Below are 121,745 nucleotides of genomic sequence, written 5' to 3'. Positions count from 1 at the left end.
ATTAATTATTATTTCAGAGATTGGGTTTGGGGCTGGGTCTGTGGGACTGTTTCTGGGGATTCACTTTTTATTTTACCTACCTTTTGTCTTCTGCATTCTCCTTACCATTGTCTCCTGTTCTTCCCTCAGACTCGTCCCATGGACCCAGCCCCAAAAAAGTCTCTTAAAAATTTATAAAGGCTGGTTTAAAGTACTTCTTCCTGCCTCTATGTATTAATGCTCATGGGTAGCCTAAATGGGTTCCATTCAGACCTTAACATTAAGCATTTTACTGTTATATGTCAACAAGATTCAACAAGACATGTTCACCTGGCTATAACCCATGTTTAGATTTGTTGTGGTATTTATGCAAATTAGCACATACGTAATTAGATTATGCACCGTTTGTCCATGTTAACAAACAATTTCAAAAAACTTGTAATACATTTTTTGTTTGTCTTGATGTAAGTAATCAACTCAGTAATTTTCATGGTGATATCTAAAGATTAAATTGTTTACCCTATTCACGTGAGAAAAAGAATGAATGCGTATGAATAGGCCATATTTGGGTCTTTTTCGAAACTTTCCCCTAATGGGATTCTTCGGGGCTTTTTTTTTCCTTACTCAGGACATATTGAGGATAAAATCAGTTGAGTTTCCTTCTGTTGCAATTTGTTCAACCTTTTTTCACAAAATGACTGGACTATAAATGTATACTGTAATAATGAAATATTTCTTACAATGATGGGAAATTAACAATGAAAAAAGAACCAAGAGTCATCATACAAAATGACAAAACTTTATTAAAAACATATTTGGCATGCAAAATACAAACATCGATAACAATTGCATTCCCACATCAGGAAAAACAACAAATAATAAAAAAACATGGTCTTCATCTATGGCTTATTCTCCAGTTACATTTAATTGTGCTTAACTTTATAGTTATTAAACAAAAAAATAATAATATGTAGGCTAATCGGCTTATTGCTGTCATTAAAAATAACGTGACTGTAATAAAAAAAAAAAATTTAAAAAAGGTATAGTGTAACTATAGCTTATAGTGGATTGATCAGGATTTAGCAATGAATTGTCTTCTAAAGTTCCATCATAGGCCTATTTTAATTTTGAAACAGTTCATACATGCATGATTAAACATGATCTGAGATTTAATAAATTACTTCATTAGAAATTCAGAAATTCAAATTATTTGAATTTATACTTCATTTTTAACATTAATATGGGATTTCCTTCAGAAACTTTAAGATTTAAGTTCCTTCAATGTTAACCCACTGGTGCTGCTCATGTTTTTATGCACTATTTTGTATTTTTAGTGACTATTATGGTTCTAAATCATATTTATGCAGTAGTTTTAATCCATTTATTACCTGTTAACCATTTTTGAGCATCAACCTGAAAATGACATTTTCAACTTAAACTGTAGTAAATCTTCAATGCTTTGGAGCACAGACCAAGTTTAGTCTCTTTTTAAAGGCAGATTTTTAAGTTTTTTAAGCACAAATTTTCAATTAATTATTATTATTATTATTATTATTTTGGAATATATATTTTCCAAAACATGTTTTACTTCAAAACCGTGAGAAACAGTGGTTGATATCTCAGAAAATGAGCTTTCAGTAAGATTTTGTTGGGTGCAGTACCAAATGCTTCCACTAAATGAAATTAGTTTCCCATTAATTTCAAATGCACTTTTAACCTTTTCGAATCATGTCGATGTTTTGTATGCGTGCGTGCGTGTGTGTGTGTGTGTGTGTGTGTGTGTGCGTGCGTGTGTGTTCACATAGCAAGTGCCAAAACCATTACCAAGTTTTAATCCATTCTGAAGAAGTAAAAATTCTAAAAAAACAAAACGTAAAATTGTTTGGTCAGAAATGACTGAAGAGCACCAGAGGGTTAAGTCTTTTTTATGACAGTGGCGCTAGTTCCCACTAGTATTTAGTCCATTGTTTTTTGCTAATAGCAATCACTGTAGTAACTATGGTATTCTAGCGAAAACACGCAATGATTTTGCGTAAGGGGTTTCCTTTGATAAAGTATGGCTGTCTCCTCTGTTCGTCTGGCTCATGAATAAATAAATACTATAACATGATAAAGCTGAAATAATAAAGCTAACTGAAGTGTTTGCCATTTTCCTTTAGGCTGTATACAATTCCATACAATCCAAATAAATCCATGCACAGCTACATATGAGATGTAACAAAAATAAGTGTTTCCCTTGACTGCAAAAAATAACCTTTCATGCTAAATGCATTTTACACGTGGGTCCCTTTTCATAAAAGCAAAGGAGCAAACACACTTCATTTTACACAGATAAATCCAGTCATTTCAGTTGAATTTTTCATAAGGACAAAACATTTTCCCACACAGATTTCGCATGGGAAGTTTTCCTGGAAATTCGCAGTGTTGACCAACAGAAATCTGCTTGGTTTGAAAGTGACTTCTGTGTGAAGTTTTGAACTTCATAAACAGTCATAAACTGTAATGTTACATGTGTCTCAGCTGATGCATGAGAGGAAATGATGCGCAGACAGAGAGTGTGTTCAGTTGTGGAGTGTTTCTCTCATTTTGCTGGTGATTTTGTCCCGCAGCTCACAGTGTCTGATCAGATCTCTGACCTCAAGAGGAAGTGAACTACTCCACACCGTCAGCACTGAGTCCTCAGCTGAGACCATCACAAACACACGGGACGGGTTAGAAACATTCATCATGTGATCAGAGGAATTAACATGGAAGGAAAGTCGTCACCTTGGATTCATAAGGTTCCATCTGACATTTTTAGCAAAATTGAGTTATTCACATATTCTTATTCTGTGACAACTTATGTTTTTTATTTGTTTTGTGTACATTTTGGGACTTTTTATTTAGAAAACAAAAAGGTCGAAAATGGATTGCAAGAAGCTCAGTATCACAAACCTGCTCAGAATGCAGACAGAACCTTATGGGCCCTATTTAAACGATCTAAGCGCATGGTCTAAAGCGCACGGCACAAGTGAATCCACTGAATCGGAATCCACTTTTGCTAGTTTAACGACAGGAAAAATAGTCGGCGTATGGTCTAAAAGGGTTGTCCCTATTCTCTTAATGAGTAATGGGTGTGTTTTGGCCAAAACGTGCAATAAACCAACCAGAGTCTCATCTCCCATTCTCTTTAAAAGCCAGTTGTGCTCATGCTATGGCGGATTCGCTATTTACATGACGGAATTTGCAAGCGGAAAAACTGAACGCTTCTCTAGTGAGGTTAAAGGTCAAGCAGACCATCTACGGGACAAAGTGTACGAGCGTTAGAGTTGCCAACCGTTCCGTATAATATGGAATTGTCCCGTATTTGACACATAAAAGTCTTGTTCCATATTGAACTGATACGGAACGCACTTTGTTCCGTATTTTTGAGAATCAATTCAGTGCAAATCCATGACAGACACATAGCTTCTAATATATGTCAGACTATGAACGAAGACATTTGTAGGCTATGATAAGAGAAACAAAAACCCGACGGTGCGGTAGATTTCTCCCCCTGTTTGTATGATCAGTAGCGTTTTTAACATCTTGGAACATCATCAGAGAATGCCCTTTTAATTGGTCGTTTCAGTCATTGTGAGTCACGTATCGTAGCAACGATGACGACAAGTGACAACAGCGGGAAATGTAAAAATGACTACCTCCGAGCAGCCGGCGTAAAAGAAAAGAGCACAAAAATATAGAATTGAATGGGAAAATGACTACCCGTGGCTGGAATGCGTGAGGGACAATGAATACAAGGCCAAGATATTTGCACTACACTTCCTTAAAATGTTGTCTAATTAAATTAAAAATATATATTTTTGCACTGGAAAGAACATTCTAGAAGTCTAATTCTATTGAATAAGTTCGCACAAGCCTACAAAAAACTGTTGTGTTTATTTTTCTTCAAATGCAGTTTAAGCCAATGAGTTTTGAATGTTATATTTGTTTAAGTTAAAAATAAAACGTATTATAAACTAAACAAATCCATGGTTCATTGTCGGCAAAATGATCATGATAGCCTTTATATTTCACATCTATGTGGTTCAGTCTTGTATATTGATTAGGCCTACTTTGCTATTCTATAAATATATAGGCCTAATAAGTTGTATTATAATATGCTATAATGTATGAAATAGTATTATAATATGCCTATAATGTATCAATATAAATATATTTATCTAAATGTATCAATGTATCGCGGGCATGTCACTGGACCCCCGTTCCTTATTTACATTTCAGAAAGTTGGCAACCCTAACGAGCGTTGTGTACCCGCTTATAGGCGCATATTACTAACAGTAAAAAAAATTGACCAGCTGGTCAAAGACTCTATTCCAGTTGCCTCAAAATAGCAATGCACCTCGTTTTCAGACCAGCACACCCATTAGCGAACAGATAGGCGCAAATGCATTTGCTATTTAAACAACGTGGCGCAGGGCGTGAAAATGAAAACTGCGTCGGGCTGAAACTAGCAAAAAACACTTGCGTTGCACCTAGCGCTGCATTGCACCGGATGTATGATAGGACCCTATAATTTCCAAGGTGGTGAAATGTCCTTGTTCTTTTAAGATAAAAAGATCTTGATGTAAAGAATTCTAAGATTCTAAGGGTCAGCGCTAGTGTTTTTGCCACACTATTTGGTATTAAAATTATAAGTGGACTTCAGAAAAAAAAAATTATATTAAACTAATTGTATTCCTCATGGAATTAAAATAATGAAAATGAAATAATAATGAATAAAATAACTATTCAATAACTCCTTCAATTTCCATATTTAAAATGTTCTTACCTAATTGCATTTTGATTTGGTCTTGTGGCATGCGTTGCCGTCTACCCAATACTAGAACAACACTCTTTCGGTTTAGGATGTCTGCACAAGAACATAAACATGTATGACATTAATTCTGAGTTAAAACAATTGTAGCTCAATTTAAAACCCACTAAAGCCCTTTAAACTGTATATCAAACTGTATTCCTTGTGAAAAAGAAGTACACTTTTGCCTATTTTAGTACTTATTACAGACAAAAATCCTTTAAAAGAATGTACTTAAGTGTGAAATGAACTGACACTTAATTGCTTGTCAATTGCAATTAAATTCAAATGTATTAAGTGCTTAAGATCTGAACTTTAGTGTCCTTTATTGACCAACATCAGCAGGACTTATGTGCATTTTTATAAAATAAAATAAATTCAAATATATATATTTTTTAAATAATATAAAAAAAAATAAAAAAAAAATACTATAAAATATTCGAAGTACATCACAAGTGCACTTCTTTTTCACAAGGGACGCCACATTCTTTACCAACTAGTGACACTTTCTATGTAACTGGAGAGACAGGAACAGAAGGTGTACCTAGCATCACCGAGCCCATGCAGCGTATAGAGTCGCAGTGAGGGCTGAAGGTATGCAGTAGCTGACAGCTGGAGACTTCCACCAACAGCATGTGTCCTGTTTTAGTCCCAATCCACAGAGTACCACTGTGCTGGACCAACAGAGCTTTGACAATCGCCAAAGATGGCACCTTTTGTCTAGACTGGTCCTCATCCTGGGCTTTGGACTTTTTGGTGGAACTTAATCTGTTGTGGACATATAATTTGTAAGTTAGGAAGTCAAGTTAAACCTACTTTTAACATCTGTCTCAGGTGATCTGTTCACAAGGGGTCAACCGAGGCATCTTGCTGTTACAAAAGTACAAAAGGTTGCGAAAGTGTTGCTTCAAAACATACATTTACATTTTCATACATTGGCGTTTCATACAAAATGTTTATTGTCCTTTTAGTCACAAAACAACTGAACTGTTTATTGTATTGTAGTGCTATTCACTTGTGATCAGATCAGCTTAAATGGATAAACATCAGATGTAAAAGGAGTCAAAAGTGTGCAAATGAGTTATATGATCGTGTGTGCCACTTCACCCAAGTAGTTGCATGCAGTCGATGAGGTTCACCATCCTCCCATTCTTCTTATCCCAGACCTCCACAGTGTGGCTTCCTGTTTTACTCACGTACACATGTTTGTCCACCGCTAACCGTGATATACAAGCATCACTGCTGACTCGACCCAGCTGCCTAAACAAACAGATCAACATCTTTAAGAACTGAACAACATCACCGGAGAAAAAAATCCATGGAAGCGGTCGCTAAACTGACATGTGAAGCAACCAGAAACCACTGTGTGTTTTTCTTATTTCTCATTTATGCAAATCCAATTTATCCATCCTAATTCTTACTAAACTTGTCTGCTGATTTTAACATGGCGAATCAACAGAATCTTCCATCTACTGTCTTTGATCTGGACATCACAGGAACTACACTTTTCTTTCATTAGTCTTACCCATCAGCTAACCAACCAGGTGTGCCTCAGGGTTCTGTGTTAGGTCCCTTACTATTCTCAATATACTCAATTTCACTGGGCCTAATTATAAAGGCCCATGGCTTGAGATAAGCCGCTCTAACTGTCGTTCCTACCTGTGGTAATATTGTGAATACATCAAGCTGGGTGACTCCACAATATTAGCACATATTCTCCCTGGCCCCCATACCGTGGGCCCTATTTTAACGATCTAAGCGCATGGTCTAAAGCGCACAGCGCAAGTGTAGTTGCTGTTTTTTGCTAGTTTAACGACGGGAAAAATTATCGCCGCTGGCGGCGCATGGTCTATAAGGGTTAATGGGTGTGTTTTGGGTGTAACATGCAATAAACCAATCAGAGTCTCATCTCCCATTCCCTTTAAATTTAATGTCACATTTACGCAAATCCAATTTATCCATCCTAATTCTTACTAGACCAGACCTAAAAACTGAACCTAATGCTCATTGAGTTACACTGACAGGTGTAGTTGTGCTCGTTTCCAGAAGGTTAGGGGTACTTACAGGAGGAGCTGTTTGGGTTTGGTGTCTATGCTGCTATAGACGTTGTAATCCACTGTGAGCGAGATCACCCTGGTGCCACAGGCCGCCCACAGCGTTTTGCGCTCCTGAGGGTGATTGGAGGGGCCGATACACATCAGAGGAGTGTTTACATCACCAACCTGGAGGGTCTTCACCGGATCTCCATTCTTTACCTACAGTCATAAAACGTCACATATATATCAGGCGTCTGACAAAGCGCTGTTTAGGGGTTTCTTACACTCATCAACGCTGGATTCACTGGATCAAAAAAACAACAAAAATGTCATATTATGAAATATTATTACAATTAATAAAACATTTTTTTTAAATATAATTTATTCCTTTGATGGCAAACCTGAATTTTCAGCATCTTAAAATTTAATAACATCTATATATATATATATATATATATATATAAAACAATGTGGGAGATTTTTTTTCTGTATTTTATTTTTAACATTAAACAGTTTGAATCTACACTAAATGTTGGGTAGAAATTATTGTTCTTCTGAAAAATAAAAACAATCATCCTTTCAAATAATTTCATAACATGCATTTTTACATGTACACTACTGTCTTAAAGAAGTCTCTTTTGGTAACCAAGGCTGCATTTATATTGATTAAAAAAAAACAGTGAACAGTGATATTTTGAAATAGTATTACAACTAAAATAATTTATTATAGTTTAATTTAATAATAATTTAAATAGTTTATTATTAATATATTTTAAAATAGAACTGAATGTTCAGCAGACATTACTCTAGTCTTCAGTTTCACATGAAAAAAAAAAAAAAAATCTGCAGAAATGTGCTGCTCAAGAAACGTATCTTATTATTATAAATGTTGAAAACAGTTGTGATGCTTAACAGTTTTGTGGAATTTTTTTTTGTTTTGTTTTTGGATTCTTGATAAAAAAAAAAAAAAATCTTTTGTAATATTATAAAAAAAATTACTGCCACTTTTCATCAATTTAATGAATCCTGGCTAAACAATTATATTATAGAATTTATCATTGATTAAACAAGGCATTCTCAGATAGCCTGGTTAAAACCAGACCATTCTCAGTAGTAACTGAGCTTCATTAATAACTCATTTCCAAAGGGGCGTCACCAACAGACGTCGCTCAAATGCCTCTGGGCGCTATTGGATAGACCTAAAACCAATCAGAGCGATCGTCATCGTGTAAAGCCATATGCTGCGTCCCAATTCGCCTAAGTTACACTACGCCATAAAAGTATGTACTCTTTTTGTGAAGAAAAGGTATTTACTTTTGAATGTGTAGCAAAAAAGTAGGCAAGCTTTGGGACATACTACTTCGTCATCTTTATCGGACGGATCTGTCGCGTGCATCCTGTCACGTAAACTGCCCTGTCAATCATCTTGTCACAGTTAAACTCCTCTATTAAATCTAATTTAATTTCCTACCGTTTCGGAGAGAAATGTAGCAGCACGTTCATCTGCCAGTGGGTCTTTCATGGAGACTGTCCTCATGTGTTTGCAATTTGAATATAATAATGCATTTAAAAGTTGGTGAGCTTCACCAACGGACGTCGCTCAAATGCCTCTGGGCGCAATTGGATAGACCTAAAACCAATCAGAGCGATCGTCATCGTGTAAAGCCCGCCTCAACGTTTCTGATTGGTGCCTCGATTTGGACGGATTAAAAATCGGCTTGAATGAGCTCTTTGCCAGACTACTTGCAGAGCAAATCTAAATTTGCCGGAAGTTTGTCTGGGTTTTCCCAGGCTAATTCTCAGATGGTTCTCCAGTAAAACTGTACAACTGTATTATACTATACAAATTGAAATGCTTAATTTTCATTATTTATCATTTTAATAATTAATACCTTCAAGACTGAATCTTCATAAATGACCAGTGTCCCATTTGCTGTCCCGACCAAAAGGTAATTCTTTAAGCATCTGAAAAATTGAAACATTATTCTCTCAGCTTAAGGTACATCATCTAAGAAGTTATGCCACTTTTCACTCAGAAACTTAGATATAATCACCTGTGCTGGTCAGTGTGAAAGTACAGTGACGTCACAGAGTCATTCACACTCTTCAGACAGTGCAGAACCTCTGCATTTATAGTGTCCATGATGAAGAGTGAACCCGACTGTGTACCAGCGACTAACCAGTCATTGCATGACCCTGGAGCTCTGATGATCACCATGCAGAGGACAGGACTGCTGTCAATCTCCTAAAAGAGGGTGGGAACACTGTCAACTTGACTGTTAAATGGATTGACCACCCAAAAATAAAAACTATATTATTATGTCCTCCCCCTCATGTCATTCAAAACCAGTTTGACTTTCTTTAAAAACTGTTTAAGTATTTTATGTAACTCAACAGATTCAGTTCCTATTGGCTTCCATTGTATGGACAAAAATACCATACAAAAGATACAAAACCAAAACTGTTTGATTACCAACATTCTTCAAAATATCTTCTCTTGTGTTCTGCAGAAGAAAGTCATACTGGTTTGGAACGACATGAGGGTGAGTAACAGATGACAGAATTTATTTTTGGGTGGACTATTGATAAGGATTGTGGGTGACATCTAACTTAAAATGATGATAATTATTACATGTACTGTAGAACACTAAACTGAGGATGATAGAATCATATTTGTTTAGATAAAATAGTATTTAGCAAGAAAACTCAGTGTGTATTTACAGTATAATTCATGCCATTTGTTGAGTTAACAGTGTTTTAAAGCTCTTTAGTACCTGGTTTAAGCTCCCCCCTGTCTCCAGATCCAGTGATGTCACACAGCCCATTTTCTGGCTACTACTGCCACCCCCGATCCACACACGTGCATTTTTCCCTCCGTTTGCCCCTCCTCCTGCACTGGAGACAGTGAAACACTCGCCTGGCAAACTCATCAGAGTCAGCTCTCGCATCAGACAAAGCATCTCTGCAGAACTCAGACGATCTAACACCTAAAACATTCACAGAGACGCTGAATTACTCACATGTTTGCACTGAATTCACATTATAATGAGCAGAGAAGTGGTTCTTCCTCAGATGTAACCAGTTGTCTGACCTGAGTAGATGTAGGTCTGTCCTGAGGGTTTTCTCTCAAACATTCCCTCATCAAAGACTCAAACCCTGGCCACGGAGAACAGCCGTAATCTTTAACTGGATCTATTTCAGTGATTATAGAGAGTTATTCATATTATTATACATTAACAATCAAATTAAAATGTTACATTAATAATATTACATACATTAGCATTCCCCCCACCCCTCAATCCCAGGAAGTGCTTTGCTCTCCCTCATTCTGTGAATTGATCATTAATTCCTCAAGTTTTGCCATGTGGGTAAAATGACAAAAACCCTGTTTACACCTCATTTTGGTCAATCGGATCACAAGTAGACGAGGGAGACACATTCTCGTTTTAATCCGTCTCTTTTTTTAATATTTAATTTAATTTTCAACAATATTATTGATCTGCCTGCATTGACACTATTATACAAGAACTGAACTGAGCTGGACGATGACATCACGGTTTTCTCCAGAGCGGCTATATATATATATAAATTAACTAAATTAATAACTTTTTTACAACAAAAATTAAACATCATATAACTTCCTTAAGCTGGACTGTGACGCCATTTTCTTCTGGAAACAAACTTTGTTGCATTATTTTCCTGTCATCTCTGTAAAGCTGCTTTGATACAATCTGTACTGTAAAAAGCGCTATATGAATAAATGTGACTTGACTTGATTTTCAACCACTTCTGTCCTGATTTCTTCAAGGGGAGGGTCTATGGGTGGGTAAATGTTTTTTTTTCAGCTCTTTCGATCTAATGGACAAAATAAGCTTCTGCAAATTACATATGAACACGCCTGGAGATGACAGAAAAAAGATAAGGAGAGTGTCAGCTTTAGTTTCTGCTCTGACAGCAGCAAGACCAGCCGAAAGCTGTGAGTGTGTGTTAGAAATCAGGAATGGTGAGAGAACATTGTGCTTGGTACGTTTTTAATCTTCAAATCAAACTTGGGCCTCCAGTCGACAAAGTTTAAATCCTGTCTGGCTAGAGCTCTTCCCATAATGTTCACGCGTTAGGTCAGTAGGCAGAGAGAAGACGGTCTTTTGTGGCTGTCTGAACACATTCGACCACATGAGCATTTACACTACTAAAACAATCCGGTTGAATGTGTTTTCAACAACCTCTGGAAGTAGTCGAAAGTAGACAAGCTCAAAACGTTTTAGACCCCGTTTACACCTGTATTCACACCTGTTTCTTAATGTTAAGAAGACTGTTTGCATGTTTTTTACAAAAACACACTCTACAACTGACTATGATCCGAAAGTATATGTGTCTGGAGAGGTCCTCCAAGTAGTCTCTCAAGTTAAATATCTAGGCATTATCCTTGACTCCACCCTGTCCTTCAAAAAACAAGTGAAGAAAGTAATGCAAGTAACTAAATACAATTTGGCCAACTTTAGGTATATAAGAAACTGCCTAACAACCACAACAGCAAAATTATATATGAATGCTATGATCATCCCCCACTTAACATATTGTATGACAAGTTGGACTCAAGCAAGAAGTACAACACTGAAGCCTATTCTTTCTTTGTACAAGCAGACTCACAAAGTGTTATATAGAAAACCCAAAACCTACCACCACTGTAATATTTTGGGAAAATATGAAATTCTTAGTTGGGAAAATTTAATGAAATACAGTGACATCTGTCTGGTGTTTAAGATTTTAAATGGTAAAGCTCCCCCACCACTTGGTACTTTTATTAAGCAGAAAAATGTTCCTTCAGCCAATCATGTTTTTCTGTAAGAGCTTCTCAATTATGGAACACCATACCAATTGAAATAAGAATAGGTAACAACTATTATACCTTCACACGAAGTCTTAAGGCCTGGCTTTTGAAAAGTCAAACATGTGAACATTTTCAAATAAAAAGTGCATTGCACATTTCATTTGTAATATTACTATTTAACCTGCTGCTAATATCTCCCAAGTTATCTGCCCGTTGCCAGGCAATTGTACTGATGTTTTAATGTTTCTGGATGTTTCGTGTGGTTTTATGTTGTGAGAATTGTTCTGTTTTATTTGTTGTTTTATCGTGTCTTGAGGTACTTTTTGTTTACTGTATATTTTATAATTTTAAAGGTTTCTAAACATCTTGCCGAAGGACTGCAGTTGAAAATTAGCCAGTAGGCTAATACTGGCACATTTACAGTAATGTTGATCAATGTGCGCTGTCCTTATAAATAAATAAAATACAAAAAATACAAAAATATTCAGTGACGTCCACTTGTTAACCGATCAACCAAAACACATCTTAATACCAGGTGTAAACAAGGCCAAAGAAATGACAGATTTTCACAGACTCCATACATCTATTATACAAAATGGACAGAAAATGGAGTAAATCCTCTCCATTTCTGTTCACAGAACTCTATACACATAATACGTGCTGTTTGTGACACAACAAGGTATGCACACTTGCCTATTAAGGTATACATTTTTTTTTTTTTTTTTATATACAACATTTTGACAAATTTTACACTACACAATCATGTTTAGACTCGTTGTGTTCAGCACAATGCCTAGGTTAATCGGGAATTGGCTTGAAAGTGAATTGTGTATAGGAAAAACCTTAAAGACACTGTTCTTATGGTGAACTTTAAACTAAACAAATAACCCTCACGCCAGAGGGCGTTTTTCAGTACTTCATGTTCAAGGCTGTTTAAATGGAATCCAGATCATAGACTGTAAAAAAAGATGGACGACGCCCCTTCGCTCTCTTCCATTGATGAGAACTGAAGCCGCCAGAGTCCCGATATGGCGCTGACATATTGGAACTTGAGTCTGCGCAGTAGCGATCTCGAGACCAGACCTGCGCAGTAGTGAGCAGGAAGTAAAGCCGCAAAATCAACGCTCCGCCCTCACTCTCGCAGAATGCACTCAGGGAGAGAGGATTCTGCACACTTTTTTAAAAATTGATTGCAGTACGTCAAGAGGCTTGTTAAAATAAAGTAAATACAATCTCCTCAGTCCTCCGAAGATCCCGAAAAAATGTCCGTTGGTGCTTCAGTGACTACTTCGCTCAGAGAACCTGTCAATCACAGCTGTCAGTCATGACGTTACACCACCGCATCACGTAACTAACTAAAAACCAACTTATTTTTGAAACAGACACTTGAACTAACATCAGCGTGATAAAAACGACAGCAAATGAAAGAAACCACCTTTGGAAAAAAGATATTTGAAGTGTAATTTAATTGTTTAGTTGGTTTTACTTCCCGTTGAATAACATGGGGAGGCGGGGCTTATGACCTATACTAGGACCAGTCACCGGGGGGCGATCGAGACGTTTTGGCTTCACTTTTCAGGGCTTGTGCGGCACGCTTGATCCAGATCCTTTCTTCCCATGCAATGCGGCCCAGCACAATCAATGGAAGACGTCGCCTCTTTACACATTAGTGTGATTTGTTTCATCACGTTTCCAAGCGGAACGTAAATATCAGAACGTAAATATATATTTGATGATTTGGCTGTCACTTTGCTTGAACTGAGGTGCTACAGAGTCAGAATCTGTCACGCCACATTAAAGAGCATCAAAACCATGTTTGTTGTTTAAATATAGTTATAAAATAGTCCGAATTTGAAAGCTGAGACTTTGTTTCATATCAAAAGTAACAGCACAAAGCTTATTGCAATTTATCGGAGGTGAGGTGCGCTGCAAATGTTTTGTTCACACATCAAATGAAAACAGTATAGACTAAAAGATTCTTGGGATTTGAGAATCAATAGCTATTCATCAAAATGAGAACTGATTAAAACCGAGAGATTAATATCCAGCATGTTACCTGGTAGTTTTCCTTGCACAGCAACCTCATCAAACTCACTAGGAAACTTCATCCCATCAGATATCCGCTCGCCGTAGGTCAAAAGGTCATACAGGAGCAGACCGAACGAAAATACATCTGCCTGGACATTATAGATGACGTTACCTCGGGCGACCTCGGGAGCTCTAAAACCTGGAAGTGTTTAAGATCAACATTAGAATATATAAAAGTAAAAATCCTGTTTTTTTTTGTTTAAATTGCTGTTTCATAGAGTATTATGGGAAAGTAAGAGGGACCTGGTGTCCCTTCTGAGCTGCGGACGCCCATACTGCAGCAGTACTGTGCTATCCCGTAGTCTGTGATTTTAGCGATGAACTCAGCGTCCGTCTTCAGGTTAAACAACAGAACGTTGTGTGGCTTCAGATCTCGGTAGATAATCATTGAAGAGTGCAAATATCTGTTTGGATACAAAACGCATCACAGATGCTGCCCTAAAGCTTACGCTTGTTTTGCACCCTGAACATTTCTTTAAAGGTGACTAAGTTTTTGTGTGTGGTGTAGACGGGGTACCCACCTGAGACCATCTGCCACATGCAGGGCTATCCTGTGCTGTAGTTTGCGGCTGAGGCTGCCATTTTCACGCTCAAACAGCAAGTCCAGAGAGCCACATGGGGCGAGTTCCATCACGAGAATGTGCGGGTTACAGCCGGCGGCCAAAAGCCCCACCAGACTGGGGTGACACAGTCGGCCAAGTACTGCCAGTTCCTGGGGACAAACCATTTTCAAGAAAATACACCAACAATGTACTGATGCTGGTATTAGGACACAACTTGTACAGCTTGCTTATGTCCCAACCAGGTGCAAGCTAAAACTTGGTTTCCTTTTCTATCACATATCTTACCTGTCGTACCAGCCGATGAACATAAAGCGCAGATGCATGTTTATTAAAAATCTTCACAGCAACTTCTTCGTTCTTGTACACAGCTTTATATACAGACCCGAAACCGCCATCCCCTTCAAAAAAAAAAAAAACTGTTAGTTTCTAATTGCATTACTTTCTTTCTTGACAATCACAATGAGTCCTACAGACATTACTTTTCATGTCTCTGGGTTCATACATGTACTCACCCAACAGATACTCTTTAGAGAGCTCCATCTCTAGCTGCTCTGGATCCAGTATGGTGCTGGGAAGCTGGTCGCTCAGTACCAGGTCCGGTGAGATCTGAGAGATGGGCAGAGTACAGCTGGGGTCTTCTGGGTTCACCAGCAAACCATCTTACAGACAAGCAACCAGTCAGGACAGCACATGTGGCATTTGCACCATTTTTATACAGCAGGTTATCAATAAAATAGTTGTGTTTCAGAATTTGAACAAAATGGACAGAGACCTGCGCTAATGTTAGAGAGTAGATCTTCCAGCAGCATCTTCTGGCAGTTTTGTCCATCGCTAAAGCTGTACAGAGCCCATTTCTTAAGCAGTGTCTCCCCAGTGCCATGGACGTCAGTGGCGAGAAGGCCTGGAAACCATTCCTCCAGCAGAGAGTCAATGTGATCCACCACCTGCCCAAACAACACACGACCTGCATAGGACAGAGACTTCAACATTGTTGTCATCATCATCGTCATCAACACCGTCATCATCACCATCACATCATTACAACCATCACTACTATAAAATCACCACATGTCACAATCACCACAATCATCCTATCAAATGCATCATTATCACCATAAACTGAGATTCTAATTATTAAACCAAAACCCCATGCACATAATAACCTTGAATACTGTCTAACACTTGATGGCTGCTCTGTCAAGTCTTCGTCGTCGGTTAGGAACCTGGGTGTGCTCTTTGATACCAATCTTTCATTTGAAAGCCACGTTTATAGCATCTGTAAAACAGCATTCTTCCATCTTAAAAATATATCTGAACTATGCCATATGCTCTCAGTGACAAATGCGGAACAGTTAGTTCATGCGTTCATGACCTCAAGGCTAGATTATTGTAATGTTCTTATGGGTGATTGCCCTGCACGCTTAATAAACAAACTACAGCTGGTCCAAAACACAGCAGCTCGAGTTCTTACCAGAACCAGGAAGTATGACCATATTAGCCCAGTTCTGTCAACACTGCATTTGCTCCCTATTAAACATCATATACATTTTAAAATCTTGCTAACTACTTACAAAGCACTAAATGGTCTAAACGAGCTCTTAACACATTATAATCCTTTACGTCTATTGCAATCTCAAAATTCTGGCCAGTTGATTATACCTAGAATATCAAAATCGACTGCTGGCGGTAGATCCTTTCCTATTTAGCACCTAAGCTTTGGAACAGTCTTCCTAACATTGTCCGGGAAGCAGACACACTCTGTCAGTTTAAATCTAGACTAAAAACACATCTCTTTAACCTGGCATACACATTATTCAAATCATGTAAAATGATTATTAGGCTGCATAAATTGGGTCAGCCGGAACTGGGAACACTTCCTATAACACCTGATGTACTCATTACATCATAAGAAGAATGGCTTCTACACTAATATTAGTCTCTCTGTTTATCCTGAGGTTTACCACAGTAAGCCGAATCCGGACCATGTCCAAATCAGATGGAAGGACCTGCGCCTGGACATGGCGACAACACAGCCCTGAAGTGTTAGCAGAGACCGTGTCAACTATCCCATAATTGCTTCTTTTGGATATAAATACTTGACCATATTTATAAAGGTGATTTGCTGTATACACAACTTGCAAAGCAAGGATTTTGGACATTAGGGTTAGGGTTAGACCATCACTACCTCTCAGATTCAAAAAGGTTATTAATGCCCCTAATGGGAAAGTAATTTCTGTCACTGCTCTGTAGGTGAACATCATAGAATATATATGCAACATTCAGAATTATAATACTTATAAAAAAGTATTAATTTCCGATTAATTAACCATTATTAATAAACCATTATCAGCATCACCTCCATCAGTTAGTATATCACTACCATCAATTCACCATCACATCGTTATCATCATTGCCATCAAAATCATAACCATCATCATCACAAACATGACTGCATCATATCACCATCGCTATCATCATCACCACATTCATCATATCAACACCACACCACCATCATCATCACCATGACATCATCATTACCATCATCATGTCCAATATACAATTATCACCATAACCACATCATTACCATCACTTTACCATCAGAACATCAACATCATTCATTATCACACGTTTACCACACTATCATCACCCCCACATCACCATCATCACTGCCATCAACATCATAACTATCATCACATTATTATCATGACTATCATTATTCATCACTCCCACAACTACATCATCACCAACATATTTACTATTACAGTTCATTATTTTCACCATGACATCATCACCTCTATCATAGTCCCCACCATCATCACCATTACATTACTATTGTTAAATCACATTACCCATTACCATTACTGTAGTGTTTAAAATGGCCCAAACACTGTTACCCTCAAGTCCCTCTCTTACCTTTGCGAGAGCAGGGCACAGTGACCTTGATGAAGCTAGCAGAGTTCTCTTCTAGAGACAAGGCCTCCACTAGACAGTAAGCTTCAGTAGACCAGCTCAGATAGATGCCCTTCCTCCAGTAGATCCGGTTTGGTCTTAATGCTTTCTCTGCAGAATACACACAGTTTACCACCTCACATTCTGTTCATTTTGGCAGACTTTTGAATCCCAATCACCTTACAATGCATTCATTTTATTATACTTTATATTAGTATGTGTGTACCTTGGGTCAAACCTATGACCTTGCCATGGCTAGCACAATGTTTGATTGTGAATCCTTTATACTGACTTCTAAAGTTTGTGTTGCTTTACCTCTGCCGTAGAGCAGGAAAGCAGACACTTCCAAAAGACGGCTGATCTGTCTGGACCAGTATCCCATGGGGAAGTACGGCATCTCATAGAGCCGAATAATCACCTCTGAATTCTCACAGTGAGGGAGCTCAATCACCGGCCTGTGATCTGACAGTCTAGGCATATACCAATCACAAAAAATGACCACTATACAACACTTTTTATAAATGTAATTAAAAAAAGTCCTATCGCTACCTGCTAGGTATAAGTAACTGGTCATCTCCAAAGGGCAAGGCTATTTGAAACTTCTCCAAAAGTTTGAAGTACTGTGTCAGATGATTCTTGGGGAAACAGCGACTTTTGTCCAGAAACTTCTCTACAGTGGAGCGCTGCACCACTCCTCTAGTGCTGTCCCACTGATCAGTGCTCTTCAGTGTCAGCGTCTGTTCATCAACACAACAGATGAGACGTTACTGCTGTGAAAGTGTGAGTTTGTCAAAAAGAGGAGTAAGATATGAGTGTATAACCTGTGAGATGACGTCACAAAGCCATTGTGGGTCAATGAAGTATAAATCTTTTAGCTGAAGCGCTGGATCATCAAAGTGCAGCAGGACACCTGGAGACAAATACAGACAAGAGGGCCTATTTACTCCTGCAAGTGATCACAATTTAATACAGGTGTAAAACAATTTGAACAATTACTCAAGCTACATTTGGAAGTTGAAAAATCAAATTTGTAGTGTAAACACTACTGTCTTGATGCTTCTAGTGACCAGTGACCGAAAAAGTGTAACTAGTTAACTTCCTGCTTTAAAAAATAAATAAAAATCATATAATTCATTTTCAAATGATGTAAAAATACATATTATACATAATATAATATATACATAATATACACAAATATTATGTAAAATACATATAAATTCAATTTCAGCAATTGTAGTAAAAACACAGCTGTACGTGAAGTGGCCCATTCACATATTTTTCAGCCATAAACAAACCTGTCATTTCTACAACTATAAAACTAAAAGCTACCGATCAACTCACAGATGGCAGAGCACTGAATAATATTATTACATAAAAAAAAAAGGTAGACCAAATAATTTGACTCGCTATCCACGATATAAGCACGTTTTAGACCACCTGATATAAATACATCTAAGATACACAATTTCCATGAATACAGACAAGTTACCATGATATCACCATAAAATATAATTAATTGTGTCTGCTTTACTATAAAACACACGTTCCTTGCAACCGCTTCACTAACGCAACACACTCATTTAGACCCATTTACAATAACAGTATACAGTGAACTAATCTAATTAAACTAACTATGATCAAATATATATATATATTTAATCATATGCAGAAAGTTCAACGCCAAATGTGCCAATCAAACTCTGACTTTGTGAAACAGAATGTCCTGAACTAAAATGTTGAACATTCATCTTGACTCAGGGGGAAGGATAGTCATCGCCCCCTCATGCCACCCCCAACCTCTTGTGGTGTCTGCCCTGGAAACACCCAAAAATTGGACATAGACAGCAGCAGGAAGATATCAGAAAGAGATTCAGGAGTGAAGCAACTCTCACCGGCCTCGCTGAGGAAGTGGATAGCGTGGGGTAACTCTCCCTCCTCTAGCTGCAGCTGTGTTTCCTGTATGATCTCCAGTAATCTGCTGTGCCTGAGCACCGGGAAATCAGCAGGCACATGTGACCTCTCCTGCATAACTCTCCTCTCCAGCTCCACATAACAGTCTGGAATCAGCTGCCCCATTACCGGCTGACCTTGGATCTGCCAATAGCACAGACATGATTCATTAAATAAATACAATGCGGTTCCGGTGACGTCACGTGATGGCAGCTTGAAAGATCGGTTCTACAACAAAGTGATATAAATAAGCTTCAAAACACGAGAAACAACAACTACTATCAGATGCTATTACTATATCCTATTGTCGTAGAAATGGAAGATGGGGCTCAAGTACATAATAGGCGAAAACAAAAGAAGCAATTACAATTGAAAAATAAGAGAAAAAAAAAAACGCAGGGTCAAAACACAAAGTCGCCATTAAATGTCTGCCCGGAAGATACCATGCTGGACCGGGGAGGTGTCGGCGAATCTGAGGAGACTTTTAGCTTGGCTATGATCATCCACAAATTGCATGACTTTAGGAGAGACAATTAAGACCAGCTGAAATAAATTATGGAGGATATCCAAAACACCAATGGCCGACTGGAAGAAGCTAAACGAATCGTGGGTTGGAGAAATCGCATAGACTTAAAGCAAATTTCTTTAACTTCAGACACCGTTAAAAGCCAGGATAGCCATTCGACCAAGAAGGCCATTCGTGATAGAACAATATCAGGATCTAGTGGGTCGTATAAGGGACCAAGAGCAATTTGCCATCTGTGATCACTTTTGTTGAAGATATGCTGATGGGTGAACTTGAATTTGAAACATATGCTTCCCTTCATATTGAGAGAGCACACTGCTCTCCGGCTACCAGAAAAAGCTCAGTCGAGATCAATCGTGGTGAACTCAGTTATAGAATGATGGAGGAACTTTGTGGAGGAAGAAGGGATTTTTATGTTCCTAACATTAAATACTGTACAAAAGGCAAATAATCAACTGAGGGATCATCAAATTCCAAACCCAAAGATTTTGCTTTTTCAGATGAGATCCAGTTAAACAACACAGTGGAAGAAGCAACGAAACATTTAGCTGAGAGGGAATTTCTGCACCCTGAACACTGATTCTACTGACCTAAAGAAAATGTAGGTTTTGTATATTTTTGCTTTGATTAGAGATGGAACTGACAATCAGATGTATAATTTACATTATGTATAATTTACATTATGTATAATGTACATTATTCAGTTCGGGACTTCTGCTTAAAAATTATGCTAGTTTTGTTCACCTTGTATGAGGCATTTAATAACAAATGTCAGAATTTAGCTATCGTACTTACACATGAGCGCAAGATAATGGGGGCCATTCCCTTTGGGGAGGTCGAATTGTGTGTTCATAGGAAAAGATGTTATATCATTTTAAGGTGATAACTTTTAACTTGAATGAAGTGCTCAATCTAGTTAAAAGAAGTTTTTCAATCCATTTTTTTTCATCTTCCTCTAAATATGACCATAAGAGGCTCAACTTTGAACATATATCAACCAACACAAACAAAGTGTCACAGATCAGCCTAGTCACCATCCTCTGCACTACATTTCCCATCATTCTCCTTGGTTCCCACCTGCAAGTCATTTCCCAATCACTCACACCTGTACCTCATCACTGCTTATACATATACACACACTTCAACCCAGCTCACGGTCCTGTCTCATTGATGCCAAGTGGACTATTCTCCCCGTCTCCAGCGTCTTCCATTTCTCTGTGTCTCCCTCTGCTCACCTCATCTCTGCCCCTTTATTGTTCAATAAACTCACTGTTCACCTGCCATCTTTCTCTCAGTGTCTGCTTACCGTAACACAAAGATGGTTGATATATTATGATGGCTCCCTAGTAAATTTTCTCAATGTAATTCAGAATCATACTGGCTCTTTTATGTACACATTTTTTATTCAATGGCTATTAATCCGCAGGGTATTACCATTTCTGGAGGAGACTTTAATGTTTGGTTGAATCCAAGATTGGATTCTTCTTGGAGTGGTTTACTTCAGTCTAAGTAAATTAATGCTATTAATGCAGTCATGAAAGAGTTGGGGATCATGGATGTGTGGAGAGATCTTAATCCTATTATTTGTATTTATACTAATTTTTCTTCTCCTCGTTCAGTTTATTCAATAATCAACTATTTCTTCATTTTTTGTAAAGAAAGAAACCATAGATCAATAGGAACAATAGATCTTTGATCATATAGGTCTGCACTTTGGAGATTGAACTCTAGTATTTTAAATAGCCTTAATAACAGATAAAGACTCTGGAAATAATGATAATGGGGAGGTCTCATCACCCATGTTCTAGGATCCGTGTAAAGTGGTGATGAGGGGGTGGATTACTGACACCACTTCATTACTTAAAAATATTAGGCAGGAGAGACTTCATAAATACAGCAAAACATTTATGCCGCATTTACACTGCAGGTCTTGATGCCCAATTCTGATTTGCTGAACATATATGATTTTTTAATTTATTTTTACAACAAGCTTACAATCTTCTTTTAAAAGTGACCCATATCCGATATCTGCATCTACACTTTACACTTGGCGAAACAACCCAAGGTAGACGTACTGACGTACGGCTCGCATTGAGAAGGGAATATCCGAACTGTCTGTTTACATGGCAGATGAAAATGCACGCATCCAATTCATATCAGATTTATTTCCACTTATGAATGAGGCCTAAAACCGATCTGAGAATATCGGGTCTAGACTTTTACGTCAATAATACACCCGCAACAATAGGTAGCGCAAAATGCGTGTAAAACCAATGTGCCCCCCATGGACTGAAGCGACACAGCCCTGTAAACTACCGGTAGCTTACAGTGCCAAATGATGGCGAATGACTGTCCAGAATAGAGCGATTAAAAAGTCAGGCAAGTAAACCAGCAACTGAGGAGAGGTTATGATGCAAACTTTAAGCTCATGGTGATAAACGCAGCTGAGTCATCAAACCACTCTCATTAAGCAGCCAAAAAATATGGTGTGTCAGAGTGTAATGTTAGAAAATGGCGAGTCCAAAAAATACAGTCTTAAAAATGTGAACAGTCAAAGAAAAGCTTACAGCGGTCCTAAAAGTGGGTGATTCGAAGAAATTAACATGCAAGTGTGTCAGTACGTAGCCGACAAAAGGCATGAGGGGCTGCTCATAACCAGAGCAGTCATCCAGCAGAAGGCACCGGATATCGTGCGAACATCCCCACCAGCGAAGCCCCTCATTTCTTATTTTGGCCACGTACTGACACACTTGCCTGTCAATATCTTCGAAGCGGTCACTTTGATGCGGCGTAATGGATTAGCATTACACCGCAGAACAAGTCTTGCCCGGCGCTTGCCCTCCGACTTCAGGGAGAAACTGCTTTTCAGCGCTATGTGATCAGCCTGACGATAAAACATTCATATCCCTTGGATCATATAGGTAATGCGGATCAAACACAGGCGTTTTTTTACATGCCAGCATCTGTCACTGTACATAAAAAAGGTTCTTCTTTTTTTCTAGACTATAAATCAAATCTTGTAAAAATTATCAAGTAACAGCCACATACTGTAGATCGAGTTGCTGGTAAAGGTATGGGGTTCACAAGTTTCCATATTGTACTTATTACTATAGTATACTTTATAAGAATGTATAATAAACTTTTTTACATAAAAGTGCACAAAAAAAACTTGTATGGCTTCAGAAAAATGTATATATAGCAGACTATTTATATTGACTACTTTAATGATAACTTTATGGTGTTTTATTGGTTAATATCATTGATAATATTTGCTTATAAGTCCCATGAAAAAACTGAATTTGTAAATCACCTTAAACTCAATGAGCTCTCTGTAGATGGCTTTGCGTAACTTGTTGATGGACTCGGACTCCTCACAGGCACATAGTATGTGGTTCTCTTTGATCACTGGAAACCCGGGTTGAGACAGCAGCTCCTCTCGCAGCTTCAGAACACACTCCTGTAGGTGGCGCTCTTCACACACATCTGCATGAGTTCCAACCACAATCACAGGAGACTGTCCAGCTACAGCCTGAGAGAAACAGGTTTTTTTTAATTAATATGCAAATCATGTCATTTTAAAACCTAAACCAGATGTTCCACAAAAAACGTTCGGTCTGGCTTTATATTCATAGTACAAAAGTTATTTAACTAGTTAAAATTTAACTAGACTATTGCCCATCTCTTTATATAAAGTTATCATTATCTGTATAAATACAGTATACACACATTGAGCACCATAAACTAGGGGTATAACAGTACACAAAAATGACAGTTCGGTACATACCCCAGTTTTGAAATCACGGTTCAGTACGTTTTGTATTAAAAATTACAATTAACAATAGAGCCCAATGTATTACATTCAATTGCTATTAATTTTTAGATCAACAAAATTGTATGCAAACGTGTAAAATGCAAAAACAAAAGCTAATATAATTGAAATATTGTTGAAATATAATCATATACACAGTGGTTGTCATAAATTGTTTTCATGACATTTCATGACATATGGACCAATTCTACAATTTTCTATATGCCATAATCATTTATTAACAAACAAGTATTCAATGAGCTTATTGTTTCTGCCTTAAATTATTACATTGTTTAAATTAATACATTTTTAGCTAACTGTGATTTGTACAATTTTGAAATACATAACTAAGACAATTACCTCTGATAACAGATCACTCTAAATTGTAATGTGTGCATTTGTCTGGTGAGACTTCACTTCGCACGCCGCAGTTGAGCTGAGTTGGTCTTCTTTAAGAGTCATTTTTGTGTGCAACTAACACTAAAATGTATCCCTTTACAGACCTCATTCACTGTATAGAGTTATGGGGTCATGTCAATGTCATTAGGTAAGGTAAAATTTTCTGGTATTTGGGCCCTGAAGTTCCCCTGTTAGGTGGCTAGAACGATAGAGAGAAGCACCAGTGGTATGGGCTTCTTTTGTGAGTATGTGATGGCTTCCCTTATTGTCATATGTAAGATAAAGGGAGGTGTGCCACTGCTCATTCTAGTTTTCTATTCTATGTTTATAGCTTAGGCTTCCTCTCATGTGAGAGCATTTAAGGCCGCCACTCATTCATATGAAATATGTTATCAGCAGAGAATTAAGTGGCAGAACATCATTCTAGAAAGAAGAATGGGAATGTTTATGCTACTGCTTTTTTTTTCTACACACACCAGTGTTAGCCCTCGGGCTATTAGCCACCTCTAGGTAGAGTAGTTGGTCTCTCTCTCAAAAAAAAAACTTTTTTTGTTTTAGAGTATAGACAAAGAGTATAGAAGTACCAAGAGGCGAAACTCAATAGAACGTTCCATTGCAACAAACGCACCCATGCGCAGAGCTGCAGCTCCGCCATCTTGGACTGAACGCAACACAGCTGTCATAGAATTGAACGATAACCGGTTCAAATTCAAAAGCGGTTAAATGAACTAAATAGTAGTTTCTAGTTTTTAATATCTCTATAGCAGACATCCCATATGTCTCCCGGAAGTTCCGGGAGTCTCCCGCATATTGATAGCGGCTCCCTGATGCCCGCAAATTAGGCTAAAATCTCCCGGAATCTAGAGCGAGCGAGTGAGCAAGAGCGCGCAGCTCCAAACCGTGTAACGTTAGAGCACACGGCAGGAGCGAGATATCAACATATCAACCTATGTGGAACACAACTTCTTCAGATTTTTTGCTTTCATTTTCTTGCAGTTCTAGAGTAAAATATTTTGTAATATATATATATATTTTATATAAAATATAAATAATTATATTTTTAAATTTGTACATTTTAATAAACTCAAACTTATATAACTTTTTTCTGTTTCACTTTCATAATTTATTTCACTTCAACAATAATCTGACAAATGTCTTCTTTAAAACAAGACCAACCATAGGTCTATATTCCAAAGCATTCTTGAATTACAACCATTTAAGTTTGGATAGTGATTTTCATGTTTATGCGGAAAAAAGGTGACAGTTAAAGGGTTAATTTAGTGATAACAATGAATTAATAAAGCGGTCATTTGCCAGGTTAGGTGTTCATATATCTCTGAAAGTATGCGATTTAAAAAGCCCACTTCGAGTCTTGACAATTTCGACCAAATACATACAAAACGTTAGCAAACTGTTACTGCGGTTATGGGATAGCTTACATTAACGTTACAGCACCTGTTATCGTTGACGTTAGCTCACTTTAAAGTTAATAAAAACCTTTTCTACTTTACCTTTCTGGATCTTTGGGGAATCTATGAAATGCTAGTTGATTGGTTGTAGACTGGTAGTTGTTGCAGTTGATGGCAGAACACTGTTTTCTTTGTCTCCAATTATTTCCAGACATAATATTAATGCTGTATACGGTAGTTGTGCTAACGGTAAAGCCGTTGGTTCAGTCCAAAATGGCGGCCGCGCTACCGAAGCGCCACCTAGTGGCTGTTGTCAAAACTGCAACGGAGTTTCGCCTCTTGGTACTTCTATACTCTTTGGTATAGACTGACGCTGGAGCTTCAGATATATCTTATGTCCGGCCCACAGGACCGTCTGAGATCTTTTGGTCCTGAGTATATCACCCCCTTGACCTTTGTTTTGGGTTTTCAGTAGGCTGAGCAATTCTGCAGCCCCTCGTATGAAAAAATAATAATAATAATTTTCTCGTAAGGCTGTGGCTCCTCCGAGCTATGGTCCTATGCTTACAGGCTGGCCCTCACCAGGGCAGCCTCTGTAGCTGGCCTAAGCTATGCTAGGGATAGTGGAGGCGTTCTGCTAAAGCATTTCGCCACCATTCACTTTGTGAATGTAGGTTTTCTGGGGCGAGAAGAGTGATGCAGCTTGGTGCAGAGGCATGATTTATAAAGACCCTGGGTTAGGCCTCAGTAAGGCCTCCCCGGTTCAATGGGTCTTTCTTGACCAGGGTTAGGTCGTCTTTTGCCTCACAAAGAGACTGGGTTTTGTCTGCCCGACCCTGCCGTGCAGAACTAGCATATGGATTTGGGCAGCCAGAATAGGCTCCACTCACCTCGCTGAGCTACTGCTCGATCATCGGGTTGTAGGTGGTTGGCTTACAAGCAAGCCCCACTCCCCTAGGCTGGGCGCAGATAAAAGTTCTGTCACCTCTAGAGCCACTGGCGGGCCCGCACCCTGTTAAATCTCAGGGTGAGGTGGTAGTATTCCCCTGTGATACAGGGTAGGTCTGAGTACTTCACTTTCAGTTCTGTATTATCCTACCTTGCACCATTATGGCTCGGGTCGAGCTGAAAGTTCTAACCTTCATTTCTTTTTGGTTTACGAAGTACGCTCCCGTGAAGCCAGAGCATTGTCATGAGCTGACACCCATGCGTACAGATGGTAGGCCCCTGACTCTGAGGCCTCCGTTGAGGCAGAGTGGTGTATGTTGTACTCCCCTTGCTTAAGGGGTGCTGCATTTTTTGCTGAGTACACTGCCATGGGCAATGTGATTAGGTACCAGGATGCTGTAGGTGCTGTGTAAACAGCTTATCTGCCAACGAAGGCTGCGCCGGTAGGTAGTAGGCCTCAGCAGGCCTCCTTAACTGGGCAGGCGGATCAGCGCGGTAGGCCAGCTTACCTCAGGTGGTTGGCCTTAGTAGTTCGGGCAATAGACTTACTGAAGGCGAGTTTCCACATATGGTGGTTATCAGGTAGTAGGCCTCACCAGGCCTTCCTGAGGGCTAAGTCCCAAGGACAGGCAACTGGACAGCTAGCCTGACTAGCTATCAGGTAGTAGGCCTCACCAGGCCTCCCGGAAGACGAGTTTCCACATTTGGTGGTTACCAGGTAGAAGGCCTCACCAGGCCTCCCTGAAGACGAAATTCCCACATGTGGTGGTTGTCAGGTAGTAGGCCTCACCAGGCCTCCCTGTAAGTGGTCGCTTGCTATCAGTTCGGCTGGCCTTAGCAGGCAGCTTCTGAAGGCGAGCTTGTGCCCTGGCTCGACTAAAGTATTTATTCTCTGCTACTGGTTCCCTCCTGGAACCTCTTTTTATCCTGCCTACAGCCTGGTTTGCCTACCAGGCGGACCATGTGCTCCCCTCACTCAGAGTCACTATGAGTACGCAGACACCCGAGTCTGGTAAGACAGTCGTAGGCCTCCTAGTTAGATCAGCCCTTAGGCCTTCTCAGGCCTCCTCAGTGTTTTGAAACACAAATGCTGGGTAGATCCGTGAATCGAGCAGAGAAACTCCCCTCGCTGGCAAGGGTTGTAAGCGCTATGCTGAGTAATGCTCTCCGGGATACCCCATCTCTGAGATCTTGGCCGAGTGGTTAACTGTCAGCTTTGCAGTCCCTCGGGTTGGATGCCTTATCTAAAGGCAAGTGTCCAGAGGCTCTGTCTTCGGACAGACAGGAAGTTGGCCAGGCTGAAGTATCCAATGTAAGTGATGCCAGGTCAGGCCTTCCTGGTGGCAATTTGGGTGAGTATGTTCCCCTGAATAGTGATTGGCTGGGCTTCCTTTGTGTTTTTGAAGCTGTGGTCCTAGGCTCTTGAGCAGGCCCAGGTATGACCATAGGGAATGCTGTTACTGACAGCCCAGTGTGACCTGAGGGTGAGTGGTTCTGGCATTTCATTTGAATTTGCTGGTTCTGACAGTTGTCACTGCCAATGGGCATACACTCCCCTTAGCATGGCGGCGTGGGTATATTGTTCCCCAAAGCGTCAATCGACGCAGTGCGAGTTCCCTTTCGAAAGGGAATGTCTCAGGTTACGACTGTAACCTTTGTTCCCTGAGAACAGGGAAAGAGACACGGCGTCTTTCTGCCATGCCTTGGAGTCTGCCTGCCAAACAGTCTCTTCAGACGAAAGGTGATTGTCATGTTTGCAAGCCGCCCTTTTATACTTCCAGGTTGCACATTAATGAAGTCAGCGGCTGTTGCCGGTCAAAGTGATTGCCGTGATTTGATAGTGATTTCAGACACCTGTCACACCTGAGGCGTTCCCCAAAGCATCAATCGACGCAGTGTAGGAACAAAGGTTACAGTCATAACTTGAGGCGTTTTTTTTCTTTCTCGAATACATTTTAAATACAAAGTTATACACCATTTAATCATGATACGTGTCCAAAAACTATGGTATTACAAACAGTAATCGATAACAAAAAGCTTACAAAAGCAACAGTAAATACAACATCAACAAAGATGTAAGCTAGCTGGAAAGCAGAGGCTAACAGCTTTTTCCTTGGTTTACATCACAACAACAACATAAAACTTATAATTGGAACTGTTAATAAAAGTGCAACTACAAATAATAAGACATACTTGCAAGTTGTCCACAAACAACAGATTGTCCCGACAAAGTGGGAACTGCTCCATTTCAGGATAAGCTTTTGTGTGTAGCCTGCATTGTACTCTCTTAGGTTCTGGAAGCTCTTCTCCATAAAATGTGCAGCACACAGATAAGCGTTGGGGTTATAACGTTCAGGAATAGTGTTTAAAATAATTTTTAACCACTTTAAGTTCATCAGCCTTAGGAAGGTCAAACAAATGAGTTTTGGAAATGTTGTGGAAAAAACAGTGTCTCTTTGTCATAGCAACAACACAGTCTTCTCTAATGCAGCTCAACCAGGCCTCGTCTCCTGCATATTCCGTGGGCGGGGATTATTTAAATGAGTAACAATTTTACTTCATAAGATCAAGAAAAAAAATCTTTGTAGTCCAAACGAGTCGATCGTTGTAGTTCTTGGAAAGGGGATTCTGTTAAATAAAAGATCTCCCTTTGGAGTGGACTTTGAGCTTTGTAACCTTGCAGATCTTTTTTATGCTCAAACAGCAACATTACACATTAACTAAAGTTGAAAAAGTGAAAAAGCATAATAGGACCCCTTTAAAGTTCATTCCTCTAGTGAACTATCGAGCTGTGGACACTGAATGACTTGCCTGAAGTAAATGTAATGCTACATGACATATTGTTTACAAGCTGTTTGACGTCTTTCAGTAGGTGAAACACTGATTGAGCGATTACATGAGATGTTCAGTCATGTTTATTTAATTCTATAACTAGTAGTAAAGAGGAAGAGATGATCGCGTTCACTCGCGCTCTATGATGCCGGTTGAACTGCGACGCTTATATAGCGATCTTTCACGCCCCATCAAAGAGCATCAGAACGGCATTTATTGTTTGAATTTCCTGAAAATAAATGAACAGAACTTGAAAGATGAGACTTTGTTTCTTATCGAAAGTAACAAAACACAACGCTTACTGCAACTCTGTCTTGACAACTCTCGGGAGATTGGTATGGTAATAGAGATTGGCATGGTAATGGATATGGCAATGTTAAAGGGATACTTCAGGATTTAGCATTAAGCTTTGTATTAGTAGAAAACCTGTAGTATTTCCGAATTACCGTGCTTTCCACCCTCATATCCCCCTGAGATGAGAGATTTATGTATTTTTTGTCTGGAAAAAATCCTCCGATGACACAAAAATCGTCATTTTGCGTCATCGGAGGATTTTTTGGCCAGAGGCTAAAGACTACAGCCAGTACTAGGGGCTGTCCCGCATGTTTTCAACCCGCCCATAGAGGGTGGGATCTCATTCACTGAATGTACACAGTGTCAGCCGTCTTTCTTTGGAAGGTAAGCCAACAGGCTCTTGTTCTGTGGAGAAAGCTGAGTAGTAGGGGTTACCATACATCCTCTTTTTCCCGGACATGTCCGGCCGTCGAGATCATCCAAAATGTCAGGGATTCGGCTTTTGCTTTCTACAGTTGCCATTCATTGTTTACATGCACATCTTTTGTTTCAATCTAACTGAATTCATTCCGATTGGTGAATCTGAATGCAGTGTTTACATGAACGCTAAACAAGTGATTGGTTGATGTGCGTTTTAACATTGCTAAGAAAATTCCCGCTCCTCCGTGAGAGATAGCCCACGAGACCGGTGCGTCTCACAGGTGTCGCTCATCAGTAATCACGCCACTGGCCTCGCGCCGTTCTCCCGCGTCCCTCAGCCTCGTCCTGCTCACCACAGTAAACATAATGAATGGCGAGTGTAGAACGCAAAAGCCGAATCCCGGACATTTTGGGCGATCTCGAAATCCCGGGCAAACTCGTCACGGAGACTCACTAGTAGCCTAGTTTTGTTGTTTTAAACTGCACTCTCTTACCGGTAGGCGTGGATTGGGAGTGGCCTCCTAGGGCAGCGAAGCAAGTGCATTCTGGGAGTTGTTGTCTTTCATCCACATAAGCCAAAAATACATTTTCTGGCTTTTCTCAGTCTAGAAAGCTCCAAATTCAAAAATAATTTCACATTTCTTCTACATAAATGACCTATTTTAAATACACATTCATCTTTCCAGAGGTGAAGTATCCCTTTAATGTATTTGGTCTTGGTGGAATAGATCTGCTACAGAGACTTGCTACTGCCAATAAATTTACAGACGCTGCTGTGAGCATGTAAGATATGTTGCTGCTGCTGCACATGTAACATACATTATTTAACCCCCATAGCAGATCTATACAGGTGGAGCTGGGGAAAGTGGAGGGTTCCTGAAAGCGTGCTGCAGACTGTTACCCGCAACACTACCGGTATTTGTTTGAATCATTGGCCGCTGATGCAACAACAACCAATCAGCTGTGTTATGCAGATAATGACATGATCGCTACCAAATGAGTTAGAACTATCAGCCTGCGCCATCTAGAGTTTCATGCCAGAACTCGGTAATTATTGGATGGTAGGCATGCTATATAATGTCTTGTGAAGTTTTAAAGACGCATCAACTGAAACAGTTTAGACTAAAAGATCGATTTTGGAATTTAAGAATTGATATTGATTCGTTAAAATTAAGATATTTAAAATTAGGAGTTTCAAATTAATTTCTGCACGTGAAGTGGTTAAAACAACGCTGTATTTGTTCAGTACATGTGCGTACCTAACCGAAAGACTCATACCAAATACATGTACCATTACACCCCTACTTTATACTGTACAGCATTCCCCAACTGCTTAATTGCTTGTATCATCATAAAAATGTAAACTATATTAATCGCACAGCTCTAATCTGCTAAATGTAGTTAAATGTACCATGAGTCAATGAGTCATGACATAATGTACATATTAATGTACATATACATGATGTAAAAATGTTGTAAATGCATTCTGTGTTTGCAGGAAGGAGTAAAAGGTTAAACTTACTTTAATGTTAAAGAGCCAGGGTTTGATGGTGTCTATCTCACTGGGTCCTTTCTTCAGGTCATACAGCACTAGATAGAGAGCCCTGGAGCTCATAAAGTGAGGGTGAAACCCACTGCATTCTTCAGCACCTGCACAATAATAGAAAGATGAAAATCTGCAATTTCCTAATGATATTTTCCCACAATTGATTTGTTGCAAGCATTGTGTAGATGCTCACCAGATAACTCCCAAACATTCAGCTGCATGTTCCTCTTTTCTTTGTTCCTGACGGCCCAGTTTCGGACGCTGACGCCAATGGTGTGATGATCAGATCTCCACTGAGAGCGCTTGAGTCTCATCAGCTGCTGAATCAAAGAGCTCTTCCCGCTACAAGGGCTGCCCACCACAATGAGCTTCATGCGGTAATATGGGACAGCTTTCTTCAGACGCTGCTGCAAGAACCTGTAAGAACCACAGCGATCACAGTATTGCTATTTAGAGACAGATGGAATTTGTAATTAGAGGGAGGGACATAAATACTCTAGAGAACATTCTATTGGTCAAAAAAATTGAAGACGCCCCTTAGTGCAAGGTGAGTCCTCAAAATGTTTTGCCCTTTTTCCCGGAAGAGGAATACTAAAATATTTGAACTTTGTTTTAACCCACATGTTAGGAATAGACAAGGACTACAATTTCAATTTCATGTTGTCTTTAAACTTTAGATTATTAAAAAAAAAAGCAATATTTAAACTGATTTAATAGGTAATATTATAAAACTGCACTATAAAAAATAATTGAATACTAAACACACTATAATGCAAATGCAGGGGTTTACATGCAGAGGTTTAAGTAAATTCATAAGCAGAAGAATATACTGTTTGAAAAATAAGATCCTATATTATCATCTGCCAATACCGACAAAACAAACAAAAAAACTAACAAATAAAAAACAAAATAAAATGGCAATCATCAATTCTAAACAATACAGATATGGTCACTGATGTATTTAAAAGCTGAATTACAAACAACATAAAGTCTTTTACTTTAAAGGGACAATGTCTAAATGAGACATGCAGGTAGACTTAGACCTGATGATGTCTTTGGTTTTGCTCCCGATGTGTTTGAGGTCCAGCTGGAGCTGCAGACCATCTAGAGGTAGATCCCATAAATTAACCAGCTTTCCCATCTCATCAGGGAAAGAGCGCAAACCTTCATTCTGACTGACATCTAGAGACGTCAGGTCCTCCAGCATACCAATCTGAGGAGGGATCTAAAGAACAAAAGCACAAAACACCAACTTCTCATTATTTTCTAACAAATATACCCTTTCAGGCACAAAGACAGACCACACCCACACATTGAATCAGAGTGTGATATGAATCGTACCTCAGTGAGTTTATTGGAGCTTAAATGAAGTTTCTCCAGGCGGGCCCACTTGTACACCGGGCCGCTCAGGTCGAGTGTGGAGATCTGATTATGACTGAACATCAGCTCTCTCAGGTTTACACTGACCCACAGAGCTGGACCCAGAAGAACACTAATGCTGTTCTTTCTCATGTCCAACGAACGCAAACTAACAGACAAAGAGACGTGTTAAAAGAGAGTTACAAAACGATATAAAAAAGAACAAAACAAAACAAAACAAGTTAGGCTTTAGTAACCGCATCTTAAGCCAGAGTGCAAATTATACAATTATTAAGACTTTAGGAGATGTGATGATTGATTAGGAATTTCTGCCAGTAATGTCGAGCAACCAAAACTGTCTCATGTTAGATTGTAAAAAGCTTAATGTCTTAGTTTAGTTTTAGTTTACAAAAATTTGTAAGGCTAACTGTAACCATGGTATTGTGGCAGAAATAGTTGAATCTTTATTATTATTATTATTATTATTATTATTCATCTCAGGGTTTGTACAACATTTGAGAGTGAAATTCAAGCAACTTTCAAGGGCTTTCAAGTGCTTCTCACTTTTCCAGCTCTTCAAAGTTCTATATGTTTTTTTTTTTATGTAAGAACACTAACACTTTGTAGAAAAAAAAAAAAATCCACTATATTTTCCACTATAACCACAACACTTGATCCATTAATACAAACACTTTATCTTCTATTCTATATCTATTATCTAAAAAAAAATAAAAATAAATACAGGTACTGCGTTAGATCAAACTGGGAAGGGTCATAGCACTTGCATATTGTTGTCCTATTGTTAGTTTAACTGCTTCTATTGTTCTCATTTGTAAGTCGCTTTGGGTAAAAGCGTCTGCTAAATGAATAAATGTAAATGTAAATGTAATAACCAGTAGATGGTGGCAGAAGAGAACTTAGTGACTTTCCACTACCTAATATTTAGCAAAAAAGGGGTCACAAAGTCTCATGAAAAACAAACAGTTTTCTTCAAATTGTGACTGAATTACACACAAAGCAAGTAAAAAGCGCTGCTTTTATAATCACTGAAGCAGTCGTTCAGTTCAGCATGATACTATAGAAGAAAAATGGTACATTTAATAAGAGTAGAATATTTAACTTTCCCTAAAAAAGTGAGGTTTTTGCAAGTTACTGTTGTTAATAAAATTTAATTTTATCAATTAAAGCTCAGTGCTTTACTGTCAAATTTCCAATAAACAAATGTAATATTATTAGTAACTGCACTTATTAATGCAAAAGAATAGTAATTTTAGGATTAAATTAACTTTATGATTAAAAATCCCCCCAGCGCTCCCAGATCAGGTGCTGGTGCTCTCAAATGTTAGTCTGGATCCCTGCTCATACTGTAAGTGCTTTATTGTAGACACAACGTTTTTACAAACTTAAGGACAAGTTAAAATTATTTTTAAATGTAAAATGTATAAAGCATATCACAGGTGCTGTTTGTAAATCAGAAGTATGTATTGTTATTAATATGTAAATTTGAGAGAGAGAAAACACACTTACTATGGCAAGTTCATGATTATTTCAGGAACACTTGTAAAATTGTTCATTGATAGTTTAATTGTGGTTATTTTTGAGGGAAGGTGTGACAATGAACCTGTATGAAAAAAAGACCGTTAATAACAACAGAAACAATAAACAGAACACGATTTTCCATCTTAGTTTTCATGAAACAACATTTTAAAAATATTTTAAATGTGTAATGTGACATATTTTTATCCAAAGTGAATTGATTGGATGGTAAAAAAAGCAAGCACCCAATTTGTCACGGCTGTAACTATATGTGTTAATGTGTATTATAGCAATGTTAACTGGCATTAAATTACAGCGTCAACTATTGTTAAGATTTTAGAAAGGCTGCATTATTTACAACACTATCCTAAAACAAGTGTTTTTATTGTATATATCAAAAGTGTTAAACATTGTTTTCCGTTATAAATACAAGTATTTAATGAATAACTTTAAAACTTAAACTGAAAATGAACAATGTTGTCTTGGCAACTAACTGAAATAAGTTCATGAAGTTGAAGTAGTAAAATTACTAAAACTAAAACAAAATGTATTAAATTATATAGAGATATAAAAAAAGCAATAAAAACTAGAGCCCGACCGATATATCGGTGGGCCGATATTATCGGCCGATATTAGGCATTTTCCAAACTATCGGTATCGGCATTTATAATGGCCGATAAATGAATATTTAAAAAATAAAATAAAAGCGGACGAAACACCCTTCAACCATGTTATGATTGTTGGCGCTGCATAGTTTGTCCACTAGAGCGCACTCTACAAGGAAGACTGCTAACATCAATGAGCTTGGAAATCACAATGAACTTATTCTGCCTAAATAAAGTAATGATTACTGTATTTATAACTAGCATATCTGTAGTTCCAGTCCCTGCATTGTAAAATGTAAGTTAGGCACGCGAGGAGTGAACATTTAGACATAGAGAAAAAGTATCAAACATAGCCTGTGCATAAAAGTTAGCTTTTCTTTTACACGTGTGTGAAATCCAAGCAAGTTGACATTGTAATTATAAGGTAGCTTATAACATTGACATTTGGCAGACGCTTTTATCAAAAGCGACTTACATTGCATTTCAAGGTACACATTTACAATCTTATCAGTTCTTCACACACACATTATTACATAATTGAATTATTACTGTCAATATTAATAATAATAGTTGACTTTTTTTTGTCCAAATGACTTTAAGTTTCATATCTTAAGTTTGTATTTTTATACATTATATTTATCAGAACTTTAATATATTCTGTTCTGTTGTGACAATAAAACAAACAAGTTTATTTTTAAACTGCATTATCATATTATTTTAGTAAGGCTGAGGACTCTTAAATAACGACAAATAACTAATGTTAGGGAAATCTGGTCATGTTTTGTTACGCGTTTCTGGATTTTTTTTTTTAAATATATATCGGCCGATATATCGGAATATCGGATTTTTAAATCACCAAATATTTGTATCGGTATCGGCCTTAAAAATCCTTTATCGGTCGGGCTCTAATAAAAACGATAAATGACAAAATAGAAAAAGAAAACTGAAAATGCAACAAAAAAAAGGTGATTCAAAATATCAATAAATACTATAATAGCATATAAATAACTGTAAAATAACACTGGTCTAAAACAATTACTAAGTAGAAGTTTGCATATTGACTAACATTAACCAACAGCTCGTGAAGCATAGCCAATAATATATTCTTCTTGAAGTTAATATATTTTGATGAAATATTACAAAATCATTTTTAAGACATTTTTTTTCATGTTTGCTTTAAAGAGTTGGCAGACTTACTGATTTGGTTAACACAAGCGATGAAAGTTTCCATCTTGAGACATTCAGTGAGGAAGTTTTCTGAAACCATTTTAACCTGATTCTTACTGACATCTAAAACTTTCAACTCAGCCAGACAGAGAGGGAGAGACAGTTCTGATATCTGATTGCTGAAAAAAAATAAAAATAAAATAATATTTATATGTATATAGAACCTTTTTTACACTTATGTATATCCCAAAAAAAATGATAAGAAGAACAAATGAAAGAAATGACAGCAGCGCAGCCCTCTAGAAAAACGATCATCCTATAGCATACCCCTCCAACGAGAGCTCTTCCAGTTTGTCCGTGGCCTGACCCAGCTGGAAGGGGAAGACGGTGATCTGGTTGAAGGAGAGGTTGAGCTGGCGTAAGGATGGACTGCACACAGCCGGGTCCAGCAGCAGAAGTGGACCGATGCAGTTGTGTGACACATTGAGCGCGCTCAGAGCGGGCAAACGCAGGAGATCTCCAGGAAGTGACTGCAACTGGTTCCCTTGGAGATCTAGACGGGTTAGACTTCTTAAACTCTAAGGAAAAGAAAATAACTATTTTATTAACTTATTTGTACTGAATGTGCACATGTAGTGTACTTCAAATCTTAAAAGTATATATGTCACATGTTGAGTGCGTTTTAATTCATGTTTTTCCTGGTGTTATTTTATGTGTTCCCTTTGTGGATTTATTATTTAAGACTGTTTGCACTTCCATTGCCGTGCGCTTATTACAGCAACTCTTGATAGCTTTACTGTAAATTACATTTTAAATCATTGTTTTAATTTTTTTTCTGTGCTTTAAAGAAATACATTTATTTTTCTAACAAACTAAAGCACATACACTTGATTATAATTTTAATTGTAGTGTGTTATTTGATTACATTTCAAGTTAATATACTTTGAATGTACTAAACTGCAACTTCCTTAAAAAACATGTAATTACAAATATATTTAAATACATGACATACAAATTTCAGTGAAAATAAAGTACACTTTAACCTTATTACTATGACTACTTAAGTGGGTCAAAAAGCACTCTAAAATTCAGATAATTGCATTTAATATAAATTTAAACTATAATCAGTGTTATTGTATTATCATTGATAGTACATCAAGTCAAACTAAATGAAAATGAGAAATGTTGCTTTGGCAACAAGCTGAAATCAAGTATGTTTAATTTTTTTATATTTTATTTTATTTCAGTTAAGGTTTATTTTGTTTCAAGTAACCCTGACTATAATACATTGTATATAATTGCAATTAAGCATCCTTTTAAAGTTCTTTAAAAGTATATAATTTCCAAAACATGAACTCTTTTTAAAAGTATGCTTAAGTGTACTTTTTCATAAGGGAACTTAGCATCATTTAAAGGAACACTTCGACTTTTTGGGAATTATTCACCGTATCCCCCAGAGTTAAATAAGTCCATACATACCCTTCTCATCTCCATGCGTGCCGTAACTCTGTATGACGCGCCCACCGCTAGCCTAGCTTAGCACAAAGACTGGGGGTAAACGGCTCCAGCTAGCATACCGCTCCCAATAAGTCCAACTGCTACTCCACCCAAGTAGCAGTGCTTCGCCTTCTGAGAATATAGTTCCCAGCATTTTCCTATTTACATGTTGTGATTTGTATAGTCACAGCGTGTACAAATAACAAGGTCACATGAGACACAGCCATCTTCTAACCGTATACATACTGGGAACTATATTCTCAGAAGGTGAGGCACTGCTACTTGGGCGGAGTGATTAGCGCAACACCTGAAAAGCACCGTTGTTACTTCCGTCAACAAAACCAACGTGACTAGATAATAATAAGATGGCTGTGTCTCATGTGACCTTGTTATTTGTACACACTGTGACTATACAAATCACAACATGTAAATAGGAAAATGTTGGTGTAATTTTGTCACTTATTGGGAGCGGTATGCTAGCTGGAGCCATTTACCTCCAGTCTTTGTGCTAAGCTAGGCTAGCAGTGGGTGCGTTAGACAGAGTTACGGCACGCACGGAGATGAGAAGGGTATGTATGGACTTATCTAACTCTGGGGGATACGGTGAATAAGCTAAAGTCCCAAAAAGTCGCCGTGTTCCTTTCATTTATGTTCTGCTACAGATGATAGTACTAAAATCGATAGTAACTAACATGTTCACAGAAACATTGTGAATAGAATACATTGTAGAAACATTCCAGAATGGCTTTCGAACGCTGTTTCATGTTAACTTTGACAACACACTTAATTTAATAATACTGTCAAAATGTTTCCACACACCTGACAGAGAACACTGGGAAACTCTGATAGACTGTTTTTGCTCAGATCAAGCCGAAGAAGGTTTTCAATCTGTCGCTTAAGAGAGCTCACATCCGTCAAACAGGACAGATTGCTCAGCTCATTCCCTGATAGGTCGAGCAGACGGATGGGGTCTTTGTCTATGGCCAGAGGAACTGCACCAGGAGTCGAGCTTTCCACGAAACCCTGCCCTGTAGAGTTAACACAATAGAAGACACATTGATCGGGTGAAATTTGATGGACTAGTTCACATGTCGGACAGCTTGTTATACAGTATGTACCTCTGGTGTTGTGAGAGTTAAACCGCTTATACAGAGGGACGCTTGGATCTGGGTCACGATGACTTCCCTGTACAAAAGATATTAAGTCAGAGACCCTCATTGTTAAAACCCAAGCACACAGTCCACCAAAAGTGCATCTGTTCGATCCGATACCTCTGAATTGGCACGTCTACGTCGACTGTGATTTCTCCAAGCAGGTTTTCTGCCCACTTCTGGCGAATCACTGAAAGGCAACACTCCATGTGGAGGTCCGTCACTCCCTGCCAATGGAACAGCACATTCATTCTTTCAGATAAATAATATTAGAATATCGTAAGTGTAATTTTCTTGCTGTGAGTCAATTAACAGTATTAAATTAATAACAGGATATGCATGTTGATTAATCAACTGCAATAATAATTTATGTCAACATTGATTCTGCATAGGTCAATAATTACTAATACATACAAACTTTTTCAGCATATCATGAGGTTGCAAAGGCTTGGTGTTTCCATGAGAATCATCTTACCGTCACTCTCCAAGTCATCAAGCATGAAGGCTAAGCTTTCATCTAAGGAAATGTGCGAGTCATCACTTTCCTCATCCGTAAAATATCTGAATGTGCTGACATCACTCTGTAATCTACTGACTCGCCTCCTCTGGAGTGACAAGATCTGTCTGGCCAAACACTGACCTTTACCTTAAGAGACACAAAGAAAAGATTTACCATCAACAGTCAGGCTAGATATTGTTATGTAGAATTAAATTCCCCACATACTTATAATAGTATAGTAAAAGTAATGACAAACTGATTCTCTAGAAGCCACAAATCAAGTGACAAGTGATTTTCTTTCCCTCCTTTCTGTGAATGGTGTAAAAACTGGTGTTCCTTTACTTATTTTAAGCAGTAAAGACAAGCCCCATGTTTTTTAGACAAAGAATTTTTAAAAAGTGTGTTTATTTGTATTGAATGTGCCCTAAAATCTTGAAAAAAAAAAAAAAAAAAAAATATATATAAATATATATATATATATATATATATATATATATATATATATATATATATATATATATATATATATTATATATATATATATTTTTTTTTTTTATGTACTTGTAGATCATATAAAATGAGTGAAATAAAAGGTCACTTAAGTGTACTTAAAGAGAGTATACTTGTAACAGGTATTTTCTCTGTTACTTCCTTGTAATTCTCTTCCTAGCCAGTAGGGGCAAACCTCCTCAGGTAACGAGAGTAGGACTCCAGGTATAAAGGACAAGGAAGAGAGGCTTGTGGGAGCAAGAGCCACACGGTGGTTTAGCTATTCAGCATGCTGTGGTTTTCCTTGAGGAACTATTAGTTCAGCACTCGTTTAAGACTGTTAAGCATACTAATATAGTTTGTATAAAGCAAACCTCTTTACTCCAATTGGATGTGCTCCTACACATCACTGAATGTCGGAATTATTTTAACCCTAATGTGTGCAAACATGATGGTTATTGTAGTTCTAGACTAAATGTGATCGTGCATTTACTCATCTCACTTGCACAGAAAAGAGTCAATATTCCTCAAAATGAATAAAATCAGTGAAATGCAGAATCAGAATACTATGCAAACCTCCAATAACTAAATATGTTAAATAAAACAAACTTTTATGCATTTAATCTCACTTTATTGACCAATGTACTTGCTTCTGACCTTCGATGATTCAGTTAAACCATAAGCAAAAAAGACTAGATATTTTTTTTGTTTTTATTGGTGAAGTAAGTGTTAAACTTTCGTCTCCTGCATCTATTCTTCTGTTATCCAGAACAGCAGCAGCTGAAAGGTTTGTTTGAGCGGCGCCCTCTACTGTACACGCGTGAATTTGCATTTCCTTCAGCCTGAGGCTTATTATTTCACTTTTGGTGTGAAAGGCTCAAAAATATACCTTTTTTGTTATAAAAAAAAACAAGCCCAGCCCAAGTGGAAAAAAAAAGTAACGCAAAAGTAACATAACACATTACTTTTCTAAAAAAGTAACCAAGTAACGCAATTAGTTACTTTTTAAGGGAGTAACGCAATATTGTAATGCATTATTTTTCAAAGTAACTTTCCCCAACACCGTTTTCATATAAAAATTTACTTAAAACTGCAGTCCGTAGTTTTTTCTCTTTGTCGCCATCTCTGTTCGAAATCTGCAATTGCAGTTATTCGCGGAATTATCAACTTTGTGTGGGTTGTGTCTCGGCACGGCACAGCGCAGATGAATCCAATGTTTTGAGGAGAATGTGCGGCTGTCAGTCGCCGCGCCGGTGTGGATACTGGCATTCAGAGTCACAGATTCTACTTTTTGGAAGTATGACCAACATAAGAATTTTCACCGGAAAATGTCGTCTGAACAAGTATTATCCACTTTTGTTCTGACCAACTAAGGGGAAAAAAGCATTGCAGTAAATCGTGCCGATTAAATCTAACGATCGCTTATCATATCACGTCAAACCGTGCAAATTATACTTTGTTCTCAAATTGTTAATGTTAACAACATCAGCATTGCGTGACTACATTTAATGTGTATTAGGGCTACCTGTAGTTCAGTTTCCATTTCTATGCAATTTCTAATTGTCATACCAACAAATTATTGTTCTTTAGAACTGGTTCTCTTTGAAATACAAACACACGTATCTGTATCAGACGCATATTTAAAACTGGAATATAATCAAATTTTTACCTTTCAAAAGCCCTTCCGATATTTATCCTTGTATTCGCATGGGCCGGTTGCAGTCTCTTTTTTTCTCCGAAGTCCGAAGTCTTTTGTATTTTACAATGGGTGAATCTCCAGTTGTCACTGGTGATTGACGTTTGAACCTTTCTGGATCCGCCATCAAATCAAATTGATAAGTTTATATCAAGTGCTGTGAGAAAAGGCTATAAATCTCCACCTCCAACATCCTCACACGCAATATAGCCTACTAGCCGAGACTCTTCTTTATGTGTACAGATGTGACGTAATGACGCAAAGACATAATTGAATTTCCACCAGTAATCCACCAGTACCACTGGAATTAAAAACATTATTACAAACTTACCGGTTTGAATGGAGTTAAGGCAAGCAGAGAGTTTTGAACACTGGCTGGTTATGTACTTGCTCAAAAATTTATTTGGGATAATTTTTAACCCAAAAAAGTTACGGACTGCAACTTTAAGACCTATTTAAGTGGTTCTAAATTTAACTATTTCCATTTAATAGAATTTAATTTTAATTATATTTAATAAAAATTATTTATATTTGACTGCAAATAATTTGAGTTTGATTCTACTTGACTGTAGCTGACGCTTTGACACAGCTCACTGACATGATTGCTCGAGCCACGGAGAAGCTGAATATTGACTGGCCAGAGGAAGCTCAGGATGTTCAGCGTTTCCCGAGTGGCTCTCACTCCTGCTCAGCGTGTAGAAGCTGCCATTCATCAACGATCTTCGCATCAAGGTGTCAAGATTGTGGAAGCAGCCCGACTTCACCAGCCTCATTGGTTCAGTGGAGCGGGGCTATGCTTGCATCCCAGCAAATGAGTACACGTCTCACCCTGGATCTCTCGGAGTTAGATCTCTCCCACTGAAGGAGCTAAGGTTGGCGAGACGTTGAGTCCATCACCTCTGGCCTCTCTGTGCTTCAGCACTCTCGTAGAGTAATTGAGCTGATATCTGCAGCTAAGCTCCACCAGCCTTCAGCAACACAGAGCCATCTCTGATTAGTTTGCCAGGAAGAAGAAGGTCAAAATGCCAAAGCATATTCGCCTTTCTCTGCGCTCCCCTCCAGAGCCAGACCTGTCAGACTCGCCACAAGATGTGCTTCGGTCGACTGCTGGCTGGTTGTACGGTCAGTAAAGCAAAATACTTCCATGCGCAATATTGTTCTTGGTTGCTGGAAGCCGTGCATCATGTCGGATTTCATAAATGTGTCAGACGAAGGTTGTGCCCCCAAGAATTATGCTTTCTTCCCTCAGTGGGGATTCAAACATTGAGGTGCACTGTGAAATGTTTTCCCCCGCAGTGGAACCCCAAATTCAGACGTGTATCAGAGAACCTCTCATCTCAGGCGTTGTCGGTAGGAGATGCAGAAGGCTTTCTCCCCACAACGGAGTGCCGAGATTAACTAAGGCCACATTTACACTGCAGGTCTTGAGTGTGTACTAATGGTCTGGTGGTAGAACTTTTGTTAAGCATATCAGAAGTTCTGGGTTCGAATCTGCCCTTGAATAGGTTTTTTTCCCTCATTAAAACTACATGTGTTCATCAGTGATCATATATCAAGAACAGGGACATGTTTGTGGGCATTTTATTTAGTGATTTTACAGGTAGTAGTCTCCACAACAGGACTGAAGCGTGTGTCTGTGCACGAGCCACCGTCACTGATAACAGCGCAGCGGCGACGAGCACTCAGGATGATTTCTAAAGCAACACATTTCAGCGCCAGGTCGGCTCTTATTTAACACAAACGAATGGCATTAATACTCTGCTAGTCGACTAGAGATGTTTAATTTGTTATAGATATATCTGTACCACGACGTGTTTCAAAAAGTCACTTTTTTCAATGACGTACGACTCACATTGACGGGAATATCCGATCTGACACAGCAGGTGCAAATGGCCGTATCCGATTCTTATCGGATTTATTTCCACATTTGAATGAGGCTTGAAACCAATCTGAGAATATCGGGATCCATTAGCTTTTTTCTTGCTTACACGTTTGTGGGTCATATCTGATCTGTCCCACATGGCAGGAAAAAAATCGGAATCAGGTACTTGATCCCCTTGAACCATGCAGTGTAAATGCGTTCCTCAACAGTCCGGGGCACAAACCAGTCTTATACCCCTCATATTTCAGACACGGTTGGTTGGAGATGACCAATAGCACAGTGTCAGGCAATGTTGTCATTGATGAGAGACTCGGGTGCGCCACAGTTATCAGTTTGATATTGAACTTTCTGCTCACTTGGCTTCATGGAAACTTCTGCGGGGTACTATTCAGTTTCAGGATGAAGGATGGAGGTCTGTGTCCTATTTTAGATGAACACTTTACTCTCTGGTCAAGAACAAGTTCAGAATATTGACGCAGAAGTGTGTTCTGATGATTCAACCAAGAGACTGGTTTGTCATTGTTATGTCAGTTTGTTTTTGAACTTCCCTCCGTGTTTCTTTTATTCAGTTTCCCGCCACTCCTTGTCACCATCATCAATTATCTTGTTAAGGTCCTTTGTCTGTCTCATGTATATATTCCCTGTGTTCTCCCTCAGTCTTGGTCGGTTCTCGTTGATGTTTGGTTGTGTTATTCTCCTGTGTTTTTCCTTGTTCCAATGTGTTTGATGATTAAAGTCTTCCTTCCAAAGTTCTTCCTCGTCGTGAGCCTTTCGCAGCACCTCCAACCATAACAGTCATAGTGGATCTGAAGGTTACTTATTTCCATATTCAGATCATCCTGAGACACAAGATGTAGTGCTGGGTGGTAAGACCAATAATTTATATCACGGTATTTTTCTAAATTATACCGGTTTCACGGTATATGGCGGTATATATTTATTCAAGCATGACTGGGTGTTAACCACATTTTCTACTGATTGAGAGAGGAAATACTGCAGTAGATTGACTTAGACTGCCCTATTTTACTGTCATGAGTGAATATTGTAGAAATATTCCACACTAGTATTAATACAGGTTTGCAAGGCTGTTTACAAAGAGCTGCCAGCAAGAGGAGTTTCCCCGGTAACGGCTGTAAACAAACCAGCCGCTCATAAACACTGCTTTATCAGGAAAGATAAAGAAATGATTAAATGAAAATAACTTTTAAACTTTTCTTGACAGTCAGTTGGTTCCCTTCAAAGATACATTCATATAAAAACTCCCGCGCTGCGTTTTGACTTTGAAACGTCCAGCGCTCATGTTTATTCAATGATGTCAAATCCTTTTGGAAAATTATTTGTGGCGGGCAGTGTTGATATTTTGAACCAATGTATAGGAAACACTGTAATATAATTTGACAGCTATCAATTATAGTTTAACCTATCCATCTTCACCGTTTTTCTTTCTTTCTTTTTTTTCTGATATTCAAAACTTTTTTTGGTGTCTCAAAATGTGTTTAGAACATGGCTTAGAAATCTCTTTAAATTTCAGACATTTTTATAGCGAATAATGACCCCAGAATATGTATGTCAAATACATGCCAAACTTCAAACAACATTAGGCACTGCCAGATCATGTGAATGGACTCACTGTTCTTGTTGCTTGTTGGAGACGGAGTCCTGCACTCAGAGAGCAGAGCGCTGAGCCACGTTGCCTTCATCTGTCCGAGGCGGAAGCTCCCGAGGCACAGGGCGCTGTTGGAGCGGTCCAGGCCCAAACGCCTGAGCAGGAGCGTGACCACGGGGTCCTCACCCCTCCTGACACACACGCTCAGAGCTCCACGCAACTGCTGCTCATGAACACCTGCAGAAACCAGCAGCTCCAGCAAGGCCAGAGGAGCCCCCCGATCACACACCTGAACAAACACAGCAACATCTTCTTCAGTGCTAGGAATGACAATGACGATCCTGTTATAATGTCAGTCAAGCTTTCTTGAATATAGGGAAGTGGAATGAGTCCAAGTGGACGCTGCACACTGGTGGTGTTTGAGGAGAGACCCCTGATATGATTGTAAAGCGATTTGGGTGTACTGTAGGACATAGATGGATCTCAATCAGCTTTACTATCCATCCATCCATCCATCCGTCCGTCCGTCCGTCCGTTCATCAATCGATCGTTCATCGATCATCCATCCATCCATCCATCCTCTCTAACCATCCATCCATCCATCATCCATCCATCCATCCATCAATCCATCATCCATCCATCCATCCATCGTCCATCAATCGATTGTTCATCGATCATCCATCCATCCTCTCTAACCATCCATCCATTCATCAATCGATCATTCATCCATCCATCCATCCATCCATCCATTCATCAATCGATCATTCATCCATCCATCCATCCATCCAGAATTAAATAGGCTGTTGTCATATTGCTATATGTAAATAACCACTTTTATGATTGGCAAATGTGAAAAGAGTAAAAACATAAAAACACCCCATTTAAAACCACAGAATGAGTAAACTATGATTTTTCATTGTTGTAAATATTCCTTAAAGATTCATAAATCAGACCTGATATATGAGCGAATCGCTCTTTGTTTTCTTGTTGATGTCAGCGCCCAGCTTAATGAGACATTCTGCCATGTCCACATCTCCGTCCTCACACGCTCTCTCCAGCAGCATGTACATGATCTCAGTGTCCGCCACCATCTTAGACAGGCACAGGCAACTCATTCCCTGCAACTGAAGCCCAACACAATTGGGATTTATCAGGGGATCTTGCTTTTGATTTGTTTGAGGCTAAAACCTTTTAGTTAAATTTCCTCACTGGATCTCGACGCTGGTCTGCCGTCTTCTCCCGCAGGACCTGAAAGATCTCTTTCTCGAAAGCTTCTTTCTGCAGCCATGCTGCGGCGCTCGAGCAGGTGTCCAACAACTTCCACACCGCCTGAAATCCCTAATGACAAAAACACACACTGTTAGGAACAACAACAACCCTATTGATTTTGAACTGATAATAATTGTAGTGAACTACCTTTAGAAGCATGATTGTGTCCTCTTTGTGTTGCCGTACAGAGCTGACCAAAACAAAGGCCAGTACAGGCACCATCGTACGGGAGAGCTTCTTCTTAGAGATGAGGTGAAACAGGAGACTAAGAGCCCAGTAGTGAATATCTACAAAATGGTGATGAGTTTCGATTATTATACAGTTGTATTATATAGTTGTGCTGTAAGATGTTTAGCATTTTTTAAATTGTGCGTTTTTTTTTTTTTTTTTTTTAAACCTTTGTCAGTCAGATGGTCTCTTCCTGTCTTAGGGGCCATACACACAGAATGTGTTTTAATGTTTAAAAACGTGAGACACAAGGAAGTTATGAAAACTTAAAGGGATAGTCCACCCAAAAAATGAAAATTCTGTCATTAATGACTCGCCCTCATAAGACTTTTTTTCATCTTCAGAACACAAATGAAGATCTTTTTTGATGAAATCTGAGAGGTTTCTATCCCTCCATTCACAAAACAACATTGTGTTCCAGAGATTAACGAAAGTCTTATGGGTTTGGAATGAGATGAGGTTGAGTAAATTATGACAAATTTTCCATTTTTGGGTGAACTAACCCTTTCAGGGTCTAAAGACACATTTTTAAAAAGTTTAACTTCATTATTTTTAGAATAATATGTCATGAGAGAGATTCTTCAAGAGACACAAGTGTAATATTTAAACGCATCCATCTAGCATGTTTTCATAGGACAACACTGCAAATGCAGCACAGAGGAACTCAAAAACCCATTCTGTGAGAACGGTCCTAAGTGGGCAGTTTTTGGCCTGAATAAGCAGCAATGTGGACCAGACCTTATGTCGACACTCAGGTCTGGCTGGGATTAGAAGTAGAGGCTTGTGATCTCCTGGCAGGGAGAAGTGGTTAGACTCACCGCGTTCCTGTGGAAACATCTGCATCGTATGAAGAACCGTGTCAATCGCCCCCTGCTGGCACATGAGGTCCACAGCTCCAGAACAGTCGGCTAGCGCTGAGAGTACGCCAAGTCCACACTCTTGAATCTCCTTACTACTGATAAACTAAACACACAAACATCAAATGAAACAACTTTTACTTAAATGTTAAATAAAAGCCACATTTCAAGTCCAATGTTACAAAAGGAATGTTACGGGTCCAATACAAGTTAAAGTCTGACAGCATTTCTGGCAGAATTAGATTTTAGCAGAATAAACTTTAAATAAAAAAAATATTGTTTACAGTAATGAACTTACAATGGAAGTCTATGGGGAGTGGCATTCAAGAGGGTTTAAAAACAGAAATGCCAAGTTCATATTTTTGTTTAAGAGCAGATATTAAAGGGATAGTTTATTCGAAAATGCTAATTCAGTCATGCAGAATCTCACCCACTGACACGTTTTTCCAAACCTATAAGACTTTCGTTCATCTTCAAAACAAATTAACATATAGAATAAAAAAACTGGTCAGGTTTCATTAAATATTTCTTTATTTGTGTTTTAAAGATGCACAAGAGCCTCTGAAAGTGTAAACGCCAGTGGGTGGGGCCTATGGTGCAATGATGTATAACTATTTGTCGATGTCTTGGTCTGGAGGCAGGCGTATGCCCGTGTGTCGTCACAGATATTGCAATATCAAAACGAGACGTTTTTGAAGCTTGATTAAATAAATGCTTTGTTTATAATGAGGAGGACGTTTTAAGCTATGAAACTTGCAGGATGTTTTAATGGTACAAAGACCTCTTATATGTCAAAAGATCAAGGCAAATTTGATTTCTCATGTCATGACCCTTTTAAAGGTAGGGTAGGTCAACTAGTTCTTCCAATGTTTCATCATCGGACTCACGCTCGGATTGATATGGTAAAATGGACGCCATCGTTACTGTCTTTACTATGTGTGCAATCGCTGAGCTTTAGGAAGCCTCCGGAGCTGAAGTTCAGTTATGGCAATGGGTGTTTTGTTTACGACAGGCGCTGTACGCGGTAGACCAATCACAACAGACTGGGTCATCTGACCAATCAGAGCAGAGTAGCTCGCGGAAAGGAGGGATTTAGAGAGAGTGAATCATTGGACGAGTTGTTTGAGAATCACTGAAAAATGTGGTGATGTGCAATATTATGAGAAAATGAAAGTGTTTTTTGACCTGTAAACCTGTTGTAACAAAATTAGGAACTTTTAAAATAGCATAATAAAGCACTTTAAATACATGACATACAAGTTTAAATAGAACTGACATTAACGTATATAATGACCCCTTTAAATCATAATTTAGTGGAAATACTCTAGTTGTCTTTTCATATTAATCAGAGATAGGAGAAAATATTTTAACATTGAAAATGTACACCGCTTTAACATGCATTGAACAAAGTATTTACCCTATTAAGTGCCTCTAGATAGACAGTGTGAGCTCCCTCCAGTACACACTGGTTCTTCAGGACCCGCAGAGACACACCCACTGTGTCAGGATCCTCTACAGAGTTGCCATGTTCTCTTAAACTCCTGTCTGTGTTCACAATAAGACAGGAGTCAGAAATCACGCAGGCGTATTTCATTACAGTAAGTAGACAGACATTCTACCTGGGTTGAGCAGAACTAAACTGGCTCTGAGTCCCTCCAGCTGAACTTCAGGAACGAAGTTGTGTGCCTTCAGAGCAATCAGGATCTGTCTGAGAACCAGGGCCCCTTCATCAAGACTGGCCCTCCTGGAGTAACACAAAATTATGAGTCCAGTTTCATGTTTTTGCCTGTCATACGTCATAATATACTGTCATTGATCAGAGGGGGAGGTGGGAAGTCTGTGTGCTTACGCTCCCTGAAAGAGTGTGTGAAGTAGTTTGCAGCCACTTTCACACACGTCACTGGAGCTTGCGTGTTTCCGCATCAGATCCACAATGTTGAAATGGATGCCAAGTGATAGCAGCAGATCTCTCATCCTTCCTGAAGTCACAACAACACAAGCTAAGCGAACTCTGAGAGACATCCCTCGTGAAGAAGAAGTATAGTTTTAAAAAGGGTATTTTTTATGGAGATAATATACTTAAGTGCAAACTGATTTTTTTGGACACTTAATTTAATGTTAACTGCAATGAAATTAAAATGTATTGTGGTTTAAATTTATATAAACGCAATAAGTTGGGCTTTTTTGACCCACTTAAGTAGGACCTAAGTATATCTTCAAATTTAAATTCATAATTACTTGTATTGTCTTTGAAATATGGTTAAAGTGTACTGAAAATGCAATATGCATTTAATTTATATGCAATATAATTTCATGTCATTTCTACTGAAACTTGTATGTCATGTATTTAAATATATTTGTAATTACACATTTCTAAAGATAAAGAAAAATCTATTATCTTTAAATGTAATATCAAATAACACACTACAGTTAAAATTAAAATGATAGTCAACACATCAAAATAAGTGTAATTCTTCAAAGCACTACAAAAGATTATCAAACAATGATTTAAAATGTACTTTAAAGTAAAACTTTATTTAATTTTATTACAAATTGTACTAACAATAAGTGTGTAAAAAAACAAGAATCTGCAAGTACAGCTTCTTAAAAATATACTTTTAAGTTTTGAAGCACATAAGTACGCATTAAATACAATTCAGCACACTTCTTTTTCACAAGGGATCATACATCTCTGTAAAAATAGTCAGTTTTTTATTGTTTTTGTGTAACATTGGCCAAATAACTATTCAAAGAACTAGCATATGTATGAAAAGTATGTACATACAAAATGATATGGACAAGCAGGAAGTATAATAAGAAAATGACAAGTTGGATTCTAACTTGTATGAATTTTATGAATTATGGCATTAAACCATTGTTGGAACATTTACATAAATATATTTATATATTACTTCATTAGAGAATGGTGGAAAATGTATTCTCATAAGACTGCAGGAAGTGCTTATCTAAAAGCACACACATCAGAAATCATACAATATCTGGGCAAACAATTTTTCACAGACTGTAGAACAATAATTTAGTATCCACTGATACCAGTCGGTGGATTATACATGCCATATAATAATATTATGTAATAAAAATCACTGCATACTCACTGTGGTGCTGTATTAGTGTGTGTAATGTACAGGTAGCAGCCTGAAACACCCCCACACTGGATGAGTGCAGGAGCATCGCAGCCATGATGAGAGTGTGAAGAGGAGGCCTGTGTGACAGAGAAACTAATCAAACATTCATAATTACGACATCACAACCTGAGCTCGTTAACATGTGACCGCCTACATTTAAATATCTTCACCTATTCAGTATTCTGCAACTTGATGATAACAGTGTTAACTACACAAGTATGGAGAGGGTCATAACCTCTATACATATAGAAATATAATAATAATACTACATATTATTCTTTTGATTCTTTTATTATTCTGTCAAAATGCAGGAATAAAACTATTAAAAATAATTCCCTTATAGTGGTGTAACAATATATTGTGTCACAAATATATCACAATACAAAATTGCAACAATATGTATTGTGTATAGTTCACCCAAAATAAGTTTTAGTGTCAGTACTACATTTAACTACTATATAATGTTTAAAAAATCATGTATAATAATGCAATAGGGGAATATATGTGGGTCCTGATAATGACAAATATCTTCTGTTACCAGTAAAAAGTGGCATAAACTTTATTTTAAATATATCTAGTCAGTGACAGAGTACAAGAAATATTCGTCTAAAATAATTCTATTTTCAGCTTCAGAATCATGAATATTGTTATTCTGGTGTCATTATTGTCCTGTGCACTGGGTTTCCAGCACCAAGTCCAAGAATATGTTCATTTACACACACAATGAAATACCAAATTTAGCATTTTAATCAACAGTACATTTTTGTTAATCTTTTATCATATGTCTTGGAGTCTCGCAATAATATCGTATCATGAGTTCATATTGTGATATGTATCGAATCATGACATGAGGGTATCATTACACCCCTATTCCCTTGAGCAAAACATTATCTGTATAATAATGGCCTCAACCTTTAATTATAAAAGGAATTCCGGGAAAAAAGTTACATAGCACAGAATATGAAGGAATGCCAACCTTCCTTCCAGTTCCACATGGTTGGACGTGCTGCAGTGGAGCAGAAAGCTGTTTAAGGCCCAACATGCCACTTCCTGATTGGGCAACGAGATAGAAAGTTACATATCCACATTAGTAAAACCAAAATATTGAGATAAGATATTTTCTGCACTGTATACAGGGTAAATCAGGTCACCTGTACTGTGGCGTCTTCAGCATGTCTCTCTAAAGCCGTATAACAGGCCTCTCTCCACACGAGCATCTCCTCCGCTTGAGTGGATTCATTCTTTACCAGAACCTTCTGTTCCACCTCATCCTCTTCCTCACACTCTTTCTCCAACCCTTCATTCTGTACAATACACTCCACTGGGAAAAAACAAAAACAAGACATCGTCGCCTTGAATCATGACTTAATATTAAATTGTAAATGAGGACTGGTCACTGAAAATGTCCAAAATCCCCAAATCTATGTACAAACAGTCTGACAAACAATAATCATAAAAAAGCAGCATATATCTCAAGTGTGGGCTCTAAGGGATCCAGTGGAGGGCCGGGTTCTCCGTTTATACTGTACAATCATGTTCATATTAATCATATGTACTCACCGAGCACGCTCAGACAAGAAAGTGCTTGGATCTGCACTGTGGCGTTCTCAGGATACGAGACACATGCTTTCACTGCTACTTTATGGACACCATTCAGCACCAATATATTGTAGTAACTCTCTGGTAAAAGTCAAAAACAAGACAACACAACTCAAAAAATGTATTAAAACTAAACTGCACTTTTTAAATGTTGTACGAACATCCATGTTTCAACATGACCTTTGACCTGGGCTCACCTGATGTCAATTTCCATAACAAACAGCAACCAGCCTCCTGTATCGGCTCAGAGTCGAGCCACATCTCCATAGCCTGACACGCTAGGCTGTAGCATTTCACGGTTTTGGACATCAGAATCTCAACATTGCTGGCTAGATCCAAGAAAGAGAAGCTTATTTAGTATTATTAATAATGATAATCCTAGCATTGATCATAAAGCATTGAGTGAGCAGTGTGTTTTACCCGGAGCAGCCAGTGGTACGAGGACCCTGAGCACTTGAAGAACCACATTCTCACTGTCCATGAACCGGCTCAGCGCATTCAAAACCACCTCATGGTCCTTCTTCTCAACGAACTCCACCAGATGATCCTCAGAAACTGACAAACAACTCACTTTAACAATTCAATCTGTTATTAAAGTGTTAACAACAATAGCCAAGTCAAGTCACCTTCATTTATATAGCGCTTTTAACAATATAGACTGTTTCAAAGCAGCTTTACAGAGATAATATGAAATTAAAGTGAAGATTGTTTTGGCTTTACAGCAGCTCTATAATAAAGTTATTGTCCAGCTAAAGTTAGTTTTGATTGATTAACTTCCGTTGCAAAGATCATCAGTTATTAACTTAGGGGCCGCTTACACGACACCGTTCCAACAGAAAACAGAAAACTTTTAATGTGTTCTGGACATTCATTTTAACGACAACGCAAACTTTGAAATGGGTTCCAAGGTGCAAGTTTTGACATTTTTTGAAAAACGTGAATCTGTGAAAACGCTGACGGCGTGCACATGCATATCATGCGTTTAGTTTTGCATGTTTGAATATATATGTGCTCAGGCGTATAGTCTTTCTTTACAATAAATCTGAATGCCCTATGAATTTTTTTTTTCTCCAGAAATTCTGTGAATTCAGACATTTTAATTGTTCAGTATTCTGTGTTGTGTTATTCAATTCAAATTTAATATTAACATATATTAGACAATCAAAAGAATGCCTAAAACTTGTATTAAATGTAATCAAACTAATTTTGAACGATTCCTTTCATTTTTGGCAAGCAATGTCTTGCACAACAAAGGCTTACAGTTTGAATTAAAACATGGACGAAATATTGTGTGATATTCCTTAAAAATTATTTTATATAAACTGTATTATATTGTTATTATTACTTTGAGAAGTACATTCTGCTGTCCAACAGTAATACATGTCCGTTCTAACTTTTATTTCGGTGGGCTGTAGTGAAGACCTTTGGATTTCTGTGTGTATCTGATGATAGTTTTATCAAATAAAGTGGTGAAACGTTTGTGAACTCCAGCTCTGGAGAAGAAGTCCATGTCGAATTACCTTATATAGTAGGACGGAAGATGCTGAAAACGAGTGCCACGTGTGCTTCAGTACGTGTAGTAGAAATATGAATTGCGCCGCTCATTCACACAGAGAAATGCAGCCTTTTGAGCTTTAATATTCAAAGACACTCACCATTGTATTTAAGTGTACAGCCCTACTTTTGATTTATTCAATTTAATTAAGTTTGTTCAATTTTGCCAAATTATGTGACATTCAGCATTATACATTAAATTCCATTTCTGCCTGGACTCTTTTTGGATGTGGAAATCATAGTGTCTTATATTACTACTGCTTATCCTCAGAGGGGTTTGTACCAGGTCACAGTTACCTGTCTGCAGCAGTAGTTGTAAAGCAGCACATCCCTGGAGCTGAACCTCTTCTCTGTCACTGAAAGACCTCATGGCCTCCAGAACCAAGAAAAACACATCCACTTCCTCCTCATCCAGAACCTGCATCACAATCTCACCTGACCCACAAACAAGCAACACATCCATCAGGACCACATTTGACCCACAAACACCAAATATTTCTTCCATTTCAGGAGCGGAGTGCGAAAATGCGGCAAAATGGTGGTGTACCTCAAGTGAAATGAAACATCTAACCATCATCATAAATACGTTTGTGTAAGGGGAATGTGGCTATTTCATAATAATAAACAAGAAGAACTAATCCATAGTTATAATGTACTGTCATTACGGATTTAATTATGTCATTCATTCGCAATGCTTCACGGGATGAGTTTGCTTCATGAAAAACGTTAATAGTGCCCAATCCTGTTCCTGGAGATCTGCCCACATGAGCCGTGTTTCCACCGCAGGAACTTTACCCAGAAACTAGGGACTTTGGGATGGTACTTGGTGGATGAATCCGAAATCGCCCCCTATACGACAGCCATCTGTAGTGGTGTCCGAAACCATAGTGGACGTTATTGAGTGCACTTATTCAATCCCACAATGCACTGCAATAACGAGTACGCTACCGATGTACGATGTACGATGTATGCTCAACGGCTGTCCGATTTCACTCACTCGTTTTCATTCACTCCTTCAAGTGAACAGTATTAGTAGCGGACATTTTCCCCTCAGAAAGTCCCGGCTCGTAGTACTTTATCAAAGTTCAGGGACTTTCGGGGGTGGGCGCTGAACATGCTGATTGGTTGAGTTCACGCAGCATTTTATTTCAACCACCATTTTTAAAAGTCTGTTGCAATGTGTGCAGTAAGTGTTCTTTACTATTCGAATCAACAACCGGACATATTTCCCTAATCTTCACAGTACTTTAGACCGCGATGGAAACGCAGACAGCAACAGGTCTGGGGGAAAAAAGTTCCTGGGACAAATTGTTCTGAGTAATTTCGGTGGAAATGCGGCTATGGAGAGTTCAGATCTAACCCTGGTCTAACACACCTGTCTGTAATTATCAAGTGCTTCTTATCTAGCTGGTTCAGTTGTGTTTCATCAGGGCTGTATCTAAACATTACAGGAGAGTAGGTGTCCAGGAACCGGTTTGGGCACCCTTGCAGTGCAGTGTTTTCTTGTTGTAATGTTGTGATTCATATGGGAGCTGGGTGGTTTGGTTAACATTTTTTAAAATAATATTTTGAAATCCTTATGGAGATGAAATAAATGCGAAAAATACATCAGGATTCTCAGGAACCAATATTCTATAATGGTTGTATAAACAGCATCATGGAAAAGCAACCTGAAGTCTTACCTGACTTCAGTAGCAGAGCCAGAGCTCTCAGGCCCACCATCATCATCTTGGCGTCATTATGATACACTGAAAGCACCTTAAGAATCTGCCTATGAACAAACATGCAAACACTCACATAAACCTGGTGAACATGGATAGCAGCAATGAATTTATGAATGTATTCATTAAAAACTGGTTTGAGTCTCTTAGACATCATGACATGTTACAACCCAGGATCAGTTTTTAACTGTTTACTGTTGTACGGCTGGGCTTTCAAAACTTTCAAAATCTTCTACTTGTATGCTTGATCCAATAACAACCAAACTATTAAAAAAGTGATAGTTATACTTGTTCAGCCAGCGTTAAATGTTTTTCCCCTTCCTTCTCTACGGGACATATTCCAAATTCCATTCAAACTGGCAGTTATACGTTTCAGCCAATCACGTTCAGAAGAATAGCCTGGATTAGATCCTGCCTGTAAGATCGCTGTCTTTTTTTAAAATGCCTTTAAAAGTTGTCTTTTTTTCTGTTTTTGTTAAACAATCAGTTCAGTACAAAAACATACAATTTGCAATACCATATAATAATATGATATGCCACAAGGTTCGGTCTTGAGCCCTTTGTTGTTTTTCTTGTACATGCTCTGTTCAGTTTCCCACATTCTTCGAAATATCTTCCTTTGTGTTCAGCAGAACAAAGAAAGTTATACAGGTTTGGAACAACCTGAGGGTGATGATGACAGAATTTAAATTTTGGGGTAAACTTTCCCTTTAAGGCACTTTCTTTGTAAAGCTCTTCTGGAACAATATGTACTATAGAAATAAACTGAACTAAATTGATGCACAATTATTTTATACCAATGCATAAATCCTCCAAGTCAATTACTTTTAATCTTAACCAGTAGAACAAAGGAATTCTCTCTTACTTTTGTACTTTCAGTTTTATAGAATGATACAGAGAGTGGCTTATTAAAGGAAGGCAATGATAGTTATGCTTTAAACTACTGAAAGTTGCTTCAGTTACGTAGTCTATGTAAACAGGAATGTATGGCCATATAAGCTCATAGAAATAACTCGGGCTTACTTGTGCACCTCTATAAACTCATAGTCCACTGGGTTGGTCAGACTATCCAGAGTGGTTGGACAGATCTCCATCAGACGACACAGCAGAGACCAGCCAACCTGCAGTATGATCAAAGCAGTAAATCACTCTTTTTCTGGATCCTAAATCACCATTCTTAGTCAATAAAGCTGAAATTAAATTTTCACCAAAAAAGATGTTACAAGTAACATTAAAAATATATATATTTTTTTCTTTCATTTACTTATTCTTATGTCCTTCTAAACCCACATGACTTCATTCAGACTGTCAGTCCAAATACGAATTTTGTGCAAATTCGATTGCAATACGATCATATTTAGCAACAAAAAAAAAAGAAATGCGATTTTAAAAGGGAGACATGATTTGGATTTGGACTGAACGTAGCCTTTGAGAGGGCATTGTAGTATTGTAGAGTTTCAGAACTCAAAACTTCCCCCGTTGGTCCAAAAACAGCTTTTATTTAAACCAAGCTCCGAAAACAACTCGTTTCGGATTTTGTTACATAAGGACGTAATAGTGCGTCGAAAGATGCCTCTGCAGAATAAGATCAACGCTTACTTCTACATCATCACATCTTTGGCCCCGCCCACTGGTGCATTAGTGAGATGAGAAGGAGAGAAGAGAGATACAGGATCACTGGACTGCAAATAACTTTACCTTCCTAGGGAATGTGGTTATCTATTTTCAACTGTGTGAATGTCTCAGTTGAGCATTATTTGTTTGTTCGGTGTGGGTTCTTTGGTCAATCAGTCGCAATTTCGGCGTAGGCTTTGCAAACAGATATGAAAATATAGATTCAATAGTAATGCGACAACATGTAAATAACCGTGTTTATTCTAATGCCATGATCTGTGATCAGTGATTTCTGATATGTAATGATTCATGTACAGTCAGATGTTCTTTGTCTCAAAATCGCTTATTGCTGTTTATCAGTAAATCAAGCCAGTGACTAAATGGTCAACTGCACAATGTTTCTCTTAGTAGGATGAAAATTATATGTTATTTAAATTGTGATAATATACAGAAAGCGATTAAAGAACCATCCTTTTATAATCACTGGAGCTGTCGATCACACAGCACGAGTTTACCAGTGACTGAGTTCTGGACTTTCACCAAAACTCCCGTTATAATCAATGACGCTGTCTAGAGAGTTTTATGAGAGTTCCACATGTAATACTTATTTCATATGCAAAGATGTTAACCAATCACAGCAGTGGGCATTTACACTGAAGTCTCACAGCAGACACACCCCTTCAAAGAGAGCGTTCAGATCAGAGTAGGAAAAATGCCTTTTATTTCTAAATTATGACAGTTTTTATGTAAAAATCATACTAACACTATAAGTGCACCTAAGGAAACATTATAAAATAAAAAAGCAGTTTACAAAAAAACAGTTGACCCCTTTACATTCATAAAATGACATTTTGGGTGCACAATTCAAGCTTGAAAGTCTCACTCGCTATTCTCTTTCATTATGGAAAAGAGCAGTGTGAACATTCTTCTCAATATCTCCTTTTGTGTCCCACAGTAAAATAAAAGTCATATGGTTTTGAATAGCATGAGTGAACGCAGTGCTCGAAGTGGGCCAGTACGGACTTGTTTGAGGCCCTTGTTTGTACTCAGCCACCCATCAGTCTGCAGCGCCAGCGCCAGCGTCAGAAGCAGAGGACAAGGTGTGTGTTTATCAATATTTTCATGATATCTGCATCTGCAGTTCTTTGTCATGCATGCCGTTTACATAATGTAATGTGGGAGACAGTTTCTCACGAGGCCACTGTAGTTTGTGCTGCATTCACCCCTCATCACAAATTGTTTGTGAAAATGAAAATGAAACGTGAATGTTATTTTCATTTGAAATTATTCTTTACGTGGCATTAGATTAACCTCATGCAAAGTAATGATTAAAGATACAATCACACTGTAAAAATGATTTGTTGGTTGAACTTAAAGTAGCCTAACCTGTTTGCCTTAACATTTTTAGTTAATTTAATCTAAAAAATTGAGTAGATACAAAATTATGTTATCTGAACAATGTTTGTGAACCTACGCTGATTTGACAACATTTTTTGAAAAGTTGTAACAAATCAAGAAACTATTGTTTACAGTGCAGCACTGATTTAAACTAGGCCTACTTATCAGAGTGAATGACAGAAACATCATGTAGTTATTTCGTTCTACTAAATAATGACCCAGCAGTTGATTGTGACATTTATAACCTTAGAGTTAAGGGATTTGAGGTTTTTGGTGTCACTTTGAATTATAGAATTGGCAAATTGATAGATTCACCTAAGATATTCCACTTCAAGCACTGGGTTAAATATTAAGCATTTGCCAGGAAATTTGTGCAGCCAAAAAATTGAAGACTACCTGCTGAACTTTGCTGTTGAGATGCGATGACAGCACCAGCATCAGAGGCACATGGACGTTTTGATCCGCAAACAGCTCAACTGCAGGACAAAAGAAGAACACAAATCTAAAAATAGACGTCCCATTGGAAAAAGCACAGAGAGGGGGGTCTGAAAGTTTGCATTGCTCTCAGTCTATATATTAAGACTAGTTTAAAGCATCAGAAATGTTAACAAAGCACAGGCTACAGATTTCCAGTTTCAGTGGTCAAGAACTCACCACAGTGATCTGTATGGGACAGGAACAGCAGGTCCTGTAAGATCTGGACCATAGTGCCCAGCTGTTTCCCCTCTTGAAGATTCAACCTCACCAGCAGCTTCTTCAGTCTGATCCCCAACTCCTCTTTATCAGCCATGGTCTTCTGCTATCTGACATCAAACTGAGCTTTAAAGCCCCTTCTGATCCTCACTGACCATGTGGACACAGCGTTGCTCCTGCAGACCATCATCGGTTTCACAGCGCACACGCTCTTCTTCTGACATATTTATGCAAATCACAACACGAGTTATGCTACAGTAAAGACTGATATGACTAATCTTTAGTTCCCGATTTCATTCTCGGTTTGGTAAAGAAGAGATCCTGGTCATGTCAGCTGTGGTCCTCCTCGCGCTGCGTTATGAATCATATGACTGCAAGAATTCACAAACTTCCTGTTCGAGCACAACAGAGTGAAAGCAAGAAAACTCGAGTCCCTTATTAAAGCGAATGGCACCCAGAAAAGCGTCTTGCTGGTAGGTTACAGAGGGAGAAGGCAAATATACGGATTTGAAGTTATTTCACATGCATATAACGTGTATTGTTCATTTTTTAGCACGTTAGCTATTGCTACAGTGTAGTGTGCATAGGACGTGGTACGTTCATGTTTTATGAACAATATTTTAAGATTCTGAATAAAGATACTACAAATCTTTAATGGAATGCTAAAACATGCGAATCAACGTAAATATGTATTTCGCGACTTTTTAATTTCGATGTATTTTTGTAGTAGCTATAAACATAGCAAAATATCGTGTTTACAAAGTGTGAAACCTTTTTACATGCACGCTAAATCGCGATTTCGACTCGAGTTTCTTTTCAATCGGAGTTTGTTTAAAGTCCACTTAATTTTAGCGAATCGGTTCGTTCAAAGAGTTCGCCATAGCGAACAGATTCCTAAAATGATTCAATTATTCATTTGAGTCCGATTTAGTAGTCCGATATGCTAGTGCCAAAGTAGCAAAATAAATAAACACTGTAGTGGTCCATCACTAGATGTTAGGCTATATTGTGCCAACGGGCAAATGCTAGCCTATCGAGTCATTCGCAAACGATAATACGAATCGGTTCGACTGAATTATTACATAGAACCGATTCAAAAGAACAATTTGTTCGCTAATCACTGTTAAAGTGTAAATTGTTGAATAATCATAGTCTTTTCCACAACATCAGATTGATTTCGCTGTACAGTGCGTGTGTTGAAGAAGCTCTCATAAATAGTGCTATGCAAGAATTTTAGCATAGGCCTAAGCCAAGTAACCAATATTTAATTTGCAAATTTATGTTTAACTGTGGTTTGAGGTGTGTGCAATGTCAACGTGTGCATTCTGGGTTGGGCTAGGCAATGGCTTTTGTTGATCATGTGATGATCTCAAGGTGTTTTCTTTGTCATAGGAGTCAATGTGCGTAATCTCTAGAGAATGGAGGAGCTGATAGGAGACAGGAGAGTTGAGGACAAAAGGAGTTTGATAAAAACGCCATCTAATGTCCAAACCAACTACCAAGAAAATGACGTGTCCACATCCACAGTCACAGATCAGATCCAGCACGCCACCCCATGTTTCGTGTACACCCTGGCTTTCTTCTCGGCTCTGGGTGGATTCTTGTTTGGCTATGACACAGGAGTGGTGTCTGGAGCCATGCTTCTGCTGAAGAGAGAGATGAACCTGAGCTCTCTGTGGCAGGAGCTGCTGGTCTCCATCACTGTTGGCGCTGCGGCTCTTTCCGCTCTGGCTGGAGGGTTTCTCAACGGGCTTTTCGGCCGGAGAATCTGCATTCTGCTCGCTAGCTTCATCTTCACTGCTGGAGGAATCATCCTGAGTGTCGCACACAGCAAAGAGGTTCTTCTGTGTGGAAGGCTCACAGTTGGCTTTGGCATAGGTAATTAATTCTGTAGCCTTAATACTGCAGTATATGGAAAGCTATGTGAATTCAGTTTGTGTGCCTTATCCTTCTTTCACGTCTTCTGTTGTTTTTAGGAATTGCATCCATGACTGTGCCCGTGTACATCGCTGAGGTGTCCCCTTCTCATCTCCGAGGTCAGCTGGTCACCATTAACACTCTCTTTATCACTGGTGGGCAGTTCGTAGCCAGCGTGGTGGACGGGGTCTTTAGCTACCTGCCCCATGATGGCTGGAGGTGGGTTCAAATGGAAGCTTTACCTCATAAATCATTTTTATATATATATTTTATTGTGCTACAACAGGTATATTTTTTCCACCCATCAGCTCAGAATTGTCTACTTTGAGTGGCAAAAATGCTGCAACACAATACGATTCGTAAAAAGAGCTCAGTAGTTTTGTATTATTTATTATTATTTTTAATTTATTTTAAATAAAATGTAATTAATATTACATAACAAGATATTCAAAAATGAATCTAAAGTGGCTCATGCCTATACAGATTTCATTTTTATTTCAGTTTTAGTCATTTGAGTATACTTAAACTTATTTTATATCATTAACTTACCAAGTCAACATATTAAATTTAATAACAGTTTTTTAAAGCTTAAAGGTACACTGTGTAGTTTTATAAGTATTTTATTAGCTAAAATCAATATCTTTATTCATAAATATGTCTTTATTGGTGTAAAATTACCTCTGCCAATGATCTGACTTATCCTCGGAAGCGAAGAATTTCTTATCTTTATTTACATTGGACGAGTAAGTCCAAGGAGGCTTCCATGTCGTTCCGCCATTTTGAAAAACTATAATAGCAGAGAGGGACAAACAGCACTAGCCTACCTCAACGCGTTTCCACAACGCGTTTTCGTTCAGAGCCAGCGTCACGTGACTGAAACCAGCTGAAACGGAGATCAGTGAGAGGCGCTTGTCACTGCCCTGGCAAATTTGAAAGGCTGCACTGCACGGTACTTCATAATGCAGGATCATACTTATGCCGAGCCACAGGAGAAGGAATCCTCGTCGCCAAAAAAGCAAAAAATAGAATTTAAAGGGAAACGTGACCGGCGAATTCAAAAAACGAGGGTAAATATCGGGATAGCTTTTCCCAGGTGGAAAGAGCTAATGAAGGAGAAAGACTTTGAAAGGGACGCTGAAGTTGCCTGCTTTCTTCTCGACAGGTAAGTCAATGTTACGGTCTAAATTACAAGCTTTTTTTCATTGCTTGGTTGTGTAATTCATTATATAGGCAGCATAACAGTAGAACATGTATAGTTAAACTCGATGAAGTGCTATTGTAAGACATGTTGTCATAGATTCTTGGTACACACGCATTTGAAAAAGCGAGGCGCTAGAGAGCACTATTCGTTTGAATGCAAAATGCAATTTCACCACTAGATGGGAGAAATTCCTACACAGTGTACCTTTAACAATTATATTCTATTTTATTCCAGCTTTATTTAATTGAACAAAAAAACTTTTTAATTCGTTTTAGTTAACAATAAAAACCATATTCGGTTACTAACGTAACCTTGGTTCCTTGAGAGTAAGGGAACGAGTGTTGCGTCTAGCTAGAAGCTATGGAAAAACTCCTTATCTCTAGAATATTGAAGCCTTTATTTTAAAATGCAGTGCAGCTGCACAGCGAGCACAGAGCAGAGCGTCTAGCTTGCCCATTGGCTGTGCTGCGGCAACTGCAAACCTTTGGCGAGGCGGCTGGGCTTGGCCAGCGGCGGCGCAGGCACTCTTAGCGAGAGCTGGGCTGCGTTCAGCCCTGACAAAACGTTGCACAACGTTTTTTAAACAGAAACGGTGATGCGTTGAACACACTGTTCTGATGACGCAAGAGTTGCAACTATGGCAGCTGAGAAGGCCATTCTTTGTGTTCTTTGTGAAGAATTTTCGGAGCCTGATGAAGTCGGTATAAATATGTGTTTAATACTACAAAATATGCCCGATGTTACAGTTACTGCACTTGCCGCCCAGAACAAAAGAGAACATCCCAATCGAGTGAAGGGATTGCTGAAACTGAAATGGAAGCACACATCTTACCTAATTCAGACTAAAACACATCTATTTAGCCTCACATACTGACTTTATTTGTAGTTCATACTGTTTTAATACCCTGTATTTTCTTTCTCATTTTTAGGAAAAGCACTTAATTACCATTGTTTATTTCTATACCAAATGTCATACACTTGCAATGAAGCTAAAAATATAAGCAACTACATAATTATGTTGATATCCTATATTTTTACAATAAAACAAACATGTCTTCTAATATCCTCAGTTGTTGCGTATACCGAGCTGCATAGAACACATTTGTAAATTACTTTCCTTGAATCCATTGTGCGAGTTCACTTTAATACCGCGTGCTTTATATACATGTTGCTGCTGATTGGACTGCAGTTCTGACACACCCACCAAACAAGAGAAAACGTATCTCAAACCCCGTTGCACACCGGTGCACGCCGTTTCCAGGAAACATGACGTTCAACCCGGAAACCGTAGCAAAAAGTTGCGCACCGTTTTGAACTTGAACGTGCCCCACATGTAGTGCAGCAATCCAGACACGTAATCCAACATACAGGCAATAGGTCAAAACACAAGTAGGCTAAACAAACAAACAAACAAAACAGGCTGGGGTCAGAGGCAAAAGAGTAATCCACAGAACAGGCAAAGAATCCAAAAAACCAACAGACATGAAACCAGGGAAAACGCTCGGAAATGCAGTGCAACAACATACAAAACTTCGCAGTGAGTGAATGAGTGAACATGGTATAAACAGGCTGAGACTAACAGGGTAATGAGACACAGGTGAATGCAATCAGTGATGATCAATCCGGGCAGTGAGTTATGGGAAATGTAGTTTGTGAGGGAGTGATAATAGTCTGGTGTGGAGTGCCCTCTGGTGGCTCTCAAGGGCACTCCAGCTGGTGACCGTTACAATTAGATTATGTACATTGTTTTTATTAGTTTCTTGCTTTGAGCAAAATCTAAAACCATTACCATACCATTTCCATACATTTCTTAAAAGGTAAACCCTGCACCCCCATTATGTTTTCTCAGTCCCAAGGCCTTCAATGTGCTATACACAAAGGTGTCTAAATGTAAAATAAAAAAATAGCCTGTTAAAACATCTGATCTAACCTCTTTGATTACTATTTTGAGTGTTTAGGATTTTTACTACGGCTAGGTACTACGGCTAAAAGTATTGTCCGGACCTCCGCTGGGAAGGAAATATAGAGACCGGACCTCTCGGAACTTTAATTGAATACCCCTGCTATACAGTCATAATGGCTATGTCGATTAGCATTGAAGTATAAATATACTTTATTATCATGAAAATACCCAAGAAGACTTGGAAGAACTCAGAAAAACCACATATTGTCGTAGTGATGCGTTTAATATTCATATTTAATCAATCAAAGCGTTTCAATCTTCTGTTTATTGAGCTACAGTGATGGTACGATGCTTCAGACATTCTCTAGGAAAAGTAGCATAGAGTTAAAAATGAGAATGTGAGATTAAAACGAGGTGCAAAAGGACTTGTTGTAATGATTTTTGAATGATTTTTGTGTTTATGTATAGATATATGTTGGGTTTGTCTGTTGTTCCCGCCGCCCTGCAGTTCACGGGATTCCTCTTCCTCCCCGAGAGTCCTCGCTGGCTCCTGCAGAACGGAGAGACCCAGAAGGCTCGGCTGGTGCTCAGTCAGATCCGCGGAGGAGTGAATGTGGAGGACGAGTATGAGAGCATACGGAGCAGCATTGAGGAGGAGAGGAATGATTCTTCTGGTGAGATCATGATGACATCGCATGATGAACCTTCACAGAAAACCTGGAAAATATCTTATATTAAATTGTGTTTTTCAGGCCATGGCTCACAAGCCATAGTGATAGCAGATTTGTCAGTGAATCATTCTTTTGAAGTGAATTTTGGGTAAATAATTGAGTATAAAATTTATATTCATTTAACACACACTTATACAGGACTGGTCAAAAGTTTGGAATAATTAAGATTTGTAATGTTTTTGAAAGAAGTCTCTTATGCTCACCAAGGCTGCATTTATTTGATCAGAAATACAGTAAAACAAAAATATGAACTATTATTACAGTTTAAAATAACTGTTTTCTATATTTTAAAATTGTATTTATTCTTGTGATCAAAGCTTAATTTTCAGAATTATTACTCCAGTCTTTAGTCTCCTTGATCCTTCAGAAAGCAATAATATTTGCTGATAAATTATTAGTAATGATTGTTATTATTATCAAATCAATGTTGAAAACATTGTTTTTGCTTTTTAATATTCTTGTGGAAACAGTGATTTTTTTTTTTTCAGGATTCTTTTATGAATAGAATGTTTTTAAAAAAAACAGCATTTATTTGAAATGGAAATGTTTTGTAACATTATAAATGTCTTTACTGTCACTTTTGATCATTTTAATGTGTCCATGTTGAATATTATGTTTTTTTATATATTTATCTTACTTTTGAATGGTAGTGTTTCACAGTTCCACAAAAATATTAAGCAGCACAACTGCAAGAAATCTTTCTCGAGCGGCAAATCATCACATTAGAATGATTTCTGAAGGATCATGTGACACTGAAGACTGGAGTAATGATGCTGAAAATTCAACTTTGATCACAGGAATAAATTACATTTTAACAAATCTTCAAATGAAAAATAGTTTTGTTTTTTTTAAATTGTTATATTTCACAATGTTTCTGTTTACTGTGTTTTGGATAGAATAAATGCAGCCTTAGTGAGCAGAAGAGACTTCTTTCAAAAACATTAATAAATCTTAATTATTCCAAACTTTTAGAATCCAGTGAATTGATTAATCCTAAGTTTCATGAAGTTCTCAAATTAGTCTGAAAGACTCATTAGTGAATCAAAATTACTTAAAACCTAATCAAGTAATCACAAATTACTAGAATTGAATTTGTGTCAACTCTTTCAATTGTATAGACCGATGATATCATTTGACTGACTGATGTCCTGATTGATTATTGATGATGATGTAGGTGGTCCAGTGTTGTGGCGAATCCTAACATACGCTCCGACACGTCGAGCTCTCATCGTGGGATGTGGCCTACAGATGTTCCAGCAGCTCTCGGGAATCAACACCGTCATGTAGGTGACGAGTCACATGACTTCATCAGAGTCCATATGACTCCCTGTAATAAGGCTATATTTCAGAATTGAATACTAGTGTGAATAATTTACTGCATGCTACACAGTTTTTTTAAGTAGAGTTGTTGTTCTCAAGGCGTGTTCACATTAGCGAAATCTCTGCAAGATTTTGCTGGCAAAAAATATCCATTTTCAATAGTGAAGTGATGCATTACTTTCAAACCAGGCAGCTTTCAGTTAGTATGATACAGAAAATATGCATACTGTTCACATTATACATACTGCGGAAAAAGTACTAGTGTGATAACATGCCATTTTGAAGATAATGAACTCCGTGAAGTCCGCTTATGTAACAGTGTATTTGAAGGGAATGAGATGATGTGGTTGGATGCTGCAGGTACTACAGTGCCACCATTATTCAGATGTCTGGCGTGCAGGACGATCACATGGCCATCTGGCTGGCGGCCGCCACAGCCTTCACCAACTTCATGTTTACTCTGGTGGGCGTTTGGCTCGTGGAGAGGGTGGGCCGCAGGAAGCTGACTCTAGGAAGCATACTAGGTGAGGGTTCAGAAGCACAGACACAGACATGGGTTCTTACCAAAGCCTGTAACAAAGATGGGCGACTCGTCTCCACTTCCTTACCCTGTAGAAAAATGAAGCCAAAATATCCTTGAAAACTCAAACATATACGTCAGCGTGATAAGAACTACCTAAAATGACAGAAACCATCTTCAGAAAAACATTTTTTGAAGTGTAATTGTAATTAATTGAAGTATGTAGTAATGATTGTTTGCTGTGAGTTCCTCAGGTACTGCTGTAAGTCTGATGGTTCTCGCTGCTGGTTTTCTGCTCTCGGCTCAGGCCTCTCCACCCGTGACCTTTCACCCTAGTGACTCCTCCCTCCACAACTCCACATGTGTTCATTATGGGTGAGTTTTACACATTAGTAGACTAGATTGACCTAAGGATTGTACCTGGATTAGGACTATGTCCACAAATTAGAAAAAAATAAAGACAATGCAAATGAATATACCATACAATATGTTTGAAGATAACTGCTGAATATTCAGATATACAAATATCTGCTTATATAATAAAATTCACAAATATTACACCATTTTAACATTTTAAAAAATACATACTGAGAGACTGAAACAATCTTTGTCACTTGTTTTTTGTTCACACTGAGTTCACAGTTAAAGGGATAGTTCACCCAAAAATGAAAATTGTCATCATTTACTCACCCTCATGTCCTTCCACATGTTCATCTTTATTCTTAATGAAATCTGAGCGCTTTCTGTCCCTCCATTGACAGCTACGCAAATGACACTTTGGCGCAACAAAAAGTTCATAAGAGATTGTAAAAATAATCCATATTAATTGCGTGATTTAGTCCAAATTTTCTGAAGAGACTCGATCACTTTATATGATGAACAGATTTAATTTAGGCTTTTATTCACATATAAATATTCATCAACTCACAGTTATGATAAACAGAAGCGCAAGCATGTTTGATTGACGTGCGAGAACCAATGAGGTTCATTCTCGTGTTACGCATCATGTTTGAGCTTCAGCAAGAACCAATGAGGTTCATTCTCGTGTTACGCATCATGTTTGAGCTTCAGCAAGAACCAATGAGGTTCATTCTCGTGTTACGCATCATGTTTGAGCTTCAGCAAGAACCAATGAGGTTCATTCTCGTGTTACGCATCATGTTTGAGCTTCTGCAAGAACCAATGAGGTTCATTCTCGTGTTACGCATCATATTTGAGCTTCAGCAAGAACCAATGAGGTTCATTCTCGTGTTACGCATCATGTTTGAGCTTCAGCAAGAACCAATGAGGTTCATTCTCGTGTTACGCATCATGTTTGAGCTTCAGCAAGAACCAATGAGGTTCATTCTCGTGTTACGCATCATGTTTGAGCTTCAGCAAGAACCAATGAGGTTCATTCTCGTGTTACGCATCATGTTTGAGCTTCTGCAAGAACCAATGAGGTTCATTCTCGTGTTACGCATCATATTTGAGCTTCAGCAAGAACCAATGAGGTTCATTCTCGTGTTACGCATCATGTTTGAGCTTCAGCAAGAACCAATGAGGTTTGTTCTCACGTGTCAAGGAGGTTCGGTTGAGCTTCTGTTTATGTCTTCGCTGATCAATGTTTATATGTGAATAAGAGCCTAAATTTAATCTGATCATCATATAAAGCAATTGAGTGTCTTCAAAAAAAAAAATCGGACTAAACCGCTCAGTTCATATGGATTAGTTTTATGATCTCTTTACGCACCTTTTGAAGCGTCAAAGTGGTAGTTGCGTAGCTGTCAATGGAAGGACAGAAAGCTCTCAGATTTAATTAAAATATCTTAATTTGTGTTGCGAAGATGAATGAAAGTCTTACGGGTTTGGAACGACATGAGGGTGAGTAATTAATGACAGAATTTTCATTTTGAGGTGAACTAACCCTTTAAGTTTATTTTCAAGATCTCAGGTGAATTACGTCACTTTCAGTATGACTGTAAAAGTCGCGCAAAATTATATTCAAACTCGCATTAAATTCTTTTAACATTAAATAAAGTACATAATCAGTACCTGTATGTTGTTCTAGCCATGATGTCTCCGAAAATGGAAACCGTTTCTAAAATAGAATCACCTGTTGCTCTTTGTTAGGACAAAAACTCTGATTAACATGGAAAAGATTACTTTTATTGTGTGTTGCTGGGTTGCTCTGGTTAGGACACTGTGCAAGAGACTCATGTTATCAACAATACTCTGGCACTGTCTCATTCCAACTGTATAACAGCAACTTCTCTGATTGGTAAAGCTCTCTTCGGGATTATGGGTAGTGTAGTCCTTCAGCATTTACAAAGTCATACACTTTTGAAATAAAATGAGGGTAAGTAAATGATGACGGACTTTTTATTTTGGTTTGCACTATGCCTTCAGCTTATGGTAGATGTATTTTGAACGATTTATATGTATTTATGTAATTGTTTATTATGTGGATTTTAAGAGTTCAGTAAATTGAAATTTCCTTTCAGAGTTCTGTAAAGCTCTGAATCTTGAATGTACTACTTGACAAATGAAGTTTGTTTCTGTGAAGGTTCTGTGAATCCTGCATGCTGGATCCTGCGTGTGGTTTCTGCTACGGTGTGAACGGCACATCAGTGGTCGAGTCCTCATGTGTGCCTGTGTCTGCGGCCAACACTGAGACCTCTGCAGCCGGCAGGTGAAACCTCTCTGCAATCCCTGCCTTTGGGAAAAAGTAGTGCACTATGAACTTAATTGTACTGAATGTGCACTTGATCAAAACTGTACGTGCAAATAATATAATAGTAATGAAATAGAAGGTGTATTTACTTTCCCCACACACTTAAAAACGTGTACTTTGTTATAATGTCAAACTAAAAGTCATTTTGAATAATTGTTTAATAATCTTTTGTCAAGAAAGATTGAAGAGTGCACTTTTTTTAATGTGTTGAGTAACATAAAAGCACATGCTTGATTATCATTTTAACTGTAGTGTGCTATTTGATATTACATTTTAATACAGTTAATATATTTTAAATGTACTAAATTGTATCTTCGTCTTTACAAATGTGTAGTTATGAATATATTTAAATACATGACATACAAGTTTCAATAGAAATTACATTAAAGTATATTAAAGTTTACCATAGGCTAAATTCTTGTCAGTGCATTCAGCAGGACACTTTAACTATATTTCACAGACATCAGTATTTTCAAAAAAGATTTTCCATAAATGACATAAAAATATGTACATAAGTGGGTCAAAAAGCACTCTTTAGTTCAACTAATTACATTTAATATAAATTTAAACTATAACACATTTCCATTCAATTATAAAGAACATGCAATTAAGTGTCCGATAACATTACATTCAGTTCACACTTAAGTATAACCTTTTAAAGTATATTATTTCCATAGTACTCCTTTTTTAAAAGTATACTAAAGTGAACTTCATTTTCACGAGGGTGCATATGATTTATTAAAAAGAACAACCTTAATGTTGAATTTCACAACTCTACTTACTTAAATGAACAGTATTATACTGTAGTTTGTTTTAGTTTGATTAAGTGTTGTCTTGTTCATGTTTTATGGAGGTGTTCCAATGGCACACAGGAGAGCGCAGGATTGTTCTGGGCCTATAACTACTGCCCAACGTCTTATTCCTGGATTGTTCTGCTGGGTCTGGTGCTGTATCTGGCCTTCTTTGCCCCAGGTGAGACTTCTCTCAGTTCAGCTGGAGTTTAAAGTAACTGTTAATGAAGTTCGAGGCATCTGTAGGCACTGCACTGATGTCAGATTGTGTGTGTGTGTGAGCAGGAATGGGTCCGATGCCCTGGACGGTGAACTCTGAGATCTACCCACTGTGGGCTCGCAGTACAGGGAACGCCTGCTCTGCCGGGGTCAACTGGATCTGCAACGTCCTTGTGTCTCTGACCTTTCTCCATGTGGCCCAGTACCTCACATACTACGGTACAACACAGGACACACACACACAAGACACTGAACACAACATTTAGTGTCCACACACTATCATGAGCAGCTGGATTCTGCTGTTCGTGCTCGCTGGAATCCAATAATGCAACACACCACAAAACACTCCAGTGATTAATGAATGCAAACATTTATGAATAATAAAAATCTAATGACAATGCTGATCTTAACTTGATGACGTGATCACGTTCACTAGGAGCCTCTGAATGTCCAATCTAGACAAAAGGGGCTTTCGTACCAGAGGAACCTTTTCATAGTTCCTAGAACTATTGGTGGAAGTACCCGCATTTTGGCGTGTTGGCACTATAGGAACTAGGAACTATTTTAGTTCTAGGAACTCCTTTTGGGAGAACTAATTTAGCTCCTACTTCAGAGTCAAACTACTAGGAACTACAGTGACGTTAGTGTACGCTGGTTGGCCGGACGCACACGAAACACCAGCACCAACTTTAAAAAAAGCTGTGTAAACGCACAGATTATAGTCTACATATTTACTCCACAAACTAACTCTACGAACATGGAAAACAGAGATAGATGGGCCTCTTAACCTTTACACTGAGGAGAAAATCCAACGCAACTTTGGGGAGAACAAGCCAAACATGATTATGTATGTTTGCTCAGCAGCACTGGACACCAACCACACAACATACACTAATGCCTTTTCATTACTGTGTACTTTCTATGTATATCAGTTCTATCTAATAACGTATGAGACAGGACTGTTAGACGTGGTAAACTAATGAACACGGAGAATGCGAGCACTGTGAGCTCAGGCTCTGCCGTTCTCAGCGCCATTGCTAGGGTGTTTTTAAGCATGCAGGTTGCTAAGGTGTTGCTAGGTGTGTGCTCTGCAGTTGCTAGTTTGTTCCAGGGCATTGTGAGGTGGTTGCTGGGTTGTTCTGGGTGGTTGTTAGGATGGTTCTGGTTGGGTGGTTGCTAAGGTGTTTTGAGTGTTTGTAAGCATGTTGTTATGCTAGGTTGTTCTATGTGATTGATGGGGTGTTCAGGCTTGTGTGTTACTATGTGGTTGCTGGAGTATTCTAGCTGGGTTGTTGCTAAGGTGTTCTGAGTGTTTAAGGTATGTTGCTATGCTGTTTTTAAATTGTTCTTGGTAGTTATAATAGTGCATTGTTGTCAGGTTTGGTTTTGGGTTTTGAATCACATTTAGGTTTATGTCTTTTATTGTGTTATTGTCATAGCTATGTTCCTAGATTTGTCATGTTCCTGGTTATGCCATGTGCTTCCTTTGCTCTGTGTTATGTTGTTATGGTTATGGTTTATTCTCTGTTCGGTTTGGTCTTTGGCTCAGTATTTAATTACTCTCAGGGGTTAGATGTGATTAGTCCATGTGCATTTCTAGCCTTCATGTTCCTTTGTTCCTTGTCTAGCTTTGTTTCTTGTAATCCCTCAGACAGTGAGTTTGTCAAGTATGTTTATGGTTCATGTCCAAGTCTGTTCTAGTCAAGTCATCATTTAATTCTGTTTACTCTGTCACCACTGATGGAGTTTTTCGGTTCCTTGCCACTGTTGCCTTTGGCTTGCTCAGTTGGGGATATTTTGGGGATATTTAATTTTATTCTATCAATCAATAAATTCCACTAGAAACAAACTTTGTTGTATTATTTTATTTTAATACTGTGAAGCTGCTTTGATACAATCTGTATTGTGAAAAGCGCTATACAAATATACTTGATTTGATTTGATTTGATTTGATTGTTTAATAAAACTACACTTGGGTCCACTTCAACTCTGATCGCTTTCAGTGGACTATATGTTACAATTGCTATGTGGTTGCTAGCGTGTTGCTATGCGGTTGCTACAGTGGTCGGGTGGTTGCTAGTGTGTTTCTATGTTGTTGCTACAGTAGCGTCACAGTCCAGCTTAAGTAAGTTCAGTGATGTTTCATTTTTGTTGTAAAAAATATATTAATTTAGTTCATTTTTATATATATATATATATAGCCGCTCTGGAGAAAACAGTTATGTCATCATCCAGCTCAGTTTAGTTCTCATATAATGGTGTCAATGCTGGCAGATCAATAATATTGTTGAATATTAAATTAAATGTCCCCAACTAAGCTAGCCAAAAGCCAAAGGCGACAGTGGCAAGGAACCAAAACTCCATCAGGTGACAGAATGGAGAAAAAAACCTTGTGAGAACCCAGGCTCAGTCGGGGGCCAGTTCTCCTCTGGCCAATGAACCAACCAAGTGTATGATTATGTTCCAGGCAGCATTACAGGTCAGAAGTCAGATTGAATCGGAACAATCAGAATATTATCCAGTTCCATCTGGTTTGAGATCGGAGTCACACGGGTATGGAGACGGGTTTATTGAGGATCAGTGCTGATGGCTGTCGTGTCGATGAGGCCTTCACAGGGGAGAGTCTAGTTGACACAATCTCTGCTGACACTTCGGGGATATGTTGTGGTCGTGTCTAGACGCAGGTCCTACATTTGATCTGGATACGGCCCGGATCCGGCTGATTACAGTAAACCTAGGAATAAACAGAAAGACTAACATTAGCGTAGATGTCATTCTTCTTACGATGTAACGAGTACATCAGGTGTTATGGGAAGTGTTCCCGGTTCCGGCTGACCTAATTTATGCAGCCTAATAATAATTCCTAAATGATCTGAATAATAGGAATGTATAATGTTCTATGTGAATACTAGGTCAAAGAGATGTGTTTTTAGTCTAGATTTAAACAGACAGAGTGTGTCTGCTTCCCAGACATTGTTAGGAAGACTGTTTAAAAGTTTTGGTGCTAAATAGGAAAAGGATCTACCGCCAGCAGTCGATTTTGATATTCTAGGTATTATCACCTGGCCAGAATTTTGAGATCGCAATAGACGTGAAGGACTATAATGTGTTAAGAGCTCGCTCAAGTACTGGGGAGCTAAACCATTTAGTGCTTTGTAAGTAATCCACAATATTTTAAAAAATGAAGAATGCGGTTTTACAGATGCTAGAAACGTGGCTTTCAAATGAAAGATTGGTATCAAAGAGCACGACGAAGACTTGACAGAGCAGCCATCAACTGTTAGACAGTATTCTTGGTTAGTATGTGCGGAGGTTTTTGGTCCAATCATTAGAAACTTTCAGAATTAAGTAGTAGGAAATTGCTAGTCATCCAGTTTTTTATATCAGCTATGCATTCCGTTAATTTCTTGAATTGGTAAGTTTCATTGGGGCTCGAAGAGATATATAGAGCTGTGTATCATCAGCATAACAGTGAAAACTAATGCCATGCTTCCTAGTGATATTTCCCAAGGGTAGCATGTATAGAGTGAACAGCAACGGTCCTAGTACTGAGCCTTGTGGTACGCCATACTGAAGTTGTGATCTATATGACATCTCTTCGTTTACTGCTACAAACTGATAACGGTCAGATAAGTATGATTTAAACCATGCTAGTGCAATTCCACTAATGCCAACATCATTTTCGAGTCTATTCAAAGAATGTTGTGGTCAATAGTGTCAAATGCAGCACTAAGATCCAGTAACACTTAATAGAGAGATACAACCACGATCGGATGATTGGAACAAATCATTTGTGACTCTGATGAGAGCTGTCTCAGTACTATGGTACAGTCTAAATCCTGACTGGAAATCCTCACAGATAACCATTTCTTTCTAAAAAGGAACATAGTTGTGAAGATATTGACTTTTCTAGTATCTTTGACAAAAAAGGTAGATTCGAGATCGGCCTGTAATTGACTAATTCTGTAGGATCAAGTTGCGTTTTTTTAATAAGAGGTTTAATAATAGCCAGCTTAAAAGTTTTCAGTACATATCCTAGAGACAAAGACGAATTAATGATATTAAGAAGAGGATCTATGACCTCTGGAAGCATCTCTTTCAGTAGCTTAGACGGTATAGGGTCTAACATACATGTTGTCGATTTAGATGATTTAACGAGTTTAGACAATTTTTTTTCCTCAGGGAGACTACAGTGCACTGCCTGATGCGATACTGTAGTAGACGGCTGCATAATTATAATTTTCTTTCTAATATTATCAATCTTGTAAGTAAAGAAGTAATTACTGCTGTGCTGCTTGGAAATGTCTGGGGTTGAAGCTTTATTTCTCGTTAATTATAAAGTACCTAGGGTTTTCTTCTAAGAGGGTTGAAAAATTAGCAGATCTAGCATTAAGGCCTCTGTATGCAATCTCTCCATGAAATGCGGAAAAAAAACCTCTTGTACCACGGCATTGGACTAACTGGCGCAAATGAGCAACTGTGTTTAAAGTGCTGGAAAAGAGAGCATCAAAAGTTTATGTAACAATATCGAGTTCTTCTAAGCTATCTGGGATGCCGAGATGATGAAACTGATCAGGAAGATTATTAATAAAGCAATCTTTAGTGGCAGAAGTGATAGGTCTAACATATTTGTAACACGGAGTCGGCTTTGCAGCCTTGGCTAAATGAAGTTTACACGAGACCAGATAATGATCTGAGATGTCATCGCTCTGCTGCAGAATTTCAACAGCATCAACATTGATTCTGTGTGATAATATTAGATCTAGAGTATGATTACGACAATGAGTGGGTCCTGACACATGTTGTCTAACTCCAATAGAGTTCAGAATGTCTCTAAATGCCAATCTCAATGCGTCTTTTTCGTTATCTATATGTATATTAAAATCACCAACAATTAGGACTTTATCAGCCAGTACTAACTCTGATAGAAAGTCAGCAAATTCTTTGATAAAGTCTGTATGGTGCCCTGGTGGCCTGTATACAGTAGCCAGCACGAATCTCAAATGTGATTTATCATTTACACTAGATAGATTATCTAGATTATAATCTGTAATCATAGAAGTAAGGGATTGAATATTCAGCAACCCAAGCTTTATCATTTGTTCATTTGTATTATATCTATTTTTATTTGTTGAACATCAATTAAATTTTTACCCTTAAATGGGTTTAGGAGTTTTTTTTATGTCCTAATTCGGGGAACAGACACAGTCTCTATATGATGATATCTAGGTGAAAGAGGCTCTATGTGATGGGATTTATCTGACCTCAGTGACGTGAGACGGCAGACGGTCGGTTTAGCCAGTCTCTCTGCTTCCTGACCTGAGGCCCAGAATCAGATAGTCAAGGATCAACTCTGAAACTATTAGTTCAAATCACTAACCTTAATAATAGTAATGACGCTTTACCTGGCAAACACCACAATTTAACAATGTACACAAACAACTAATAAATGATAGGAATGTGGTTAATACTTGTATGTAGACTATTATTGAAATGTGAAAATGAGAAAATGATCTTAGTTTCCTCTTGAATGTTTCTTTTGTCCAGGCGCGTTCTTCCTGTACTCCAGTCTGGCTGTGCTGGGCTTCGTGTTTGTGCTGGGCTGTTTGCCGGAGACCAAGGGTCTGCGTCTGGAGGAGATCGAGTCTCGGTTCGGTCGGCGACTCTGCAGCTGTGGAGCCAGCGGGAGTCAGGGCGTTCACTACATCAGGGTAACGGGAGGAAACTACCACTCTGACGGAGACGTCACGGATGATGAATAGATTCTGCTCTGTCTTTCCTGATGAGATGATTCATGGTGTGTGGGATGCTGTGGTTCTCATTCCAGAGATTCAACAGTCTAGTTGACTCACACAGAACTGATTCAGTTCAAATACATTGATTCTCCCTAAACATTGTAGATTTTATCAAGATGTTATCTGATATTTCTCTGGTGATTGTATTTGCACATGTACAGATTAGCAGTGTTAGGGTATAGTTTACTATAAGTTATGCGTCATGCGCAGCAGGACTGACTGGATTGATGATAACAGGAAGTGATTGTTATACAAATCAGCGCTCTGGAGTGCGAGCCATGTGCATATACTAATACATTATTAAACTATTGGGAGTTTGTGCTTTTCACTGCTGAACATTCCTCTTCTTCAAATTCTAATTCTAAACTTTGAATTAACATTTTACACAAAAATGAATTGTGCCCCAAATCTCATTCTCATATTCAAACTCCATTTAGACACACACGGTCTGAACCCCATATTTAAAGGAATAATTCACCCAAAAATGAAAATTCTGTCCCTCTCATGTCATTCCAATTTTTCTTTTTTTTAAAGAATTAAATATATTTGTTTCCATACAGTGACGGTTTATAGTGACAATGAGCTCCAACAAAACGCACTATAAAAGCACCATAAAACAAACATGAATTATATGTATAATATGTATACAATGTATATATAAACATTTATATAAAAAATATATAATTTAAAATAAAATAAAAATAACAGCAAACTGGTAATAAATGATGGCAGATTTTTCATTTTGGCTGAATTGTGGATGTGGTTCAGGATGCGGGCAGGTTGTGGTGGCGGTGAAGATGATTCTGTACACTTGAGGCCAGATTTACTAACAGCTTGCACCAGAACCCCTTTTTTTGGCGTTAATAAAACTACTGTCAGAATTTACTGAAGACACGCAGTGAAAAATTAGCGCTGTAAAGACGCAGATGTTATTTTTGCAGCTGATCTTATTGCATATGCATTTGTAGGAGTTTCTCTTTAAGACACAAAACTTATGGGAGGAGCATATTTAAATGAATCATGCAAGGTGATTTACTAAGGTTTGAGCTAGTCAATTTACTTGCGTTTGCGTCATTATTTACCGCCCCCAAAAAGCATGCCTTAAACCTTTGATGCTGCTTGGTCATTTTTGACCCAAAAAATTTTACGTTGTTTTTTTGTTGTTGTTGTTGTTGAATTTTTTACTTCATCGAAATGGTACGAAACTTGGTAAAGGTTTTGCACTTGCTGTGTGAACACACACACACACACACACACACACACACACACACACACACACACACACACACACAAACATCATAGACATGATTCGAAAAGGTTAAATGGTCCTGAAAAAAATATTCACACTTGGTTTGTTCGTGGTCAAAAATGAACGCATTGGAAATTAATAGGAGATGAATTTCATCTAGTGGAAACGTTTGGTACTGCAGCCAAACAAACTCTTACTAAAAGCTTATTTTTTGAGATATCAACCTCAAATTTGAAACAAAACTTGTTTAGATTTATAGCTTTGATTTTCTCACAATTTTAGAGTGAAACATGTTTTTTTTAAAATATATATTTCATATAAGAACTTTTTTGCATTTTTCATAACAATAAATGTAAATTGTATAACTTTAAGTTCACTTTTTAAAACTTTTTTTTTCCACTTCAGCAATAATCTGCCAAGTGTCTTCTTTAAAAAGAGACCAAACTTAAGTATATGCTTAAGCATTTAATATTTATGACCGTTTAAGTTGGAAATTAAATGTTCAGGTCCATGCTCAAAAACTGAATAAATGGATTATAACTACTGCATAACTTTAATTTAGTACCATCAAATCCCCTAAAAGTACACAATATTTAATAAAAACATATCATCGAACTAAAATATAGTACAATCATTTCATTAAAATAATTTTTAAAAAAAATCTTGAATTTTTGCCCGACGCTCAAACAGTACCAGAGTTAAACCAGACACTCGCTGCTCGTGGAGATTGTGTTGGTCATTATGGAAATGATCCGGCTGTGTCTGTTCTATAATGTGTGTGTCGTCAGTAGATCATGTGCAGAACTTTACACTCCCATCAGCGCTTTTTTTGGGGGGAGGGGGGATTGCACGCTTATGCTAATTTGCCCTGTTCAGTAAATCTGGCGCTTGGTGTCAGTGCAGTTGAATGAAGCTGGCAGTGTTTGCTGTTCCAGCCCCGACTGGAGTTTGGAGCGTTGCATTATTCTACTCTGGAACCAGAGGGCAGAATTTCCTACATATCAGTGAGTATCAGTACAGAAGTTTTTCCACACTCCAAATAATATTACATACAATGTTTTTATGCATTAAATACCACATTTTTACATATTATTATTATTATTAACTGGGGAACAAGTAAAAAAAAAAAAGGTTCAGTGGTAATTAGAAGATGTTAGTAGAGCTTCAATCAGCTGTTGTTGTCTGATCACTGTTTCTCTGCTGCAGTTGCAGTAATGATGCCGTTGCATGTGGACTTGAAGATTCATTGTTTGGAAATAATCAAACTGTTGTGTCATATTTCATTTCTGATGCAGATTTTACACTTATTTTGGAGTTTTGTTATGTGTCTTTCTGAAACGTGCTGTGCACACGTCATTTTTGTTACAGATTATATGAGCTTGTTGTTACTTCTGATTCTGGTGTTCTCGATCACAGAACATCTCAATAGTTTAGACGCGATCTAATGTTTAGATAAGTTCCTGATGTGACTCTATGAAGTTGAAATTGCTGCTGAAAACTACAATCCTGTATTTGTTCATTTTCATGAATAAATCCATTTTTAAGGTGGTCATGTCAGTCTGTAACTCAGCAGGTCTCGGCTCCGTCAGGCTGAAACCTGTTCAGTCCTGTCCCGCTCTGACCCTCTCTGACCCTCTTTGACCCGCTCTGCCCTCTCTGACCCGCTCTGACCCCTGTTCCCCTCATTTAGCCCGGTGCAGGACACTGATCCACAGCCCTCTGTTTCACTGACTTGAAAACAAAATATTGTGTGAACATCAAATCTGGTGGTATTTTCACACCTCTGGACCACAGGAAAATGAACTTAATATAACATAGTATAATATACACTAATAAATCTGTGAAAATGATTCTTCATGCTTCCTCTCAACCATTGTCCCACAGTTTGAGTCTGATGAATCTTGATATTGTCCTCCTGGAATATGGCCATGATGTGTCTTCCTACATGGTTGTTTAAGAAATGAAAAGCTACACACTCCATCAATCAGGGTTGGAGGAAATACATAATGACATTCTAGAAATATAATAATCACTGCAATAATGATCCAGTCATTGACTCTTAAGAATTTGCCTATTTGAATCTGTTTTCTTGTTCGTTTTTGGTCATTCAGTGCATATTCTGTAATGTGAATCCCACTGTATTTGAGTAAAGTGTTGATCAAAGTGAATTGAGCTGTTTTATTTTACATGAGGTTTGCGATTTTTGCAAATCTGGGATTCGGGATTGAATTTGGGATTCTAAAATGTGAATTTGTATTTTCTAGCTATAAACATAAAAAATTGAAGAATGTATGTTTAAGATTCATTTGAATTAAATAATACAAGAAATTTTGCCATACAAAAAAATATTTCATGTTCATTCATTTTTACAATTCTTTTTTTTTCCTGTTGTTTAAAATGACCATACAGGACTAATTTTATGTTTATATTCACATTTATGCATTTAGCAGAAGCTTTAATCCAAAGCTATTTACAAACGAGGAACAAAAGCAATTTGCCAAAGAGAAACAATAATCATAATGTACAATGGCAGGTTTATTAAACAATAGATTAAGAGTATGTTTACACGACAATGATGAAAAACAGAAACGTTTTTCTTTGCATTTTTCGTGTACAGACGACAATCCCCGAACACACGGATCCGCGATTAAAAACGCTGTATTATTCATGCCAGGCCAGTAGTTGGCGATGTCACTCTGTAAAGAAACACTCACCTATAGATTTTCACAAATGCAGTGTTTTTTTTTTGTTTGTTTTTTTTACACGGAGATGATATCGTTTTCAAAAACTTGCACTTTGAAACCCATTTTCAAAAGTTCAAAAGTTTTCAGGCCCCCAAACCTCTGTTGTCGTGCAAATGAACAACCAAAACGCATAAAAAGTTTTACATTTTTAGTTTTTAGTTTTAGTACTTTCCAGTTCTCACAACAAACAGCATGGGGTTTGTGTCTCAGTAGCAGGAAGCTGATGTGTACAGTATTGGTAAAGTGTGTGTAGTACTTGTACTGTACTTCAGTGTGTGTCTCAGTGAGGGCCGGCTCTGGTAATCTGAGAGCCAGTAACTGGACACTGGAGTTTGGCAGGAGGTCGAGACTCTAGAGCTCCTGGTGCCGAACTTTCCTCCATTATGCACTCAGTGATTTACAGTTGAAAGTGCATCAAGTTTAAGGAAACTGTTGAATGACACTGTGACAACCAGTGAACTTTACAAACATTGCACCAAAACCCTTTTACTAAGATGTGTGACTTGTGTCTAATACATGCACTTGAGTTCATATTTAAATGTGCTATTAATAAACCAACGCTATTTTATTGTAATATTTCAATGCATTGATTTGGGCTTAGAAACCAGATCAAATGAATGAGCAAGACAGGTGGAAAACACAGGTGTACCACATGACAGCGCCCAACACCATCATCATCATCATCATCAACATCATCATCATCATCAACAACATGCACACTACATGATTTACTGCTAATATATTTACTGCTAATAAATACAGTAGCCTATGTGATTTTTTGCTTATTTATTATTATATAAAACAATACAAATATTTATATTTACACTAAAATTTAAAAAAATAATAATTTTATTGTAATATACATTAAGTTGTATTTACTAAGATAATGATTAAAATAGTTATACTCCTGGGCAAAAAAAAAGAAAAGAAAAAAAAAAAGTAGTCTCCCAGTTCGTCTGAGTTTAATGTGAGACCAAACATTGAAATCTGGACTAAACATGAGCCTGATGGACTCGTTCTCAAGACTTCTCACTTCATGTTGTGTTTGCAGTTTGAGCAGGAGCAAAAGTAGCAGCTTTTCATTTCTGCAGTATTCTCCTGTAAAAGAGTTTCCCAGTGAAGCAGCGGCTGAAGCCTCCTCTTCCTCACGAGCTACAGATGCATTTATTATTTCCTCTTCCTCACGAGCTACAGATGCATTTATTATTATATTTCTCAGCAGATTTTTGAAGACATCGCTCATGCAACTCGTGTTTTATTGTGATTCATCACATCAAACTTCATTCTGTCTTTGATGTTGTTTGTTTTAGAGCAATGGCTGCTCATATACTGCATTTGCTTAAATTTAGCTAATTTCCTGAACAACAAATTGTGATTAAGACAATGAAAAGCATTTTGTTGTTTTTTTTGTTTGTTTTTTTGCCCAGGAGTGTAATTTATTTTGGCCTAGCTATTGTACTTATATTATTGTAGCTATTGTGCGTTTGTGACAGAGAGAGAGAGAGAGAGAGAGAGAGAGAGAGAGAGAGAGAGAGGTGTGTGTAATTGCACAGTTTGCAACTGTGGTGCATCGTTTTTATTGTTTTAATTTATTATTTAGTTGAATTGTTTTGGTATTTGTATGTTTATCTTAGAAAAAAAATCTATTTTAAAATTAATAATAAAAATAAATAAATGACATACCAATTATTCCTCTTCAGTTACATGAAATTGTACACACACACACACACACACACACACACACACACACACACACACACACACACACACACACACACACACATATATATTACTTATTTATGAGAGGCCAAATCAACAAAACACATTTAGTAACATGATAACTATATTAAACTATTTTAATATATATATTAAAACATGGTTTAGATTTGTCATATTTAATTTTGTGTATGAATTTGACCAGATAAAATAATTAGGTTTCAAATAAATTTAACAGAAATGACTTCAGAGTAAAAAAGTACAAGGCATATCACTGCAACTAATATCTGCATGTTCGGAGATCAATACATATAATCTGATAAGGAATTATACCTAGACTCTACTGCTATTATGTCTATCATAATAAGAAGCCGAATAGACAGATTTGCATGCGAATAATGACGTCACCCTCCAGGGGTCGTGAAGGAGGCGTGGTTTGGTGACGCATTGCGGCTGGGACCTCATGAAGTGAGTATGTAGATCAGATGAGACCAGGACACGCACAGCACAGGAGCGCTGCATGAGCGAGTGAGAATGCGTGATCGTGCTGCATCTCTGCTGTAGCTGGTGCAGGGACTCAAAGCCTGAGACATGGCAGAGGGGATCCGCACATGAGCTGAGCTCGGTCAACGCCGCATAGAGGCTGCGCACTTCCAGGATCGATCGGATTGCTGTGCGATCGATGAAGATCTGAATCATGTCAAGCGGACAGGACGAGAGCACAGTCCGGGTGGCGCTCAGGTAGGGCACTAGCTAGTGTGCGTTACTGATGTGCACTCATGCTGTCACCTGCTGCACCCATGCACGTGTGCGAAGCACATTCACCCTAGAATTAATAGAAACAATTAAGAGTATGTTGTGATTTGCATAAACATGAAGATTTTTTTTTTGCACTGCAAAATTATTTCAAAATTATTTCCGATGGGAAGTTTTCAGCAACATAAATTCTGTCTATGTTGAAAACGCCTAGATACGCACAAAATTACACTTCCAGGCAGAAAGGATATTTCATGTGTAACCGGTCCGGGATTATATTTGACCAATGAGATTTCACAAAGGGCGGGGCAAACAAACGCGACGCAAACTTTTTCCCACGCCCCATGATGCTTTGCGCGAATAATAAGCATTTTCAAAATCTCCCACAGATATTCTTGTGATACCATATATCACACTGAAATACGAAGCGTAACGCTGTTGATAAAACATGAAGGAAATTTTACAGCTCATTCAGTGAAAGGATTGTTTGTAGTGCAACCTTATGATTTGAAATGATTTTTTTCACTCTTTTTGAGTGGAAGTTCCCCAAACCGGATGTGCTTCCCAAATCTTAAACACTGTAGGCATGTTCGGAAAAAGGTGGATAAAAGAAGCAACGGCAAAGTCGTGTGTTTGTCATCCCTGGATGGGACGGTTTTGACTAACAGTGATTTGCAGTGACCATAAGGCAAACAACATACTCTACATGCGAATACTAGGGGTGTAACGATACCCTCATGTCACGATTCGATACATATCACGATACTGAACTCACGATACGATATTATTGCGATACTCCAAGACATATGATAAGAGATTAACAAAAATTTACTGTTGATTAAAATGCTAAATTTGGTATTACATTGTGTGTGTAAATGAATAGGCTTTGACTAAGTGCTGGAAACCCAATGCACAGGACAATAGAGACACCGGAATAACAATATTCATGATTCTGGACCTGAAAATACAGAATTATTTTAGACGAATATGCTTGTACTGTCACTGACTAGATATATTTAAAATAATGTAGGCCACTTTTTACTGGTAACAGAAGATATCTGGCATAATCAGGACCCACAAATATTCCCCCATTACATTATTATACATTATATTCAACATTATATTCAACATTATACAGTAGTTTAATGTAGTACTGACACGAAAACTCTGTGAACTTGAATTCTTTCTCACACAGTATTTTTTATTGTGGGTGAACTATACACAATAAATATTGTCACTATCCACGATACATATTGTTGCATTTTTGTATTGCGACATATTGTGACACCCCTATCGAATACAGATGCTTCTTACTTTTTTTGAAGCTCATTTTTTGTTTTGAGACTGTGTTTGTGTAGTTCAGTTGCAGCAAGTGCAGTTTCATCCAAACTTGCACACTTCCCTAATCCCTACTGTATAGTAAGCGAAAATTAGAACGTGAAAGGAGTAGTGCGCATATGATGGACACTTTACTATCCCATGAGGATACGGGAGAGCAGGGCCGTTGCTTAGAGGGGGGGATGGGGGTCCACTGGCATCGGGGGCCTGAACTCGATTTCAACCGAGAGCCCAAAGCAATAGACTGGGCCTAGAAAACAAAGCAACACAAGGGCCTAGAAAACTGAGCGCCGCCCTGCGGAGGATTGAGTGACAGTAAAGTGACTGACGCAGGTCGGACATGATGAAATGCAGCACGTCCAGATTCCATTTGTGATGAGAGGACGTGTTTTTGGCCTACGTCATTCATTTTCACCAAGAGTTGGAAACCTGAGCGGCCGAGCACGTTGGCGATGCAAAGTTCAATTGAATGCAAACGCACAGCATGGCGATGTGCCGACAACCAATGGGAGTGAAGACTGTGTGGCCCATGTGACCTGATGCCTGATACTGCGGTTGAGAAGCTATTACTATTGTTTTAAATTCTTCTATTTATTTGATAGTTTATTAGAAATAGTTTACAATTGCAGTAATATAGATGTTTTCTTATTAAGGTGCGGTCACATTCGTGAAAATTAGCCGAATTGTGTAGCCAATACATAGAGACCCCTCACACAGAAGCCACTTTAAACCAAGCTGAAGAAAATCTGAGACTGTTTACGAGATTCACTCTATTTGTTTAAATGAAGCTCATTGTTTTTTCTTTCTAAATGAAAGTCCTTAGTTAAGATGTAATCGTGCACATACACACGGCATCCAGCACAACTGAGGACGGCAGGTGTGTGTGTGTGTGTGTGTGTGTGTGTGTGAACCGCTGTGTCAGCATCAGCCTCAGACACTTACCAAAAATTGTTTCAGGTATAAGGATTTTAGTTGAAAGTGTGTGTGTGTGTGTGTGTGTGTGTGTGTGTGTGTGTTAGTGGTTTTAGTGTCATTCTGTGCTAAAAGTAGACAGTTGACTGACAGATGATCAATGGAAGAAGAGATTTATTGATGAATCTGTTCTTTAGATCTCAGTGTCTTAGACGTCTACAGAGATGCGTTCATAGTTTACTGGTCACAAAGTCAAATCTCGGTGTCTGTTACTGGAAATTAAAGTCAATACCAGTCAGAGTGACGGAGCATGTGCGATCCGCTCAATATCTCGATCCGCTCAATCGCTCATGTACCGCTCATGCTTAACGGTAAACCACGTTCTCTCGAATCCCGATCCGACATTACATTTCTCTGTTCGTAATGAGTTTCTTGAATGTCTCAATTACAGTAGGCCTATATTTGGATCAGTTAATTGGATTAACTTGATTTAGCAGAATTAAAGGTGCTCTAAGCGATGTTGGGTGACGTCACTTCTTGTTGACGTTCGAAGTATTGTCAAACAAAATGGAGGCTAGCTCGACCCTCCCTCCTCCTCATGCCGTCCCCTCCCACTCCCTTCAGTGCTTCCTGAAACAGTCATGAACCATTTAGATAAACCAAACAGGATTACATGTGCACACGCACTAACCCCCCCACCCCCACCCCCACTCCCAAATCATGCTTGTTGGTTATTGGCTGGAACACTGTTTGTTATGTTTCGTGGTCCAGGCTGGGCCAGTTAGTTTGTTTTTGTTGCCGTTTGTGGAGCCTGGGCTGTCTACAGGGACCGTGTTTTTTTACAGTGTGTTCAGAGGACAGGCAGCTAGCGGATAGTGAGGAGATGTTTGCTGGATGTGACAAACAAAAAAACACGTGACATCGCTTAGAGCACCTTTAATACCACAATGAACTAACCTGTTCGTCCAATGAACACTCAATTCTCAATTACAACATTAATTCTAAGACATGTTAATTTCCGGGGTATGTATAACTTTCATACTGTACAGTTCTACTCAGAGCATGTAGTCAAAATCTGCATGATTAGGGACTCCAGTATATAAGCATGAAACAACTTTACGTGTGAGATGAACAAGACTTTATTAACTAGACTAAACACTTAGACTAATCTATGCATGCAGTTTACCAAGGGAAAGAGAGCTGAAGCAGAATACAGGAGAGCAAGAAGTTATAGCATTGTTTGAAATTCAGCAGATGAACAGCCTTGAGCAAACCATCAGTTTAGTTCTAACACGCCCTTCTTTAAAAGGGGAAGGATACTTAATGTATCAAATAATGAGTCCTGATGCAATTTGTTGAGGCTCCAGTTTGCTGATGTTGTGTTGATGAGAGAGAACCAGTGGGAGTCAGAGGATCTTTGGTGGATGGAAAGACAAGGCCGCAGCCTGGCACAAGCTTAGGGCTCCTTCAGCATCATCTTCACATTAAGATTCCTCAGAAAAAACAGAGAACATGCGTGATCTTGTGGTCAGTGATCTCTTAAGTGTGAAGATGTCACACCCTCTGGATTTAAGTGAGCCAATCAGAAGCTGTTCCTTTGGAGGGAAACTTTACGACTCTGTGTTCTGGCAGGGCATTTGCATAGGTAATTTGATTGGGTGTTTAAGAGGAGCTTCAAGATTCTTATTATACTAATGCGTCACAGAGTTAGCAAAATGTAATGTATAAAGTAATAAATAGGGAATGAAAATTGGAGTTCATAAATACCAAACATGCTACACGTGATTTTGGTTAACCAAACTAAGCAATTCTGAAACATTCATCCAAAAGAGTTTGAATCAATACATAGGCCAAACCTTATAAAAGGAAAATCATGAGATGGGAAAATTGGATACATGTTTATACATTTCTCAAGTGGTTATATTGTCGTGAAAACAAATTATTACCATTTATTGTCATTTAAATGTTTATATTCCAAGAGTGGAGTAAATATAATTCTGTTATTAAAAAGTTGAAATAAAAACTGCCTTATGTAATTTAAATGTTTGTGCAATTCAGTTTTAGCTAATTTAGTGTTGATTATTGTTAAACAGATTTGATTAATTAATTGATTATTCATTTATTATTTATTTTTAGTTTCAGTTTTCGGTCAAGTGCATCCTGAATTTTTGATTTTGGCCCAGAATTTTCATTTCAGTGCATTACAGCCTTTGACTATCAGAATATGGTATCAGCAACATCCACTGAAAGACCCATATAGGTTGATGATAACACAAATGGCCAATATGACTAATGACCAATACCTGTGATTTTTGTACAAATAAAAAACACTGTATTCAAAAGCAGAAATTTACAGTTAAAATGACAAAGATATCATTTTTATTTAGCTAAAAAATGTAAATCAGTTTATTTACAAAATCTGATTTACAAATAAAGCTAATTCACACTCGCATTAAAAAGTTTATATATCTGCAAACAGCAATTCACAAACTCATATTTTTGAGTTTGCAAATACACAAACACATTTACATTCACAATTGCAAAGCACAATGAGTACATACTCAAATATTACCCCCCAAAATATCAGTGATCCTTGTTCTATTGATATATTCTGCTTGTTCCTTTTGACTGCACCAAAAATCTTGACTTTCATTTATTTTTCATAATTTTTGAACGTTTAAATGCATACAAGTTTGAAAATAAATCAGCTGTGCTTTTTTCACCTTCTGTGTATTTTAAAGTGTGTTTTTGCCTTTATCTAGTGAAGATGCGTGACAGATTTCGATAAACAAGCTCATTGTGTGGATATATAGAGTAATTCTGAATGCAAACGCGACACATGTGTTTACAGGACTGGCAGCAGAACAGTAGATCGTGACATGAGTGTGAGAGACAGCTGTGTGTGACGGTGCAGTTTTGTCGTGTGAGTCAGCGTCTCTTCTCTCACAGACACAGACTCATGTCCTTCCTCATGGTAATCTAGTTAGTCCACTGATGCACGTTGTTGTTATGACACTGAAATACAGTCATAATAAATATTAGGGATGCATGATATATCGGCCACCATATCAGTATCAGCTGATATATGCTCATTTTTAATGTTATAGTTATTGGCCCTATTAGTCTGAATATTAAAGATGATAAAGAATTTATTATCTCCTCCGGCTGAGTGCTCAGATGCGCACTGTTCACCATGATGCTTTTAAAGTGCTTGATTGGAATCAAGGAAAATACTGTTAAGTGGTAGCCTGACGTCGTCATTCTCAGATTCTAGTCAGAATGTGAGTCTGATACTGCTCCATTGGGCTGTGATTATGGGGCGTGTTTCAACCGAACCAGGAAAGAAAATGCCTCTGCACTCAATTGGATAGACCTACAACCATAGACAGTAAACGAAATGGACACAGCGACCCCATAGACTTCAAAGTGAAGTCAATTAAAAGCACTCACTTCCTGATGGCTGAGCGTACTGCGCAGACTCAAACTGAGCTTGACGACGTAGATGTGACGTGAGCAACCCGTCTGACAGTTGTAAGTCTTCTAGTAGCTGTGCCAAGAGAAATCTGAATCATTCCCTTCCGAAACTTGCAGAGACGGAGAGCATGAGTAGGAGCTGTCTATGAGCTAGGAGCAGGAGCAACTTTATGACTCTCTATGGGCTTCTCCCTTGACTTTATCGGACTTTTTGCCTCCACGTCCCCCCGATTGAATGCAAGCTTCTCTTCCTGTCTATACGGTAATCTCTCCACTGTGCGACAGAGAGTCGTGTGGTTATGACGCAATCGTTAGCCTATTTTTACAAAAACTGCTTCTACGGGGCCATAACGTAACATACAAGGTAATGGAGCCTTGGAGTCTTGTTTCTTTAGAAATAAACAATGGACAAATGGAGTCTTTAAACGCCTCAGATGTAAAGTTATTCGCTGTCAAAGTGACGCCAAAATGAATGGGAGTCAATGGGATGCTAACAGCAGGAGATGGCTTGTTAGCCAATGGCGGCCCCCATAGAAGGTACGCTTTCCGGGTGCTGGATTACCCCCTTGCCTACAACCAATCAGAGCAACGGAGTAAGTGACGTATGTTCTTCATTCATCTTTCCGATCGACAAATGCCTTGATTGCGGTTCTCTGTTCCTCTTTTAAAATGAATGTGCTGTCGATATATTCTATAACAGACGCGATGGCGGAATCTACACATCTCAGTTCTCCAGCGGCAGCCATCTTTGTTGTAAACTAATTCAACCCAAGCGCTCTTTGGTGATGTGGATGATTACGTTACTGTTAATCATCTGTCCATCATCGTATAAAGCCCGCCCTGACAATTTGATTGGTCCGAACAGCTCTGGTTCGTAGTTGCTCCACAACGGATCAAGTCCAGACCGAACTTCCCGACCTCAAATGTTGTGGGCGGGGCTAAGTTCGGCTGGCATCCAGGCTAGTTAAGTGCAACAAGTGCAGCACTAGTCTGTCTACATAACATTAGAATGAAAACACGACTGTAAGAGAAGGCACGACTCGAGTTATGGGAAGAGTTACACAACAGAATTCACCTTCATGACTAACACAGTCAAGTTCTCTTCATTCACAGCCTTTTGTGCAAATGGAAGTTGCAATATTATGTTAATTTTGTGAATATGCTTTGGTTAAGTTAAAGCGGCAGTAAAGTCAAGTTCTCACTATTAACTAGTAGCTTATTAGCATATTACTATGATATTGGCTATTATAAAATAAACCCATTTTAATGCCTTATTCTGCATGACTTTATTCTACATTCCTAATCGTACCCAATACCTAAACTTAACAACTACCTTACTAACTATTGTAACAAGTTAGCTCAAAGAAATATTAATAATCAATCATAACTTGTTATAATTGATTATGAATATTTGGATCAGTTAATAGAATTAACTTGATGTAGTAAAATTAATATTACAGTCAACCCACCTGTTCGTCCCGTGAACACTCAGCGTTAATTGTTTATTAATTCTAAGAAATATTCATTTCCGGGGGAGGGAAATGTCTTTCTTACTGTACAGTGCTACTAAGAGCCTGTAGTCAAAATCTAAATCGTAAAGTAAACTTTGTTGCAAGCAGAGAATCAGAACCAAATACGTATTGTGCACAAGTTTTATTAACTAAATCACAAACATAACTAAACTAAACACACATCAGAGCATGTGAGCGGAGTGGAGCGGGAGCGAGCGGGGAGCGTGAGCGGGCGGATCTTGGACAGAGCGGCAATTTCAAAAGGACGGAGAGTCGCCCTATTTCCCGCTCCAATTTCGCTCCGCTCACACCACGAGTCTGAAGCATGCTCAGTCAAGCCTGACCCTGAATCCATCTGTCTTGCACAGTCATCAACAGTAGACTATTTTCAGCTCAATAATGGAGTTCAAAAAGTACTTCAAAAAGGAAAATGAGAAGTCATACAGGTGTAGCCTACTATTAATATAAGTCGCTCCGGAGTATAAGTCGCATCAGTCAAAAAATGCGCCATGAAGAAGAAAAAACACATATAGGCCTAGCCTAAGTCGCACTGGACTATAAGTCGCATTTATTTAGAAATTTATTTCACAAAAAAAAACAATGTTACAGACTGGACAGTTCTCCGTTACGGACGTGAGCGCTCTGAAAGCGACACTAAAAGACTGCTTTATAAAACTTTCACAGAGACCTCAAACAGAAAGCACAAAGCCTGTCTTTAAATTTAATTTCGTTTTGTATTAATTGTATCTTAATTTTAATCAATGTTTCATCAACCAATTGTCTGGATTTAATAAATTAGAAGTGAATATATTAGAAAATAGATAATCACGACACGAAGGCGCCGGCGAAACTGGAGCTTGTCTCATAAATGAACCGAAACTCAGCGTATAGCCTACTTGCCTCACAGACCTGAGACATATATATAAAGCTTGAAATGTCTACTTTTAAACAGAACAATTCAAAACGAAAGAAAACAGACTTCTCTCTTATGTAATCCGTATGAAATGTGCATTTCTCTCTGGCCCGTTCACTACTGCGAAGATCGCGAGTCAGCATCTTTCCAGCCGACACAGACATAAAAAAAAAACTGGTTTATTAGTAAACAATTAAAATGTCTTCTGCTATATTTTACATATTCATAATCATTAATTTTGCCGGTTCGTTGTGACAGCTTTTAGGTGCTTTATTGGTAGCAGCGCCACCCTTACATCGCATCAGCACCGAAAACATGGAGATTTTTTTCTTTTGGGGGCATTTTGATTGTGTTCAGACTTTCTCAGTTGTTTTTAGGCGCGATGTTAGAGGACGCTGCTAATAAAGTTGCTAGTAGGCCTATTGGATTCACGTTTATTATTATAGGCAAAAAAAAATACCCCAGTTTTTATGCCGTTCGTATCATTTTATTTTGTTGTATTTATCCGCCACACCTTAAAGGCCGGTCCGTGAAAATATTGTCTGATATTAAACCGATCTGTGGCGCAAAAAAGGTTGGGGACCGCTACAAGTGATATACATGTCGATTTTTTTTTTTTTTTTTTTGGAGCGAGCGGGGGGCGATTTGAGTGGAGCGCGAAGCAAATTGCGTTGAGCGCTGAGCGAAAATGAGCGGAGCGGCATGATGTAGCTTTGAGCGGGGGAGCGGAGGGGTGAACAGTTCCGTGAGCGATGAGCTGAGATTCTCACCGCTCCACTCCGCTCACATGCTCTGACACACATACATACATACATAAATCAAATGGTGAGTGACAGAATGGAACCGGAAGCAGGAAATGGAACTATGGAAAAGATCCATTTAACTATGAAAAGAACCATCAGCTTATCATTTTCAGATCATCTCATTAAATGTATACTTGCATGGCCTTTACAGCGGAAACATGTCGATGGTTCCATGAGTCTCAATCGATTTATGCGTCGTTGAATGAAGAAAAGTTGGTGAACTTGAGGGGTTTGTTTGACTCTGTTCTGGTTGAAGGTTTTCTCTCTCTCCATGAGCACATGGCTGACCACATGCAGATTGTGACCTTTCGGCCCTGGGCTGGAGAGGCCACGCAGGCAACCAAGGAGTGAGGAAGTCGGAAGAGATGATGGTTGCCCATTCAGTGATGGTAAAGTTGCAGTTTTCCACTGAGTTGGATTGAAGAAAATACAGTCTGACTCCTTAGGGAGAGTGAAGGCATAGCAGGCTGTGGTCACGGCCCTTGGGTCCCCACAGACATCAACCCGAAGAAGCCGCAGTAGAGGCCGGAAGAAGAGAGGAGGGTCACTGTGAATTTGTCTCTAATAAAGCCTGAGAAAGGCCCCACCTCTCCGGGTTTGCTTGACCAATGAGAAAGGTGGACTTTCCAAGCGGGAAAATTCCTCTGTGGTCGATTTATGAATCTTTTGTTTTAAGCGTGCTCATTTGTTTCTGATGACGAAACTAAGAAAGATTCTTGTAATACTAATATGTTGCGCAGCTATCGGCATATCATGTACACAATCATTTCGATCTTCAAAGTACCAATTTATAGAGACCAAACATGGTATAGGTGAGGTTACATTGACCGTTGGCTCTATAACAAAATACACATTATCAAAAAAATAATAGAATTAAAAGACACTACACAAGACAGTAAATCTTTCACACAATTTTTTGGGTTGCATGTTGATCTATAGATCAGTTTGTCTATAAATGAATGCAGCAAAGTCTGTTTTGAGGTCTGTTTCTGTCTTCCCTATGGTCTCTGCCTTGACCACATGACCACATAATTAACAGCAATAAAACGTATCTGATCGTAGTCATGGTAACCAAGACCCTTCTTGCCCTTGTTGGGGGAATGGGATCCCAGAGTGAGTTTTAAAGATTATTTGTTACATATAACAAATAATTGTGTCTGATTTGTCTCAGTCGTTACACTATTAATAAGCGGTAATTAGGAGTTTATTGAGGCAAAAGTCGTAGTTAGTTAATAGTGAGAATTGGACCTTAATCTAAAACGTGACCAGAATAACTTTAAACCAGAAAGAAATGTAAAATAGTTTGGGGTCAGTAAGTTTTTTCCCTTTTGTTCTGCAGGGCAGTGTTAATTTAGGGTGTGTTCACACTTGGCATGTTTGGTTGGATTAAAATAAACTGGTGTGATTGTTCTGTCAGTGCGAACTTGATGACTTATTTTACAACTTATTTAATTTCAACATTTTACTTTAAGTTTATTTATAACGATATATAGATAATATAATTATATAATTTAACATTAGATAATAATAATAATAATAATATTGTATTGTATTATCCAATAAAAATTTCCAACTGACATATCCTGGTGTTAGCATCTGAAAGCCTCGCTGTACGAGTCTCGTTTCTCCTCTGTGTTTTGTAGATGTTTAGCATGAGCTGGAGCTGTTTGTCTGTGGTGACCCCTGTGACGGTCACGTCCTCCAGACTCCACATGTGGACACGCTCTCGGTCTGCGGCGGGGACACGATCTGCGCTCTGTAATTGTAGTTTGTCTAGAAAGCAGCAGAACAGACGTGTGGTGATTCTGCCACGTTCACCCCGCCCAGCGAACGCACTTCATGCGTGCTTGAGTTTCACATTCTGGGCCTTTTTGTTCTGTTTGTTTTGCATCACAAGTTTTACTTCATTCCATCACCTTCCCTCGAGCTCAAACGCCTTGTCTTGAGTGATGAATAAACGCTCGGGCAAAAGCAAACAGATTCCAGTCCAGTCTATGTATATATCTAGAGCACATAAAGATAGATGTCATCATACACTGTTTCTAAATGTGCTTCAGTCTCTCCTCCTCATGGCCACAGAGTGGAATATGATAATCACGGGCTCTCTTAGCCTGGACATTTTTATATATTACAATTTAGATACATTGTTGAATGTGCAATAAATTATTTTTTTTAAATGAAAACAGGAAGATGAAGATTATACTAAGCTGGAGTTTAACATGCTGTATATTAGGGCTGTAAATGTTCATTTTAAACACATTAAAGGGATGGTTCAGAGTAAAATCAACCTAGGGTCCTTTGCACCATGACCTCGAGCCAAACACCCCCCCAGAAGCCTTTTTCCCTTGGTCGAACATTATTAAAGTTAGAGCTTATTTACAGATATCAGCTGGATGGCTTAGTGCAGCGCTAATGGATCCTATGATGTATCTGGTAAATTACCCCATTAATAATGCCCAGAATGGTACCAAACTTCTACAGTAGTACAAATAGGTTCTGTACTCATAAAACGAGGCATTTTGTAAGTACATCAGGAGTTTATTTAAATAACACTTGACTGATGGCTAATGCTACGGCTAACCCGGACGTCGAGGTCATTTCAGTGATTTGGGAAAAGCATGTAAAAGTCCTGGCAGAAAGCCAGTATATCAAACATTTTTTATTTATTTTTTTCCGAAGTGTTTACAACTTAGTGTTAACTAATAATTGTTGCAAACTGGTACTACCAACAAAATATTAGTGTATTCCTGGAACTTGGCTCGAGGTCATGGTGCAAAGGACCCTAGGTTGAGTTTACTCCGAACCATCCCTTTAACATGCTGGATTTGTTTCTCACCTCGGTGGCCTGTTGATTAGTCAAAAGTTTGGATTAATTAAGATATTTTTAATGTCTTTGAAAGAAGTCTCTAATGCTCATCAAGGCTGCATTTATTTGACAAAAAACAACAAAAAAACAGTAATATTGTGAAATATTACAATTTCAAAAAACTTTTTCATTTGAAGATATTTTATATGGGATCACATGATCCTTCAGAAATCACTCTAATATGATGATTTGCTGATATATACTGTACTGTATATTATACTTTATTATATTGTCTTATTGTATTAAACATCAGTCTATCTGTCTGTCTGTCTGTCTTTACAGTCTTCATTGAACTAGTACATTTGTTTCCTCTCAGTGCTCTTCTTTTATCAGATTAAATGATGTTGGTGCACAGATGTGTTTTGACCTGAGACGTGTAATGCTGCTCGTAAAGAGGGATGTGTGCGGTATCTTTCTCCTGAACCCAGTGAAGCATCAGTCTGACAGCTCTACACACTCCTGCTGTAATGTAAATGGCAACAAGTCAAACCCATTTAGATGGAGCTGGACACTGTGCTCTAGTTAAAGAACACTCTCTCTCTCTCTCTCTCTCTCTCTCTCTCTCTCTCTCTCTCTCTCTCTCTCTCTCTCTCTCTCTCTCTCTCTCTCTCTCTCTCTCTCTCTCTCTCTCTCTCTCTCTCTCTCTCTCTCTCTCTCTCTCTCTCTCTCTCTCTCTCTCTCTCTCTCTCTCTCTCTCTCTCTCTCTCTCTCTCTCTCTCTCTCTCTCTCTCTCTCTCTCTCTCTCTCTCTCTCTCACCCGTCGTACCTGTTGGCCTCTGCCTTCTCATGTTTTTCCAAATGTCTCTGAGACTGATTTCACTAGAAACATTTGATAAACTGCCAGGACAGAAAAGAACAGGCCGATTATTTCAGACAGACTGTTCTGCTGTATCCCAGAATGCATCTGTGTCCATCTGATATGTGTTTACTCCCGTTATATCTGAGGCTGTATTTAGGGTCTTCTCCCTGGAGTGAGCCGCTCTGGTCTCTTGGCTCTCACACACGCTGTGTGTGTTTGTGAGTGTGTGAATGTGAAGAGCTGTGCCGCCTCACTGCACTGCATCAATGGCTCTGTCGCATAGAGACTCGCTCTCGAGTCTCTCCCACAGTCTGCAACCCCGGGTCACACTGTTCACATTCTTATGTCCCCCTTGTATAATGGATCAAATATTAAACGTTTAATATTTAGGAATATTTAATATTTTGAAATGTTGTTGCTATATCTTATATCAGTTGATGTTGGATGTTTACTTATATTCACATTGAAAGCAGTTGGCATTAATTACAATGTCACATTGAAAACAGTTGGCAAAGGATCATTGTTTTTTTAATAAGATACATATTCCAAATGAAAATGCTGAAATGTTTGTGAGCAGCTCTGGAGATTTTGTGTGGTAGGTTCACATATAGCAAGTCACAGTTTTATGAAATGACAAAAAATATACATTTTGATAATGCAGAGCAGAAATATAAAACAAACCACAGGCTTGCAAACAGCAACATTTCTGATAAAGATTGTGATGGCCGTTTTTGTCATTAATGAGTTTTCTGTCAGAAACATGAATGTGGATTATGCTATAATAATCATTGATTTGAGCTGAAACTCAATAAGCGCTGTGAACTCAGACATGAGTGCATGTGAATGAGGAATTAAGGTTAAACAGCAGTAGATCCAGGAGTGGCCTACATTCGGTCTGGAAAACCACACACTTTCTCTCAGAGAGAGAGGGAGAGAGAGAGAGGGAGAGAGAGAGAGAGGGAGAGAGAGAGAGAGAGAGAGAGAGAGAGAGAGAGAGAGAGAGAGGGAGAGGTGCTGGTTCCTGCATAATGCAAGACTGTCCATGCACAGTAAAATCTACTAAACATTTGTGTCTTCCTCCTTCAGTGGTTTGCATGCTCTTGTTACACTGCTCTCATTGGGTTTAATGTGAATTGCAGAAAGATCACTATGGCCATTTGCAATCAGCATTTTTGGGCTCATTTCAAAATGATGATAATGTTTGATGCCTGCAGAAAACCTGGATTCTGTTAAACAAACAAACAGCATCAACAACAAAGCCACACAGACAGAATGACTTGGTCTTGATAATATTCACCATCAGTTATTGACCATAAAAAAAAAAAATTAAAAAAGAAATATATATATATATGATATTGGCCACAATTTCTATATTTACGCAGTCCTAGTTTGGTGCTGTAATTTTAGTTTTTGTCCATTTTTGATTCATTTCAAGTTCAACTATAAAGATATAAAGGAAAAGGGAAAAGGGTTTGGAAAGGGAAAGATTATCCAAGTTCCTCATAAAATGCTACCGGCTACAGTGAAAGTTTATGCTTTAATGATTTACAGACTGTGTGAAGCTGCCTTAGGGACATGAACATGACAGGAGGAGACTTGTCCTCAGACGTCTAATTTCAGGAGGAAAACATTAACTCTTAGTCTGTTCTCAGTAATTGCAGAGTGTTTTAACTAGCATCATATTTGTAATTATATTAGTCAGTTTTCATTTATCACAATTAAGTGAACATGGGGTGAAGTTTCACTATTTTGGTTGAAGCAGATGTTGCTATTTTAAGTTATATCCCCCCCCCCCCACCCCCCCCCCCCCACCCACCCCATTTCTTTAAATAAAATGTCACATTGGAATCAATTTGCAAAGCATCATTTGAATTGCCGGATGTACTTGTTTGTTTGTTTGTTTGTTTAGTTTGATGTATTCATTTTGCAAATTAAGATTTCAGGTTGTTGGAAGGGAAAGTATTTAATTTAAGTCCTGTAATTATTTATTTATTTTTTCTTTTAAATTTAGTAGATGCAATAACTACACCATCTGAAAGAAATATATTCTCATATTATTCCAAAATAAACAATCTTTTATTAAAATGTAAAATGTTCTACTTTCATGTTGCCTTTACTATTTGGCTGATGTTAGGCTGTGCAGGTGATTGGTTAATGTTAACCAATAGCCAAACAGCAATTTAAATTGTTGTAGGTAATAAAGCTTCTCTACAATCTTGCCAGTAGTTAAAGCAGTTGAAACATTCTTTAGTGTAATTCTTTAGTTCAAACATTTGTCTTAAGATGTGTCACGGTTGCTCAGTTATTTATTTACATTGGTCGACATGGGATACTGAATCAGCCAATATTGGACATTGAGTTGTATTGGATATTTAGTATGCAATTATTTATATGTAATTTCTTTTCTTTTTTTAAAATTATGCTTGTTAGTTTAGTCTGTGGTGTTATCCATAGCATTTATGTTCATATTATATCCTACATCACCAGTTATGTAAAATGTAAAATTATTAAATTGTTTACAGGTTCGGGCCCATAGATATAGGGCTTAGCCCAAAAAATAAATGATTAACAATGTGGGGCCCTTCCCCTTGTGGGTACGAGTGCATTGTACAAAGGGTGGCAGACAAATAGGGGGCCGATGCAGACGGGTCCTTAGTTGTGGAAACATGGAATGTGACCCTCTCTGGTGGGAAAGGACTTGGAGTTGGTGCAAGAGGTTGAGCGACACCAACTAGATATAGGGAACTAGACATAGGGTTGGACTCTCCTTCACTGCAGTTGCTCAGGGTGTGAGGGGCCAAAAATGTTTCGGAAAAGTCCCTGACTCATCATCATGGTTTTGAAGTTTAACCAGGCGGACAAGAGGTTCTCCTCAAAGCGACTTCATGTTGAGGAGTGCAAGATTCTGACTGTTCTGTGCTCATGCGCCAAACCGGAGTCCAGAGTATCCAGCCGCCTTGGAGACCTTGTTTGTGGCTCTGGAAGAGGTACTACCTGGACTCTGTAGTACTTTTTGCAACTTTAAGGCCCATGTTGGTGACAACAGAGAGACCTGGAAGAGAGCGCCTGCCTGAAATGTACCCGAGTGGTGTTCTGTTGTTGGACTTCTGTATTCAGCATGGAATGGTCATAACAAACACAATAGCCCCTTTCACACAGCAATCCCGGTAAATTACCGTAAAATTGTCAGAACGACTTTACCGGTAAATTCAAATGTATGCTGTTCACACAAGCAACAGCTTTCTGGCTTTTTACTGGTAACAGACTATTCACACATTAGTTCCAAAATACTGGTAAACTCTGTGATGATGTCATTAACTGAAAGTGACCTCTATAGTTGTTGACAAATCTCTTCATCCGCCCAGATGTTTAGTTTTAGTTTCGGTATCACTCCAATTTGAAGACATTTGTAAACAGTGCTGAGTAAACGCGTCATCTGCATCATAATTTTATGAATGGCTCTTTCAACGGCTTCTGATTGGCCCAAATCACTGCTTACATCATCGCGTTCTGACCCCGTACGTGCAAAATACCGGTAAACTTCATTCTGCGTTCACACAGCGCATATACCGGTAATTTACTGGTAATGTTACAACTTCCCTTACTGGTAAATTGCCGGAACAAAGAACAAAGAAGCTATTCTGTCATCCTAAAGAGACATAGAATCCACGTGAGATCTGTTCAAAGCCTCCATGACGGAAGAGGCTGCTTCGAGCTGTTGTTTCTGGCAAACCATCGGATGGCTTAGATGGGAGAAGCTTGGGCTGGTCCAGGCTGTTGTAAGTCAGGACGTGAACTTGCTGACCTTGCCTGGTGATATTGGTCCGCACTTCCAAATCTGAAGCCATCGTTCACCGCCGGAAAACGGTTCTCCCACATCATGTAGGGAGTGAGTTGCTTCCCCAGATGGAGGAGTTCAAGTATTTTGGTGTCTTGTTCACAAGTGAAGGCAGTTCAGGTGATAGTCAGGTGCAGCAATGGCAGTAATGCGATTGTGGTACCGGACTGGTGTGGTGAAGCAAAGGTATTGTAAGAGAGTGTAAGAGGAAAAGTTGCATAAAAATGGGCTGTGATGGAGCCTCCTCCTTGTTCACCCTTTTCTGGAGGACTGCTAGTTGCCAGTTGCCGGTTGCTTACCAAACCTACCTCAGCATCCATCACGGGAGGCTCTAGTGGTGTTAAAGAACGAAACAGAGCATGACATTATCATCCCGGCAAGAGTGTGATTTGCGCTCTTACGCTCCCAAGTTTATTAAGTGATCTGTTTTCTGACCCCCCATCTATGGTCATGAACTTTGGGTAATGACAGAAAGAATGAGATTGCGGGTACAAGCAACTAAAATGAGTTTTCTTAGGAGGGTGTCTGGGATAACTCTGAGAGATGGGCTGAGAAGCTTTAACACAAGCCGCGTTTCCACCACAGAAACTTTCCCCAGGAACTAGGAACTTTGGGGTGGTACTCGGTGTGTTTACACCACAGGAACCAGGGTCTAAATGAAGTTCCGGGTAAATATTTCCCCCTCCGAAAGTCCCTGCTCGCGAGGTAGTACTTTTTCAAAGTTCAGGAACTTTCAGGGGTGGGACTTGGGCCCTGAACATGCTGATTGGTTGAGTTCATGCCGCATTTTGATTGGTTGACTCCAGTCCACGCAGCATTTTATTCAACCACCATCTGTTGCGGTGCGTGCAGTGACAGTCGTCCGCTATTCGAATCAACAATGGAGTTTAAAAAATACGACAGATGGACCGACGACGAGGTTCAGGCTTTATTAATCCTAAATTCAGAGGATGAAATCCAGTGGGAACTGTAAAGTCGCGCGCAGTCCTACATCACTGGACTATTTGCCTAATCTTCATGGTACTTTAGACCGCGGTAGAAACGCGGCTAGCAACAGGTCTGGGGGAAAAAAAGTTCCTGGAACAAATTGTTCCGGGTAATTTAGGTGGAAACGTGGTTATAGGAGACATCCAGGAGAGACTCCCTTTCAAAATTAGCCAGTTCAAGTGGTTTGGGCATCTGGTCAGGATTATTCCGGGACACCTACCAGTGGAGGTGCTCCTGGCATGTCCAACTGGGAAGAGACCAGGGTCAGACCTAGGACACGCTGGAGGGATTATATCTCTCAGTTGGCCTGGGAACCCCTTGGGATCCTTCAGGAGGAGACATTCAAATCAGACATTGCTACTTAGAACAGATGTAGAGATTAGTGAATGCTGGCACACATTTCAGTCTGTTCGTTATTTATTATGTCACCCATAATAGAACTGTGAAATGAATTATGTGATGTTGTCCTGGTTTGAAACTCAAACAGTACAGATCTTACAGACTGTCTGTAACCCATCCTCTGCTCATGTGTCTATCACCCACATATCTGTCTCTCTCTTTCTGTCTCACTCTCTTGTGCAACACAGGATAGATCCAGTATCAAACACACACAATACTCTCTCTGTGCCTCTGTCAGTGAATTGTGCTCTGAACAAAAGCGCTCTCTCACAGTCAGAGCGAAGGCTCAGCCTCTGCTGTCAGGTGCGCACAGAAAATGACATCAGTGTCTCTTTTTAGTGGTGTTTTTTAGAAACCAAGCATCACTTTTACTGCTGGTTGGTGATTTTAAACAAACCCATAACGTATTAACTTAGTGTGCTACAGACATTAATGATACCTCAAATCATGCCGCTTGTTAAAAAAAGGTTTGAAGTTACTTTTCTGAGTGATCAGACTGACAATGTTTGCCTGGTGAACAATAAAACATTCTTACATTAAAGGGGAAATGTTTAAATATCGGAAAATATATTGGTGAAACTGATTATCGGTCAATCTTTCAAGTAAAGTGACACTCGGGTAAATTTCTTTTAGGTGGTTTGTATTTTTTACTAATAAAGTTGAACAATACATTGAAGTACATGTAATGTTGAATATAATATGTTTTTTCATAGTAAATGGGGGGAAATCGATACAGCATAGAATTCTGATATTTTGCCTGAGGATATTGTATCAATACTCAATAAGTATATTTTCAGGGCCTAAATTTCGGTTCGCGATTGCCAGTATTGTGCATAATTTTACCGTAAGCTCCACATTTATAATGCATATAATGCATTAATGCATTAATAATTATTTGAAATATTTCTTTCAGACTGTAGTTTAGAAAACAGCACATCTCCTTCTCTCTTGCTCTTAATGATACCTCATATTACATATGGTCAGTGATACTGGTTATACCTACTCTTTTGAAATCAAACTGTCTTGCGTTATTATGTAGGCTATTTCACAGCGAAAATAAGTTGTACGCTGTTAATGGCAAATTTATGCATTTTCCTATTGCAGTGAATTTTCCATGGAACTGTACGCGTGTTTCATGTTATAAAATCAATAAAATTGTGAAGCACGTGAGTGTAGTGTGTATTGGATCTTCGTTTTTCTTTATCTTGCTGATTGTGAGGATGTATTGTTTAGGTCAAATTGACAAATATTTAATTTTCATTTAATTTGTAGACTTTTTATTCTGTGCAGTGAGACACCCAGTGATTATAGGCTTATTTTAGATGACTAATTTGCACTTCATCAACACATCAGGAGGTTCTCATTGTTATTCAGCGTCTGAATGGGCATGTTATTTTTGTACATTTCATGTCTCTCTCTGTCACAGGATTCGTCCTCAGCTGGCAAAAGAAAAGATTGAAGGATGCCACATCTGTACATTTGTGACCCCTGGCGAACCCCAGGTGGTTCTGGGAAAGGACAAGGCCTTCACGTACGACTACGTGTTTGACATGGACTCGATGCAGGACACCATCTATGCCAACTGCACTGAGAAACTCATCGAAGGATGTTTTGAGGGTTATAATGCCACTATATTTGCCTATGGACAGGTTTGTGTTTCCTTCCCTAAATCTTATATTATATAATCCCGTCTATCTCAGGGAGCCGAAGCTACTGACGCAATGTCGAGTGAACCGTTATTTAAAGGGAACTGTTTAACTGATTGTTTACAGGGGTTATTAACTGCATTTTTCATTATTTTATAATGTTTCCTGAGGTGCACTCAGTCACTGATAAACCCGCGCTGTGTCCAGTGATTATAAAGGGAAGGTTCTTTGATCGTTTTCTGCATATAATTTAATCACAATTTAAATAACAGGTCATTTTCATGCTACTAAGAGAAACAATGTGAAATTGACCATTTAGTCACTGTTTTGATTTACTGACACATAGACAAAGAACATCTGACTGTAAATGAATCATTACATATCAGAAATCACTGATCACAGATCAGGCATTAGAATTAACACTGTTATATACATGTTGTGGCATTACTGTCAAGTTCATATCTTATAGTAAAAGTCTGTTTGCAAAGCCTGCGCCGAAATTGCGACTGATTGGCCAAAGAACCCACAGTGAAATGCACCGAAACAAACAAATAATGCTCAACTGAGGCATTCACACAGTTGAAAATAGATAACCACATTCCTTTGGAAGGTAAAGTTATTTGTAGTCCAGTGATCCTGTATCTCTCTTCTCTCCTTCTCATCTCACTAACGCACCAGTGGGCGGGGCCAAATACATGATGATGTAGAAGTAGGCATTGATCTGATTCTGCAGAGGCATCTATCATCGCAATATTACATCATAATGTGACAAAATCTGAAACGCAGTAGAATCGTCATTTAGGAATGAGATCACGTGGGTGTTTGAATCGAAATCGACATCTTTTAACGATTAAACGTGCAGCTTTAAGTCATTTTCACACCTGTGTCATTTGGATTTGTTCAGTTCATTTAGGCATGTATAAACATGATCAGAATCATACAAAAACAATCTGTCTGAGATTGCCTGATCAAGGTGGTCTCAGTCTGATTGAAAGTGAACATTAAAATGTAATAGCTTTGCCTTTGAAGCCCTCTTATTTTTCAGCCCCGCCCCTCTCCTTCACACGGAGAGACCATCCAATCAGTCCTAGTTCACCCTAAAATTTAATTTATGTCATCATTCTCCGAAATTATTTAGTTTATGTTTCACAAAATAAAGTAAATACAGTTTTGGAATGACATGAGGGTGAGTAAATGATGAAATTATTATTATTATTATTATTATTATTATTTTTATTAAAGCTATTCCTTTAATATTTCTTCAGGTTGTTAATACAATTTCAGTTTGACTTTAAGATGCTTCTGGTAATGTATTGTCCCACAGGTGAGGGATATTTATACATTCAGCATCATTTAAGATTACAGGTTAAAGGAGTTTATTTGGCCTGGTATTTATTTGCACAAGCTCTGTATTTTCCATGTTCGCTAGCTAGCTTCCATGTTCGATATGGCTAGCGTTGCCCGTGACCTGTATTTCATGGCTGACTTCCCCCAAACACCAGCACACAGCTCTGATATCTGTCTGTCTCTCTGGCACTGTGTTAATCCAGATTTATCAACAGTCTCACTCATCTGCCAGACAGACACATCAGACTCTACTCCTGTAGACAAAAAACAAGATTAGTCGAAGAATTAGACATGAATGTACTTCACATATGCAATCACATAATCTTGCAACACAACTTTAATTGGGTTTAACATGCTCAATTTGTATAATAATGTAAAATTAACAAAATTAATTTTAGAGTTGAATGTTTTGATGTGAGATTTGATGTTGCATCTCAGACAGGGTCAGGGAAGACGTATACGATGGGCACGGGCTTTGACATGTCCATACTAGACGAGGAGCTGGGCATCATCCCACGGGCGGTCGGTCACCTCTTTAAAGGCGTCGAGCAGAGACGCCAGGCGGCTGCAGATCAGGGCCGTCCCGTCCCGGAGTTCAAGATCAGCGCTCAGTTTCTGGAGGTACAGTGCTTGTGGATGATGCTTCACTTTTGTGTGACAGATACTCCTCTCCAACTACCATTGGTCAGATAAAAAGGCCAAACTCATTCCATTGGTTGAGCCAGAAGTGGGTGTGTTTGGCTGCTCAAACAAACAAACCGTTTATGATTCCCATGAAGACATCTTCAAAGCAGTGTTGTTTTTGCTAACTATTAAAAATAGATTTTGGTATTTGAAAAAGAAAAGCTGTAAAATATAATATTAAATATAATATTAGATTCAAAAATGTAAACAAGAAGTTGAAAAAGTTGAAGTACTAAAATAATTCAAACTAAAACTGAAGTAAAAATAAATTAAAGCTGAATAGAAATAATAAAAAAAAACTAAAATTGCTAAAAACGACAAAAGCACATAACATTAAAAAAGTATAATTTTTTAATAAAAATAAAATAAAAACAAAATATAAAAATAAAAGATAATTAATACTATAATAGTATATAATATTACTAAAATAATAGACTGTTGGAAAAGCTGTAATATGATAGTTATGGTTTATTTAAGGAAGATTACATACAAAAAACAATTCAATAATATAAATTTTATTGTAAATACTGTATGGTCTGTGTTCTCTCTCCATGTGTATCTTCAGCTGTATAATGAGGAGGTTTTGGATCTTTTCGACACCACACGTGACATGGAGATGAGAAAGCAGAAATCTCATATTAAGATCCACGAGGACGCCAGCGGCGGCATCTACACTGTAGGCGTGACGACTCGCAACGTCTCCTCAGAGGCAGAAGTGAGCGTCATTGATTATTTTCTGAGATATTCTGTCCATATATTATGCATAATATGACTGTAATCTACTGCTTTACCCACGTGCTGTAGATGATCCAGTGTCTGAAGCTGGGCGCTCTCTCCCGCACCACTGCCAGCACTCAGATGAATGTACAGAGCTCTCGATCTCATGCCATCTTCACCATTCACATCTGCCAAGTGCGTGTTTGTGCACCCGCAGAAAACGTAAGTACCACCTCGAGTGAAAAGGCCATTTTTTTTGTTGTAATTTTTAATCAAGTTTTCATAATGTGTATTTTGTGATTTGCAAGTTATTGATTCTATCACCCACCCTTAGAAAGTAGATGGATTATGTTTTTGGGGTATTTATTTCCTTATTTACTAAATGATTAGCTAGTGCGTTTGTAGCAGAAATTAGACCTCGTGCACGCAGGAATCTGGTAAACACTTGGAATCTTTTTTTTTCTCTCAAATAAAGACAAGGTAATGCTAATTTCATATTCAGTGCACAGTGAAAATATCGGGATGTTGAAAACGTTCATCACACTCAACTAAAAAGATAAAGCTTAATTTTGTGCTCAGTGACCCATTTTTGTGTTTGTTTATTTGCATCATTGTCTTGATGGAAGATCCAACCACGGCACATCATACGATGTGAGATGGTCAGCAGAGATGGACAGGTTTTGATTTTTGATCTGTTGGTATTTGCTAGAATCCATGATGCCATGTCTCTGAACAAGAAGTCCAGGACCTCCAGCAAAAAAAAAAAAAAAGTTGGCACACAACATTAAAGATCCAGCAGTGTATTTAACCGTGGGCATGGGGTACTTTTTATCCCTGTGTGCACCAAACCTGTCAAATAAACTTTTTTTTTTTTAGTTTCATCTGACTATAAAAACCAGTCCTGTTTGAAGTTCCAGTCGTGTCTGACAACTGAATTTGCTGAAGTTTGTTTTTGGATGAGCGAGGAGGATTTTCCTTGGAACCCTCTCAAACAACGTTCCATCTATAGTCTATGTTGATGTCTTTATTAATTTTTTTTTCAGCCCCCAGAGCAGGACAATGAGACAGACAATCGACTGGCCAACAGCTCGTCTGAGATGGAAGAGTTTGAAACTCTCACAGCCAAGTTTCACTTCGTGGATCTGGCTGGATCGGAGCGACTCAAGAGGACGGGGGCCACCGGGGACCGAGCCAAAGAGGGCATCTCCATTAACTGTGGATTGGTCAGAACGAGTAATATTATTCAATAATAATAAAAACAAATCTTCCACACATCTCTTCAGGCTAGAACTAGTTAATCTAAGGTGAACTGTAACAGAAGCTATAATATTTATCTCTGTGACGTTAGCTGGCGTTGGGGAACGTCATCAGTGCTTTAGGAGACCGAAGCAAACGATCGACGCATGTGCCTTACCGAGACTCCAAACTCACTCGCCTTCTGCAGGATTCACTGGGTGGAAACAGGTCTGTGTCAGAATTCCTGGACTTAACAAAAATTGTATTACATTTTATCTTTTTTTTTCTCACGTTCATTTGGTTTTAAACCAGAACGCTGTTGTTGTTGTTTTTTTTTAAAGCACTAAGAGTAATTTTTTTTATACAGTGATCATTTGTAGTGACAAAGTCTGTCAAGCTCTATAAAGCATAAAAGTAGTCCGTATCCCCTATATGCACTGTAGTATATTCTAAATCTATTAAAGTCATACAATAGCTTTGTGTGAGAAGCAGACTAAAATTGAAAGGAAAAATCACAGATAATCTTGACAGTGGATGTCGCTTTCAAATCAAATATGTAGCCTTTTAACAACATAATACCAGATTGGACATCAAGGACATCAGCAAAATTTGTTCTTGCATGTCTCTTGACTAAATGTCATTGACGCAGAACCTAAAAAAACTGGCACCATATTTGATTTCAGTGAATATTTCAATACATCACTGAATAACAACTTAAACGTCAAACTTCGGTCAAATGAATCATATGATTTCAGAAGACTTGAAATAAAGTACATTTTTATCTGAAAAATATTTAAATTCAGTTAAAATTCTTTAAACACTGATATGAAAAGCCCTTTGTTTTGCACTAATTCACAGTATTGCTCATGAACAGCATACACAACAAGATAATAACAGAATTATAACAGGATAATAGCAATTTTCATCAACATCAACGCATTTACTTCAGAATTGCTCCATATCCAGATCGAATGCTTTATTTGGCAGTGTAGTGTTAGGCAGTGTGAGGAAACGAATAAATCTTGACATTTTCTCTGGTCTCTCAGTCGAACGATGATGATCGCCTGCATCAGCCCATCGGATCAGGACTTCATGGAGACGCTGAACACGCTGAAGTACGCCAATAGAGCTCGCAACATCAAGAACAGGGTGATGGTGAACCAGGACAAGGCCAGCCAGCAGATCAGTGCCCTCAGGACGGAGATCGCCCGACTGCAGATGGAGCTCATGGAGTACAGGACGGTGAGGTTATCCACTGTTAGGCCTGAGAAAGGTTTCCGTGAGTTGGACTTCAATTCTGGCATGATGTCTTCAGAGTATTCCCAAAATAAAGGCGGTTAAAGATCTGACCTACTAACACAGAGTTTGCATGTTCAATTCAAAGCACGGGTGACCCAGATACTGTAGAATTACTGAGATTGGACTTTCAGAGGGATATCACACTCAAAAATGGAAATAAGTTTCCAAATTCACAAACGATCTGATTGGCTGGCTTCTGCGTGATTCATGGAGTCAGGGTGGTCAGGTTTATTTCAGCTCTTTGCGAAACACATTTGTGTTTATAGGTTACCACACTACTACAAAAAGCACTTTTGAAGAATGACTAGTTACAGGAATCCAACAAAATACCCCTGAAATAATTGGGATTTTTGATAGATGGATTTATTTATTTTTTAAATCTTCAGATTTACTTACCACTGAATGTCACTTGAAGAGCCAACTCTCGGTTGTGTTATTGGCAAAAACATGTTTTTGCATTAAAAAATATGAGACATGACTCATGAGCAATAGAATGAAAAGCAATGCAAGGTCTTACATTTTTTTTATGTTTTGAAAGAAGTCTCTTCTGCTCACCAAGGCTGCATTTATATTGAAAATACAGTAAAAAAACAGTATTATTATGAAATATTATTACAATTTAAAATATGTGAATATATTTTTATATTCACATATTTTATATACTGTCTTAATAGAATATACTGTCTATTAAGAAAATTAAGCAGCAAACGCATCGTTTGTGTGTATGTTTGGTAAATGAAGTAAAGCTGTGTCTGTTTCTCAGGGGAAGCGCATGGTTGGAGAGGATGGGCTGGAAAGCATCAATGACATGTACCACGAGAACTCGATGTTGCAGATCGAGAACAATAATCTGCGCATGCGTGTGAAGGCCATGCAGGAGGCCATCGACGCTCAGGGCGCTCGACTCACGCAGATGCTCAGCGAACGGGCCAATCAGGTGCTCTCCAGAGCAGGTACAGCACTACATCAGTGCTGCTCATGTCAGGTTACAGCAATCAAAGGACCTTGGAAGATGGTTGACAGAATATTGACCTTTTATTTCAGGTGAAGGCAGTGAGGAGATCGGAAATATGATTCAGAATTACATCAAGGAGATAGAGGATCTGAGGTAAAACTACCTTTGATGAAATATTTGTATGAAGTATTTTTATATTTTTGCTGATATCCTATATGAGACTGTTATTAAAAATCTATAGTTTTTTGCTTGTTTTTCACACTTAAAAATGTAAAATAGAGTGCAACAGTCTGGGTCCAGAAGTAAAAACTCCATTCATTTTCTCCATATGGAAACTGATTTTTAATGATAAACCTTTAAAGACAGATCTACTGTGAGCGATGAGGTTTTTAATCGATGATATTTGCTTCTGTTTAAGCTGTGAACTGCATTATTTCAGCTTATTTTTAAAACAATCCTGTTTAACATTGAAATTTTTGACGAAAAACTACATTACCAATGATGCTGTACAGAAGATTACACCAATCAGAGAGTCGAATAAAAAACAAAATAGCTCTTTAGCTCTTAAATATATATATATATATATATATATATATCAATCATAATAATTTATTAGTACGGTGTAGGGCCTCCTTTTCATTTCATCTTGGGAATGCCAGATAGTGGTCCTTCACAGAAGCCAGAGGGATTTTGAGCTGTTCCTCCTCCAGAGCAGTGGCCAGGTCACCATGTGATGCTGGTGGAGAAAACGTTTTCTGACTCACTCCTCCAAAACACCCCAAAGAGGCTCAGTCATATTCAGATCTGGTGTGCAGGTCATGGGAGATGTTAAACTTCACTTTCATGTTCTTCTAACCACTCTGTCACAAGTCTTGCTGTATTGATGCATTATGATCATGCTGATACACGTCACCCCCTTCAGGGTACAGTGTTTGAACCTTTAGGTGCACATGATCCTCCAGATCAGCTCAATGGTTCTGATATTTCAGCCCAAACCATCTCTGATCCACCGCCGTGCTTCAGTCTGGGCAGCAACAGTCCGAGTGATCACTGTAACTCCCACAGATGTGAGACGGTGAAGGAGGACTCGTCAGAGAACAATACATGTATCGCATTGTCCTCAGCCCAAGACTTCCTGTGCTGGCACCATAGACTGTAAAAAAAGATGGACGACGCCCCTTCACTCTCTTCCATTGGTGAAAAGTGAAGCCGCCAAAGTCCTAATATGATCTTGTGCTGATGTGGGACTGCGCAGTAGTGAACGCGGGACCTGAGTCTGCGCAGTAATGAGTGTGAAGTAAAGCCGTGATATCAAGGTCCTGCCCACACTCCCGCACAAATGGTTAGTACAAAGTTTACTGGTTGAAATAAACAGTTATGGATATGTAGAAATTAAAGTTGAAGCTCCAATCTCCTCCCGCAAATCCCCCAAAAAGTCAGTTGGTGCCTCAGCGACTACTTTGTTTAAAGAAGCTGTCAATCATGATGTCACATTCTCGTTTTTATAGACCTTATGCGCCAGAGAAACAAGCAGGGGGGTAATTGAGCGCTCGATTTCCGTACCACCCCCGGGAGCCGCCATTGGCTAACAAGCCTTCACCTGCTGTTAGCATCCCATTGACTCCCATTCATTTTGGCGTCACTTTGACGGCGAATAACTTTACATCTGAGGCGTTTAAAGACTCCATTTGTCCATGGTTTATTTCTAAAGAAACACGACAATGTATAAAAGGCTCCATTACCTTGTATCTTACGTTATGGCCCCGTAGAAGCAGTTTTTGTAAAAGTAGGCTAACGATTGCGTCATAACCACGCGACTCTCTGGAAATTACCGTAGAGACAGGAAGAGAAGCTCATAGTCAATCGGGGGGACGTGGAGGCATAAAGTCCGATAAAGTCAAGGGAGAAGCCCATAGAGAGTCATGACGTTGCTCCTGCTCCTAGCTCATGGACAGCTCCTACTCACGCTTTCCGTCTCTGCAAGATTCGGAAGGGAATGATTCAGATTTCGTTTGGCACAGCTACTAGAAAACTTACAACTGTCAGGCAGGCTGCTCACGTCACATCCACGTCGTCAAGCTCAGTTTGAGTCTGCGCAGTACGCTCGGCAATCAGGAAATGAGGGCTTCTAATTTGCTTCACTTCTCTCCGTTGAAACCTATGGGGTCGCTGTGTCCAGTTTATATACTGTCTATGGAAACAAGTGCGCAGCCATCTTTAGAATATTGTCTTTGAACTTCCGGTTTAGCGGTCGCTCTGTATATTTCTATGGCATCGTTGTTGAGGAGTAATTAGCTGGTGAAGTGGATTTACTTATTGTAGAGTTAACGAAAGGTATCACGAGTAATGTTTAAAGCAGATGTCTTAACAAATGTCAGTAGACCGGGGAGATTTTAAAACGGGCAGTTCAGTCATAAATACGTAAGATTGCTGTGGAAATGCAAACCGAAAGACAAAAGACAACGAGCGCAGAGCTGCAAAGGGGTGGGGCTACATAAGGTGTATAGCATCAAATAACAAACTAAGATCAAACTTATTTAAAAAAACGAACACTTAAACGTACATCAGCGTGATTAAAAACAACCTAAAATGACAGAAAACATATTTCGAAAAAAATTTATTTGAAGTGTAATTTGATTGTTTAGTTAAAAGTGCTCTAAGCGATGTCACGCGCTTTTTAGGCCAAAACATTTTTGTCACATACAGGAAACATCTCCTCACCATCCGCCACCTGCCTGTCCCCTGAACACACTGTATAAAACGCAGTCTCTGTAGACAGCCCAGGCTCCACAAACGGCAACAAAAACAAACTGGCCCAGCCTGGACCACGAAACACAACAAACTGTTCCAGCCAGTAACCGACAAGAAGGATTTGGGGGTGGGGTTTGGGGGGTTAGTGCGCGGATGAGGAGGAGGGAGGGTCGAGCTAGCCTCCGTTTTGTTTGACAATACTTTAAACGTCGACAAGAAGTGACGTTACCCAACATCGCTTAGAGCACCTTTAATTTGTCTATAGCAGCCCGACCATGAATGTTGATTCTGGAGCTCCTGACAAACAATTTTGGTGGAAACAGGAGGATTTAATTCTGCAGTGAGTTGGGCAGCTGTGTTTCATGTTGTTTGGATACAATCCGGGTTACATTCCTTTCAGACAGCTTCCTCTTGCTTCGACAGTTTCTCCCGTTGGATGTGGTTTGTGGTGGCGCGCCAGCATTACCCTGGATACTGTAGCTCTCAATACACCACAAAGACTTGCTGTCCTGGTCACACATGAGCCAGCGAGACGCGCACCAACAATTTGTCCTCTTTTGAACTCTGTTATGTCTCCTATTATGTTCCTGATATGTGTCCTGTTTATGTACAGCTGTGCTATTGCTCTGCTAATTCAACATTCACACTCTGAAATCAGTGAAGATGCATATATCAGCGTGAAACCTCCAAAAAAAAAAATGAATTGCCAAAAACACCATAGCAACCAACCAGAACACCATGGCAATTGCATAGCAACATCCTGGCTAGATAAAAAGAGAACTAGTTTTTCTATAAAATAAGTATTCTAAATGTGTGTGTGTATTTCAGAGCCAAACTTCTGGAGAGCGAAGCTGTGAATGAGAACCTGAGGCGTAACCTCACGCGAGTGTCCAGCCGCCCTCAGTTTTACGGACCCTCTGGATCATTCTCTCCCGCCCTGCTGGGGGCCGACCCGAGCCAGGAGACCACCGACATCATTGAGATCGCCAAGAAAGATCTGGAGAAACTCAAGAGGAAGGAGAAGAAAAAAAAAAAGAGGTAATAAAAGGGTGTGAGCGATCGTAGTGTGAGGTGGTATCTGGAGGGGCTGTTGCCGTGGTAACTGGCAGAAAGGGAGTGTGTTATGAATAATTGCCCCTCGACTCTAGCTGAGTGAAACAAAAACATTGTGGGACTTGTCTGGTTTCATGGTGAGCTGTATTGTTCTTTCAGCTGTGTAATTACTACGTCCGGCATTATCGCACAGACTGTAATCAGGGATCTTTTACCACACCTGCTAATGGCAGATAGAAATGGATGTTTTTGTTGTTGTTTTTTGCACAAGTTCCTTTGCACAAGTTCCTGTGTGTGTATATATATATATATATATATATATATATATATATATATACACAGGGCTGGGTGAATATTCAGCAGTAGCGTGTAAAGCAGTCACTACGACTTGCCCCATTTTGTCAGGTTGATATATAAAACATACATTTGTCAATTGTAGTCTTTTAAAAAGCCATCTGAAATAATAAACCAAAAAGTGCAATATATAGAAATATATGAAACGCTTACAGTACTCATTTTCTGCAGCAGGGATTTCTCTCTCTCTCTCTCATCTCTCCGACAGCAACACACAAACCCGCCTCCCCTCACTCACTTGTTTATTTTTTTCCGGATGAATATTGTTGGTGTTACAGGGCTTGAATTTCAGCGTGGTATTGCGCATCATTTTACTCATTCCTGCAGATTTTGTACTCGCACTCAAAGTGCAGCACATAAAACCACCTCTCAGTGCAAAATTGAGTTTCTTTCTGCTGCTTATTGCGCTTAAACTGTTAAATACACACTAAATAAAGTCAAAATGCCGGCCTTGCCGAGTATTCACATAAACACAGTCGGTTATATTTTAAATGAACGTAAACAGTTGAGAAAGAAAGCGCATGTGTAACAGTATAATGGTCGTGTAACAGTATATACAGTATATATAGTATAACAGTGTGTCAGGTCGTCAAGTCAAGTCACATTTATTCATATAGTGCTTTTTACAATACAGATTGCATCAAAGCAGCTTTACAGAGAAAACAGGAAAATAATGCAAAAAAGTTTGTTTCCAGAAGAAAATGGCGTCACAGTCCAGCTTAAGTAAGTTCAGTGATGTTTCATGTTTGTTTTAAAAAAGTTATTAATTTAGTTCACTCATATATAGCCGGAATAATCCGTGATGTGATCATCCAGCTCAGTTCAGTTCTTGTATAATAGTGTCAGTGCAGGCAGATCAATATTATTGTTGAATATTAAATTAAATAAAGGGTTCATGAATGGCATTGTTTTATTATTGTATAATGTTTCCTGGGGTTGTTAGTTCCTGTAATATTAGTATGATTAAAAAAAATCATAATTTAGAAATAAAAGGCCATTTTCTATGCTGATTTTCTATGTCTCTGATTTGAACGCTCTGTTAAACGCCCACTGCTGTGATTGGCTGCTGTGAGACTTCAGTGTAAACGCCCTGCTGTGATTGGCTGCTGTGAGACTTCAGTGTAAGCGCCCACTGCTGTGATTGGCTGACATCTTTGCATATGAAATAAGTATTACATGTGGAATTCTCTCAAACTTTTAGCACGTTTTTACTATTACAGCTCTCAGTCTCAAGGTTAACTAATCATGAAAATTGTTGATTATAGCATTATATTTAGATCTATGGCATTATATTTAGATCGTGACTTGAAAGGTTGCAGAGATGAGCATGTAGCTGATCACAGACATGTTGAGCGCATGAATGCAGTCATGAATGAAGCATGAATCTCGTCATTCAACTTGATTTCTGCTTTCTCACGAATGCCTTCATCATAACTAACAGTGCAAACAATATGTAAATAAGAGATTTGTTGATTATAACGGGAGTTTTGGCGAGAGTCACTGATAAACTCGTGCTGTCTGATTGACAGCTACAGCGATTTCAAAGGGAGCGTTCTTTGATCGCTTTCTATATATAATTTAATCACAGTTTAAATAACAGATTATTTTCATCCTACTCAGAGAAACAATGTGAAGTTGACCATTTAGTCACTGGTTTGATTTACTGACACATAGAAAAAGAACATCTGACTGTAAATGAATCATTACATATCAGAAATCACTGATCACAGATCAGGCATTAGAATTAACACTGTTATATACATGTTGTGGCATTACTGTCGGGTCCATATCTTAAAGTAAAAGTCTGTTTGCAAAGCCTGCGCCGAAATTGCGACTGATTAACCAAATAATTCACAGTGAAATGCACCAAACAAACAAATAATAATCAACTGAGACATTCACATTTTAGAAAATAAATAACCACATTCCTAGCATTAGGATCCTTTGGAAGGTAATGTTATTTGTAGTCCAGTGATACAGTGATCTTACTTCTCTCCTCGTCATCTCACTAACACGCCAGTGGGCGGGGCCAAAGTTGCAATGATGAAGTAGGCATTGATTTTCTTTTACAGAGGCGGTAAGGCACATTCCACAACGAGTCGTTCTCTGGGCTTGGTTACAATAAAAGCTGTTTTGGACTAACAAGGAAGTTTTCAGTTCTGAAACTAACAAGATATTCTAATGGTATAATGACCTCTTATATGTCAAAAGCTCAAGGAAAATTCGATTTCTCAATTTATGACCCCTTGAAAGTGACATCAGCCTAATATACCTGCTGCCAAATTATGAGATAATATTAAAAATATTTGTGACTAGTATAAAAAATAATTGTGGCTAGTACCTTTAGAAAACCACTAGCCACAGTGACTGTTGAGCAAAAAAAGTTAATGTCAAGCACTGTATATATATATATTTCTATTATATTTCTCTCAAATAAATGCTGTTTACAGAAGGTTTACAGAAGACTCAACTTAAAACTAGGGGGGATGGGGGACAGTGAACAAAATAAACCTAGAGAGATATTATATCAGCCATGATATCCTTGATATAGTGCGTTCTTATCCACAATGAACGTTTGCATGTAATCAACAACGTCTTTACTAATGTCTGTACCGTACCCTCCCTATCTGTCTCTCTCTATGCTCCTCGTTTCTTCTCTTTAACCCTTCACCTCTGACCTCTGACCGCTGAAGACTCCAGCAGCTGCTGGGTGACAAGAGAGAGGAGGATGAGGAGGAAGAGGTGGAGGAAGACAGGTTTGTCCCTGTGTCTCTCTTTCCCCTCTATAATTAACCATAACCCCCTGTGTTCCGTCTCTGCTTGCAACCTTTAAATTCTGATTGTCTTTCAGGCAGGTAGTTTCCAGTCTTGGAGAACAGCCCAGAAAATGTTTATACTTCATTCATGTACTTTAAAGTGAATTTGGGTAAAAAAAAAAGTAATTCAAAGTAATGGGTGAATCTCACGAAACCTGTTAAGAGCATGTCCAGGTGACATTTCAACATTTCCATGACGTTTTCTTCATTCTTTCACCATAAACACTGAGAATGTAGTTTTTGGATCATTTTCCACCTTCTGTCTGAACCTTAAGGCATTTTGCTGCTGTACATGTATGTAAATAACCTCTGTTTTAATTGTTACTTTATTATTATTTTTATAGTATAGTTTTTATTACTATGTAGCTTTTATTTTTTTATATTTTTAAGTTTTGGTTTTAATTTTATTTTTAGTAAGTTTGCTTTTATATGCTTTTGAAATTTTTTTTTTTATTTGTTTTTAATATTTCTGTTAATATTTCATTTATTTTATATTAAAGGTGCTGTATGTAATTACAATATATGAGAAAACATTTATTTTGCTGTTGGTCGGGACTGCCTCTCTGCGCTGCTGTGACAAGATGACGCGCACCACAGCGATTCAGATAGTCTTACAGTCCTGTAGTGTGAAGTTGCCCTGAAGTTTTCATTTAATATCTCTATTATATTTTAGCTTTATTTCAATGACCAAAAGTGCTTTTTAAAAGTTTTCACTAATAGTTCACAGTGTTGTTCATCAGGGCGGGTCAATTTTCTGCGTAAGTGTTGAAATGTGAATGTGGACGGGCATATGCAAATTAGCTCATGCTGTCAGTGTGACATCATACCATGAAGATTTCTGAATCAGAAGTTTTAATAGTCTGGGTGAACTAGAGAGGAAGTTATGAATTGCCAATGTTTTCAAAATAGCAAATCCGCTTTCATAAAATACCAACCATTTAACTTTTCTGTTGCATCATGTCCATCATAATACCATGTTTTCTTTCCTTCCCCCCTAATTGTCTGTTTTCTGTTTTGTTTCAGATAACCTATGCTGCATATTTTGAAAAAAAGGTGTTTTTACAAAATAGATTTTTAATTTCTAGTTTTGATTTCCCCCTGCAGTGCCAACAAAGATGAAACGCTTGATGGCGAACAGAAGATTAGTGAGAGAGAGCAGTTAGAATCGACCAGTCAGGAGCCAGAGATGGTATGATTGACAGTCCTCTTGCCTTATCAGAACATATTTTAAGGCTGGAGCTCATCATTCAGTCTTTGATATGAAATTGTTTCCCATAGGAGGCCAGTGACCGTGAGGAGGGGGATGGAGAGGAAGATGAAGAGGAAGTTGAGGAAGAGGAAATGGATGCTGAGGAAAGCTCTGATGACTCTGACTCTGAACTGGATGAGAAGGGTACTGATGTTTACTGTAAAACAATTTACTGTTTAACTCATTTTTTTAAAACGGCCTTAAAGCGTCATAATAAAAATATTAGGACACAAACAGTATTTCACTATGCAAATTCTATTAGTTTTAAAGTAATGACGTACAAATAAAATATTGGTATTTTTTTAAATAATATAATATAGCACATATATAATATATAATAATGTGAATTATTAATATTTCATGTAAAGATATTGTCTGTTTATTGATTATCTGTATGAATTTTTTTATTCATTGTTGTTGCATTGACCAGAGGACTTCCAGGCAGATCTGGCCAACATCACCTGTGAGATCGCCATCAAGCAGAAGTTGATCGATGAGCTTGAGAACAGTCAGAGACGTCTGCACACACTCAAACAACAGTATGAGCAGAAACTCATGATGCTGCAGTGCAAAATCAGAGACACACAGGTGGAGCGAGACCGCGTGCTGCAGAACATGGGTACGTTGAAAAATAAGTAATAGGTAAAGTTCTTACTTTCAGTTATTCAAGTTTAATGACAGATTACGAAAAGCACAAACTTTTTTCTTCTTTGGAAAAACATGCATTGATGAGTCATTCACAATAAGGCCAGATACATACATTAAAGGGGCTCTGTGTAGAACTCAGAAACCCTTGATATTAGCGACACCGGTGGCCGTTAAGTGAACTGCAGTCAGCAACTTATTGCTCGTAACATACAAGAGACTGAGCGATTGGCTGATTCAAGGCCCTGATATGCTGACGGCGAAGTTCTTTTTCGCTCTTCGCTTAGAAATAAAAAGAAGTTAAAAATACCTTTACAGCGATGTACTGTTAACGAACATCCCGACGCCGTCCACGCTGCTGATGAATATGTAAATATGTGCTGCGCGCTTTCCACTAGAGGACAAAATAAACACACAAAACAAAAAAATGTGTCAGATGCTTTCTTAACTGCTGTTTTCTCACTGCTGTTTACACTGTTATGATAGTTTGAATATAAAGCATGTTTGAGGCTATACTGTATACTGTATAGATCTAGCTATGTGAGACTATAGTGAGAATGAATCCCTTTTCTTTGCATGACACTGACATTTCAGCACAGAATGGCTCTTTCGGCATTATCCTGAACTTTGTACAAGCATTTGTTTTGGAAGAGAGGCTCTTGGGAGTGTGTGAAACTGTCACATCTATTTGATTTTCCTGGTGAAACTGTCAGTCTACAGGCTTTCATAGAAGACCTAGGATGTCGGGGAAGGTCTCGTTTGTTAAGTTTCGTTACAAGCTGTTCACACATTGGCCATAAAAAAGTGATTAATTCTTGAAAATTCGTACCTATAGCCCCTTTAAGTAAATATCATTTTTTTATTTCATGGTGACTTTGACTTCTTAAATGCTTTTATTTCTCCACATTTTAGAGTCATGACACTGTGTCAGACACACACACACACACACACAAAAACACACATTACTCCTTACAAGTCATCTTCATTTATATAGCGCTTTTAACAATGTAGATTGTTCCAAAGCGGCTTTACAGAGATACAAGGATAGTTTGTAGATCAGGTTTGAGTCCGGCCTGCAATATGCCCTGAGAAAAGCTAAATAAATGGTTTTGTTTGTTTTTGTTTTTGTTTTGTTCTATTCTGTTCTTTTTTTGTTTTGTCTCAGGCTCTGTGGAGTCATGCTCTGAGGACAAGAGCAAGCGGATAAAAGCAGAATACGAGAAGAAACTCGGTGTGATGAACAAAGAGCTGCAGAAACTACAGGCGGCTCAGAAAGAACACGCTCGCCTACTGAAGAACCAGTCACAGTATGAGAAGCAACTGAAGAAACTACAGCTGGATCTGGCTGAAATGAAGAAAACCAAAGTGAGTGTCACCATGGAGACTGCACAAGACTGTATGCTGAATCACTGACAAATGCTGAATCACCATTACAACACACAATATTTCATAATAAACAGCGCCTCCCAGTGGTCAACAGACCCTTCTGCAACATACTGCAAACAATTCAGTTGTTTAAAGATGATTATACAAATAAATATCGACATATTGAACATACTGGTTGTTTAATATATTGCATTTTTATATGAATAATATTAATAATGAACATGTCGATCAGCAATTCCCATAGTCCAAATGAAATTACATTAATTTTGTAAAGGTTTTTCTACTGCTAAATAAGATGGCAATTCTAGATGTAATGTCAGCTCCAAAATTATTACCACCCTTCATTGAAATGAGCAAATATGAATATATAGAATATATGGTAACTTTATTTTGATGGTCCCCTTTAGACATTCTGATGACTATAAGTTACTTTGCAAGTGCATGTCAACTTATTCCACTAACCCTAACAGTCTATTAATACTAATACTCTAATGAGGGTTAGTTGACATGTAGGTGCAACATTACCTAAGATTAACAGAATGTCTAAAGGGGACCATCAAAATAAAGTGTAACCAAATATATAAGCTAAAATTAGGACTGTCAGCCAAAATCAAATTAATAACATGATATGGCAGTTATGTACTTGAATTTGTCATAGTTACTCAATTTATTTTCTCTCATATTCAATGAGACAATTAAGATGAAAATGAAGACACTGAATTTTATTCTATTTTACGCTGCTTCCTTAAATTCAGATTCTAATTCTGGATCTTGTTTCCTGCCTTAATTTAAATTGGAATTCATTTCTGAATGACACACAGCTGTTACTTATGTTACATTGTTGCATGAGTTTAATGTTACACTTGGAAGTTAACAGTCAAGGCGAATGCATAGCGTTGTAGGCACAGTATTTCATTTAGTGTACCATGTTCTCAGTAGGTTGTCTGGTTATTTCATGTTTAGAGAAAATGTCCATCCTGTCCACAGTACACATACTGCAGAAGTAGTATGAGCAGTATAATAGCTATTCTAACCAGGTCCACACTCTTCATAGTGACAGGAGAAATCTGTCTAATCATCACCATCCACTTTCTGTAGCACAAATCCTCCTGCTAAACTAGTATTGAAACGAACTGTTGTCAGGTGCGTCTGATGAAGCAGATGAAGGAGCAGCAGGAGAAGAACCGAATGGCCGAATCCCGCAGGAACCGAGAGATCGCCACACTTAAGAAGGACCAGCGCAAACAGGAGGTGCATGATGGGAAAATAACACTGGCACAGCAATGAAACTGAGAGTGAAATATGTTCAATGTGATGTTTTTTCTCTTGTACAGCATCAGATGAAACTGCTTGAGGCTCAGAAGAGACAACAGGAACTCATTCTGCGGAGAAAAACTGAGGAGGTACATTTTTCAGCTGAATTTTGTTTCTACTGTACCTACAAAGTGTGACACATTGATATTTGTTTAATCATACAATAAAATAATGTTTAAAATGTATTTAAAATATAAAATATATTATTAACTTACATTAATATTAAAATCCTAATGTAATTCATTTCATTTCCTTAAACATGCGTTTACCCTGAAAATAAGTCACTTACTTTGCTATTTTTTGTTATAAAATGCACTTATGCTCTTCAGTGTTGTTACTGTCAACTTAAACTATTAAAAAGAGTTTTTGTTAATTAAAATAAAGCAAATTAGATGAAACTAGGGATGTCCGAGCAGATCTCAAGGATCGTGTCGGGGCCAATTAAGCTTTTTTTTTTTTCACTTATTGGTATTGGCTATCCTTAGTCTGATGCTTTAATTGCACCTTCAAGTGGGTTTGCCATCCGCCATTAAAATGAAAAGAAGTTTAAGTGTGTGCGTGTGTGTGTGTGTGTGTGTGATGCACGAGTACCAATGAGGTCTGTTCGAGCGCGTCACACGCACATGTTCAAGCTTCTGTGTTTAGCATATTTGATGCGCATTTTTGTAACGAATCACATAATTTATTTACTGTTTATTTGTATCTGCCGTCAGACTATCTGAGACGTTGTTGCTATAACGCGTTGCTGTGGGTTGCGTCTTCGTCCAGACAGACTAGCATTCCGACACCACGAGCGTTCTCAATTTTTTAACCTTAAATTCACTTTTTTTAATTTAGTTGCAATTCTTCTGCTTATTGTACATATAAACTACAAGAAGTTTATATCAGCAGTCCCATATTCATATATGCCCATACTCCATATATATATAAAATATAAAAATGCTGAATCACCATTACAACACAAAATATTTCATAATAAACAGCGCCTCCCAGTGGTCAACAGACCCTTCTGCAACATACTGCAAAAAATTAAGTTGTTTATAGATGACTATACAAATAAATATTGAAATTAAGTTTTTTATATATATAATGCATGTAGTAGAATCGGCTCCGACGACTAAGGGCGAAGGAAGATCACACGCCTCGTGAGCCACAGAAATTGCCTCAACGATTGACTTATAGTTGCTTGGAAACTGAGGGGGACACCTGGGGGAATCAAAGCAGAACAGCTAATCAGTTTCACACCACCAAGATGAGTGGTAGACATAACAATACAGGGCCTGTTTACTGGGCAAAGCAAATTGAGCATCTCTTGAGCTTCGCCATCTGGCTAAAGGGTGTCTCCTCAATGAACCACCACCGAAAGGTGTGTGGGAAGCAGTAAAGGCCGCCACATAAACCTTCAATATAGAGGAGCCAACTGAACTGGATGCGTGAAGGAGAACAAGAACGGACAGTCCATCATTTCTTCTGATGCAAACAAGTCCACCTCCGCCTGGCAAACTTCTTTTAATCAGTTCCACTCTTCATTCCCGGGGTTCCTGCCTCGACTGGGTGTCTGCTCCCTGATTCCCTGAGGAGTATCTGCTGTGCTAAACCACACAGAGGGCCGACCGCAGACCCCTCTGGTGATTTAGAAAGGGGACTACTGATGTGTTGTCTGAGTGGACAAGAACATGGGAGCTCTGCAACCGAGAGGAAATATCTCAGTGCTAGAAATACAACCATCATCAAAAGGCAATTATGTGCCATAAAGGATGGTGACCTTTCCTCAGGCCTCGAGTCAAGCGGCCATCCAGGACCCCAGCCCGTGAGGGAAGCATCTGTCATTAGCATCTTACGACGACAGAAGGCCCACAGCACAGGAGCCTGGGCCAAGAACCAAGGCTTGTTCCACAT

At 38.5% G+C, this 121,745-nt stretch overlaps 3 protein-coding genes across 7 annotated transcripts in view; 2 read left to right on the top strand and 1 right to left on the bottom strand.

Annotated features, from left to right (window-relative positions):
* Positions 1–762: 762 nt before the first annotated feature.
* On the bottom strand, positions 763–59,362 carry lrrk2 (leucine-rich repeat kinase 2). The gene is made up of 51 exons (XM_084094331.1): positions 58,941–59,362; positions 58,683–58,762; positions 56,298–56,395; positions 55,236–55,324; positions 53,851–53,988; positions 52,420–52,554; positions 52,197–52,328; positions 51,961–52,080; positions 51,552–51,721; positions 51,377–51,450; positions 50,371–50,477; positions 49,104–49,233; positions 48,874–48,998; positions 48,672–48,799; positions 47,216–47,360; positions 46,317–46,456; positions 46,110–46,238; positions 45,854–46,024; positions 44,925–45,189; positions 39,204–39,374; positions 38,849–38,955; positions 38,696–38,762; positions 38,397–38,605; positions 36,408–36,658; positions 36,111–36,259; positions 34,300–34,393; positions 32,755–32,941; positions 32,457–32,638; positions 31,607–31,830; positions 31,390–31,517; positions 23,068–23,286; positions 19,174–19,375; positions 18,103–18,191; positions 17,831–18,018; positions 17,597–17,751; positions 17,246–17,392; positions 15,105–15,296; positions 14,845–14,991; positions 14,618–14,730; positions 14,291–14,481; positions 14,013–14,173; positions 13,738–13,908; positions 9,942–10,042; positions 9,625–9,837; positions 8,905–9,095; positions 8,743–8,815; positions 6,879–7,069; positions 5,922–6,074; positions 5,359–5,582; positions 4,791–4,871; positions 763–2,662 (listed from the first exon to the last, which is right to left on the bottom strand). The coding sequence occupies exons 1-51, from the start codon at positions 59,074–59,076 to the stop codon at positions 2,541–2,543; spliced, it is 7,605 nt and encodes a 2,534-aa protein (XP_083950457.1). The 5' UTR covers positions 59,077–59,362; the 3' UTR covers positions 763–2,540.
* Positions 59,314–79,506, top strand: slc2a13b (solute carrier family 2 member 13b). Its single transcript, XM_084094332.1, has 13 exons — positions 59,314–59,452; positions 60,372–60,857; positions 60,956–61,115; positions 64,469–64,674; positions 65,906–66,014; positions 66,412–66,575; positions 66,826–66,946; positions 69,117–69,242; positions 70,138–70,256; positions 70,361–70,513; positions 75,842–76,005; positions 78,274–78,342; positions 78,545–79,506. Exons 2-13 carry the CDS (start codon positions 60,398–60,400, stop codon positions 78,551–78,553), a joined length of 1,860 nt encoding a protein of 619 aa, XP_083950458.1. The 5' UTR covers positions 59,314–59,452; positions 60,372–60,397; the 3' UTR covers positions 78,554–79,506.
* A 2,705-nt stretch (positions 79,507–82,211) lies between these two features.
* kif21a (kinesin family member 21A) overlaps positions 82,212–121,745 on the top strand; it is a 65,231-nt gene continuing 25,697 nt past the window's right edge. For 4 of the 5 annotated variants that reach the window (XM_084094328.1, XM_084094330.1, XM_084094327.1 and 1 more), the window contains exons 1-18: positions 82,212–82,539; positions 101,821–102,043; positions 103,826–104,008; positions 104,637–104,786; positions 104,876–105,010; positions 105,832–106,011; positions 106,137–106,252; positions 107,071–107,266; positions 108,087–108,276; positions 108,368–108,431; positions 111,858–112,067; positions 115,130–115,192; positions 116,357–116,441; positions 116,531–116,645; positions 116,932–117,120; positions 118,312–118,511; positions 119,676–119,783; positions 119,867–119,935. In XM_084094328.1, the coding sequence (XP_083950454.1) occupies positions 82,496–82,539; positions 101,821–102,043; positions 103,826–104,008; positions 104,637–104,786; positions 104,876–105,010; positions 105,832–106,011; positions 106,137–106,252; positions 107,071–107,266; positions 108,087–108,276; positions 108,368–108,431; positions 111,858–112,067; positions 115,130–115,192; positions 116,357–116,441; positions 116,531–116,645; positions 116,932–117,120; positions 118,312–118,511; positions 119,676–119,783; positions 119,867–119,935 (2,520 nt within the window). In that variant the 5' untranslated portion in view covers positions 82,212–82,495. The remainder of the gene's footprint in view (positions 82,540–101,820; positions 102,044–103,825; positions 104,009–104,636; positions 104,787–104,875; positions 105,011–105,831; positions 106,012–106,136; positions 106,253–107,070; positions 107,267–108,086; positions 108,277–108,367; positions 108,432–111,857; positions 112,068–115,129; positions 115,193–116,356; positions 116,442–116,530; positions 116,646–116,931; positions 117,121–118,311; positions 118,512–119,675; positions 119,784–119,866; positions 119,936–121,745) is intronic. The other variant, XM_084094329.1, reaches the window with a different exon arrangement.

This window comes from Abramis brama (genome assembly GCF_963993115.1).
Source record: "Abramis brama genome assembly, chromosome: 20".
Classification (NCBI taxonomy): Eukaryota; Metazoa; Chordata; class Actinopteri; order Cypriniformes; family Leuciscidae; genus Abramis; species Abramis brama.
The sequence above is the reverse complement of the archived record's forward strand: the minus strand, read 5'-3'. Positions and strand labels throughout refer to the sequence as shown.

Bases quoted from the DNA above. Each gene is read 5' to 3' on its own strand.
- lrrk2 (XM_084094331.1), bottom strand. From the start codon at position 59,076: ATGGCTGATAAAGAGGAGTTGGGGATCAGACTGAAGAAGCTGCTGGTG. The intron at 51,722-51,960 runs GTGAGTACATAT...GTTTTTTCCCAG, and splicing joins TTCTTGTCTGAGCGTGCTCG to TGGAGTGTATTGTACAGAAT. The intron at 15,297-17,245 runs GTAAGAGAGGGA...TGTCCTATGCAG, and splicing joins TGTGCCCTGCTCTCGCAAAG to GTCGTGTGTTGTTTGGGCAG.
- slc2a13b (XM_084094332.1), top strand. From the start codon at position 60,398: ATGGAGGAGCTGATAGGAGACAGGAGAGTTGAGGACAAAAGGAGTTTG. The intron at 66,015-66,411 runs GTAGGTGACGAG...TGGATGCTGCAG, and splicing joins TCGGGAATCAACACCGTCAT to GTACTACAGTGCCACCATTA. The intron at 76,006-78,273 runs GTAACGGGAGGA...TTGCTGTTCCAG, and splicing joins AGGGCGTTCACTACATCAGG to CCCCGACTGGAGTTTGGAGC.